This window comes from Bos indicus x Bos taurus, chromosome 2, assembly GCF_003369695.1.
Source record: "Bos indicus x Bos taurus breed Angus x Brahman F1 hybrid chromosome 2, Bos_hybrid_MaternalHap_v2.0, whole genome shotgun sequence".
Lineage (NCBI taxonomy): Eukaryota > Metazoa > Chordata > Mammalia > Artiodactyla > Bovidae > Bos > Bos indicus x Bos taurus.
Window position 1 is genome coordinate 103,225,791 of NC_040077.1, and position 144,179 is coordinate 103,369,969.

Consider the following 144,179-nt stretch of genomic DNA (forward strand, 5'->3'; position numbering starts at 1 on the left):
TGGGGAGGGGAGGGTGGAAAAAAGTGCTGAAAACCAGTTCTTTTCTGCTAAATACAGATTCTGATGGTCAAAACAATTCAAATTTCTTGCCCTAATTTATTTTCCCAAGTTCCCCGGTAGTTTATGCTGTGGACTTACCTTAAGTCTTCACAGAGACCCTCAATGACTGCTACTTTTGGGGGCTTCCAATATTACTACCCTGGAACCTTTCCAGAACCCCAGACACTTTCTGGGATGTGCATGTGTGCTAAGTTGCTTCAGTAGTATCTGACTCTATGCAACCCTATGGACTGTAACCTGCCAGGCTCCTCTGTCCATGGAATATTCCAGGCAAGAATACTGGGGTGGGTTGCCCATTTCCTACTCTAGGGAATCTTCTCACTCTTGATCCAGGGATCAAATTCACATCTCTTCCTTCTCCTGCACTGGCAGGTGGATTCTTTACCTCTGTGTCCCCTGGGAAGCCCCATATATGCATATATATAGTTGTTGTTGTTTGTTTTAAATAAAGTTTGTGTTGGAGATATTCACTCAAGCGATGGAGCTCCAATTTGAGAGTGACTTACCCACAGTCCTTTAAGTATGAGACAGTGACCTCAAAGGGTATAGCATGCGCATCGCCTGTGTCTCGCTGTCCGATAGATCGTTAGCAGTCAGCTTTGGATTTCATTTTCCGTTGCCGAAAATTGTTTTAAAAAATTAAAAAAGAAAGAAGACAACTGAAGTAATATAACACCTTTATTTATCACTTCATGAAGCTGATATTCTCCCCTTAGAGAACTGCAAAATGAGGTGAAAAGTGGGCAGCTTTTCTAGGACAAAGAATAAAGAACTAGAAAGAGACAAATAGAGAATACCTGGCTGGGGCCACACAGTCTCGCCAGTGTGAGGTGAGAGGGAATGAGGACGTGAGGACAGCGTCCGGCGGTGGCTTGGGCCTGGGGACTGGCTGACGGCCTAGACTGCGTTTCCGGTCAAGCCAGGCATTGACAGAGACCTGAAAGTTTGCATTTGCTTCTGTGGCACTGGGGCTGGTGCGCCTCCATCTGTGGCCTAGAAAGTCACTCCCGCTCTGTTACTGGGTAACAAATTACTCCCAAATTGAGCGGCTTCAAACAACATTCATTACCATTTGTGGGTTCACATCTGGCGATGCCTGCCCTGGGTGGTAAGACATTAGGGTCTCAAACGGAGGCCGCAGTTCCCTGAAGGTGCCACCTCAGCTGGAGAAACCCCAGCCTTGGCTCCCAGCCACTCGGCCTCTCCCAAGGCTACTCGCTGCCCTGCAACCTGCCCCGCCCAGCTTGCCATTCAAGGAAGAAGCCATACAGTCCCAGTTGAAAGCGGCCCCAACACTTCTGCCACGATGTCCGTCACCAGCCCAACCCTGCTAGTGTGAGAGAGGACCCCACAAAGGTGAGACCAGAAGGTGGGCATCTTCTGGGACTACGTGGGAGGCTGACAACAGCAAGCCAGTTTTATCAATTCCCATGTTTTCTGACACAACACTGTATACAGTCAAGAGAATGGATAACGCAGTATTTGTTAAACAGTGTTTTGCTATTATGACCAACCCTCAAATAAACGAGGCGAATTGTTTCCAGAAGGCCCACACACCAAAATCTGCGAATGCTCAATCCGATACGCCGTCCTCTGTACACATGTTTTCACATTCATGGATTCAACCCATTGTGGGTGGGAATTTCGAATCTGCGGATACAAATGCCAACGGGAGAACACCCCGGGCTAGCGAGTCCTTGTAGAAGTGGATCCATGCAAATTAAACCCGGGTTGTTCAATGGTCAACTATTTTCTTGCATAAGGAAGGTGGGATAAAGAATTTTTTTCAAAGCTACTCACACACATTTTGCATTTAATGTTGACACTGTCTTGATCTTATTATGTGTCTCTGGAAAGTTTTTTGTTTTTTAATTTTCTTTTGTCTGAAAACTGTTTCTTTACCTTAATGCTCCTGGTGCTAATCTAGTACAAGACATGTGTGTGCGTGCTCAGTCCTGTCTGACTCTTTTTGTAGCCCGCCAGGCTTCTCTGTCCATGGGATTTTCCAGGCAAGAATACTGGAGTGGGTTGCCATATTCTACACCAGAGGATCTTCCCCACTCAAGGATGGAACCCACCTGTCCTGCACCTGCAGGCAGATTCTTTATCACTGAGCCACCTGTGAATCCCTGTATAAGACCCTCAGGGTTTCCATTCTAGCACTGTGACCTTGAGCTTCTAAGGTCTTTATGTCCTGCATCTGAAAAATGGGGGTCAGAATAGAATGCCCCTTAGTGTGTTATAAAGAAAATGAGATACAGGAGCACTTTTTTAACCTGAAAACGTTATGCAAACATAGCTGATTATCCTTGACTTTGAGATTACACGTTTGTTGATGACCCAGAGAACAACCTTTGCTGCTCCCTAGTGGCAGCAATGTTCTCCTGGGAACACTGTTCTAGAAATAAATCATCTTTGCTTTCATCACTCTTTAAGGCATGCTTTCTTTTGACATGCTTAATATTTTGTGCAGACTGCATGAACTCATTACATAAATAATATGTAGAAAATATTCTAAGCAAGCAATGGTTTAATTGTTTTGTGATTGCACTTTCTTGGACTTTTCCATTTCTCAGCCCTTGTTAAGCTTAAATGTCCTAAGTGCCCTCCTTGTGGGCTTCCCAGGTGACCCGAGTGGTAAAGAACCTGCTGCCAATGCAGGAGACGCAAGAGACTCTGGTTTGATCCCTGGTTTGGGAATATCCCCTAGAGAAGGGCATGGCAACCTACTCTAGGATTCTTGCTTGGAGAATCCCATGGACAGGGGACCTGGCTAGCTATAGACCATGGGGGAGCAAAGAGTTGCACATGACTGAAGCAACTTGGCACAGCATCCCCGCCCTACTTTTATCCATCCATTACAGTCTCCTTGCCCTTAATGTATTAGCAAACATGAGTTTTTAGTGGGGAGAAGCAAACCTATAAAGTGGTTCAGAGAATAAAGAATCTGCCCGCAATGTGGGAGACCTGGTTTCAACTCCTGTGTTGGGAAGATCATCTGGAGAAGGGAATGATAGCCCACTCCAGCAATCTCACACCTGGAGAATCCCATGGACAGAGGAGCCTGGCAAGCTACAGTCCATGGGGTCGCAAAGCATCACACACGACTGAGAAACTAATGACAAAAAAAGTGGTAATAAATTTTTTTGATGTTATGGTGAAGTAATTCTTGTGCTTGGGAGTTGTTTTGACATTCGGGTTCAATAATAAATAGATGCACTGTGGGGTCTCTTCAGCCCCATATTTAATCTTAATCCTGAACTAGATTCTTTGGGGGGGAAATGAGACATATGACAGATGACAATTGTGTTTCATTTATAATTAAGCATATGGAGTCTTGTTCCTACTTGTGAAGGGTTGCACAATTTTTGCTCCAAGAAAAGCATCCAAGTGTTTTATTATGCTCTTATTTTTCCTAGTGATCCAAAATATTTTTTCTTTTGCTATTGATTTTTATATGGAGCTTTTCCAGATGTTAGATTGAAGATTTTAGTTTAACCTTGTAGACTGACCTTTTCTCTTCAAACACAGGATATTGGTTTCAAGTTCTGAAAATATGATGTAATATTAAAGGTTGACTTTTCTGAATAAATTCTGAGAAGGTACACCTGATAAATGAGTTAATCTACACAAAGTGTAGAGAATAGAGTATATTACCAAACTTAGGTTCAGCGTCTTTACTATTCGAAAGCCAATACTCTAGTGTTGGTTGGAAAAGAAAATGTTGCTTTATTCAGGAGGTCAGCCACCTGGAAAGAAGGTGAACTCGGGTCCAGAAACCAACTCCGAAGATTTTGCTAACCATGAAAGTTTTTAAAGGGAGAATAATTTGGGTAGGGAGTCAGAGATAATTAAATTCCACTATATCCAGGCACATTCGGAGAAGGCAATGGCACCCCACTCCAGTACTCTTGCCTAGAAAATCCCATGGATGGAGGAGCCTGGTGGGCTGCAGTCCATGGGGTCGCTAAGAGTCGGACAGGACTGAGCGACTTCACTTTCACTTTTCACTTTCATGCATTGGAGAAGGAAATGGCAACCCACTGCAGTGTTCTTGCCTGGAGAATCTCAGGGACGGGGGGGCCTGGTGGGCTGCTGTCTATGGGGTCGCACAGAGTCGGACACGACTGAAGCGACTCAGCAGCAGCAGCAGCATATCCAGGCACATTACCATTATTAGTCATTTTATAGTTTGTATGTGCATATGTGCTAAGTCCCTTCTGCTGCTGCTGCTGAGTCACTTCAGTCGTGTCCGACTCTGTGTTTAAGGGTTTTTTTTTTTGTTTTTTTTTTTTTTTTTAGTTTAAGGGTTTAGAAAGCCAGCTGCAGCCAACGCCTTTTTCCCTTACAGCCCTGAGGCTCCAATTCTGAAAACTGGTTACAGGCGGGTTGGATCACGTGACGGATCAAGTGCTCACTGCGCCCACCCCGCTTCCTTCCGGTAAAAATTCTGGTCGCACCGTCTCCTTCTGCACGTGGTGTTGCCGCTTTTGTCCCCAACTTGTCTGCGGACCCCGGCCGCCTGCAGCCATGGCACCCGGCCAGCTCGGTGAGCTCCTCGGCGCCCTGGTGGAGCCGCGCCATGACCTCCGTGCCCCGCGGCTCCCTCACCCCGGCAATGGCGGCGGCCAGATGGGAGCTGTGGGGCCCTGGCTGGGTGGGGAGGCGGCGCTGCGGTCAGCAAGGCTCGGGCCCGCCGCGCGCTCGAGTGCGGCTCGCTGGCGGCGGACCCGACCCCGGGTCAAAGTCTGAGTAGTGGGGACCCTAAGATTCGCGAATGCCTTCTCCAAACTGCTCCCCCTCCCCTGGACCCCCTGGGCTTTGAAGCACAGAATGTCTTGTACTGAGAGTGATGCAAAATGTCTTTTGTTTCAGCTTTATTTAGTGTCTCTGACAAAAATGGCCTTGTGGAGTTTGCCAGGAACTTAGCTTCTGTCGGTTTGAATCTGATCGCCTCTGGAGGGACTGCAAAAGCCCTCAGAGATGCTGGTTTGGCAGTCAGGTAAGGAACAACTTGCTTTTTAAGTTAAGTCCAATCCAAACGTAGTTTGGTGACGTTGACCAGAAAGTACTGTATTCCATTCACTGCATGAAATAATGTTATTTACTCCTCCCAACAGTGCTGTGAAATTGGTAAGTTAAACCACCTTTTGCAGGAAGCTTAAACTTATTTTCAGGTTTACAGAGTAAGGAGTTGGGACCTCCAGAGCTCTCATTTCAGAGCCCCTCGCCCCTCAGCCAAATCTTATAACACATTAATGTTATAACACAGTGCATATTAGGGGGATTGTTTGTTGTGCAAGAAAGGAGTTGTGATTTTCAGGATGCCTATGATCTTCTTTTTTTTTTTTTTTTAAGAAATGATTTATTTTTGGCTGTGCTGGCTCTTTGTTGCTGCCAGCAAGCTTTCTCTAGTTGCAGTGAGTGGGGGGCTAATCTCTAGTTATACTACAGGGGCTTCTCATCGCCCTGTCTTTTCTTGGCCTCACAAGAGAAGCCCTGGACTCTAGGGCTCACAGGCTTCACTGAAAGTTGTGGCTCTGGGTCTTATTTGCCCACATGATCTGTTTTGACTGGCTCTTTAGTGAAACTGTTCACATCATTAAAATTCAACTCTTAAGATTCATCCTCTCTTCCCCGAGTATCTGATAACCGTGTACAACATGTTGATGTCTTTTTCTCCAGGGTTTTTATAAGCTTGGTCTTTATTTCATAAGCGTGGTCTTTATTTCATAGCTCATATAGAAGACAGATAGTTTTGCTTCTTGCTTTTTTCCCCACATGTTGTGGGTTTTCAAAAACTTGGCGGGCTTCACTGGTGGTACAGTGGTGAAGAACCCACCTGCCAGTGCAGGGGACACAGGTTCAATCCCTGCTCCAGGAAGATTCCACATGGCGTGTAGCAGCTGAGCCCCTTTGCCACAACTGCTGAAGCCCAGGTGTCCAAGAGCCTGTGGCTCTGCAACATAAGCCATGGGCAGTGAGAAGCCTACCACAAATGGAGAATAGCCTCCACTTGCTGCAACTAGAGAAAGCTGTGGGCAGTGAGGAAAACCCAGCAAAACAGCCAAAAATAAATGAATAAATTTTTAAGAAAAATAAATAAAAATTTGCTTGCAAATTCAGCCAGAGAAAGTGTTCAGGTCAATTTGGGGATATGGATTGATACTTAAATGCTGTCTTTTATTTGACCCTGGGTCATACTTTGTGAATATCTTTTCTAGCTTACATTTTTACCTTATTTTTTTTCTTTTTTCAATGTAAAGGTTTTTAACTTTTATGTAGGTCAATCCAAAAGGCTAAATCCTTGCTATCCCTTTTAATCTATTACTGGGATAAAGATACTAATAATTTTGTTGTATATTGTCAAATTACTTGTGAGTTTAATTTATTTCTTAATATTTCATTAGTATGGCTTATGATTCATTTTCTGAATTCTGAAAATCCAGGCTCTGAAAAAATGTTGGAAGATGCTTTGAAATGATATAAAATGTAAAATGAAAGCCACAGAAACAGTAGCAATATTCTGTCTGTTTTCAGAGATGTCTCTGAGCTAACTGGATTTCCTGAAATGCTAGGGGGGCGTGTAAAAACCTTGCATCCTGCAGTCCATGCTGGTAAGTGGTTGGATATCTTCAATTTTAAATAGTGGTTTTCAATAAACTTTGCAGTGGTTTGGCCACAAAGTTTGTTGGGGTTTTTCCATATCATCTTATGGTTAATAGAATAAGCAGGAATAAGGAAAAAGGCAGATCATAGCTCAGCAAAAAAATCTGTGAGGTTACGGTGGTTTTGTCACATCTGCTGCTAAAGTTCATAGTACATAAGAATGTTTAAAATACAATCTAGTTTGCTTTGTTACCTGATGGATTCCTCTGGTAGCTGTTAGTCCTGGCCTGATAAATAATTTAGAGTTTGTTATTTCCTGCTGGAGTTAATGAAAATATTTAGGTTTTAGAGTGTGAAAAAAACTCTTGCTGTGATTCAAGCTTGGAATAAAGCATCACAGGATAACTGACTTTCAAAGGAATCTTAAAATACTTTACTACTTATGAGAGTATATGCACTGATGGAACTGACAGCAGGTGAAATTCCGTTTACATTTTGTTGCTCGAGGAAAAGGGAATAGGGAACTGATGCGAACAGTTTTGAAGTACAGTCACTAATCCTAATTTTACACTGTCTGGTATTCTTAATTAGGCAGTGCTAGGGGCTTTAACATGATTGATGAAGTCATGTTGGAAAGAAGTGTCTTATTCTGACTTATTTTTTGAACCTAATACTTTAACTTTGTTGAATTAGGAATCTTGGCTCGTGATATCCCAGAAGATAGTGCTGACATGGCCAAACTTGATTTCAATCTTATAAGGTAAAAATTTTCAAAGTTGAACTTTTACTACATTAAGGATCAAAGACAAAGAAGCCAAATCTGGTGTCTCTTTTTAAATATCAAGGTTAACGTTAGGCTTCGCTTCCTGATTACTTACTGTAAACATTTATGAGGACCTTGTTTGTGACATTGTATGTGGGTAAGCGTTTTGATTTTGCCAAATTTATATTACTGAAACACCTAATTATGCTTAAACAGCCTTTGCTTTTTTAAAATCTGTGATGTAAATTGTGATATATATAAGTAACTTAGTTATTTGCATAATGATATTCATAGTTTCTTTTTGTTGCATATGTATAATAGTTTTTTCAGATATAATTCACATACCATATAATTCCTCAATTTAAAGTAGATAATTCAGTAGTTTTTAGTATATTTAGAGTTGCACAGTTACCACCACAGTTAATATTAGAATATAGTCATCACTGCCCTTCCCTCTGGCACTCTCCCTCCTGCCCCAAACTCTGCCCATTAACTTTAATCTCCATATTCCCCAACAACCTAGACCACCACCAGTCTATTTTCTGTCTCTGTGGATTTATATGAGCACCGCTCATCAGTGGAATTGTATAATACATAGTCCTTTGTGACTAGCTTCTTAGCATGTTTTCAGAGTTCATCCATGTTACAGCATATACCATTGATGCATTTTTTATTGCTGAAAAGTAATCACTTATATAGATATACTCTCATTTATTCATCAGTTGATAGATATTTGGATTGTTTTCCACTTTTGGATATACTGACTAAAGAAACTGGACATTCGTGTACAAGTTTTTGTGTGGACATATATTTTCATTTCTTTTGGGCATATACCTGGGAATGTTAATTTCATGGTAACTCTAACCTTTGCAGGAGCTGCCAGACTTATTTTCCAGGCCTCATCAGTTTACATTCCCACTGGCAGTATACAAAGGTTCTTCTTTCTCTGCATCATCACCATTTGTTATCGTTCTTTTTTTTTTTTTTTTAACATTTTTAGTGGGTATAATATGGGTTTCTTGTAATTATGATCTTTTCATGTGCATACCTTCAGAGAAATGTCTGTTCAGATGCTTTGCCCATTTTTTAAAAATTGAAATATAATTGCTTTACAGTGTTGTGTTTTTGCTATATTGAGTTATTTATCTTTTTATTATTGAGTTGTAAGAATCCATTTTATCCCATTCTGTAGATTGTTTTCATAATCTTAATGGTATCATTTGACCATCATAAAAGCTTTAAACTATGGTAATATCCAACTTATGCTTGTGCTTTAGATGTTATTTCTAAGAATCCATTTTAAAGTATAATGAAGATTTATGCCTATATATATTTTTTTCTTTTTTTTTTTTTAATTTTTAGGGCTTGATAATACAGTGGCTTAGCTAAGGTTACCCAGGCAGCAACATTTCATTATGATTTGGTGGGAATAATGTGTATTGAAAGCATTTGCTGACTCTGGCCCCTTCTATTTCCCTGTGCTCTTGCAACCATGAGAGGTCCTGATGTTTCACTGTAACTTATTAGAACTTTAAAATGTCAAACTCAGAGTTCATATTTTAAATCATTAGGGGTTTTGGTCATGTTAGCAGTTCAGTTCAGTCGCTCAGTCATGTCCTACTCTTTGCAACCCCATGAATCACAGCACACCAGGCCTCCCTGTCCATCACCAACTCCTGGAGTTCACCCAAACTCATGTCCATCGAGTTGGCGATGCCATCCAGCCATCTCATCCTCTGTCGTCCCCTTCTCCTCCTGCCCCTAATCCCTCCCAGCATCAGAGTCTTTTCCAATGAGTCAACTCTTTGCATCAGGTGGCCAAAGTATTGGAGTTTCAGCTTCAGCATCAGTCCTTCCAATGAACACCCAGGACTGCTCTCCTTTAGGATGGACTGGTTGGATCTCCTTGCAGTCCAAGGGACTCTCAAGAGTCTTCTCCAACACCACAGTTCAAAAGCACTAATTCTTCGGTGTTCAGCTTTCTTCACAGTCCAACTCTCACATCCATACAGGACCACAGGAAAAACCATAGCCTTGACTAGACGGACCTTTGTTGGCAAAGTGATGTCTCTGCTTTTGAATATGCTATCTAGGTTGGTCATAACTTTCCTTCCAAGGGGTAAGCTTCTTTTAATTTCATGGCTGCAGTCACCATCTGCAGTGATTTTGGAGCCCCCAAAAATAAAGTCTGACACTGTTTCCACTGTTTCCCCATCTATTTCCCATGAAATGGTGGGACCAGATGCCATGATCTTCATTTTCTGAATGTTGAGCTTTAAGCCAACTTTTTCACTCTCCTCTTTCATCAAGAGGCTTTTTAGTTCCTCTTCACTTTCTGCCATAAGGGTGGTGTCATCTGCATATCTGAGGTTATTGATATTTCTCCCTGCAATCTTGATTCCAGTTTGTGTTTCTTCCAGCCCAGTGTTTCTCATGATGTACTCTGCATATAAGTTAAATAAGCAGGGTGACAATATACAGTCTTGATGTACTCCTTTTCCTATTTGGAACCAGTCTGTTGTTCCATGTCCAGTTCTAACTGTTGCTTCCTGACCTGCATACAGGTTTCTCAAGAGGCCAGTCAGGTGGTCTGGTATTCCCATCTCTTTCAGAATTTTTCACAGTTTATTGTGGTCCACACAGTCAAGGCTTTGGCATAGACAATAAAGCAGAAATAGATGTTTTTCTGGAACTCTCTTGCTTTTTCTATGATCCAGCGGATATTGGCAATTTGATCTCTGGTTCCTCTGCCTTTTCTAAAACCAGCTGGAACATCTGGAAGTTCACGGTTCACATACGGCTGAAGCCTGGCATGGAGAATTTTGACCATTACTTTACTAGCGTGTGAGATGAGTGCAATTGTGTGGTAGTTTGAGCATTCTTTGGCATTGCCTTTCTTTGGAATTGGAATAAAAACTGACCTTTTCCAGTCCTGTGTCCACTGCCGAGTTTTCCAAATTGACTGGGGTATTGAGTGCAGCACTTTCACAGCATCATCTTTCAGGATTTGAAATAATAGCTCAAGTGGAATTCATCACCTCACTAGCTTTGTTCATAGTGATGCTTTCTAAGGCCCACTTGACTCCGCATTCCAGTATGTCCAGCTCTAGGTGAGTGATCACACCATCGTGATTATCTGCGTCGTGAAGATCTTTTTTGTACAGTTCTTCTGTGTATTCTTGCCACCTCTTCTTAATATCTTCTGCTTCTGTTAGGTCCATACCATTTCTGTCCTTTATTGAGCCCATCTTTGCATGAAATGTTCCCTTGGTATCTCTAATTTTCTTGAAGAGATCTCTAGTCTTTCCCATTCTGTTGTTTTCCTCTATTTCTTTGCATTGATCACTGAGGAAGCTTTCTTATCTCTCCTTGCTATTCTTTGGAACTCTGCATTCAGATGCTTATATCTTTCTTCTTCTCCTTTGCTTTTCGCTTCTCTTATTTTCTCAGCTATTTGTAAGGCCTCCTCAGACAGCCATTTTGCTTTTTTTGCATTTCTTTTTAATGTTTTAATGTTAGCAGTTACTGACGTGTAAATGGTGGAAGTTTCCACTTTTTCATGATAGCTGAATTCCTCTTTGTTTCAGAGTTGTTGTTTGTAATCTGTATCCCTTTGGGAAGACAGTGGCTTCTCCAGGTGTAACTGTTGAAGAGGCTGTTGAACATATTGATATTGGTAAGTTTGGAAAACCATTTTTGCAGACTGTTTGCACTGTAAATGAAATGACTCTACCGTCTGAGCCACCAGGGAGGTCCCAGTGTTCACTGTTGTAGGGGTAGAAGATAGTCTCTGGGACTGTTGTTGTTTAGGCACTAAGTCATGTTCATCTCTTTTGTGACCCTGTGGACTGTAGCCCACCAGACTCTTCTGTCCATGGGATTCTCCAAGCAAGAATACTGGAGTGGGTTTGCCATTTCCCCCTCGAGGGATCGTCCCGACCCAGGGATGGAACCGTACCTCCTACAACAGCAGGCAGATTCTTTACCACTGCGCCACCTGCGAAGCCCAAAACAATGTGTGGGTGTGCGTGCATGCCCAGTCACATCCAACTCTTTGTGACCCCGAAGACTATATCCCTGGGATTTCTTAAGCAAGAATACTAGAGTGGGTTGCCATTTCCTCCTCCAGGGGCTCTTACCCACCCAGGGATCAAACCAGCGTCTCCTGTGTCTCTTGTGATTAATTCATTGATATTTTCAGAGCTCTTGGTGTAGAGAGCTTATTTTTTGAATATGACTGAGTACACACATATTATTTTTCTTTATTTTGGGGCTTCCCAGGTGGCTCAGTGGTAAAGAATCCGCCTGCCAAGCAGGAGATGCAGGTTCAGTCCTTGCGTTGGACAGATCCCTTGGAGATGGAAATGACAACCCACTCCAGTATTCTTGCCTGGAAAATCCCACAAGCAGAGGAGCCGAGCAGGCTAAAGTCCTTGGGGTCACAAAGAATCAGAAGTGACTGAGCATGTTTTCATGAATGCACAGCATGTACAGTCACTTGATTTGAAAGAGGTTAAACTGATGAAAATGCAAATCATCTTTTGTTCTTCAAAGGAGGAGTGACTCTGCTGAGAGCAGCAGCCAAAAACCACGCTCGAGTGACAGTAGTATGTGAGCCGGAGGACTATGCAGCCGTAGCCTCAGAGATGCAGGATTCTGACAGCAAAGACACGTCCTTGGAGACAAGACGCCAGTTAGCCTTGAAGGTGGGAACACGCTTTTATCTGGTGTGGTGTTTGCAAAACCAGCAGTACTCCGTTCTCACCACATCATATCACCTGCCAGGGCTCTGGTTGGAGCCGTTCTCCTTTTATTAGAAATGGAGAGACCGACATTCAGAGAGGTCTTCTGTCTAAAAATTGAAAGAGAAGTGGCAGGGAGTAATTCTTTGTGCTGTTTAGTATTAGTTGGTGTCTTTCCTGCATGGATGGGTGTGTGGGCTTGTGGGTGTAGTTGGATATATAGCACATGGAAACCATTTTTAACCTCACTTTTGGTTTTAATCTCACTTTGGGAAGTACTATGGGTATTTCACAAACCTTAACTCTTTTTTTAGGCTTTTACTCATACAGCACAGTATGATGAAGCAATTTCAGATTACTTCAGGAAAGAGTACAGTAAAGGAGTATCTCAGATGCCCCTGAGGTATGGAATGAACCCTCATCAGACTCCTGCCCAGCTGTATACGCTGAAGCCCAAGCTCCCTATCACAGGTAAAGGCTGAGTATTATGTGACATGGTTTGCCGTGTCTGGGTGTGTATGTGTCTTTCTTTCTATTGTGTCAGACGTGATTCACTTTTTAGAAAATGAATTGCATGGTACCTCTTATAGTTGCCTGAAATTTGAGTTGCCAGTGGGACTTGTAAACAAAAAATACTGTGATAATCCAGGGTTTTGAAGAGAAGTCAAGTTGAAGATACAGGTTGGAGTATCTTTGTGTGCATATTGGTTTTGAAGATGTTGGGACAGGATGAGACGGTCTGGATTTCATAGTAAGATGGTTAGGACCAAACCTTGAAGTGGCAGTAGAGGAACCATTAGAGGAAACAGGGCTGCTGAGAGCAGTGGCTATTTGATTTGAGAATGTTACAGAAAAGTGATTTCCTTGGAATGATGGATTGGTCTGGCAGCCCGTTTGAAATGGGTCAAAATAGTAATGAGAGGTTAGGAACTAAGAATGGTAAAGATAATTCTTTGAAATTAGTCAGGGCTTAAGGATCTGTAGAGTAATAAGCGAGTTTTACAGTTTTTTGGTCTTGTTTTGTTGTGCGCTCAGTCATGTCCGACTCTTTGCAACCCCATGCACTGTAGCCCACCAGGCTCCTCTGTCCATGGGGAATCCTCAGGCAAGAATACTGGAGTGGGTTGCCATGCCCTCCTCCAGGGGATCTTCCTGACCCAGGGATCGAACCCAGGTCTCCCACATTGCAGGCAGATTCTTTACCATCTGAGCCATCAGAGAAGCCCTGATTTGTGCTAAGGTGGGTTGTTTAGTGAGCAAGCACATCCTGCTGCCTGGTACAAGGGAAGGGTGGGTCCAGCGGGCAGAGGAGAGAGTTGTAGGTGTAAAGACTTTGGGGGTGAAGTGTTGCGGGGGACAGCTTCTGTTGTTTACTGTTGCCTATTTTGCTTCTTCGGTGCCTCTCCCATGAGCTCCGTGAAAATAGTCTTTTTTTTGTTTGTTTAAGGGAACTTTATTTCCAGGTAATTTTATTAAAAAGAGCAGGTTTTTTTTGTTTGTTTTTTTTTTTTTAATTTTATATTTTGCCCATACCACATATCTAACCTTATAAGATCCATAGTTTAGATTCAAAATGTCTTGTACATTCTATGGGTTTGGGCAAACATAATTTACTCATCTTATGAAAATTATCCTGTTGTTCAGTTGCTAAATTGTGTCTAACTCTTTTGGGATCCATGGACTGTAGCCTGACAAGCTCCTCTGTCCATGGGATTTCCCAGGCAAAAATACTGGAGTGGGTTGCCATTTCCTTCCTTCTCCAGGGGATCTTCCCGACCCAGGAATTGAGCCCTAAATGTCTCCTGCATTGACAGGCATGTTCTCTACCACTGAGCCACTAGGGAAACCTGATACTATCTTGCATAATAGTTTCACCACCCTAAAAACTCCTCCCCTTCAGCCTTCTAACTAACCACAGGCAGCCACTGATCTTTTCACTGTATACTTTTGCTGTTTCCAGATATCCTAGAGTTGGAAACAAACAGTATGTAGTCTTTTCAGACTGACTTCTTGCACTTAACAATCTGTATTTAAGGTTCTTCCATGTCTTTTGATAGCTCATTTCCTCTTATTATGGAATAATATTTCATTGTGTGTGAATGTACCAGTTTATTCATTCACCTATTGAAAGACATCAAAAACAGAAGGATGCTGTTTGGCAGTTTATGAATAAAACTGTTATAAAGCTTTTTGTACGTGTTTTTGTATAGACCCAAGCCGTCAATTCATTTGGGTAAATAACTAATTTTCTGTTGTATGATTTTATTACACATTTAGTTTCCTTTCTGGCTCTCCTCATAAGCTTCATGATGACAGTAATTTGGGAGGGACTGTTTTATTCACTGATAACATCCCAAGCTCCTAGAACAGTGCCTAACATTGTAGTAGGCACTCAGTAGATACTTGGCAAGGTTTTGCTTGTGAAAGTATCTGCTATTGAAGATAACACAGAGGAATGAAATTGTTAAGTTTTTCATTGGTGGCCCATTACTTTGTGTGTGTATGCTAAACTTATAAATATTTACTCATAAGATTTTGGCTTTTAAAAATCCTGCCACTGTTAAGAAAATAGGCAGCAAAAAACTTGTAAGCTCCTTTTTAACTGCATTTCAACTTGAAGCCGAGCCTGCTGAGTCCAGTTAAAAGAAGAGGACCTCCTCCCCTGTCCATCAAATGAGTTTTTTCCCTCCATCTCTCCCACCCACTAAACTCCTGCTTTAGTTTATAACATTATTTCTTAAACTGACACGACTTACAACTTTAAAATATTATGCTCAGTTGCTCAGTCGTGTCCAACTCTGCAACCCCATGGACTGTAGCCCCCCAGGCTCCTCTGTCCATGGGATTCTCCATGCGAGAATAGTGGAGTGGGTTGCCATTTCCTCCTCCAGTACTATATTTTAGATACTCTAAATTGTATACTAAAGTCTCACAATTATTTTATCTTAGTTCTGTACTGAAGTGGATCCCTGATGATTGCTAGTCTAGTTGTACTTTTTCCTGTTCCGGAATTCTCTGCTGATTTATTTATGGGTTGGCTGGCTGTGGTCCTCATGGTGTGTGCTCGTATTTATGTTCATGCATTTCTGTGTGTGTGTGTGTGTGTGTGTGTGTGTGTGTGTGTGTGTTTGGTAACGTGGGTTCAGACTCTGGTGCTGTATTCACTCACTCATCTCACTGAGTTCTTACATGTTCATATATATCTGTTCGCCTCTTATACTTCTTTTGAAGAATTTTTGTGCAGTCTTTATATGTTTAAAATGTTTTCTAGGAAATGTACACATCTTATTGACCTTGCTTGTTCATGTGTGTTTTTATATGTAGTTCTGAATGGAGCCCCTGGATTTATAAACTTGTGTGATGCTTTGAATGCCTGGCAGCTGGTGAAGGAACTCAAAGAAGCTTTAGGCCTTCCAGCTGCTGCGTCTTTCAAACATGTTAGCCCAGCAGGTAAACCGTTGCACCCTGGGATTCTCTGGAACTGTTCAAAATGAACTTCTTTTTAAAGTTTTTAGGAATTTGACAAGACTCTAAAGTAAATGTGAACAGTCTGGGATGTGTGAAACCACTTTTGATTAATAATGATATTAATGTAGTAACGGGATAAAATCAGATAACAATAACATGCACACGTATTATTTACATAAAAATAATGTGTGACATTGTTATAAGATAGGAAGGTCAGGAAATAGTTTTATTTGTAGTTGCTGCTACTGCTAAGTCACCTCAGTCGTGTCCGACTCTGTGTGACCCCATAGACGGCAGCCCACCAGGCTCCCCCGTCCCTGGGATTCTCCAGGCAAGAACACTGGAGTGGGTTGCCATTTCCTTCTCCAATGCATGAAAGTGAAAAGTCAAAATGAAGTCACTCAGTCGTGTCCAACTCTTAGCGACCCCATGGACTGCAGCCTTCCAGGCTCCTCCTTCCATGGAATTTTCCAGGCAAGAGTACTGGAGTGGGTTGCCATTGCCTTCTCCCATTATCTGTAGTGGAAGCATGTTTTAGAAAATAAAAGTTATGTTGCCTAATGCAATATGACTAAAATTTTTCCACATGGATGAAAATTTAACTGAGCAGACGTCAAGAATTTGTTACAACACTTTTAACTTTCTATGGCCATTGTCTGAGAGACCTTTTTGCTTCTGTGTCTCAGTCAACTTTACAACTTATTTATAACTCCCACTGACAATTCACCACATAATTAGTTCTCAGATACTGTTTGGATGTTCAAACAATGGGAGCAGCAGGAAAATAGTGTGTGATATCAGGCAGGACAGAGAAAGAGTCAGTAATGAAGTAAAGGAGCTCCATACACATGCCTGGTGCTGGCAGACTCGGTGGCTCTATTTCAGAGGCCAGAGAGGAGAGATACCCCCTGCTTCACCCTCCCCTGCAGTTATATTTTGCCATTTATCTGGCCAAGTAGATTTTTGTTTAATTTGGCATAAGCACTAGAAAGTACCCTGCATGGACTAGATGTTTGGAAAAATGTTGTCCTAATGTAGGAATTGACAAGTGGTAACTGAGATTTTTGACTTATAAACGGGTCTCTATACCAGGTGCTGCTGTTGGAATTCCACTCAGTGAAGACGAAGCCAACGTCTGCATGGTCTATGATCTGTACAAAACCCTCACACCCGTAGCCACTGCATACGCAAGAGCAAGAGGTCAGACGAATAATAGCGTGTAGTTTTTTTTTTTTCTTTTCTTTCTTTTTTTTTTTTTAGAGGAAAGGTAATATCTGATCTTAAATATCCTTTTTGGTATAAGATTTCAAATTATGTTAATTCATTTTTTATTAGTACTGCAGAATAACTATATGAGAGCCTTGGAATAAATTTGTTTATAAAAATGTGTGTTTTAGTATTTTAATGTAATAAAGGGGAACACAATTTCAGGTTAGCCTATTGAATGTGTTTGTTTTGCTTAAATTATAGTTATTTAAGTACACTGAATTTGGTTAAAGTTAACATTTTATATAATTCACAAATGTCTAACTGATGAGTTTAATAGCCTATGAATATTGTAATAACATTAATGGGAGATTATTGAGATACTTTATCATAGTTTACCTTCTACAGCAAGGGTTCGCCAGCTATTACTCAACAGGCTAAGCCAGCCCACCACGCATCTTTATCGATGTAGTTCAGGTGGAGTAGGGTGATATGGTATTGTCCGTGACTGTTCCAACCTCAGAGTTGAAACAGGGATCACAAAGCTTAAAAAATATTTACTATCAGGCCCTTTGCTGAATGTTGCTCTAGAAGGTAAAATTAAAGAATATTTCTTACTGATTATTTCAGTTAAACAAGTTACTAATCTATTGTTTAAATCTCAAGTTAGATTTTATGTGATCACTTTGGGGTTTTTTGAATGTTATTTTTTTCTGTATAAGGATAATCTGTGATAAACACTTTGTTTTAATTTTTATTTACAGGGGCTGATAGGATGTCTTCCTTTGGTGACTTTGTTGCATTATCTGATGTTTGTGATGTCCCTACTGCCAAGATTATCTCCAGAGAGGTTAGTGGAATTCTGCATCTTGATCCATATATAGCTAAGTAGAGCCAAATTTTACGTAGTGTTTATTGAAACCATAATGTATAATATTTGTATTTGGCTATTGTGATGTAAAGTTTTACATATTTAATTCTTTTAAATTGTCTAGTCATTATTTTAATGCCAAAATTATTATTTCTGAAGCTGACTGTATACCTTCATTAGGTCTGTAATGAAAGAGACTGTTTAGTGGGGGAAATTATAACCTATTCTGAAAAAGTAACCCCATCAATTGAGTATCAAACAAGCATTCCAGAAGGGTGGGAGGGTGGTGTTGGGGATTGGGGAGACAGAAGAAGAATGAAGTTAGCTCAGGTAGCTTGGAAGGAAACAGATAGCATTAAGGCTAACAGGGCCAGTGGCTTGACGATATTTAGTTTCATCGCAGGGCTTCTTACCATCACCCCTACCATCCCCAGTGACAGTGGAGTTGGCATGTCCCATTACAGGTTATATATAGCATGAGGCTTGGGGTGTGAGCTGTGACTTTTGTACTTTTTGTGTCTTTAGCTATACTGTGTTAATCTCTGATTTCCTCTGAACCCCTTCTCTTGCTTTTGAGGAGCCTGCCTTGCCTCGGATCATTTAGCCAGGTTCTAGCAGAGCCAGAACTGGAAGAACATGCTCTGTCTAATTAGTGCAGAACAACCCCTGAACAGAATAGTAAAAAAGTCATGTGTCTTCCTAAGATACATGTATCACAGCAAATCATTCATATATTCTTCATTAAAATTGAAACAGACAACCAAAATGACACTAATGAGATAAGATCAGCTGTAAAAAGATGTCTTCTAGCACAGACTTATCCTTTCCAAGTATAGTGTTTGTATTATCTAGTAGAGGTAGAAACCAGAAACTGCTGCTGCATTATTTATGACACATAAGTATGTCTAGATTGTTTAGGTGGTATTCTCTGATTTTTTAAAATAGAAATTAATATCTAATGTTGATACATGTATAGGTATCTGATGGTATTATTGCCCCGGGATATGAAAATGAAGCTTTGAAAATACTTTCCAAAAAGAAAAATGGTAATTACTGTGTTCTTCAGGTTAGTGCAATTCATATTTACAGTAATAATTGCTCTTTTATTTTTCCCCATATTTAATCTTTTCTTTATACTGATAACCATTCTAATTTATCCTTTTTTACTATGATTTCTTTATCCTTAATCCTACAGGTTTTTTCTTCCTGTTAATTTTTTGAGTTTCAGATCAAGATAGCTTTCTCACCCTTTCTTTTAATTTTTTAAAAAATAATTTATTTAAAATGGTTTCCTATTCAAAAGGTATTAAAGGTTATTTGAAATCTTTCCTTTCCTTCTGCCACTCTATTACCTTTTTTTAAAGTAATATTTTCAATTCTTGCTCATCTTGCCTGAAATACATAGTCTGTGCATATTCAGCAAATACTCGATTGATAGTCAGCACCAGACAGTGTCATGTTTCAGGGTGTCAGAAGAGTATCAGGGCTTCCTCAATATTTTGTTTGGGAATTTGGCTAAGTTCGCACCTAGACATGTAATTACAACCATGAAAAACGTGTTTCCTTTGCCTGACCAGAGGCAAGTTTTTTGACATCAGTTATAGGTGGGCACATCTCAGTTTTAGAAATTTTATAATAGAAAAAAAAAAGGACCATTTTAGAATTCATGAAAATGCAAATTAAGTAGAATTAATATGAGGGCTTGCTTCTGAGTTACAGGTTATCAGTGCTTTCTGTACTGTTTAAGTATAGAAAAATGTCTGGGGAGAGAGTAGTATTATGACATAGGTTATTCCCATGCCCCATCATTTCAGATCAAAATCTGGAAGAGGTCAAGAGAGCCGTGAATGACATACTCCTTTCCAAATGACAAAGACACATACTACAAATGCTGTTCTCCATTGAACTTTTTAATCTTGGCTGAGTATTTGTAGTAAATTGTTAGAAAGAAAAGAAAACTAGTGGTTAATTTTTGTGCCACTGCCTGTTTTGTAGCCAGTCTGTTTTATCTACTGTTTTGTTTTGTTTAAAAAAAAAAAAAAACTATGTGGGCAGTGCTTTCAGTTACTAAAACCAGAAGTTCTCTGTTAGAATTATTGGTTCTATTATGTTGGTGTAAGTTACAAAATCCTGTGAGGTTATAAAGCCTATAAAGTTTTGGAGTAAAATATTGGTGCCTGGCCATTCTATTACAGCCATCCTGAAATGATCTTGTACCTGCTTAAGTCAGAAAAAAAAAAAAAAAAACATGCATATAACCTTACTTGTAATAATATACCTTGAACATAAATTAAGTGAATGATTTTGCGAGATGTGGATTTTTTTACTCTTAACTTTTTAAATTTGTGTTTTATTTAGATGGACCAGTCTTATATTCCAGACGAAAATGAAGTTCGAACTCTCTTTGGTCTTCGTTTAAGCCAGAAGAGAAATAATAGTGTTGTCAACAGGTCACTGTTTAGCAACATTGTTACCAAGAATAAAGATGTAAGTCTGAAAAATAACTGAATACTAGTAATTCCGTAGATCAGTTTTTTAACATTTATATGCTTATGCATTTATGAAGGCCCATATTTTAAAACTGATCAATATGCAAAGAGCTAGTCCTTCTTTGATTTGTCAAGTAAGTTTGAGAACTTAAAAAGTGAGCAAAAGACCAACCATGTTAGAAACTTTTGTGCACCTGTGTGTATGTGGTCAGTTATCTTCAGTTCTACATAAATGGGATCATGTCTTTTATCACTTGGCTTTTTTCCATGCATTAAGCTACAGCTGTGTTTCTGTATCAATAAGCACGTCTTCATCAGAAAGGCCACATGCAGTCTGTGTACTGTGATGGGTATCTAGGTTGTTTCCACGCTCAGTGTTGTGGTCTATGTTTACATGTAGTAATGAATTTGCTTTTGTCCTGTTGTCATATTTTAGAAGGACATGTTCCTAGGATAATACTGGATTGGGTGTTGTTGTTTTTTTAATTTACATGTTTTATATCATTTAATATGCACAGCTGCCTCTGGGTGGAGCGTAACCACTGTCATCTGTATTGTAAAGATCACAAATTGTGACATAGAGGACAGTTAAGAGATTTGGCTACACAGTAAGGAAATGGTTGAGATGGTACTTGTTTTTCTGAGATCTCCTGATTGGGCCTTCAGTTTTAAAGGCCTTCAGTTTCCTACACAGTAAGGAAATGGTTGAGATGGTACTTGTTTTTTTGAGATCTCCTGATTGGGCCTTCAATTTTCTCCGGATCTGATGTTGGCTATACTTTTTTTTTTTCCATTACTTTGGATGTGTAACTAACTTCATTGTTATCTGGTCTTGTCTGCTGGTATACCTGGCATTTTTGACTGAATGCTGGTCATGAGAATCAGATGAACTAAAAATTCATATTTTTAAGGCAAGACGGGAAAAATTTAAACATAAAACTTACTCTCTGCCCTTTGGCCTCCTGTCTCCCCTTGAGTGTGCAGTGTGCATCTGTATTATGTACTAACCAGGCCTCCCCAATGATAGAACTACCTGCTCAATCATCATTCAGTCTTAGACTTGTGACAGTGTAACTATAGATACGGGAAGAAGCAAAAAGAGGGAACCATTTCTTGTACTGTAACAGACATGTGGCCCAGAGGCTTTTGTAGTTACGGGAAGAAGCAAAAAGAGGGAACCATTTCTTGTACTGTAACAGACATGTGGCCCAGAGGCTTTTGGTTACTGTTAAAAGGGACCAGTAATAACACATCAGGTAGCCGATCAACAAAATGCTTGCCTGAACTAAGGGAGCATTCCTAGCACCATGGAACAAATTAGTCAAGAAATGCCTCCCAAACCTTGGTTGAAATTAAGACAGAGAGGGAGTGGATCACAAAATTAACTAGCTCACCTACCATCCACTTCTGTAAGAATCAAGTCTTCAGCCACAGCAGTCACTGAAAGGAATTCAGGATGAGGTAACTTTGTGCTCTAGAGAAACTTGACAGAACTGGCCCTCAGATAGTTTGGATATTTTCAGGAGATTTTATGAAACCCAGTTTCTTGCATCTTAGAAGATCATCCCATACTTAGAAGAGCACTGAAACCGTTAACTAAGGTGGGTCTTCGAGGACAGCAGTGACCTTCTACTGAGATTTGTGCTTGGTTGCATATGCCCCTTCATCAACATCAAGTACATGCTTGCCACACCCTTACCTGTTTGGAACTGTTCTCCAGGCTCTCTGAGAGGCTTTCTCCTGGGTTTATAATCCTTAGGTTGACTCAGAATTTCCATTTCTTTTGTAGGTTGACTGTTGATCAGTTTTTTTGTCCGTAATATGAAAAAGCCATAAAGATACTTTGAGCATCTGGTTAGTGATATTTTCCTTCCATAGAGCTGAGCTCAGCTCATTTACCTCTTAGTTACCACCTTGCAACTAGGAGAAGGCCTGGAGGAGAAAACAGAGTCACACTGTTGCTTCCTTTATCACCGGGGTGTTTGCCTCTTGCCTCTCAGTCCTCGATATTTTATGAGCTCTGTATTCAGTATTTCTGTCTGTTCTTAGAAAAGGATTAGTCTCTTAACAAGTCATTGTGTAACAGAAGTGGACAATGAGTTAGCTGTTGTTCTCCGGTGTGAGTTCTGAGGCTTTAAGTAGAATGCTGAAAATAGGCTTTAAAATCTTCATCGGGCTAGTTCTGTTAATAAACATATAGTGATTAAGGCATGATCTTTGTTGATTTACTGGGTATTTCATTTGTATTGTTGAAAGTTAATGGTACCCTAAAATAAAAGAACATTTTAGGAATCATAAGTAAAGATATCTTGCAGGTTTTTGGAATCCGCTCCTTTGGTAAAGACCCTGAGGTCCTGGGTTAGCAGTATTACTTGAAGCAGCTCACAGTAAAATAGGGCTCTGGATTTTTTTTTTTTTTCCACTTTTTTTTTTTAACCTGGTTGGTTAACGTATTTTTAAAAATACTGAAAGGGCATTGAGCCAAATTCCATGGTACCCATGCTGACAACCATGCCTATTTATTGAGAATCTTAATTTTTGTAAGTTTTCCTTGTAGGTTTATAGGTATTGGACTGATTAATAATTTAGTGGAACCTGAGAGGTTTTGTGCTTCTGGCTGTTCTATCTTGGATATTTTTACGAGTCTGTGATTTTAATCATTTATCTAAGTTCTTCTCTACTTGTTCACATGTATTTTTAATAGAAATTTGGAAACCTACGGATGAGAATGGTGGATTTATCTTCCTTTATATTCTTCTCCCTTCTTCATGTGTTCATTTTTATGTGTATGTCCTTTTTCTTGAAATGTCTCTCCATGTCTTTTGCCCATTTTCTAATTAGATTTGTGACTGAGTTTTAAGAGGTTTTTACATGTTTTGAATACTACTTCTTTGCTGGATATGTAGTTTGCAAATATTTTCTTACAGTCTGTAGCTTGTCTTTTTATCCTCAATACAGTACCTTTCAAAGAGTAGAAGTATTAATTTTGATGAAGTTGTATCAGTTTTTCAGTTAGCTTAATTTATCAATTAGCTGTGCTTATATATTCTGTCCACTTAGCATACCAACATAGATCATTATCCTTCTTTTCAATTTTATTTGCTCTTTATAGTAAAGATAGTGACATTTTTAGTTATCATAGTTGTTTCATTCTATTTGAACCAGTATTTAGTTCATAATACATTTTTTAATACCTTCTACATAGAATATTCTAGGCAAACCAAAAAATGATCCTAATATGACTTTGCCTGAAGAGCCTTGGATGTGTGTGCATCACAGTTGATTGTAGTATCTGTACAAATTATTCTCAGTGTAGTTTCTGAACAATAGCATCTCCAGTTATTTGTTGATACTGTGATAGAGAGAATACTGTTCATCAGTGTTGGAGTGGATATAGTTTTCATGTCTAGTGCGATATGTAAACAGGCTTAAGCCAAAATTCCTGTAAAAATGGTGTCAGTTTGAGTCTGTGATGCATTAGGCATCACACAGAGTTCCATGACAAATATGTTAGACATGATCCTTTCAGTAAAACATGATAGTGTCTCCTATGAACAGTTATAAAGACATAAAGAAAGCTGAGTGCCGAAGAATTGATGCTTTTGAACTGTGGTGTTGGAGAAGACTCTTGAGAGTCCCTTGCACTGCAAGGAGATCAAACCAGTCCATCCTAAAGGAGATCAGTCCTGACTATGCATTGGAAGGACTGATGCTGAAGCTGAAACTCCAGTACTTTGGCCACCTGATGCGAAGAACTGATTCATTTGTAAAGACCCTGATGCTGGGAAAGATTGAAGGCAGGAGAGGAAGGGTACAACAGAGGATGAGATGGTGGGATGGCATCACCGACTCAATGGACATGAGTTTGAGTAAACTGTGGGAGTTGATGGTGGACAGGGAGGCCTGGTGTGCTGCAGTCCATGGGGTCGCAAAGAGTTGGACACAAAGAGCAGCTGAACTGAATGAACAGTTAATTTCATTCCCTCATCTGAAGGATAGAACTGCATTATAGGCCTGTTATAATAAATGAAGCATAGGATGCTAAAAGTCAAACGAAGTTTAAAAGAAACACCAATTTACTATTTTGTCTTTTTTCTAGTTGCCAGAATCTGCGCTCAGGGACCTCATCGTGGCCACCATTGCTGTCAAGTACACCCAGTCGAACTCCGTGTGCTATGCCAAGAATGGGCAGGTAACCAAGCTGTCAGGCTCACCTTGGGGGGAACTGTGGTTTTACAAAGTGATACTCAAAAATCTGTCTGCCTTGGGAACTAGACTGGCTTGAAAAGGAAGATGTTGCCAAGTTTTTCTCCTTGGGTTTGTCAGTATTTACTCGGTGATGACTACAAAGTATTGTTGGAATTAAGTATTAGAATGGTTCTATTGTTCCTTACCTGGAATGAGTTGGCACATTTTGGAGTAGCAGACTGTTAATAGCTCCTACGGAGCTAGTTTATTCGCTCCCCTCCTCCCTGTCAGTAGTATTTCCAGTGAAGAGGGAGGAGAAAGTACTAGCCCGTTATTTTGCTGCTTGAAGGGTATTTTTATTTATATTTCTGTAAGTCATTTTACTAAGAATCTGCAAGCTGGGAGTTAGCATCATCTTTTAAAATCAACTTTATTGAGGTATAAATTTATATACAGTAAAATGCACCCTTTTAAAAAAAGTTTAACACTTTGCACAGATTATATGATTGTTTGACCACTACCACAGTCAAGATGTTGAACATCTCTTCTGATCTGATGTTAAGCTAGAGACCTTCTTTCTTAGTGTACCAGCCCACAGAGTATAGAACCAAGGTGGTTCATCACCACAACTCTACTAGCTCTGGGGTGTACCTGGATTTGCCATAATAACTTTAGCACTGTTTCTTCTCATAGTGTCTTGAGCTCCTCTCTAGACATTTGTTAAATTATTTAGCCCATAAGTGGAAGGGGAGAGTGGGCATTAATTGGAATTAATTAATATTAATAACCTGGAAGACCCTTTCAAATATAGCATTTTAGTGATTGCCTACTGTAGCAAAAGAGCTAGACATGACTTAGTGACTAAAAACTGTTGAAAGATTGCTAACCTGTAGTAACAAAAATCTGGAAGATTGTGGCTGCTGGTCTAATAAGTTCCAGTAAGACCATGCTTTACTGCTGATATCTAGAAGTTCTAGAAACTTCTGTAATATTAATAGCCATGCCTCAAATGTCACTGAAGAGTAAAACATGAATAGTATTTATAAAACATGTTACCCTACCTTTTAAAACTATTTATACATCGTTTGGCCTGATTTTTCCCCCCACATAAAATTGATAGATTTGAGGGGACTATGCACAAAAAATCCATTGAGAAACATGTTGTTGGAGAAGTATTCATTTTAATGCCCATGTTCTTCAGGTTATTGGCATCGGAGCAGGACAGCAGTCTCGTATACACTGCACACGCCTTGCAGGTGATAAGGCAAACTGTTGGTGGCTTAGACATCACCCCCAAGTGCTTTCCATGAAGTTTAAAACTGGCGTGAAGAGAGCGGAAATCTCCAATGCCATCGATCAGTATGTTACTGGAACTATCGGCGAGGTAAAAGGGCTGTTATTGAGTGGGGTTTACCCTTTCCTGTGTAACTGTCGTCATCACTCCAAAGAGAAAAGGTATCAGGTTGGCCAAAAAGTTTGTTTGGGTTTTTCTGTAAGATCTTATGGAAACATTTGAATGAACTTTTTGGCCATCGTATTTTTCTTGAAGCTTTAGATTGTCTAAAATTACTAATGTAAACAACCTCTGTCTCATTTACCTCTCTTTGGCATTCTTTACCCCTTTCTGACACCACAGATCATGTCTTCTTAGATTATAGCCACTGCTTTAGTTTTGTGTACTTGTACCCCCGCTGGTTCTAAGTTTTGATGGCAGGGACTGTTGTTCACCCATCTTGGATATCTGTCACAGTGCCAGGCATGTTGCTTGCTGTGTGATGGATGTGTATTCAACATTGCATACAGGTTACTTGATAGCAGGTAGCAAATGCCCCTGACATTCTCCAGAAACTCCATTAACAACTCAGTGTACTTGTGTTATGTTTCATGTGCTTTAATGTTTTCTACCTTAAAGAAGGTATGAGGGAGCATTAAAATTGCAGGTATTAGGTAGCCTGCTAAAAAAGTAGGACTTAGCCCAGTTTCTGGAAATACAAGTGCTTAATGGGTAATGGTTACAAAATAAAAATTAAGTTCTGGTCTTCTGAGGGGGTGAGTCAACTCCACTAGGTTGTCCAGCCAGGGATAGGAATCCACAATACAATCAACAAGTGTTGTTGGAGAACATGCCTTGTAACCAGGAGGTGTTTCAAACAGTCTTTTTTAAAAATGACGTTAATACTTGATTTTTCTGCTCGATAATTACGCAGCAAATTGTGCTCTAAGTCCTGGAAGAGGACTTACATATATGAATAAGAATAAAAGTAGATTGTAGAGTACATCCCAGCATTCTGATTTGTATCAGATAGTACTGAAAATGGTGTAATACTTGTCTTTCCCCCCCTGTCCCCACTTACAGGGTGAAGATTTGATCAAGTGGAAGGCACTGTTTGAGGAGGTCCCTGAGTTGTTAACCGAGACAGAAAAAAAGGAATGGATTGACAAACTTAATGAAGTTTCCATCAGCTCTGATGCCTTCTTTCCTTTCCGGGACAATGTAGACAGAGCTAAAAGGGTAAGTATGAAGTTGGTGTGTGTTTGCATAGATTTGGTTATTATGTACTAATTATTTTAGAAATAGTGCTTCTGGTTTTTTCAGTTCTATGAGTTATATGTAAGTTGTGATGATACGATGTATCAGTATAATAGCTAGAGAATTATTTGCTTTATGGATAGCCCAAATTCCATTATTTTGCCTCTTTGACAATGAATCAGTCTGTAATGTGAATTGTTGTTAGCTTACTCTCTTTACTGGGGCTGGCAGTGGTAGTGGTTGATTCTGGCATGTTTTGGCATGAGGTTGTATTTTGAGAGTTGATCTCTGTCTTCCCCTCCCAGAGTGGCGTGGCCTACATCGCTGCCCCTTCCGGTTCTGCCGCTGACAAAGTTGTGATCGAGGCTTGCGATGAGCTGGGAATAATCCTTGCTCACACGAATCTCCGGCTCTTCCATCACTGACTTCATCAATACATTATTTTATACCCTGCCTCTGTGTAGGTGAAAAATCACATACGGAATTTTGAAAATGGCCTTTGTTTAAAACTAAAGCATAAAATTTAATAATCTTCAGTCTATACTGTCTTAGTTATAGGCACTGTCTTGATTATTGTAACTTAATAAATTGTGAAATTGGGTAGTGTGAGTCCTTCGCAGTAGTGTTTTGGAAAGATTTCTTGGCTATGTCCAGGTCCTTGGCATTTTCATATAAATTTTAGAATCAGCTAGTCTGTTTTTACAGAAAAAAACCTCTTGAGATTTTAATTGGCATTGCATTGAATCTGTAGATCAATTTGTGGAGAACTGATGTACCATCTTCTCTCCCTTTGAAGATTGATGCCCCTCTGGTTCCCACCAGCTTTTGGTTGCTTTACAGGAGCTTCAAATAGACCTTTTAAATATTTTTGGCCAGTGTTCATAATTATCTGCAGAAGGATTAGTCCAAAAATTTACACCAATAAATATAATAACTTATAATAATTGGTGTAGCTTAAATAGCTTTTATATTTCTAAGTAATTTCTAGCAAAGTATTTTTTTCCTCTCTAGGAATTTGACTGTTTTAAGTTTTCAAAATTGTTAATTAGCATATAGTTGTAAGTAGTTTTCTGAATTTTTAAAAGATCTTTATTACGGATGTTTTGGGATGAACACAAAATAGTAAAATTCTGTGTATCTATAATACTGCTTGAGTTTTATCTACTTTTCCCCCACTTGCAATGCCTAAACACTATTTTGAAGCAAAGTCTATATATTTCATTTGTAAATATTTCAATCAGTTAATATAAAAATAAAGTAGAAAATAGTTTTTAAAAGGAATATTCTCACACTTTAGAAAATACACAACTACTTCTATCGACTGAGAGCACCAAGAAGTGTGACACCCCAGGGGCAATGAACATAACTAAAACTAAGGTCGTGGTTTCTAACACCACTGTCTAAAAGGAGCCAGGACCCCGTGAAGAAATAGCTTACTGCAGTCTGTGCAGAAAACCCGTAACAAAACATCTGGATCAGTAAACAGTGTATTTAAGTTGGGGGAGCGCCTAGGGCCCAGGAAGAAAAACATCAGGCCTCACTCATTTATGAACCATCCCTGAGGGCAGCTTGTACCACCCTGATACCTCTAGGGGCACCTTCTTACTAAAGCCCAGTCTTTGTCCCTTCCTGAGAGCATGAGTTCCTGCAGGTCTTAAGTTTCCAGTGCTTCCATTCTTGGACACTCTTAAAGCTCATTTTTGCTAAACACAGTGCTAGGCACAAATTTACTTTAAAAAATAAATGTAATAAACCATGCCTGTGTGGAAAGTGCGTTAAACATCTGTAGCTTGAAGAATCTTTGTTTTTTGGCCATGCTGTGTGGCTTGTAAGATCTTAGTGCCCTGGCCAGGAATTGAATATGGGCTCCAGCAGCGAAGGCGAAAAGTTCTCTTAACTACTGGATCACCAGGGAATTGCCAAGAATCATTTTTAAATAAACACATACATCACCATCAATGAGGTGAAAAAGACTTTTGCCAGCAGTTCCCCTGCCAGTCCCCCTCCTCACCACACCTGCTCTTGATCACGTTCCTTGCTTTCCTTCTAGGAAACCACCTTTGGGTCGTTTATGATCATCACTACCTGTTTTGATACTCATCAGTTTGGTGATCTTGGGCACTTGCCTTGTGTTAGTTGCTCAGTCATGTCCGAATCTTTGTGATCCCAAGGACTGTGACCCAGCAGACTCTTCTGTCCATGGGGTTTTTCAGGCAAGAATACTGGAGTGGGTTGCCATTTCCTCCTCCAGGAGATCTTCCCAACCCAGGGGTCAACCCCATGTCTTCTACATTAGCAGGCAGATTCTTTACCACTAAGTCACCAGCCTCTTGGAATTTTGTTTTCTCAGCTATGAAATGGAGATGGATTTGCTCTCAGAGAGGCTGAATAGCTCCTTATTATTAGCACACAATCCAGGGCTAGTTTATCAGGTTCAAGTTCCAGCTTTGTTACTGACAAGCTGTGTGATGTTAGGTGATTCACCTAGACTTCCCCTAACTTTCTACTTGTAAAGTGATGTTGCAGTACACAACTCTTAGGGTTGCCCTAAGGAGTAAATGGAGCAAAATGTTTAAGAGCACTTAGAACACCACCTGGGGTGTGATAAATACTATTCATAAAAAAAGCTACGTATTGCTTTCATTATGCTTTTGTGTGTATGGGGCATAAAAGTTAATGGAAGATGATATTAATGTATGGAGATTGGATTTTGCCTCAGTTTTTGAACTGGTAGCCAGAAAGTTTCTGAGTTCCTTCAGTCTTTCATCTACTCTATTTTCCCAAACCCCACTTCTTTACAGCTACCAAATTGGTTGGCTAGACCTGTACCAGGGTCCTAGCCCAGGCCATGACCCCTCACCTGGGTCAGAGATGTTCTTTCTCTGATGGGATTCATGCAGCGAGTAGCACAAACTGATGCTGAGATTAAAACAGCACAAACTTTATTCAATGGCCAAAGAATGGAGAAGTAGGAACCTAGTTTGCAGATCAACTTCTTGTTCCAGTTCAGGTAGAGACACCAAATATATAGAAGGTTCAAGGTAAAAGGGAGGGAATTGGAAAGAGGGGGAGGAATATTCATGAGTTATCCAAGGACAACACTGGTTTATGGAATTCTGCAGGCCCAAATACTGGGGTGGATAGCCATTCCATTCCCCAGGGGATCCTCCCAACCCAGGGATCAAACCCAGGTCTCCTGCACTGCAGGCAGATTCTTTACCAGCTGAGCCACCTGACCTCCTGACCTGCCTCTTGAGAAATCTGTATGCAGGTCAGGAAGCGAAGGTTAGAACTGGACACAGAACAACAGACTGGTTCCAAATAGGGAAAGGAGTATGTCAAGGCTGTATATTATCACTCTGCTTATTTAACTTATATGCAGAGTACATCATGAGAAACGCTGGGCTGGATGAAGCACAAGCTGGAATCAAGATTGCTGGGAGAAATATCAGTAACCTCAGATATGCAGATAATACCGCCTTTAGGGCAAAAAGTGAAGAACTAAAGAGCCGCTTGATGAAAGTGAAAGAGGAGAGTGAAAGAGTTGGCTTAAAGCTCAACATTCAGAAAACCAAGATGATGGACCAGAGGTCCCATCACTTCATGGCAAACAGATGGGGAAACAGTGGCAGACTTTATTTTGGGGGGCTCCAAAATCACTGCAGATGGTGATTGCAGCCATGAAATTAAAAGATGCTTACTCCTTGGAAGAAAAGTTATGACCAACCTAGATAGCATATTAAAAAGCAGAGACATTACTTTGCCAACAAAGGTCTGTCTAGTCAAAGCTATGGTTTTTCTACTAATCATGTATGGATGTGAGAGTTGCACTATAAAGAAAGCTGAGCCCCGAAGAATTGAGGCTTTTGAACTGCAGTGTTGGAGAAGACTCTTGAGAGTCCCTTGAACTACAAGGAGATCCAACCAGTCCATCCTAAAGGAGATCAATCCTGGATATTCATTGGAAAGACTGATGTTGAAGCTGAAACTCCAATACTTTAGCCACCTGATGCAAAGAACTGACTCATTGGAAAAGACCCTGATGCTGGGAATGATTGAAGGCGATGACAGAGGATGAGATGGTTGAATAGCATCACCAACTCAATGGACATGAGGTTGAGTAAACTCTGGGAGTTGATGGTGGACAGGGAGGCCTGGTGTGCTGCAGTCCACAGGGTCACAAAGAGTTGGACACAACTGAGTGACAGAACTGAACTGATTCAAGGACAAGGCTGTGGTTTGGATCTGGAGACCAATGCAACACCTCAATCTATATGGGTGCTAGTGGGTGTGTCAGTATATGCTAATATATTACAATGAGCATATTACAAGACTCCTGGGCTAGTGGAAGTCAGCTATGTCAACATCTTGGGCCTAGGTGATTCTAAACAGTTCTTGTTTCTTCTCTTTGCAGCTTCCTTCTGAAACTTAGATAAAAGTAATCGGTCTCCATTTGAGAGAGGGGCAGGGATGTGATTTTGGAGTGACAGCCTTACATTACCAGTAAGCAACAGGATATTATGGAGGCTTTCTGTAACTAAAGTGCCGTTTTTTCCATTGAAATAAAATGCACATATAAAATTTATCATCTTTTAAAACTGAAAATCAGTGATTTTTAGTATATTCATAAAGTTGTAGAGCCATCAACCACTATTTAATTCTAGAACATTTCCATCACCCCAAAAAGAAGGCACATTCTGATTGCCAGCTATTTTCTGTTCTCTCTGGTAACCATTAGTATATTCTCTGTCTCTATTAGTTTGCCTATTCTGGACATTGTGTATAAATGGAGCCATATACATCATGTGGTCTTTTGTGCCTGACTTCTTTCATTTAGCGTGTTTCTAAGGTTCATGACACAGCATGTATGAGTACTTCATTCCTTTTTATGATCAAATAATATTCCATTATTTGAATATACCACATGTTTATTCATTTATCAGTTGATAGACATTTGAGTTGTTTCCACTGTTTGGAAGAAAAATGGTGAACATTTGTGTACAAGTTTTTATGTGAACACATGTTTTCAGTTCTCTTGGGTATATACATGGGAGTAGAAATGCTGGGTCATGTGATAACCCAAAGGTTAGCTTTTTTTCTAATTAATTAATTTCTTTTTGGCTGGGTCTTTGTTCCTATGTGAGGGCTTCCTCTAGTTGTAGTGCATGAGCTTCTCATGGTGGTGGCTTCTCTTGTTGCAGAGCACAGGCTCTAGGGCCTGATGGCTCAGTGGTCGTGGTGCATGGTTTTTGTTGCCCCACGGCATTTGGAATCTTTCCAGACCAGGGATCACACTCATGTCCCCTGGATTGGCAGGAGGATTCTTAACCACTGGACCATCAGAAAAGTCCGATGATTAGCCTTTTAAGGAACCACCAAACTGTTTTCCACAGCAGCTGCACCATTTTTACTTTTCTACGAGCAGTGTATGTAAGGGTTCCAATTTCTCCACCAAAGTGACATGATCAGCACTTGGCTCCACATATTACAGCTAATGCAGAATTATACAGCACAGCAGGTTTCATTGTAAAATCCTGTCCAGCAGTCTCCTGGCAGAGACAGTGTTTCTTTCTGGAACTAAACGATGACTTCTGAAGTAATGTGATGCAAAGAGCTACCTGGACACATCCTTGGCCTGTGATGTTTTTGCCTAAGGGCAGCCTGCTGGGATGGTCAGGCTGCAGGATGGGTGATTCCAGCCCCAGCCCATACAGGGTGCTGACAGTCACCCTATGCTGGTCACCTCCAAAGTTAATAACTTCAGGCCTTTGGAGACTCCACACAAGAGCCATTTTAGGATAAATTTGGCTCCTAAGATTGCTAAAACTTTTAATCTCTAAAGAGTAAGTAAAGAGGATTCAAGGAAATGTAAAACATGCTTTAATATCTCATACCTAACTTTACTGAGGAATGTTAAAAAATGAATTTCCCATTTGGGGCTTTCAGCTGAAGCATCATTTCTCTTGCTATTTTATTACTTACAGTATTCTCTTCACTTCCTCTGTAATTTATATAGATTTTTGTTTGCAATTTAAATTGAATCTCTTTTATTTTAATGATACGAAATAGGAAGATATGGCAATGATAATAACTTCCATCTCCAATATTACTGCCATATATACTCTTTAAAAATAACTTTCTTAGTCTGAAAAATCTAGGGCAAGGTCATTTTTGTGCTGTACCTGCTTTATCAGTCTACATGGTTATCTTTAAATGTCCCCAAACATGAGAAGTCCCAAGAGTGATCTTTTTTTTAATGGTTGAAATGTATCTACTGAAAATGGGTTTTTTTAATTGGAACTTGCCACTTTTCCTACCACAGTAATGGGAGTTTACTGAATGGGAAGCAATTTCAGCACTTAAATGTGCTGATGTTTTGTTTCTTAATCACTTTAATGAGTTTCATACAACTAGAAATGGAATAGAATTTTCAGTGGAAATATAATTAAACGGAAAAGTCATTTCCTGTACTTGTAATTTCCACCTGATCATTTCTTTATTCACCTCCACAGAATATCTGCCTTATAGGCTTATGTCATCAGTGTTAGTCACTCAGTCATATCTGAATCTTTGCGTCCCCATGGACGTAGCCCACCAGGCTCCTCTGTCCGTGCAATTTCCAGGCAAGAATACTGGAATGGGTTGCCATTTCCTTCTCAAGGCGATCTTCCCAACGCAGGGTTTGAACCCAGGTCTCCTGCATTGCAGGCAGATTATTTCTGTTTGAGCCACCAAGGAATGTATCGATATTTTAATACCCATTAACTTGCATAGTTCACTCAGGTCATGAAAGCTGAAAACAACAAAAATACGTAATAAGTTTTCTTACAAATCAAGTGCAGCAAGACAAAGTGTAACTTCAAAACCGCAATTTTTCTTTTTTAAGGCTCATATGTTTACAACTTTATCTAATTTTGCTTGAATTGCCAATGTCTTACCTGTATCCAGATTGGTGTTTTAATTATGCCTTTTCAATCTGGACTGCTTGAGAAGGCAATGGCCACCCACTCCAGTACTCTTGCCTGGCAAATCCCATGGATGGATAAGCCTGGTAGGCTGCAGTCCATGGGGTTGCTAGGAGTCGGACACGACTGAGCGACTTCACTTTCACTTTTCACTTTTCACTTTCATGTGTTGGAGAAGGAAATGGCAAACCATTCCAGTGTTCTTGCCTGGAGAATCCCAGGGACGGGGGAGCCTGGTGGGCTGCTGTCTCTGGGGTCGCACAGAGTTGGACACGACTGAAGTGACTTAGCAACAGCAGCAGCAGCAATCTGGCCTGCTTAAGACTGTTCTCAGAGACAACAGTAACATGAGTCAGTAAAAACTGTAAAAGATCTTTGGAAATGCTCATGTTTGAATGATTTTGCTGAGAAGCAGTAAACAAGAAAGTTTTACCATTTTGCATTGTGATACCAACACATAAAAGGCCACTGATTTTGTTTAATTTGTTCTAATTATCTAAATGTAGTTCAGTTCAGTCGCTCAGTCGTGTCCGACTCTTTGCGACCCCATGAATCGCAGCACACCAGGCCTCCCTGCCCATCACCAACTCCCGGAGTTCACTCAGACTCACATCCATCGAGTCAGTGATGCCATCCAGCCATCTCATCCTCTGTCGTCCCCTTCTCCTCCTGCCCCCAATCCCTCCCAGCATCAGAGTCGTTTCCAATGAGTCAACTCTTCGCATGGGTGGCCAAAGTACTTGGAGTTTCAGCTTTAGCATCATTCCTTCCAAAGAAATCTCGGGGCTGATCTCCTTCAGAATGGACTGGTTGGATCTCCTTGCAGTCCAAGGGACTCTCAAGAGTCTTCTCCAACACCACAGTTCAAAAGCATCGATTCTTCGGCGCTCAGCCTTCTTCACAGTCCAACTCTCACATCCATACATGACCACTGGAAAAACCATAGCCTTGACTAGACAGACCTTTGTTGGCAAAGTAATGTCTCTGCTTTTGAATATGCTATCTAGGTTGGTCATAACTTTCCTTCCAAGGAGTAAGCGTCTTTTAATTTCATGGCTGCAGTCACCATCTGCCGTGATTTTGGAGCCCCCAAAAATAAAGTCTGACACTGTTTCCACTGTTTCCCCATCTATTTCCACTGTTTTCCCATCTATTTCCCATGAAGTGATGGGACTGGATGCCATGATCTTCATTTTCTGAATGTTGAGCTTTAAACCAACTTTTTCACTCTGCACTTTCACTTTCATCAAGAGGCTTTTGAGTTCCTCTTCACTTTCTGCTGTAAGGGTGGTGTCATCTGCATATCTGAGGTTATTGATATTTCTCCCAGCAGTCTCGATTCCAGCTTGTGTTTCTTCCAGTCCAACGTTTCTCATGATGTACTCTGCACAGAAGTTAAATAAGCAGGGTGACAATATACAGCCTTAACGTACTCCTTTTCCTATTTGGAACCAGTCTGTTGTTCCATGTCCAGTTCTAACTGTTGCTTCTTGACCTGCATACAGATTTCTCAAGACGCAGGTCAGGTGGTCTGGTATTCCCATCTCTTTCAGAATTTTCCACACTTTATTGTGATCTGCACAGTCAAAGGCTTTGGCATAGTCAATAAAGCAGAAATAGATGTTTTTCTTTTCAGAATGGACTATTGAAATAACTTCATGTGTAAGTTTGGTATATTGCTTTTGAGACTCTAGCAGGCATTTTGGAAAGGTGGTACTTTTTTTTAATCTTATATGTGAAACTTGCAGGTTTTATATTTCAGTGTGCAAGTTGTTGACAGGCTCACTGTGCATTTAATGAATATAATCCAGTTGGATTTACCTAAATGCACATTGGGGAAAATAGTTTTAGGCTTGTGATTAGATAAGTAGTTTAAAGCCAAGTCAGTCTCAACTCGTTCATTTTTTTTTTTTTTTTGACCATGCCAAGTGGCATATCAGATCTTAGTTCCCCGGCCAGGGACTGAACCTGCACCTCCTGCAGTGGGAGTGTGGAGTCTTACCCACTGCACAGCTAGGGAAGTCCTTCCTTTTTTTTTTTTTTTTTAAGTAATTTATTTATTTGTCTGCACTCAGTTTTTGTAGTTGCAGAGAGTGGGGGGCTACTCTCTAGTTGAGGTGCTTGGGCTTCTCTCTGGGGTGGCTTTCCTTGTGGAGCACGGACTTTAGGGTGCATGGGCTTCAGCAGTTGTAGCTCACAGGCTCAGTAGTTGTGGCGTGGGGACTTCCTTGTTCTGCAGTATGTGGGATCTTCCTGGACCAGGGATCGAACCCATGTACCCTGCTTTGCAAGGCAGATTCTCAACCACTGGACTAGGGAACCCTCCTCCTTATGTTTTTAAATGCAAAATTTTTCAACAGGATGGAGCTGAGGTGCAGACTTTCACTAGTGGGCCTCTTCACCTTAAAGATGGAGGCAACAGCCACTTTCTCTTTAGCAAGTCTACAGTAGGGTTTCCCCTTACACCGTGAGTAGATTTGTTCTGGGTCACATCCTCTCTCCATAAGCACTGATGACTCACATTATGTGGGACAGTCATTTAATATCACTGTAATCTCTTCTTCCTAAATGATTTTTCTTATCTTTCACATGTACAGTGCAGCTATCTTGGTAACTACTAGCTTGACAAAGCTGTACATTTAGTGATGTTAACAGAAGTGTGGGGTCTGTGTCCTGTTTAGGACTCATCTGAGCTGTAGTCTCTGTAAAATTAGACCATAAGACCTCTCCCAAATGAGATGCTAAATGGCAAGGAACTTTGTAAACTATACTATAAACCTGTTCCAACATGAGGTTTTGGTTTTTTAAACAAATGAACCCTAAGAAAATCTCTTTCTGAATTTAGTCTTAATATTCATTGCCAGGTGTTTCTTGAAATACTTTCTTTCATTGCACAATGATGTATTAAAAAGTATTTTCCATGTCTTGTATATTATGAATTACTAATCTTTTACTATTTACTAATTTATTTCCAGTGCTGCTGTTTTACTATTCTAGATGCTAGATATAATCTCAAAAGTTTTGTGGTTCCTCAAAGTTAAACTGAAAAGAAACAGCCTTTCCAGACCAGGACTATGCAAACTCTTCATCTGGGCACTTCAGGGTCAGCTAGCAGTAATTAAGGCAAGTTGGATTGAGGTTATTACACCACAGTGCTTCCCTAAGATTAGACTCCTCTTGGCCATATGATTTAAGTAGTTTGAACACCTCAGTCATCTTTTTCTTTCCCTTATATTCCCTCTTTGAACAGATGTTTATTTAATGAAGCGAAGAAAGGAAGTGGGAAAGAGGAGAGAATTATAATGGTTAGAAAAGAATAGTGAAAAGGTTATTTCAATTATACTTCTGAGGAGCTAACTAGCAAGTTAAATAAGTATTTGAATCCACCTAAATGTGGTAAAGTGGAAAATATAAAATTATCTGGAAGAGATAAAATGACAAGACCGAATCTGGGTTTAGGGACTGACAGACTTAGCAAATCGTGTATTTAAATCACCAGAATCTATGAGACTGACGCACTACCTACTGTGCTAACGAGGCACCTTGCTGCTGCTGCTGCTAAGTCACTTCAGTCATGTCCGACTCTTAGCGACCCCATGGACTGCAGCCTACCAGGCTCCTCCGCCCATAGGATTTTCCAGGCAAGAGTACTGGAATGGGGTGCCATTGCCTTCTCTGATGAGGCACCTTGCTTGCTTGCTTGGTAAGTTGCTTCAGTCGTGTCTGACTCTGTGCAACCCCATAGACGGCAGCCCACCAGGCTCCCCCATCCCTGGGATTCTCCAGGCAAGAACATTGCAGTGGGTTGCCATTTCCTTCTCCAATGCAGGAAAGTGAAAAGTGAAAGTGAAATTGCTCAGTCGTGTCCAACTCTTAGCGACCCCATGGACTGCAGCCTACCAGGCTCCTCTGTCCATGGGATTTTCCAGGCAAGAGTGCTGGAGTGGGGTGCCATCGCCTTCTCTACGAGGCACCTTAGATCACCAAAATTTAGAGCCATGTACATAAGTTTTCAAATGTTTGCTGAGTAACAAAGAAAAAAAAACATTTAGGAGGAATCTTTATCTTCCCCCTGAAGTTCTTTCTTTTCGGCTGCATCGGGTCTTGGTTGCAGCAGCAGGATCTTTTGTTTCGGCACAGGGGCTTAGTTGCCCCGTGGCACGTGGCCTCTTAGTTTCCCACCCAGGGATCAAACCTGTCTCCCGTGCATTGGAAGGCAGATTCTTGGCCACTAGACCACCAGGGAAATCCGGCCCTCCCACCCCACCTCTCGCCAATTTCTTTATGTAAAAAAGAAGACACAATATTCAAGTGATGGAATGTAAATCTTTTATTAAACAGTTGTCTTTCCACAGTAGTAAAGCTTTGGCACATACAGTATAAAAAATAATCACCAACCATAATTAGACCAGATTCCTCTTATCAACTGCATACTAAGTATCTTCAGTACAATTTTTTTTCCATATAAAAATACTGGGAAAAATTGATAAATAACAGGTAAGAAAAAGATATTTCTAGGCAATTACTAGAATCATTTGGAAAAAGTGAGTACTGTGGCTGTTCTGAATACCACAGTACAAAGGACATGCTGTTCCTACAATATTGCGGGCCAGTCAGTTAAGTGGAAGCAGAAGTGTTCAGGTAACTTTCCTACTTAAAATTTTGGTAATATCATTTCAAGACATTTTGTATCTTGGTTGGTGCATGTGCTTCCCTATGGATCCCAATCCAAATCACAAGTTAGAATCACTTCATTTAAAATACTGATCGGCATGGAATATTTTGAAGAATAGATAACCTACTGCTCCCATGTATGAGAAAAGTCTGAAAACACTCCCAGGGTGATGCTTGGAGAAGCTGTGAGTTGAGCTGAAGCTGGAGAAGTTACTCCAGAGCAAAGGGCTTAAGAAAGGAACACACTAACATGGGGTCTGCGAACACCACTCCAGTTTGGATGGACCTTGGCAGAGATCCACGCTTGTTTCTCTGGGTTGGAAATATTACTCTCGGGAATCTTCTCTGTCAGCCTGTACATCCAAAGGCATGAAGCACTCAATTGGGCAGTTGACATTCTGTGAAAATAGAAGAGAGAAGAAAAATCAACAGCAAATACTGTAAAGCCTACAGAAGAAAAAAGGGGAAGGGTGGCTTCTCTGACAATTACTTATAGATGGGAGAATACTTCTAGCTTTAAGCACTTGAGCTATACACTGGGCAATAGGAGATGCTCAAGAGAACCCACATTATATTATAGGATACAGTATTCTCCTCTTAGGTCATTTAAAAGAGCTTTGAAAAATGTGGTTCATTCAGAAGAAAGGTACTTCTTTCTTCTGAATAGTAGGGAAATAGTAGGGAAAGAGACTCCCTACTACATGCCTAATCGCCTTTTAAGGAGAAACGTGCAGGGCGCCAATGTACTTACAGTGTTTGTTCTCTGATGGTATCTCTGGGAATACTGGTTGTAGGAGTGGGCAGTGGAGCCTTCGTTACCGGGTTCAGCCCCAGGTCTGCGGCAGTTGTCACAGCGCCAGCCCTGAGAGCAGAGGCATTTAGAAGAGGTTTAGGATAACACAAGAAGATTGCAATTTAGTGCTGTGTCGAAGAATTTCAGTGCTCAAGCTGGCAGAATACACGCAATTTATCATAAAGGAAGTGTTGGTGATGATTTCATGCATTTATAACTCAGAGAATACATTCTGGCTAGCTTCTCACGATTGTACAGCTGCCTTTGTTTATGCTTTTCCTTTTTCTTGAAATGTCCTGTAAACTCCCATGTATGCTAGGTCACTTCAGACTCTTTGTGACCCTATGGACTACAGCCACCAGGCTCCTCTGTCCATGGGATTCTCCAGGCAAGAATACCGGTGTAGACTGCCATTTCCTTCTCCAGGGGATCTTCCCAACCCAGAGATCGAATCCATGTCTCTCATGTCTCCTGCATTGGTAGGTGGGCTCTTTACCATTAGCACCACCTGGGAACCATCTGGTAAGGCTCATTCCACTCCTTTCTTAATAAGCTTTCCACACTAGATGAAGGGAGAGGTTTTCCTAGAGTCCTAGGGCTTTTAAACCCACTCCAGTACTCTTGCCTGGAAAATCCCATGGACAGAGGAGCCTGGTGGGCTGCAGTCCATAGGGTCGTGAAGAGTCGGACACGACTGAGCAATTTCACTTTTCACTTTCATGCATTGGAGAAGGAAATGGCAACCCACTCCAGTGTTCTTGCCTGGAGAATCCCAGGGATGGGGGAGCCTGGTGGGCTGCCATCTATGGGGTCGCACAGAGTCAGACACGACTGAAGCGACTTAGCAGCAGCAGCAGCAGCAGGGCTTTTAAAAAGGACGTAAGATCACTTGGACAGACACCCTTATTTTACAGGTAAGGGTAAAGAGACCCAGATAAATGACTGGCTATGAGGAGCCTGAAAATCCCACAGTGACTTGCCACCCAGCTGGGTGAATACCAGTCATGTTCTTTCACTGGAAGGTCCTGGGACTTTCCAGTCAAGTGAGCTGCCTTTTGCCTAAATTAACCTGAGTTGGGCTTTTTTTCTTATAACCCAAAGAAACCTAAATAATACGATCACTTTCTTTTTTATATTGCCAGTTAAATATTTCAGAAGTATTTTTCCATTTAAAAGCATATTCCCATAATACATTACCAAGACAATTCAGGTAAATACGTATTATAGAATCAATGAATCTTGCTTTCATATAAATGATGTAATAGTACCCAGTCCTGTCTCTAGTGTTTCATTTAGCACTTTGCTTTAGAACAGGTGTCACACATGAAAGATTTTATGTGCATAAATCAAGAGGCAGAGTCTAAGGTGAGACCAAAACTGCACAACAAATTCACTCACCAGCACCCATTTATACAATGAGCACATGACTAGAAATGACTAGGTTCTGTGATCTTTATACATGTTAATAAGAGACTGAAACTTCCCCTCTACCCAACTACAAGTGGTAGGATAAGATCAGAGTAGCTTCCGGGGCTGCCCTCAGCCAGACTCCTGATGACCCTTCCCTGCTGCCAGTTTAATTTTCCTAAAAAAAAAAAAAAAAGAAACCCATCTTCCATCACGTTCCCTTTCTTCTTGGGCACCTGCAACTGGCTAATACCAAAGGCATCAACTGGTGAGTCCTACCCAGGAGTGTGAGCATGTTCTTGAGGTACCAGAATTTGAAAAAGCTATTGGGGAGGGTATGTTTTCATTGAAAATAAAGCAATGTTATGTTCCATTGCTTTTATGTGAGTTACAAAGGCATTTTATTTTGAGATTTCGAAGATTAGAGGAAAGAACAGGACTTTGGATTAGAGGAAAGAACAGGACTTTTTTGTTATACTGAAGTAAGACAGATTAGAAATGGTTGAGAAGTACTGGCATAAATAATGGCCTTGCAAGGCCCTCCGTAAGTGGCCCCCACTTCTTCCCATTCAATGTCTTACCACTGACAACAGGCAGAGGGTGATTTCCCCAGAGCCCATCTGTGCCAGCTCCTTGCCATCCCAGGAGGTGTGCTCTCTCTGCTTCCCTGCTGCCTCAACCACAATTTGCTCATCCTAAACCCCAGCCAGTTCATGATTCTCTTTTCCACTAAACCTTGCCTGCTGACATCAGCCTACCTGGGAGTTGGATTTGTCAGACCCACTCAGAACCTGACTTACTTAGCCTGACTTGCAGTGTATGCTAATTTAATTTAATGCCTCCAACTGTGTTGTTAAGATCCAGGACCATCTTTTACTCTTTTTATTTGTCCCATATTCCTGAGCACAACACCCGACCTATGGTAGGCATCTATTTGGGATTAAGGGAGGATATAAAGAAGTGATATTTTCTAAGATCTGGGTATTATTCAGAATATTTAACAGCAGTGTCACAGGGCATCTGCCCATCAGAATGGAGCAGGAGGCCTAGTGCTCCCCAAACATTTAACACTTTAGTTGCTGAAGAACGGAGGCAGTCTGAGAATAGAAGGTGTGGGGGAGAGGCTGAGGTTGCCAAGAAAGGGGAGAACTGGAAAGGGGTATGCGGTAGTCTTATGTGCCAACAGGAAATGGGCACCCATAGGAAGGGTAACTCTTAATCATTAGCACAGAAACCTCCCCCCTCATCTAAATAGCAAGGAGCCTGGACTATCTGGTCTTACCCGCTGGCCTCCAAAGCATGTGCAGGAGCAAATGGCACCAAGATATTCCTTCTGCCACTGTTCTCCCACGTGGTAAGTCTTCCCATCGTCATAGCACGTGGCCTCATCTACACAGACACACAAGTCAGAAGTGTTTACAGACCGATAACAATAATACAGACTTGATCCTTCTATGAGGGTGGGTTCTGTTTTTTTCCTAAGTTTGTATCATCACAGCCCACATTCCACATGTTAATAGGAATCATCCGTACAAGAGGTACTGCTGTACAGATCTTAGGGCAGTATTTCCAAAGACCAGATATAATGAACTAGAAAAAGTTCAATGCCAAGACAGAGAGCATATTTTAAAAGTTGAATCCAAAGACTTATAAAGCTTTCTTGTAACATTTCACTGCAGATTATAGTCAAAATACTCAGGTCGGAGAAGTGCTAAAGCGCCCTACGATAACATTAAATCATGGCTCATTTTTGAAGCCTATCTCTGCTTTGCCAAATCAAAAGATTAACAAACCCACTGTTCACTCCTCAAGAAGATCTAAAGTCAATCATTTCCAGGGATGAGAGTTACAGCTTAGTAATGAAAAGCAGGAGTATTCAATAGGCACTAAAAATGATCTGTGGCAACGTACGAGGATCACACTTGAATTCTCCTTTTCCATTTCCAAGACACGTGCAGCTCATCATCTGGCCATTCTCTCCCTGACGATCCCACTTCTCTCCAATCTTGTAGTTCACTCCATTGTCATGGCACCATTCTGGGAGGTGGGGAAAATCAGAGGCAAGGAGTTATTGGCATTTCTGACTCATACAATGCTGAGTGAAAGGGGACATGCCCCCGAATTTTCAAAGCCCTGTATCTGGAAGGAGTAGTAAGGAAAGTTGAAGGCCACGATTCCTCTGACAAGCCACTTTTTTGGTTGGATTTTAAAATATTATCTTTGCAGCTTAACATTTTCTCAGACATCTTAAGAACCAATTTATTCCATCATAATCATTTCACGAGAATAGTCAACGACCTTCATTTGACTTCTCCCTATTAAGATTTAAAATTGGGAAGGCTAAACTAGGATTTGAGTAGGTTTTTAGGAATAGATCATAGATGAAAAGTCACTTTCGCAGAGATCCTGGGTGCAAAGTTCAATTAACCAAAAAACAAAGATCGGTTGGCTTCTTATAAATATGAAAAGTGAAAGAATAAACCTAAATATCAAAATAAAAACAAAAGTAATGATAAATCAATGGTTGTCATTCCTACAAATAAAACTGGTTCCAAGGAATATCTAAAATTCACAGTTATATATTCTTTAACTTCTATACATAAAAGATGACTTTTTAATCTTCAAAGTTTATACTAAAAACAAACTTCAGAAGTTTGTATAACATACACAACTTCTATTTTATCAACAAGTCAGTCATTCCTAAAACTTTAAAAATGTTATTCAATAATTATGACATCAAGGAAAAAAATATGGAAGTTGAGCCAAAGAATCACATCAATCAGCTTACAGCTCTACTCTCATAACTGTGCCTAAGTACTTACATAGGTAATAAATACACAGACTTAAAAACAATTCAGTTTCAGAAATTAAAAACCACCTAATTGATACCAAGTGTTAAAGCTTCCAACTCCTAAACAGCAGTACGACACTTATACAGCTCTTTCCATTTTCAAACGGTCAAGCATAGTAGTTCTGCATTGAAAAAATTAGTTGTTTTTATATTTCAGTTTGAATTAAACTGTTTCAAATACATAAGTAAAATACTCTGAAAATCTTTAAAAAGCCTATTATGTTGTATTTTCCAGAATACAGTTTTTGTATGTGTATGTAGGAGGCTTGTTATAAGGCATAATGGTTAAAACCTATAAAAATAAACCAGTTTTCAATAATAATCACATCTCCTAAAAACAAAGACATAAATGCTAATACTAAATCTCAAAGCATGATAAGCAATTCCTAGGATTATTTTAACTAAAACATATTTTAAAATATTAAAATCTCTTTTAATTAAAAATCAAATATTTTTCAACTGAAGTTGATTCTTGACTATCTACAAATGGATAATCTTTACTCTCTAGATTACTTGGCAAGGTTCAAGCTATCCAATGTGTATGTGTATGTATGATATCTGTGTACAGGAGATGTGAAAGAGTTAAGTGTGTGTATATACTATGATATGTGTGTATTTGGTTTGAACTGAAACAGAGTGTTTGTGAGTATAAATGTTCATCTCTTACCATGCTAAACACTAAAGATTCAGAGATTTGAGGTTTCTTTGTGTCTCTGCTACCCTTCATTAGACTTGACTCATTAAGCCTGACTTTATTCATTTATTTTAACAAGAAAACTTAAAAAATCATATTACCATTGCAAATTAATGTTTAATAGTCATATTGAAATACAACCTTTGAGATGAAGCCATATTCAACAAGTAAAATTTCCCATCATTTTTATATGATGCAAAATGTTACTTTGAGTCAAGCAATGTCCCTTCATTTGCTTCATGTTTGGAAGAGGCTTGTCTGCCAAACATGCTTCCTGGCACACTGTGCGATTGCATGGAACTGCAAGAGATGGACAAAGCAAGCTACTCACTAGATGAATCGCATCTGAAATGACCACTGCCAAAGCCTAAGCACTGGCACGAGAGTTTAAAGCCAGAATCAGACAATCGCTCCCACTCCTCTCCAATGGCATAATGGGAGACCGTGTAGGGGTCGAAGCAGGAGTCATCTGTGGGCTGACTCAGGCCCTGGTCAACTACAGGAAGAAAGAGAGAAGGAAAAAAGACATTTTATTATAGCTCTGGACCATAAGAAGAAAACCAAATTATCGTATATGATGACTTATTCTAAACCAAAAATCCCAGCAGCATTAAGAAGCACTCATGTGTTCCATCAGTGCATCAGCTGCTCTAATGAACAATGCTTAGATTTTGCTGGTCAACACTTGCCACAGCCTCTTAAAAGGAGTCCATCTTTCATTTTTGCCCTCAGTTCTAAAAAAAAAAAAACTACATAATTTCTGGTAAATATAATTCATAGAACATGGAACAGATCGTGAGGCAATTAAGAACTTCATGGGGTGCAAACGCTGGAAATTCCTCTCCATCAGTATCTGAGTGACCTTAAGCTAGTAATATAATGTTTCTCTGCCTTTTTTCCTTCCTTGGTAATGTGGGGATAATAATAAAAATACTTCCTCCTGCTGAGGATCTTGTGAAGATCACATGCGATCATGAATTCCAGGTGTTGGCCTATTGCCAACACTTAGAACATGCTCACCAAATAAAGAGTAATTATTAGAGGGCGCCTTTTGCTTTTAATGCAAAAGTCATAGCAATTTTATATACCATTAAAATGTAATCACATAAATGTGATAGTCACTTTCACTGCATGTTTTGCATAATCGTGCAAAAAGCCTAGATTTTGTACATTATTGTCATAATGGTCAGACTGCTTTACTTTTATCAATAAACCCAACTGTTCCAAGTAAAAGGAAGTAGTGGAATATCAGTGACTTAGGAATCACTAATGGAATCTCTTCATGTTGTCTAAGATCCAGTCTTTTATGTTTTGTGAAAGCTGATTTTAAAATAATCTATGCAAATAAAGCATGCTTCAATTCAGTCTCTAAAAATTAAATAAACTAACTTCTGTGACTTTGAATACCAGTGCGTACATTTCTTTTCACAGTGCAAAAACAAAAAACTCAAAAGCAATAATATTTGAAGTGCCTAATATTTTGAAAGGGATCAAACTGGAAGAAAATAAGAGTTTTGTTAAAACTAAGACATCTGTAATGTCTCAGAGCTGGGAGAACCTGGCTAGAATGCAGAATATTACTGTTGGTAATGAGTCGGAAGGAAAAATGGAAGGAACTTAAACTAAGAGGTTTTCAATAACCCTCCTAAAAATAACCAGAAGTAAAGTTTTGGAGATGGAATCTTTTTAAAAAATGATGAGGAAAAAGCACAAAGTCCTTTGTGCTCTTGAAAATTCCTTTCATGTGGCATTCTACTTGCAAAACCACACGAAGCAAAAGGTGTGCATTAAATGGATATATAATTCAATAAGCATAAAATGATCCATGACCCCCCCCAAAAAAATTCAACTGCTAATTCAGAGGAGTTTATATGTAAAAGAACACAGTGATCTATCAAATGAGAAAGAAGGCTGAGGTTAAGTATCTGGCCATAGGAATAAAACCTATCACTGGGCAGATAGAATTTAGGGTTAGGAAATAGAGAACTCTCCGGTGGGAAGATTCATGGTTCTGATTATTTCTCTATTTCATGTTTCTGGTGAATCTTTAGCTGTCGAAGTTTGAAAAGCTAGCTGATACACTACTGGTTTAAAAGGACTTTCTAGGGAATTCCCCAGTAGTCCAGTAGTTAGGCCTTGGCACTTCCACTGCCATGGCCTGGGTTCAGTCCCTGGTCAGGGAACTAAGATCTTGCAAGCCACAAGGCACGGACAAAAAACGAAAACAAACAAATATCCAGGTGCTATAAAGAAGAGTCAATGACCATTTAACCTCTATTGCAGGTTCGGGCCTCTATAATCATGAAATATCAGCTAGAATCTGCCTGCCAACACATGAGATGCAGGTTCAATCAATCCCTGAGTCAGAGCCCCTAGTATTCTTGCCTGGGAAATCCCATGGACAGAGGAGCTTGATGGACTACAGTCCATGGGGTCACAAAGAGTCAGAGACAGGTGAGTAACTGAGCATATACACACAATCATGAAATAATGTGGGAATAAGGGAGCTCTTTGGACAGAAATGGGCTATGTTGGTAGCATTTTACATCAGGAACAAAACCCAGCAGGCACTGATATATATATGCAGATAAGGAATTTCCTTTACAGGTAATCACCAGGACTTCCCTGGTAGCTCAGATGGTAAAGAATCTGCCTGCAATATGGGAGACCTGGGTCCCAGGTTCAATCCCTGGGTTGGGAAGATCCCCTGGAGAAGGGAATGGAAACCCACTCCAGTATGCTTGCCTGGAGAATTCCACGGACAGAGGAGCCAGGCGGGCTACAGCCCATGGACTTGCAAAGAGTCAGACATGACTGAAGTGAGTAACACTTTCACTTTCAATCATTTCAGTACTTAAACATTACTCAGGAGCAGCAACCTAGTAAGATGAAGAGGGTCTGGAAATAGAGATCTGGAGACTTGTGTCCTGTGTCACACCCGGTACTTACAGCTGGAACTCAAGAGTGCTGGACTAAACAATATTTGAAGTCCCTTCCAGGCCTATCACCCAATCATGTTTGAGACTCTTTCTTATTTATTTTACAAACATACCAGGATACTTTGAGGGAAAAAGGATGGAATTTAAAGTTGCTCATTTTCTTCATGGAATTATTTCCCAAAGTCAAAAGACAAAAACAGGAAAAGAACAGTCGCTTGAAGAAGCATCACTGGGCTGGTCCACAGTGTGCCCGAATAACCTGGACATTCACATACCAGAATTGCCCACGGTAACCACCTCCTCGCGAACCTTCTGCCTCTGCTGGTCTTTTACTGCCTCCACTATGATGTTGTAGGTGGCCCCTCTGGTGAGGCCCGTCAAGGTGGCACTAGCAGAGGTTCCAGGAACTCGGAACTGCAATGATTAGCACATCCAAAGTGGGGGAGAAAGTGTTACAGTGAGGAATTGACACGACTTCCCCTATTCTTTTCTCAATAACCCCTACTGTGTAAACAAGCAAAGGGAGACAAATAAAAATGGAGAGTGCAAAGGTCCCAACCAATCAGGGAGTGAAATGGAACTTAAGTGAGGGGTCGTTTCTATCTGCCATATTTTCCTGCCCCAAATCTACCCTGTGAGCGCCATAGTTACCAGGAACCCTCACTAATTCTAGAGACAGCCTCATTTTCGCTCTACTTTAGCTGCAAGTCTGGGCAAGCGGAAGCCCGGGCCATCCCCCCTCACATAAAAGGGGGACACTGTGCTATGTGAGGGACATTCATCCCACCAAGTGGCATCTGACTCCAACATGGGGTCCTTCAAACACTTTGTTTGAGGGGCAAATCCTCAAACTCCTATTTCTAAGCTCATAAGTCTTCAGTTTTTAAAATTCTGCCACTTTCTAAAACTAAGAAAACAGTAAAAACTGATATCAGCAAAACAAATTAAAGAAGAGAAATTTCAGTGAGCGAATCAATCACTTATAGGCACTGCTTCAGCCAAGGTCTTTCTCCTTTGACATATGGTAGATAATGGGATTTGATTCTTCAAGGACAAACCATAATGACAGCATTTGAGCCCTTCCTAAACAAAAGTCAATTCAGGCAAGATCTCTCTCTCTCTTCTAAGATCATTTCTTTGTCTATATTACTGTGGAACCTCAAACAATTGAGAGTAACAGAAGTAATTTTATTCTCTCCACTAAATGAAAGCTAATGACACTGTCTGGTACATCTCTTAAAGTAGAGTCATCTTGAGATTAAAAAAAAAAAAAATCAGGACTTTAAGGGATAAATGTATACATATAGCTGATTCACTTTGCTGTACAGCAAAAACTAATACAACACTGTAAAGCAATTAAACTCCAATCAAAAAAATACCAAGACTTAAGCACATCACATTTCTAAGAGGTCCTAGAAGTAGGGTCACTGGACATCAGAGCTTTGGTCATTTCAGTAGCCTAGCTTACTTCTTCCCCAAGTGTCCCAGAAGTAAAAGGAAACAGGAGTTACCTGTAAGGGTTCTTCATCAATGCCAACTGGATGACATGAAATGATATACTCAGAGCTTTCCTGGAATGGGGTCCATGAGATGGTTGTCTGAGAGAGAGCTTCTTGGCCTGTAGAAGCATTTGGATTGAGTCCCACAACGTGAGGGTAGAGATGATGGTCTACGTCTCCCCTGGGGACATGACCAATTTGGATCTCCTCATTTACATTCGGCGGATACGGTCTTGGCCTATGCCTTACGGGGGTGGCCGTGGTGGGCGGTGTGGTTCGCCTAAAACCATGCTCCTCAAAGATCATTTGTTGCCCAAGACTGGGCTGCTGACCAGAAGTGCCGGGAAGCTGAATACCGTTTCCAGTGTCATACCCAGGGTTGGTGATGAAAGGGGTCTTTTGAACTGTGGAGGGAACATCCAAGATCTCTGGTCCATGAAGATTGGGGTGTGGAAGGGTTACCAGCTGGGGGAGCTCATCTAGCCAAGAGAGGTTAGAGCCAAAAAAGCAAAGCGTGTTAAGCTCCCAGAAGTAGCCTCAGGAAGTCATTATCAATTCAGGCAACAACAACTATTTTACAATCTAATCAAAGCTCCTGAAAAATTAGCAGTTTTTAAATCACAAAACACTTTTTTTCCCCAGAAAGAAATCTTTATGATTTTTCTCAAAGTTTTCTTTATAGTTTAGAAGGAAAAAAAGTGTTAGTATGAATTTATCATACAAAGCTTTGAAACGCTAAGCCACATAAAAGCTGCCTCTGCTCGAATTAAGCCTAATGGAACTGAAATATGCAGGCTTTTTTCCCCTCTTTCTCACTTGAGAATCATGTTATAATTACTAGAATCTAGACTAATTATATCAGCATCTGAAGTATGAGAATATCAGAGGTTTGGTGCAGTAGTTTTTCATCATTTGAAATGTTAAGAATAGGTTAAAACACATAACGTAAAATTCATTTAAAAATTCTATCAGCATAAATAAAGCATTTTATTCAAATTAAACTGAAATTGGATAAAAAGTAAGACATTATTTAGTTCAAGCTTCAGAAACCAAATAGTAAATAAAGACAAATGAGAAAGAGTTTTCTCTTCCCTCCCCTCTTTTTATAAAAACACTTTTAACTCCAAAAGAATATACAGACCAACAGCAATGATCGAAACTTGGCTTTTACATTCTAATACCTGGTTTGAACTTTCTAAAGATGAATAAAAGGTCTTTATATTGACTGGCTAGGAAAAAAATAAAACTGAACTCTGCAGATGGTCAGGCCATTCTTGCTATCAAAAAGCACAACATACATGCTAGGCTGTTAGAGGAAAAAGAGTTCCATGAGAAATACATCAAAACCCGGAGCATTTTTTCACTGCAAGATAAATCGTCTATAATTAGTTTTGTCATGGCCGGCTCCCCATTACCCAGAAGGTGCTCGTTACCTGTCTTTTTCCTCCCAATCAAAGGCTCACTCTTCTGATTGTTCTTGAGGGCAATGACTTGGATTGTGTACTCTGTTCCTGGTTCCAGACCTGATGGAAGGACAAATCATTACATTACATCTGTGGGCTCAGCTCATCAAATGGAAGTTGATCTTTGAAGCAAGCATCCTCTCTTCAGCTGGTCGCCAGCCTCTTGAAAGGCAATGGAGACTTTGCTTTGCGTCTGTAAACACTCAAATACTCTGTATACAATGGGCACTTAGCAAATTAATTATCTTCCTATCAAATCTGACACCCGAATAAGCACTTTAACTTCTCTGGGGTATTCTTTTAACATGTTGTCTCATCTGCTCTTTGAATTCAATAAAACCTATCAGCATTGTACACTGCCAGCGAAATACACATGTCGGAGCAATCAATGCAGACTGCATACATGAATCTACTTAGTGCCTAGGCCAGACCACTCCCAGTGGCAGGATCAATGAAAAGTCAGACTACAGAACAGTGCTCTGCAGAAAGAATGTTCACTCTTTGTGTGGTCCTGGTAGGAAGTATCCAAATCAACACCTTTCATATCTGATTCTGTTTTCCTAACTCCAAAGTTCCTAAAAAAGCAGTGTTTCCTGGTACCTGTATGTTCTATAGGATATTTTAAGTCAAGATGATATCCTATATACACAGTTTTAATTTCTTGGACAAAAATGATACCAGAGGCCTATGATCTCTTATTCCCCATCCCAAGCACACTCTCCAGTATGAGTGAGAATCAATTTGCCTCAAGAACTATCCTGAGAAACTGGATAATGAAGGCCATGAGAGGTGGCACTCTGGCAAATCTTCTAGCTTATCTTTCTTTAGGTTGCCGAGTAAGAGAACAGTGTCAGCATTTGGTAGTTTGCTTTGAAAAATGTCTTTTTCTAGGAAGAACTGATATGTGTTTGGCAAACATACAGCAAATAAAAAGATTCCAGAATACCATTATGACAGTACTGAAGTTATTGCATTTTCATGAATTCATGACTTCTGAGATGTATTGCGCTTAACAGCTCCTGTGTAGACAATGCCCTCTGAAGTTATCAGAAATGGGCTTCTTGATCTGATGGTAGAGCACCAAAGACACAGCTGTAGTCTGCTAAGCACTTTGTGTGTCCCAAAGAGTAACAAGGAAAATGGTAGCATGGATGCAGCAATACCAGTGATAGTAGCTTCTGTGACACCAGGGCGGGGCCGAGGGACCACTTCTCTGGGAGGGGACCCAGGCTTCTCGTACTTGATGATGTAACCAGTAATCCTGGCACGGGGTGGCTGCCATGATACCAGCAGGGAGTTGGGTGTGGTGGCCAGGAAACGCAGGTTGGATGGTGCATCAATGGCTAAAAGAAAACAAAATTACATTTATGTAAAAATAAACATTTATGCATTTCCCTAGACTTTAAAAATGGACTTGAATCTAAGAATTCTATAAACTGTAAAAATGATTCACTGTGATCTTAATACAGAAGTATCAACCTCATTTTTGTTGCTCAAGTCCACATGACGGATCATACATACATATAAAGGGGCATTTCTTCAGTAGAAAGTGTAGTTACCAGTGGAGGCATCGATGACCACAGGGGAGCTCCGGGCATTGTCATTCAAGGTGTACAAGTGGATCTTGTAGTCAGTACCAGGTTGTAAACCTGAAATTGGTAAAGAGATGATTTTTATCTGATCTCCATTAACCAGGAAAATTTTCAAACTCATCTGTGATTTTCATGATTCCTCCTATCATTGCCTACTTATACAAACCACTAAAGTGGTTCAAACTGAATAAATTAGAGCGTGGTATGGGTGTTAACTGTCCATGAGAAATATATATATATCAAAAGAAAGGCACTGATGCACACAAAGACAATTCCTAAAATAAATTTTAAAATACAAAAATGCTGTGTTAAAAGTGGCCATTTTGGTGATAAATAGGGGTGAGGACCTATTATCTGTGTTTTAATCTGATGGTCACTGGTTGGTAACTGGGATCAGAACTTTAAACCTCAAAAAGTTCTAAACTGACCCAGATATTAAACATTCTCTGACAACAATTTTGATCTCTGTGAAATAGTACTGTTTCCTTTTTAAATTTAATTTTGCTTTACAATCTACATAAATGTTAAAAACTATACATTCTTTCTGAGTTTCTTTTGGATTTCAAGCATTCGTATAATTTTTTTTTTTTTCATAAGAAAGGTTTCATTGCTGAAAGATCAAATTTGATGAATGGGACTTTCTCTGGCAAACATTAGCAAAACCAGGCATTTACAGGACAAAATTTTTGATCACAGGATGAAAACAGGTTGTAAACAATAGAGCTGGGTTATCATAAAACACTGAAGATAAATTTAATCAGTGTAAGTGGTAGAAAAACTAATAAGCTAATTTATGTTGTGAATTGCAATTAACAAATGTGGTCAGAAGAGTGGGTTCTCAGACCTGTGATGGTGTAACTTCTGACATCTGGCCTGATGGTTCTCTGAATTGGGGTCTGGCCATTTGCTGGGATAGCATCAACTTGGAAGCCGGTGATCGTCTCAGTCTTAGTTCTCCAGCTAATGGTGATGGTGGTCTCAGTAGCATCTGTCACACGGGCCCTTCTTGGAGGGCTGACATCTGCATGGGGTGATAGCCATAGATTAGTATTAGTGCCTGGCTGGCTCATATAGTTAAGGTTTTGATACTAATTTTTTTTATATACCAAATATATCCATTTTTATATATTACTAATAATGTGTAGATTTTCTCCTGTGGCAACCAGAGAGAAAAGCTGCCAGTAATCAGGAAAAAAGAAAATATTCACCTCGTGTATCTGTTTTTTTGAGAAATGAAAAGCTTTAGAGATATGGCCAGTGTTTTCCAAGGCTGGCTTTAGATATCTATAAATACCTCAGCAAGTGTTAAAATTATTGTTATCACAATATAAAATATATGTAGTAACATAAGGAAGGTATATATATTATACATGTGTATATAATATATATATATATAATAATACATTGCTAGTATTTTGTCATTCTTATAAGGATTCACATTTTTTCTCAACAGGTATGATGCCATCCCTGCTTTGTAGATCAGAAAACTTTGACACTTTATTTGATTTCTGAAAGAGAATAACTGTGGGTTATTGATATTGCAGAAAACAAGAATCTGGGCCACCATTGTCTAATACTCACGACACTGTTAAGATACAACAGAAGCCGGCATGCCGGCATCCCCAACCTTCACTCTATGAAAACAAATTCTAACCAGTAGAACAGAACCTAAGTGTAAGTCCTAGTTCATTGCACTAACACTATCACACCATGATTCTATGTATGTGCCAGTACACCACTTTCTAGAGAGGGCCACAGAAGTAACTCAAAAAGATAGGTAAGCTAATCAATTTCCAAATCGGGAATCAATCCATTGTTAACTTAGTGATCTAGAAAGCATTTGCCATTCTTTAATTTTTGTTTATAAAGAATGTTAATCAACACTAAAAAGTTTGATTACTCACTCTCCAGAGTTGTAACGACTCCCTGAGCCGGTCTGCTTGTCAAAGTGTCCTTAAGAGCATAGACACTCACTTCATATTTGGTGGCAACCTAGAAAGAAGGGCATGGTAAGCTTCAGCAATGAGATATTCTGAAGCCCGGGAATTTTCACTCCAGCATTCAAAAAAATGCAATGGTTAGAAAAGAAAAAGACAAAGCTAGCGAAAACCACAGACATTCTTAGCTTAATCTGCAGATGATCAACAACATATTTAACTACATGACTTTAAAAATGTATTTAGGGTTAAGCCCAAGTAAGCTATAATTCAGTTATTTCCACTCAGCTGACACAAAATGAGGAAAATGCTATTGGCCTGTTTTCTCCTTTGTGACTTGAAAGGTGCAAACCATGAATTTGTCTGATCATAGAGAGAAAGAGAATAGTCTTATCTCTGAACCCTCTTTCTGTAGTTTCTCCTGAAATTGGCCTTATGTTAAGAAGTACACTAGTTTCCTAGGTACCTGGCTAGCTCTTTGCATGTACCTCTAGAGGTTAAAAATGACTTCAGGAAGGTAGTATTAGGCTGTGTTGGTAAAAATTGGAGAGTATTTCTTGCAAGGGTAATAACATTCAGAAAAGCCAAAAATAAGATGGATTTATGCATTCAGCCTATGGCTATATAAATTGCTCCCCCCACCACACACACACACACTATTTTAAAATAAACAGAATACATGTAAGAGCTATGCAACATCCAGTGCTCCTCATAAAATCCTGTCATCTGGAAAAGCTTCATTCTACTTGACACAAAATTATGACAAAATTAATCTGACAGCAAAGAACACAGATTTCTTATGACATTTTTTTCCACCACTGTCAACTGTGTAAGAGATGACCTAATACTTTACTCCAGTGAAAAACACACTTCTTACCATGAGTCCTGATACAACCACAGATGAGCTATCAGGAGCAAGGTTGATTTCTTTCATCGGTCCGGTCTTCTCCTTCGGGGTCACCCGCACTCGATACCCAGTGAGCTGAACATTGGGTGCCGTCCACTGGGCAGTCAGGCTGGTTGGTGTCACCTGAGTAAACTTCAGGTTGGTTGGTGCAGGAATGGCTGTTGGGATGGTTATCGGTTAGAGTTGATCTCATATAAATGGGGGAAAGGGGGAAATAAAGTGAATTCCAACGAGTACATAGGTTGTGCTTGTTTGGTTTGGTAGGTACCCCAGTCAAGCAAAGATTCAGTATAGAAAAGTACAAAAGGGGATGCAAAATGAAGAAAATGCTTGCTGAAAAATAAAGTGCTTTTTAATCCAGCAATGCTCAGGATCACTGGAAACATCTGGGTAAATGCCAACAGTCTAAGAGAATTTAGGTTTTAGTAGTTTGGTTTTTTTTTTTCTTCTTTCCCTTAACAAATTAAAAAAAAAAAAAGTCACATTGGTTTATTGACCATTAGGATTGATTTTCCATTTCTAAGGGAAGATGAGCAGCAGCCCCTTTCTGACAAAAATTATCTTTGTACAGAAAACCATTTCACAGAGTATTCCATTCCAAAGATAGAATTATGTTTTTATTGTCTTTATTTGGACCCCATCACTGCTAAATCTGAAGTATTCTCCATGGTGCAGCATAGGAAGAAAATTGGCTCACAAGAGAAGCAGAAAAGAGAAGCAAAGAGCAATAATACGGATTGTCACCTCCAGGTTTTACGCTGTCACAAGGGGACATCTTTAGCATCCCACGCTGCTTCAGAGACAAAGCACAAGAAGATAAAGCATGGTGGAAAGCATCTGCCCTACCAACTCTTTCCTATGCATCTGATTCTTAGGCCTTTAAGCAAAATTATACACTGAGCATGTGACCTCTAACCAGAGAAGGAAGGGCTTACCCATGTTTTCTCAGAATCCTGCTACTATGAAATGGCTCAGTTTGGGTTCTTTTCTGAGAGTAGGCTCTAAGATGCCAGATTTCTTTCTTTTATACACAGTGAGCATAACCACAGGGAGACAAGAAATAATCCACAATTTTCATGTTAACTTCAAATGTCTTGCTTTATGGCCTTGGAGGTAAGCCAAGCCACTCCAAAATTTCCTATTATTAGAATTTCTCTATGTCACCTACACTTCACTGCTTATTACTGTTCCCCTTTAAAGAGGGGCTTTCCTAATAAAGAGGCTGTGTTTCTGGGTACCCCCTTACATGGGAATCAATAGCCTGATAAAAGTGTGATGCACTCAGCAGGGCATAAAGCCACTGCTCCCATGAGCACCCAGTGGTGCGATGAACGATATACCTGTGGACTGGGTTCCAATCAGGGGCTGGCTCTCCATATCATCGTGCAAGGCAACCACACTGACTGTGTACTCAGAACCCGGCCTGAGGCCTTGCAGCTCTGCAGTCTCTTCTTCACCATCAGGTGCAGGGAATAGCTCATGGATTCCATCCTCAGGGCTCGAGTAGGTCACCCTGTACCTGGAAACTTGCCCCTGTGGGCTTTCCCAAGCAATTTTGATGGAATCGACATCCACATCAGTGAATGCCAGTCCTTTAGGGCGATCAATGTCTGTTAGGCAAATTAATGGTAAGAGGTTATGTGAAAAGCAAGTTGTGAAATAAGCATTTTGATAACATGCAAAGCAGTTCTGCAGATACCATTTTTTCTTTGATGAATTAAATTCCAATTAACCCACTATTAAATAGAAAATTACTTGACCCTTGCTTAAGGCTTTTTGGTTCAGAAAATATTTAATGTCGCATCACTTACTAAAACATAGGTGTACGTGAGATGCATAGATACCCTGCAAAATGTCCCCAAATAAGGATTTATTTATATACATTTTAGGATATTCTACCAAGATTTGTTTTGGCAATGTGATGTTAGTCTCACAGACCTGGATTTTTTTATACTTGGAAGTGGTAAAGTTGATTTTAAATGTTAGATTCAGATTGTTATAATCTTTAACTACCTCCCACCCACCCATTGAGTATTTAAATTAAACATTGGACCAGCCACACAAATGCTCCAAACATAATAGCTTCATGTGGCACGCTTCAATCAACTTTACCATCCAGCTGTCGAAAAGGAGGTGCAAGCACAACATTTTATAGATTTGCTATAGGCTAATAAGATTTTGCTGAGGCCATTTGAGCAAAAGCAATTCAAAGCATAGCACAACTAAGTATGGTAGTTCCCCAACTTCTTTCCCTGTATGTTCATCACTAAGAAGGAAAAGTGTTTGCAATGGGCTCAGCTCAAGATACAAACTAGGTATCCAGACACCTAAGAACAAAGTTTGACTTTGAACATGGGAAACAGACACTGGTTACGTACTGGTTACCGCTGTCTGAACCAGAGGCTGACTCTCTCCGTTTTGATTCTGAGCATAGACACTGACCACATACTCCACTGTGGGCTGCAAGCCTTCAATTGTCATTTCTGTTTGATCTGCAAAGGGAGTGAAAAGCAAATGCAGCTTCCATGTCATTCATTATGACAACCAAGGACTTTCAGAAATCGTAATACACGTGTGGTGGCCAGGAATTTTCATTTGCAGAATTATCATGAAAACATTAGAGAACTCACACATGGATTTCCTCCTGGACAAACATGTTCATTGCTAATACAAATTACCATATTGGAGTGAAGTACATCAAAGGCTAAACTCTAAAACTGAATATGATGGTGCCAACAATGAATGATGCTGCTCTTGAAAAAATGAAAACTAACTGGACTTTAAGATATCGCCTAAAGATCTTAATTTCACAATGATTTTATATGAAAACAGAAACAAGAGGTAAAAGAATCTTTAAAAGTCAGCTAGGCCCATCTGTCTTTTCTTAATGTGCATAATAAACAAAAACACAAAGATGAAATCTAATAATTTAAGATGTGCACACCATCAAACACTACTACACATATAAAAACAGAAATGCACTCCTCCTAAAACTTCTACTGTATAGGGAGTTGGTAACAACCTTGAGCCCCAAATTCACAAAAAGGGAAACTTTGACACGTGATATGAAACAGTGTAGTACTCAGAGCCAGCTGGTCATTTATTTACAGAAACATATCATGTGGTCCTCCTCTGTTTATCCTGATGTATGTGAGATGTTGGCTCTTCTTACCTGGACCTACAGTTTTCGTTTTCGATGGTCCTGGGCCATTTTTAGGAGCAGTGGTCACTCTGTAACCAGTAACAGGGGAACTTGAAGGCAGCCACCTGACACTAATGCTGTTGTCTTGGACATCAGTCACTTGCATCTGGGATGGTTTGTCAATTTCTACAAATAAAAACCAAGAGAAACCAATGAAGCCCCAGCTCCTAGGGACAAGACTAGACTAGTCTTTGTCTCCAGTTCTGTACAGACAGAATAATCTCTTACTACTACTAATGACTCTCAGATGTTTATTTTGCAGATGCAGAGAGAACTTTTGAGAGCTGGTGCTTGGATCTTGATACATTGCCTATTTTCAATATGACTGTTTCATTCACAAAGAAATTGTATTTCCTATAGAGGCTCGTCTCCTTATCTTATCAGCTCATCCACTCATTCATTAACAAGTATTTACTGAACATCCTCTGTGCCTGTCTGTATTACAGGCACATGAAATACAGCAATCAACAAAACAGACAAAAATCCCTGCCCTTAGGGTGCTTCTTATATATCTGGCTCAAAACTCTGTAGCTGCTGCTTCATCTGTTTTACAAAAGAAAATCGGTTCCACAATGAGGAAACTACTTTGGGAGAACACTGTAAAAATTTTTTGAGTAAACAAGCTTGGGTCATCCAAGAGGAAGATAAGTACCTGTTCGGTAATTGATGGAAACGGGCTTGCTGCTTGCCGGGCTGTCCCCACGGCCGGTGACAGCATAGACAGTGATGGTGTAGTCCACTCCAGGTTTAAGACCACTGATGGTAGCTGTAGACTTGCTCCCAGGCACGGTGAACTCCTGGACAGGGCTACTTCCTCCTGTTTGAAACGGGGTTAGTTCAAAGTGTGAGGGACTGACAGACACTTGGGGATTGCTGAGTTACTGAATTAACATATTGAGAGCAGCAGGTAAGTTACGCCTTTGCTTATTCACTTTTAAAGAGTGCTATTAACAGATCCTGAACAGAAAAGTATATTTATTTATGTATGTAGTAAGCCTTGAGTGTGTAAAAATTGAGAGAAAAATTGCAGTTAAAATGCTACTTTAACCTTGTAGCTTTAACATGTGGTAGGTTAAAATTAGAAGGGGAAAGAAGGTAAGTCCTCAACTCAAGACTGCCCATATTGGGCTTCCCTGGTGGCTCAGTGGTAAAAAAATATCTGCCTGCCAAGGCAGGAGATGTGGGTTCGATCCCTGAACCCACATCCCTGGAAAAATCCCACATGCCATAGACCACATGCCGTGCACCACAACTACTGAGCCTGTGCTCTAGGGCTTGTGCTCTTCAGCAAGAGAAGCCACTGCAATGAGAAGCCCGTGTACCGCAACTAGAAAAAGGCCTGTGCAGCAACAAGGACCCAGCAGAGCCACAAACAAATTTTATATATATATATAAAAGATTTCATATACTGGGGTCCTTTTCCAAAATCTTAATGGAATACATTCATGTTAAATAAAGTCTTGAAAATACAGGAAAGTAAAAGGAAGAGAAAAACAAATTACTTATCATTTCACCACTGATAATATAGTTGTGAATTTACAATCCTTCTTCCTCAGCTCTACTGTTCCCCTCTAGTATTATACAAACAACGTTTTATCTTGATTTTGCCAAGTTATATCATACATATTTCCTACACACTCTTAAGAAAAATCAAGGCTCCACTGAATGGACTTGCCAAAGTTTCTTTAATTAGGCATCCAATACTGGGCTTTAAGGTTACCCATGACAGAAGACTCGATCGGGTGTGAAGAAGCCCTTCCCTAACGCACCTGTTTCTCCATAGGTGATCCTGTAGTATCTCACTGTGACGGCAGGCGCATCCCAGCTGATCAGCAGGCTAGTGGGGGTTGCAGCAATGACTTCCAGGTCCCTTGGAACATCAGAAACTAGAAACACAAGGGAAAGTTTTTACATCCGTAACTTTCAAAGGATGCCCCGATCCACCTTTTGTTCACTCTCTGGAACACTGCTTTTGTGTGTCCTCCATATAATAATGTAAATGCTATACAAAATCAGCAAAATTAAAAATTATGAACAACGCTAGGTTAGGGGTCAAGGAGACAATTCAAATCGTGGCAAGATGATTATTTCAAGTTTATTGAAGAGTTTTCCCCTCAACTTCTTATTTTGAAAAAATTTTGGAACAAAGTAAAAGTTATAAAAATAATATAATGAACACCCATATTTCCTGTCTTTAGGTATTTGCTATTTGGTGATATTTGCCACATTTCCTTGCCTCTGTGACTTTTTGTTAATCCATTTGAGATTGAAGTACAGAAATGATATTTCTTCCCTAAGCACTTAAGCATCTATAGCCTAAGAACAATTTATAATGTTATATTAAAATGATTTTGTTTTTAAGAGAACTTTGAAACAGAACATTTTCAACTTTTCGAATAAAACTTTAGTTCTTAAAAATGCACATACACCTAATTCAAGTAAGAAATTTCTTGGAATAAAGAAGTTATCTCATAACCGTAATCTATTTTGTTTAAGATATGATGACTTAGACAACACAAAGCTGTGTCACAGAGCTATTGCCTGCATAGGAAAAGTCCTCTGCGTTTCTTTGCAGATGGGAAAACAAGTTACCTGTTGATTGTTGGCCAACCAAGGGCAGACTTTCCTCTTTGCTATTAAGAGCAACAATGCTGACCACATATTCTGTGCCTGGGTTCAGGTTGGTGAGGGTGATGGAATTCCGAGAGGGGGGCACTCGATCTTCCCGAGGTCTTCCACCCATGTTTTCAGGATGATGGCGGATCCTGTAGCCAGTGATGGTGGCTCGTGGAGCAATCCAATGGACAGTGAAAGAGTTGGCAGTGATATCAGAAAAGTCAATGCCACTTGGGGAGTCAAGAGCTGTTTTTCCCATCCAGGGGAAGAAGAGATAAAGAGGAAAGTTATGATATAACTTCTGGCAAAATCAAGATAAAACATTGTTTGTATAATACAAATGGCATTATTATTTCATTGTTTTAAAATGACTGAGTAGTATTCCAATAAATATATGTACCACATCTTCTTTAGCCATTCATCTGTCGATGGTCATTTAGGCTATTTCCATATCTTGGCTATTGTAAACAGTGCCACTATGAACATAGGGTTGTGTGTGTCCTTTTGAATTATAGTTTGGCTGTGTATATGCTCAGGAGTGGGATTACTGGATCATATGGTAACTTAATTTTCAGTTTTCTAAGGAATCTCCTCACTGTTTTCCACAGTGGCTGTACCCATTTACATCCCCATAAGGTGTCTTAATTTTTAAGACCAGTGGTTAAAGATAATGGCCGCTCCCTCCAAAAATGGAGATGTAGTGCTAGAAGCAGCACCAAATCTTGCTCTTCAAAACTGGTAGGTGAAAGCCACTCTATAAGCGTGTCACCCACGTGACTCACCGGTTTTCTGTCTTCCTCTAAGAGGTATGCTCTCATGCTGCTCGTAAACACTGGAGACGCTGACTAAATACTCGGTGCCGGGCAGGAGATCTGAAAAGACAGATGAGAATTATTTTTATACTGTGTTTGAAAGAATGAAAACCTGACGCACCCTTGGTACAATTTCAACTAATAAAATATCCAAGAGTCCAGTTCTAGAGCCTATTTACACTGAAGTGAACATTGCTACCTGGAGAGGGGCTGTCGGCAGTGATGAGGAAGGGCCGCCCTACCCTGTAGCATCTTCAAGCCTTTCCCTCAACTCCACTTCTGTGGGTGTGACTCAGCTGCATCCAAAATAAGCTGGAGCTTCTGCAGCACAGTAATATTTCTGTCACTCACTTAACAGCGCGTCTGTTGAGGGCATGTGATCATGACTATGGCGCTGCAGATATCATTTATACTCCTCACAACAACACAAGGAGGAGACTGCAACTTTTTAAAACTGGTTTGTTGCCAAACAATAAACTGCCAATATTTAAAATGTCTAATTTGAAGGATTTTGACAATCGTATAGACTTCTGAAACCATCACCACATTCAAGACAATGAACATATCCATTACCTCCAAAAGTTTGGTTTACAATTATCCCCAGCTGACAAATGAGAAAAATAAGGCACAGAGAAGTTATCTTTTCTGATATATGTGCCCAAGATGACGCAGGAGATGACCCAAGCCAAGACCAATGGTCTTAACAATTAACCTTTACTTGAAAAGAGTCATACTTAATATCAAGAGTGATGGATTCTGCCATATTAAGGTAAGAACAGAAAATTTAAGGGGCTTCCCAGGTGGCTCACTGGTAAAGAATCTGCCTGCACTGCAGGAGATGGACAAGACATGGATTTGATCTCTGGGTCAGGAAGATCCCCTGGAGTAGGAAATGGCAACCCACTCCAGAATTCTTGCCTGGGAAAATCCCATGGACAGAGGAGTCTGGAGGGCTATAGTCCATGGAGTTACAAAGCCAAACATAACTGAGCAACTGAAGCACACACACACAGAATATTTGAGTTGAATATACATTCCTGGGTCTCCTTTCATTCCGAGGCACGAAAAAGATACAGAGTAAGGTTTCTAACCTTTGAATTCCTATTCACAAGACCCTTTTCCCGCTACACCATCTCCCCTTCTGCAGGGGACCCTGAAAGTTTTGAAAAATCACGAGACTAGGAAACAGGATGTTTGGACTCCCGTTTCCTCCTTCCTGCTTGGCCAGGGGCAATGGACTTGGCCCCTGGAGACCTCAGTTGCTTCAACTGTATAATCAGGATAATTAAAGGCTTCTCTGGGGGAAAATGGCTACCTTGAGATCTAGAATTGGATCTAGAATAAGACCTTAGAACATTTGAACACGTGACAGGTCTGTGGCTAATGTGGGACAGACAGTGCTCCTGAAGCAGAGCCTTGTGTATGGGTGATGCTGTAACTACTGATTCCAGAATGCTCCAGAACAGAATCATAGCCCCACTGAAAGGCAGACATAAGGATTTCTCACCCTCAACCACAAAATGAGAAACCAGGACTATGGTCATGCTGAGTTGCTTTTTCTTTGTATTTCATTCTCTAAAATACGTCTGAAAGATGGAGGATGTCTTCAGCCCATCATTAGGTAGTGTACCTAAGTGTGAGCTAGTGTTCCCTTATGTAAAAATGTTTGCTGTTCTTATATGTGTATTTTACTATTATAGCAAAAATAATGAGAAGCAATATTTATGTGAAAAGCAACATGTAGCAGTCTCCTTTTATTTTCTTTAATAAAAAATATCAATTTCAAAAGGGTAGGAACTAGAAAGAAACAATTTCCATAAACTGTGGCTGTTTATTTTAGTGTCAGTTATTTTCAAAAGTCCTCCGCCTTCAGAGAAATCCTGCTAACAGATTCTTTTTGAAGTACAAATTAAACTTCTGGCTCCTTCTTCAAAATAAAATCCTGATCTACCCTGAGTGACCAGTCACTGTTTCTAAGTTTCAAATACCAAACAGATTACCTGCTGACACTTAAATGAGAATAAAACAGATGCCATGACACTAGCTTCAATCCTCATTTTTTTCTCTCACTAAACACTGAGATTTAGTCATGTAACGTCTCTTGGCACACATTTGTTTTTAATGTGCTTATTTGGAAGCAGAACTTGTTTGAAGTCTTTGAACTTCACAGTTGGTGTTTCTCCACTGATTTTTAAAAAGTTGTAGATATCAAAGATATATTAAAATAACAACAAATGTAACATCTTTCAAAATTACAGAGCTGTGCATTAGATTTGAAATCTAGTTTGTAGTTCTGTTTTATCTGTCTTAATCTCTGTTGCTCCTACCCGAGAACACAAAATTCTTTTCCTTATGCGCTAGCCTAGTATTTATTGAACAAATACACTTGAATGCTTACTTGTTAAGACCACTGCGTTGTCTGAAGGAGAAATGGACAGCTCGGCAACATCCTCCTCATTTTTCACAGGCGAGTAGCGTACCAGGAGGTTGGTCAGTTCAATGGATGAGGGTGGAGCCCAGGTGACACGCATTGTGTCAGGACCAACATTGGTAAATCGCAAATCAGTGGGAGGAGGGACAGCTGGTTTCAAATAAGAGGGAAGATTCAGTTAATGTCACTTAAAAAATAAAGCTTAACAAGGATAGCTGGAAAGGTAAAAACCAGTATTTCATGCATAAAGGAAATGAGTCACCATCATGCAAATAGTCTCATCTAATCTAAAGTCATAGTGAACTACTGTTAAAAATAAAACACTACACCCAGTACTGTTAGGCCCCTTTAACCTTTCTGCCGTCCATATATTTTAAAGAAAACTTTTAATTCACTTTCAAATACATAAAATCAAGGTACATGATTAATATCACTGATGATTATTTGATCCCAGGCTGAAGAGGCTTAAGTTGCCACACAGCAAAGAGAAACATAGCGATACTTTCCAAAGAAACACATGCACACAGACAAGACAGAAGGGCCCTAAATGTCCCCCTGAAGGACTGACTACAGCTACGCCACAGCTACAATTCCATCAGTGAATCTACTCACGAGTGAGAAGGGTTCATGCAAATGGGTTCTCAGCATGTTTCTTACCATGCAGGGCAGAGAACCTTTATAATGTTGCATGCTGGTCCCCAGTCTGTGGTTAAAGAGGAGTTTCTTCACCTTATCATGCCATTAAAACCTAGAATGTACCAAAGTCTCTTTTTCTCCTACCACAAAAAAACCCTCCTTCCACTCTAACCTAAATTTCAATTAGTTTTTAGACACTCACAAACAAGATGGTAGAGTTTATGAAAGAGTAGAAGGAAGAGTCTAATGGTACATTTTGGAAGTACATTTCTTCTTATTAACTGGTGCTCTTGATACAATTTGGTATAAATGTTAGATTTTTTTAAAAAATTCCAGGTCTGCAATTTGTTAGATTAGGTATCTATATTTCTCTAGCTTTATACAAATTCATATTCATGGCTTCAGTGAAAATGTACTTAAGACTACGGCATATGTCTTCATCCAATCAGTGAAGCATATGCCTTCCACTCCTTAACCCCTGATCTACCCTCTCTTAATCTTTGGGAAATTGCTGGGTTTTCCCCTGAAACATCCAAATTTAACCAGAGTGACTGGGGACAGCATGCAACACCATCCATGTCTTAAACACAGAAGTTTTCAAAATTCACCCGTTTGTTGTGTCAGTGTAGTAGGGGCACTCTCTCCGCCATTAATGAGAGTGATAACGCTGATGTCATAGTCAATGCCGGGCTCCAGCCCTGTGACTGTGTAGTATCCTACTGAGGAGTCCACAAAATCTTCAAAAATAGGGATACCTTCTCCTGCCGCAACTACTGTGATGCGGTACCCAATAATGGTGGAAGAGTTTAGCGGGGTCCACCTCAGGCCGATGCTTGAATCAGTTATATCAACAAAGCTTAGGTCAGTGAGTTGGGGCACCTCTATTGAGTTACAAAGCAAAGGAGGGCAAAAGGAAAACAGAGGCAAAAAAGAGGAAAAAATAAAGCAGTGTACATCAGGTTACTAGTGGTAAAATAGTGTTAAAGCAATGATGGTAATATGCAATCTGTTCCAAATTATCTGAAAAGACTTTTTAAGCACCATGAATAGTTTGCTTCCCTGGGAGAATAAAACAGGTTACAATATTCTTTTAGGGATTTTTGGTTTGTTTCTTTTTTGAAAATCCCCAAAACAGTAAAGTTTGAACCTCTCAGGGTCTAAAGATTATAGTCCTGTTTGGGATATCAAAACCATTCTTAGAACCTAGATATAATATCTATAGTAAGTAACAGCAAAGTTTAAAAAATAATCTAAAACTTTTTAGTAGGAGAATAAAGCTTGCATGAAAAAGGTCCAAAAAATTAACTGATGAGTTTTTCTTTTTTTTCCCATAGAAAAACTCATGACAACATCAGGGCCATAATGCTAACGCATTATGAATGTATGGTATAAAATGTGCCATTCAAAAGCACATTCAGGTGAAAGACAGGCCTGAGTCCAAGGCCACTGTTAATATTTTGTTCATTTCATAATCAAAGTTATTTAATTAGTATTAGTAAAAGCATTCTACCAAATTGTGCAAAGAACACAATCTGTCCAACGCTTTCATTCCGTCATGATTCATTTTGGACGAACAATAGACCTATCCCAAGGCAGGTCTCTTCAATGTTGTCATTCAACCACAAGAAAGTACACCCTAAAAGTGTGGCCTTTCTTTTTCCTTTTTCTTTTTCAATTAAAAAAAAGAGGGATTTGAAATAGCAAGATGAAGAACTGAATGTGTGTGTCAACCAAGAGCTATTTCAGTGCTCACATATGGAGACTGTAAGATCAGGCAAAAATGTACAGATGGGATGCATTTACCATATTACTTTTTGCCTGTTGGTACTGAGTACAGACATATGACATCGTTTTAGTAATATTTCCACGTGAGCGGACAGTACAGAGTTAATGCCATGGTTGCCACTCCACTGCATACCCATCGCGACAAAAAGCATCCCAGTGAAGCACAGACAGTCAAGCAAGTGTTAACAGCAAGCATTTGTCCAAATAGTGGCTTTGACGTCATGGTTCTAGAGAGTGTGGTTGGGAGGTCAGAATTAAATCCCAAACATATTTTGACACACTCAACCATCTGGGAATGAAGAGGTTAATCCCCACTCTTATTGGAACTGCCTCTCTGAAGATAAGAGCTGATTTTTCCATTACCTGGGATGATGGTATCAGAGATAGGGACACTTTCCTTGTCATCTTTGACAGTGTAAACACTGACATTGTACTCCAGGCCCGGACTCAGGTTTTCAAAGGTGCAGGAACTCTGATCAGCATGGACCACTTCCTCCAGAGAGTATCCCTGCTGGCCGTTTGTGGGAGTGGTGGTGATTCTGTAGCCAGTAATGTCTGCAGAAAACAGAAAGGAGAAAGTTACTGCCCGGAACCTTTGCCACCCAGAGCCAATTACTAGACTGATGCACCCTCGAAGGGGAATGGGGAAAGGACTCAATATTCACGTGCTGAAGACTCCACCAACTGTCATTCAGCGTTTACAATAACCCTTTGAGGAAGGTATTAATATCCTCAGTTTAAAGACAACCTAGGAAAGGGAAAATGATTACCAAAGGCTCTTCTGTCTTACATTCCATGTTCCTCCTACCATGTGTGCCCTGATTTTCCTTAGTGGGTCATTTGCAGGACAGCTGAAGGATATTCTATTATACCTGCTTAGCACGGAACTGGCTCTCACCCTTAGGCATACTCCCCAAAATAGGTTCTCCTCGTTTATTAAAATAAGGTCTGAACCTAGGGGATTTATAGGTGGGGAAGATCCCCTGGAGAAGGGAATGGCTACCCACTCCAGTATTCTTGCCTGGAGAATTCCATGGACAGATGAGCCTGGCGGGCTACAGTCTATGAGGTTGCAAAGAGTCAGACATGACTGAGTGACTAATACTATTCAACAATAAGGAAAGGAGAAAAAGTGAAGAACAAAGGTGACTCTATTTATTCTAGGAAAAGTATATTGGGATTTCCCTGGTGGTTCAGTGGTTAAGACTCTGCGCTTTCAATGCAGGGCCTTGGGTTTGATACCTGGTCAGGGAATTAAAATCCCATATGCTACATGGCATGGCCAAATTAAAAAAAATAGTGTATTAACTGCTGAAGACTTCAGAAATCATAGAAGTGGGGCAGTGAGAGGGTTGAGGGGAGGAGAGAGACATTCAAATTAAAATAGCAATGACCAGAGAGTCACAGGGACAGACAAAGAGTAAACTGAGAAAGTATGTTTAAGTTAAACTTACTAAAAAGGGAGAAAATGATGGTATATTTTATAATTAGGAATAAGGTGACCACTTTGGAAGGAATGATGCTAAAGCTGAAATTCCAGTACTTTGACCACCTCATGCGAAGAGTTGACTCATTGGAAAAGACTCTGATGCTGGGAGGGATTGGGGGCAGGAGGAGAAGGGGACGACAGAGGATGAGATGGCTAGATGGCATCACTGACTCGATGGATGTGAGTCTGAGTGAACTCCAGGAGTTGGTGATGGACAGGGAGGCCTGGCGTGCTGCGATTCATGGGGTTGCCAAGAGTCAGACACGACTGAGAGACTGAACTGAACTGAACTGAAAGTAGTATATACAAGGAATTCCAACTGGATGGGAAATGAATGTTTGGGTCATTACATGTGCTAATGACCATTCAGATGGACAGACTAAACCATCCATTAAGACTAAATATTAATGATCTAGCTTCTGACAAGCATGAAACTTGCCAACCTAAAAGTTTCAACTTAAGAGTGATTCAACTGGAAATAGTGTAGTTTGGGCTTAAATGATGCTTCTACAGGTAATGAAAACTTCAAAAATCACTTTACTTCAGAGGGAATTAAAAAGGATATTCTGAGCTAGCTTTATTGTGTGTGACAGCACATATTGATCCGATTTAGAGATAATTGCCTCAACTGTGTATCCCAGCAAAGGTAAGAACTATTTTTAAAAAATGAGAGTACAAATCAGAACAGTGAAATAATAAGCAAAATAAAGCCATCTAATAAGTACACATAGTAGTTAATGTTAATGCCATCAACATTAGTTGGCATTTGTTTCTAATTTGGAATTTTCCCAATAATGAATATCCTGATATCTCAATAGTAATTCCCCCAATATAACCAATGATAAATATTTTAGTTAACATTTTTCATAGACTTGACAAAGATCAGGAATATCTAAAATTTCTCTTGCCATTGCCCCATTCCATAATGATACTTGAATATTGTCATAGATATCTCTACACATATTAGGATTGTATGGGGCTTCCCTGATGGCTCAGCAGGTAAAGAAACAGACTTAAATGCAGGAGACACCGGTTCAATCCCTGGGTCGGGAAGATCTCCTGGAGGAAATGGCAACCCACTCCAGTATTCTTGCCTGGAAAATTCCATGAACAGAGGAACTTGGCAGGCTACAGAACATGGGTCTAAATATGTGTGAACGAGTTTAGATAAAAGCTTTATGTAAAGCTTTAAAAAAAACAATCATGGAATGCATTTAGCCAAATTTCTCAGTATTGAGTATAAGTAAAACTAATAATTAAGATCCAAATACATGACGCTGAATGTGAGAGGTAGTCTGAACACTTAAGTTACAATCCCAGTTCTGTAACATTTGTGACAATGGATGTAAGTTAATTTTTTCCAAGTCTTTTCATTCTGTAAAAGTGAGGTCGTTTCTACCTGTCATCACCCTTAGAATTCTGTCCTGACGCATTGCGGGCTTACCAGGAGTGGTGCTCCTCTCCCAGGAGACAGTAAGCACTCCGGTGTCAGGGTTTGCCTCCAGGTGCAAGTTCGTTGGTGGGGACAGTGCTACACAGAAAAGAATTTTAATTAAAAGTTAAAGTTCGGATGGAGTTTCCCAGCTGGTGCTAGTAGTAAAGACCCTGCCTGCCAATGCAGTTGTGGTAAGAGATGTGGGTTCAACTCCTAGGTCAGGAAGATCCCCTGGAGGAGGGCATGCAAACCCACTCCAGTATTCTTGCCTGGAGAATCGCATGGACAGAGGAGCCTGGAAGGCTACGGTCCATGGGGTCACAAAGAGCTGGACACGACTGAAGTGACTTAGCATGCACACACACATGTACACAAACTAGCATAAAGTGCTTGAGCTGTAGAACTTCTCTCCCTTCCTTCCCGCCCCTCCCTCTCTCCCTTCCTTCGATTACCAGTAAAAATAAAGAAGTTGTACTGTAAAACCATGATGGATAGCAATTCTCTGAGAGCACTTTTTTTTTTACTATTTTAAATTTTGCAACACTGCTGAAATCTTTTTCTGTGTTGTCAATTCACAGATAACTTTTGATATGGAAAGAACACTTCTGATGTCATGAATTATATGATATCAGTTGAACTTGCTACTCCAGACTTAGAGAATAGCTAATAATATAAGTAGGAATGAAATCTTTCCCTTGTGTCATTATCATAAGTAAAAAGCGATACCTCTATCAGTTACCTTTAAAAAGTGCCAACAGTTTAAAATATGAAAAGAGGCAAGGAACTCTTACGTGTCACCACTTTCTTCACAATTGGCGCATCTCTCTCTTGCCCGTCTCTGAGGACAGAGATGGTGTAAACGTATTCCACACCTGGAGTCAGGCCAGATACCACGATGCTTCCTGACTCTGAAGTCACTTCTCGGGGTGCTTCTCCTCCCTGGCTTGGTCGTACACCCAGCTAGGAGAAAGAAGACAAAATCAACACCAAGGACAAATATTTCCAGAGCTGGGTTACTGCTGAGAATTTGTGGTTACGCTTCGCATAATGTGGACTCCTCAGGAACTGTACTCTGCTTTTAGTTGGGAATAAGTTGGGACCTTACTTTAGCTCTACTAAATAATTTCACTGGAAATTCCCCAGAACTGTGGGGAGGGTGCCAGTTAAGGCAAGTATCTTCCAAAACTAAGTTAAGGTAGTTTATAATGGAAGGTTCCAGAGAAACATCATTACATATTGCTTCGCTTGATAAACAACCTCCTGGTACAAACCAGAAGTACACAAAGGCTTTCAGCTACATGTCCGTTCGTTTCTTATTTTCTTTTTGCTGGAAGAAATCCTCGAGTTCTCTCTTTAATGAGTTACTAACATTCAACTTAGGTACCAGCCCCTGTAACACTTTGTACTTCAAAAACAGTCCTTTTGAAGAAGTATATTCACAGCTTCAAATGCAAGATTGTTATGTTACAAAAGAAGAATTAAGATTACTATGCCCAGAATTTTCAACCCTTTTAGTATTTAATTTAAAAAAACCTAGGTAATATTGTGTCATCAGGGTTCAACTCTGCAGGCAGCCTTAGTAAGGTATAAGGCTTCTGAAAGTCCAAATGACACTACTAAGGGAAATTTAAAAGATACATTGATGATCTTCAAAAAGGGATTCTCTGTATTTAAGTAGTGTAATTATCAATATGCTATTGCATATTTCAAAAAAGAAGTGGTCTTTGGTATATATTTTAAAACAAACAATTATTAGGATTTAGTCTTGATTTTCAAGTATAATAAATATTTCTCTCTCCACACTCTAAATTCCAAAGAAAGGAAATCTTTTAAATACATTCATTTGTATTCCTCACTTCCCTAATACCATTAGTTTAAAAAAACAAGTATCCAGATCTATAGGGAAGAGCTTAATCTTAACTTCTATTAAGAGATTCACCCAAGGGGCTCTGAACAAGTTGAGATGAAACTGATTGAATAAAAATGTGATTTTTGAGCTATTCTGAGTTTAATTGGTCTCCCTAAATTGGTTTTTGTGAACTTGATACCTATTTAGAACAACACAACAAATGTGGTTTCCCTATATATATCTTTAAATGTAATTCCCTGGGGGAAAGGATAGAGAAAATAAGATAACAACAAATAACAGCTTCATACTAATGTTTTCTTCTTTGCAAAGCACTTTTACAGCCTCAATTCATCTTTCCAGCAATTCAGGGAGGCAGAAGTATTGTGATGCCCTGACAATGTGGCCAGAGAGGTATGAACAGAAACAGGATAAAACCCAAGTCACCCGATTCTTGAAACATCCTGTTTTAACCACATCCAGAAACACGAGGGCACCTCAGGGCTATATCACTAGAGATTAGGAACATCTGAAATTTACCTTAAAGCCAATCCTTGGGGCAGGTGTCCATGTAATCACAATGGTGGTCTCAGTCACCTCTGTGTTGTAATGTGGGATAGAGCCCAGAGGCTGCACTGTGAAATGGAATCAAAAAAGCATGTGTTCAAACCTCGGAATCACAGAGAATGCAGATAAATGTTTTTTATCTGGTACCTCAGTTCAGCCAACTAACGATCCAAAATGTAACATTTAACATACATGAAAATTTGGAGTAGATCAGTGCCTTTCAATCTTTCATGTACCACACAAATCATCTGAGACCTGGCTTAAATGCAGGATCTGATTCTATAGGTGCATACGTGGCTGGGTAGTTTGCCTTTCTGTAACACTAATGCCGTAGGTCCATGAATCACATTTGAATAACGAGGAGCTGGATGACCACAGAGGACACATTCAACTCCTTGGATTCTGTAATCTGTATTTTCACTATGTTTGGGATTTGAGTTTGATGACAACAACTTTCCCTATCATCAGTATAAAATCCCATATAAAATGTAAAATTGGTCATCACAAACTGATTATCACTCTGCTTCTTAATCATTATTTTGAGAACAATGGTTAAATTATAGATTATGCTGAGTCATTCCATAATGATGGCCAATTATTATTTTTTATTTCATATAGGAGTAACTAACTAACAATACTGTTAGTTTCAGGTGGAAAGCAAAGGGACTCAGCCATACATATACACGCATCCATTGTCCCCCAAACTCCCTTCCCATTCAAGCTGATGGCCAATTATTTTTGGTTGCAAAAAGAGATGTCATATGAAAGTTAAACAAAATCTGCCACCATGGATGAACTTATAAATTCTAAATAGTCTTTCTTTAAATATATAATTATTCATTCAGAATAATTACACTACAGAAATTTAGCATTCTGCCACTGGAATTAGGTATTATAAGAAAAGTTGATTTCAAATCTCCTAGATCCTGACATCACTTTTATTTCTTAGTGAAAATAATACTTAAAAAAAAAAAGGAAGAGTATGTGTACACAAAGTTGAAATACACATTTTCAACAGTCTTACAGACTTTATCATAAACTTAAACTCTTTAAAATATAATTGGCAGAACAACTAAACCTTGTAATAAGGGGAACAAGCATTTTGATAACTGGCTGCTATGGGAAAGGTGAGGTCTTAGACGTTAAGGCATTTGTATCAGGTGAGTCAAATTCCAGGTTTTCAAGCATGTGGCCATGGCACATGGCCTTCATAATCTCTTCCTCTTTGCATCCCAACCAAATTTTTGTACCCACAGAGAAAAAACTTAGCAAATGCATTTTTCTTCTAAATTATGAATGGTTGATTTGACAAAGACATCCTGCAGACTTAGACAAATGAATATTAAAAGTCTTTAAGACTACTCTGTTATTACTCAGCTCCAGTCATGGGAAAATTCAGGCCCAGCACTGCAATTGTCTTCCAATCTAGATTTTCATGTGCAACTTTTAAAAAAATTACTTTTAAAATCCTGTTGTCTGAAAAAACAAAATATGTGTGTGGGCTCCTTCGTAATGACTGCTCTAATGGCTGGACTGAAGTTCTACTGGTTTAGAGGCATGTTTCATGAGTATGTTATTATTTGGATGATGTTTTCAGGAGAATTAGGATGGGTGACCCATGATGCCTTTCCAGACTCACTGAAATCATACACTATTTGGTTGCCACTGACTTTGCCAAAATGCCATGGCCATCCCTGAGTGACAATTTAATGACCACAAGAAACAATTCAGGGAGCAGTCAGTTTCCTTCACTGAACATCTGGGAAAGCCACAATTTTTTCAAAAAAAACATTCTCAACTGTCTTGGGCTTTACGATTGGGTGTTTTCTATTGCTTGAGCCAGCCAGCTAAAAGGTTCCCAAGTTTAAGATGATGCTCTCTGCCTGGGAACACCATTACGGGAAACCCTCCAAACCACAAACCCACAAACTGATGGCAAACAAAGAATGTGACTGTATGAGCTATGGATTCTGGCAGGTCTTGTTAGGTGAAGGACAGCCTGGATGTTAAAAAAATAAAATTTGCCCTATTTATAAAGGAGTAGGCTGGTTTTCCCCCAGAAACAGCTCTCCTACCCCCACCATATGCTCTTAAGAATTTAGTACAAGTTATAAAACCCAGAAAAGTTATTCCAGAATTTAGTTTGGTAACAGTAAAAAAAACTACAGAAACTTAGAGCAATTCCAAAAATATGCAAGTCCAGCTGATATTCACAACCTCAGAACTCCCTGCTAACAGAAGCTTATTTAAATCTAAAGTATGGGGAGGCTTCCCAGGTGGTCCAGTGTTTAGAAGGCATGGATTCTACCCCTGGTCAGGGAACTAAGATCGTGCATGCTGCACAGTGTAGCCAAAGAAAAAAATGTTAAACCTAACTTTGATTGAGCTGTTTTCACAATCATCTAGTCAACAAATATTTTTTGAAAGCATACTATATGCAAAGCATAACTTTTATCTAATAAAAGAAGTTTTGTCAGTTAACTCAAATAAAATTTTATTTTTATAAATGTACTGTGTACACAATAAAATAACATGTCCAATATATCAAAGTCTCCAAAAGTACTTGAAATAGCCAATAACTGCCCCACCCATGCCACTTATTATTGTTAGTATCATTAAAAATGCTTTTTCTTAGAGAAATGCAAATTAAAACTACAATAAGATACCACCTCACACCAATCCGAATGGCCGTCATTATAAAGTCTACAAATAAAAAACATTGGGATCGCTTCTCGGCCTTTTGGCTAAGATCAAGTGTAAAAAACATTGGAGAGGGTGTGGAGAAAAGGGACCCACTCCTACACTGTTGTGGGAATGTAAATTGGTGCAGTCACTATGGAGAACAGTATGGAGGTTTTTCAAAAGAACTCAAAATAGAGTTGCCATGTGATCCAGCAATTCCACTCCTGGACATATACACAGACAAATTATAATTCTGAAAGATACATGCATCCCTAGATTTATAGCAGCACTATTTACAACAGCCAAGACACAGGAGCAACCTAAATGTCCATCAACATATGAATGAATAAAGATGTAGTACATACATTAAAATAGAATATTACTCAGCCATGAAAAAGAATGAATGCCATTTGTAGTAACATGGGTGGATCTAGAGATTTTCATACTAAATGAAGTCAGAAAGAAGGACAGATGCCATATATCACTTACGTGTGGAATCTAAAATAAAACACAAATGAACATATCTACAAAAAAAAAAGTCTCACAAATGCAGAGAACACCCTTGCGACTGCCAAAGGAAGGGGAGGTGGGGGAGGAAAGATTGGGAGTTTGGGCTTACAAAGTTCAACTAGTATACATAGGATGGATATACAACAAGGTCCTACTGTACAGCACAGGGACCTATACACAATATCCTGTGACAAATCATAATTGAAAAGGATATGAAAAAGAATATATTTTCATATGTATAACTGAGTCATTTTGCTGTTCAGCAGATATTAACCCAACATTGTAAATCAACTATTTTTCCAATAAAATAAACAAGATGCTTATTCTTTTATAGGCATTTATCCAACAAAAGGAAACTATGTAAAATATGTTTCATGTTAAAAAGTAAAAAAGATAACAGTGGTCAGTAAAAGACTACTAAACTCTCTGTTCTAATGCAATGAATGTCATCTATAAGAAGCAGGTATTTATAAGAAATACAAAGATACTGATCTCATGTTAATAGATTTTAGAGTCTTAGTAACATATAACATAAAATAGCAAAATTCAAAGGTCAGCTTATAGATAAAAAGTACGTTTTACTTGTTTATGACTAGTAGTTACTTAGGAAAAAGCATTTACTGCCAAGCTTTATACATGCAATTTAAATAGAAATACATTTTTAGTAAATTATGAATTCCTACAAAGAAAATTTTATAGACACTTTCTTTGTGTGAAATAAATTCCACAGTAATTTATAAACTAAACTTATATTCACTTTTTGAATGCTTTTTAACATCTATTTTTCAAGTTAGAGTAAGATTTGTGGAAAGCTTTTAGGAAATCGCAAGCTAGTTCACAGTTGCAATATATGCTGAAAAAGTGTTAAGTTAGGTCCTTCTGTAATTCAAAATGAGCTAAAAACAGCAATTAATGCTTATCTAGAAATTATGGGTCTCATATTTCTTTGTAATGTAAATGAGATGCATTAATAGAAATCAATTCATGAATACGAATTTAATAGAAATCAACTCATGAATACAATCCTCTATTGTGATATAGACATGAAAGAGATTTAAGGTCACTTCCTGTAAAGTGTTGAGCAAAAGACAGACATGACCAAAAATTACTGTCAATATTTTTCCTTCTGCGGAATTGAGAGTGATTTAAGAAAAGTTAAAAAAAAAAAAAGCTATCCTGTTCTGCAGAAGTACTTTAATCTGCTGTTGTCAACACTCATTACTTCCTTAGCTTCTTGTCCTGTTGGTTTCTATTCAACTGGTAGATGTTTTTCTTCCACATTTAATGCTGTCGTTCGATGCTCAAAGTATCAGGATGTAGACACAATGGCTGATTTTTTTCTTGCCTTAACTAGTATTTAGTAAATTCATTTAATTCAGTAGCATTCAATTTTCGAATAACTTGGGTGTCTTAAACCATGCTACTCAAAGTACTGGTCTAGGAGGAAATAAGGATCTTGGTAACATATATCATATAACCCACTGCTTCCTTCATCAAGAAAACTTTGCTTCAAAAAAGTATTAACTGAACAGTGTGCTCCTTGATCCATTCTGGCATAAGCTCATTAGTCCATGTAACAAACAACTCACAGAGCAGCAGTGGATCCATGGATCACACTTTGAGTAGGACCACTTTAAATATCTCTTTCAAATTAAAAATAATTATTTAAAACTTGTACAAAATTTTTAAGTTAACTTTGTTCTTTTTTGGCCACACTGCACAGCTTGTGGGATCTTAGTTCCCTGACCAGGGAACTAGGCAGGGACAGCAGAGAGTCTTAACCACTGGACCGCCATGAAATTCCCTAAGTTAACTTCTTAAAAAATGGATGAAGGAGAGAGAATGTAAATACAGATGAGACATCACCAAGAAAAGACATTTAAATTTTGACTTACGAGTGGTGAAGACTCCGGTGACTCTGGGGCTCTGCTGATTGCCCTTCACGGCTACGAGGCTTACAGCATACTCAGAGCCAGGCTGCAGGTTCCTCAGTGGGTACTGCGAGGCTGCGGGCCCCACGTTGTACTGCTTGGGCTGGCCTCCCCGGGTCAGGCCCACGGTCAGTCGGTACCCAACTATCCGGGCGCGAGGTGGAGTCCAGGTCACTATAACCGTGGTATCAGTTTCATTGATAAACTGGAGGTTGGTGGGAGCATCCAATTCTAGAAAAAGAGAAGAAACACATCAAGAAATAGCTGCACTTCAGAATTATCATACTGAAATCCTAAAGCTTGACTGAATTTTCTAAGTTCTTTCTTCTCAAGGTTGAAACAAAGATCATAACCTTGGAAATACTGAGCCATGAAGAAGAGACTGAGTGCTACAGAGAACCTCCCAAAACTCTTGTCAGTCATGAGAAATCACTCACTGTGTTTGCCTGACTTTGATCCTGTGGAAAGTTTATAATTTTCCAGCATGATTTTCCCATTACCCTCAGAAATTACACTAACATTGCAGAGATGGTATTTAAAAACAAAAGCCAGTACTTGTGAAGCTATAGTTTGTTCTGCTCTGAGCCAAATAGGTGAAGAAAACAGAAATAAACCCATTAAAATGACGGTAAGAAGAAAGTTCCACGTGGAGCACAGTGACGTTTTCTGCATTTATTCAATGACTAATCCTTTGCTTGAATAATAAAAGTAACTTTCACCTGATTCAGATGAGACAAAAATGATAACATATACTCAGAACCTCAGATTCATGGCAAGACCCTGGTGAGTTTGCCCTAGCACAAAGAATCACATAAATTGTTGGTTTTCTTCTTGAGTGTGATAACTGGCAATTTCCCTACAATAATTTAAAACACTTTTCAGAGGGAGGAAATGTTTAAGAGGTAGTCAAGTATAACAACAAAGCATGGGCTTTGGAGTCAAAAAGACATAGGTCTATGTGGATCCCCACTCCATCATTTCTCAGCTCTGTTACTTTACAAGTTGCAGCATTTTTTATAAGCTTCAGTCTCTTCATGTATCCCGTAGGGATAATAATAAGACCTTCCTTATTAACTCAAAATGCGGATTAAATATGAGGATAATAAAGAACTGAGCATATGACCTGGTGCTTAATATACATTGAATGTTTTAGTAATTACTATTTATAAATAATTCTGCTATAAAAGGATTAGGAGACTATACTTGAAGTCTGACTTAGGTATATTTAGTTACACAAATAGTACTCAAATTTTCAATCCATGTCTCCATTAGCAAGGAAAATTAGGCTAAGTTTTGCTCCTTTCATGTCATGTCCCCATGTATTTGGGAAATGGATTACCATTTAGCCTCTATGGAGGCTATACATTTCCTGTCCTCTGAGTATGTTCCTGTTTCTAATTGTGAACCCAGGAGTGAATGGAGTGCTGCCCATTGATCACAAGTGGAAAGGGAGGGTAGAGATAAAGGACCCCAAACCTACTGGTTGCCTGCTGTGCCGTCAGAGGCTTGCTCTCCCTCCCCTGGTTCACGGCGAAGACTTTGAAGTGATAAGTGACCCCAGGGGACAGCCCGGTGACTTCTGCAAAGGTGTTCCTGCTGACGGGCAGCCTCTGCCCATGCTCCCCGGGCAGGTTGACGGGGATCACATCCACACGGTAACCGGTTACTGGACTCTCTGGGGGTGTCCACATGATGGTGATCTTCACATCTGTCACCTCCACAAACTGCAGGTCCCTGGGAGGGGGAACTTTATCTAACAGACAAGAGCCAAGCGGTCATTCGCAATTCCTGCTGAGGATTATTTTTAAAAAGCAGTTTGCCAAATGTGTATAAGGCAATTCATAGAGCCCCTCTCTTCAGAGCAAAGCTGTTTTCTCTTTAAATCTAAGAACACATTTTTGGGGTTATATTTTCATGGTTTAGTCATCTTGCTTACATTTGACATTTAAAACTATTATGTAAAATGTGAATGTAAGCAGATGAGTTTCCATCAAATGAAGTGTCCTAATGGGGGGTTTAAAATACACATACCCCCCAAAACCCCTAAGCAAACTCTTGTGACAACAGAAAAAAATGTGGTTTTTACTTTAATGAATCTTTTTTTTAATACTTAAGAGCAACAGATGAACTACCCCTTAGGTTTCTTGGGGAAAATATGAAAGCTTTATGCTGTCAATTTTTAATCAGGAAAGCCAATAGCCAGCTTTTATTAGTTACTTTACAGTGAGAACATTTCAGCTAAATTTCATAAGTTCAGGGATAGAGTAATCTATAGGATGACTTGCATATAGGAACCGTAGACAGAGACAAAATAAACCCCCCAAAGAGACAATTATTCTTTGATCTTACACGTCTGATTGTCCCTAGTAGGCTCATGGAGTGAACACAAGCCAAGGTTGGTTTTGTTCCTCTGGCAAAAGGGAGGTTCAAGATGTAACTTTCTTAAGCCTTAAAAGGTAAGACAGCACAAGAAGCAGCTTTAGGTTACCTGAACGTGGGACTCCAGTGGTTTCTTGCTGGATGAAGACGGGAGTACTTTCTTGATTTTCTTCCACAGCGTAGATGGTGATGTTATACTGAACGCCAGGTTGCAAGTCACTGAGAGTGACAGAGTTGGCCGTTTCAGGAAGATTGAGTTCTGTGCTACTGCCCTCTACGGATGGGGAATAGACGATTCTGTATCCTGCAGATTCAGGAGAAAAACAGTAAAACACACTGATGAAACACAGGTTTCAAAAGGCATAAATTCCCCTTTCCTAATAGCCCTTAGCATCTTGGTAGATCACTCTTGAAGAGTGAGCAATTCTTCTGGACTCATTCAATAGTGCTACTTCTTATAAGGACTGTTCAGTCCAAAGATTAAATAAGAATAGTCATGCAAAGCTTTTTAATAATAAAAATCATCCTCAAAGACTGAGATCCTTAATAAATGTCTATTAGAGAAGCCAGGAGGTGAAAATATTCATGTTAAATCGATTTCTTTTTCTTTGAGCTCTAGATGATGGGAGCAATCAAGGAACCAGAGTTGTCTAGCCTGTCTATGTCTTTTAAGAACTTCAGAAACAGTTAAATCACCTAATGAGCTAATGAGGCATCTTGGCTGCCTCTAAGAATAAGTCTCAGAGTGAGGTTTTCAGAAGAATTACCCCTCTTCTATCATGGGAATGCCTTGTTTAATAAATCCATGAGCTGGATTTCGAGGTTTGTGCCTGTGTGATTGTGTGTGTGCATGTTTGTGTGAAACAGGTTAATTAAGACATATTTAAGAGGAAATTATTCATAAGAAGGTAAGGCTGTACAGACACACATATATCTACACTGTGGTCCAGTAATTACAGTAGAGATATATAAGTGATTTGCCTGCTCATAGATCAGAATCCACTCCCTCACCTCTTAGGGCAACAAGATTAACATAGGAGCCAAGAAGAGGCAGCTAAGCTGACCTGTGATGGGCGCCCTGGGTCTGCTCCAGCGAACGACAATGGAAGTGTCATCAACTTGGTCCACGGTAGGGTCAGGAGGGGCATCAGGTGCTAACAAAGAAAGGAAGAAATGAGAAAAGCAGCAAATACTGCTACAGGTCTGTTTCACAGGGGGAAAAAAAGTCTTTTCACTCCACACATACCTGTGGTCTGTGAGGTAGACAGGATCAAATTCTGCTCTCCTTCCTCGGATATCTCGTAAACATTCACAGTGTATTTTCGGCCGGGAAGCAGGTCAGGGATGTTCACGGAAGTGGCTGTGCTGGGAAGATCTTTGAAATAAAAGGGAAAGGTTACTATCAGAGGATACCAATCCCTCTAATGACTCCATAACCTTTGAGAAGGATAGTTTTAAAACTATATATTCATGGGGGTGGGGGGAATGAATGAAGAAAACTATAAAGAAATATACTAATGTATAGTCAGTAATTATCAGTGCACTATGAGATAATTTTTTTCCCCCTTTCTCAAATATTTTCTCTAAGGATATATAATTTTAAACCACCCCCAAATTTGTAAACGTTGTCCTCTGTAGTTAGAAGTCTAAGTAGTGGTTATGGGTGAGGGATGATGGGGGAGGAGGGATGTTCTTTTTCTTGATCTGGGTCCTGGTCACGTGGGTGTGTTCTTTTTATAAAAATTCACTGAGTTCTATGTTTATGATTTGTGTACTTTTCAGTGTGTATATTTCTCCACAATAAAGTTTTTAAAAGTCTGTTACACATGAGAATCTGAAAAGCATGAATAAGGGTACTGTGTCTCTCCCAAAGCTAACAGTCCCCATGCTGGCAATTACTTCCAGGAAGAACACACTATTGTTATGTGGACCTGTGCCCAGGCTAACACATAACACAGCTCCCACCAGGGACCAGGAAAGTGAGCATGGTTTAGGAAACACCCAGGTTGGTTCTAAAAAGGGTCAGTTGTTTTCCATCCTCACACTGGAGGGCCAACTAGTTCCAAACTTCCCAGGCCACCTGCGTGGATGCCCCCCCGCCCATCCCCACCCCCAGCAGAATCTGCCAGCAGCTGGTCATCAACACATTGAGCTCACCCAGGTACTGTGGTTCATCTCCCTCTTCACTCAGCTCATACTCCACCCGGAATCCAGACACAGTGTCCGAAGCCGAGACCCAGGAAACCACAAAGCTGCTGGCTGTGATTTCAGTCACCGACTCAGAGGTGGCCACAACAGGAGACAAGGGTGTGGTCTCTCCCGTCACAGTGTTGCCTAGAGTCACAGAGAGGACAAAGAGCCTTCAGCCACGGATAAAACTTACTACCACCATCTGTAAAATACCATTAAAAAAAAAAAATGTAGTTGCCGGACTTCCCCATTAGTCCCAGTGGTTAAGAATCCACCTGCCAGTGCAGCGGACACAGGCTTGATCCCTGCGTCCAGGAACTAAGATCCCACATGTTACAGGGCAACTCAGCCCATGCACCACAGCTACTGAAGCCCATGCGCCCATGCTCAACAAGAGAAGCCACCAGAATGGAAGCCCACACTGCAACAAAAAGTAGCCCCAGTTCACTGCAACTAGAGAAAGTCAGTGCAGCAGTGAAGACCAGCACAACAAAAAAAAATAAAATGTGAGTATTCATATTCATCCACGGAAGAAGATGAATCGAGAAGGAAAGCACTTCCTCTGGGCAGCCCAGGTCTGAGAAAGGCAGGCACAGATGGACGGGCCACTGGGGTACATACTGGTCACTGCTGGGCTCGTGCTGGTGGTGGTAAAGTCGAAGCGCGTCACCTCTCTTTGGCCATAGTGCTGGACGCTGATAAGCTGGCCCTCGTATACCACACCTGGCCTCAGGCCTTTGATGGTGTAGGAGTTTAAGTGGCCAGGAATGGTAGCTTCCTTCCAGCGGTTTGGAGAATTTTTCTAAAAATTTAAGTGAAAAAAAAAAAAAAAAATCACACAAGAATTTACAAAGATGAATGCTGGGAGAGGATGTGGAGCATTTTTCAAAGAAGAACGAGGAGTCTATGAAGCTCCATTTGAGGGGGATATCACGGAAAATTGGGATCAGAATAGAAACCTGCAGCAGAATTTGTTAATGTTAATAATAATGGTTATTACAGCTAATATTTACTGATGGTTTACTATGTTCCATGCTCCGTGCTGTTTTCCTTCCATTCTCTTATTTAAGGTTTATCTCTTACCTCCTCCAAGTTAGTGGTATTATTGTCCTGATTTTACAGATGAAGAAACAGAGTATGTGACATGCCCAAGATTACACAAAGGGAGGCCCTGGGCACCTTCCTTTTTGCCAGATTAACTATTCAGTTTAATAACAGCAACCCAAGTTTTGCCTTTCCCAATTTTTAAATTTCCACAATGAACTGGGATATATTCCTCTTTGAAGTGGGAAAAGGCTTTATAGTCTATATTTATTTAGTGGGATACAAACCAAGTTTCTTACAGAGCAAAGGCATAATATTCTTTCATGACTCAGTTCCCGGGACCATCACATATGAGGCTTAACGCTGCTCTGGTTTTATGACTCATTCTTGGATATGAACTACTCCATCAAAAGTGGTTAGCCAACTTTGGGCAAGACTGCAGAAGAATGTGCTCTCAGTTTATTTAATCTTTGTCTCCAGTTTATATTTTCACATCCTGTCCGAATTTATTAATATCATGGATCACAAAATTTATGGCAATAAAATGTGTAAAAAAGAAACATCCTTACTTCAAACAAGTTGAGACCATTTTAAGTATAAATATTCTACACTAATATAAGTCAAAATACATTTTTAATAGCCAGTGATTTTACAAAATTATCCAATCAACCAGTTCCTCAATAATTCAGATACTCTAGTGTCCCTTTATAATTTTTAAATAAATGAAAGTGATCCTGGTACTCTCTAAATTTAAACACCTTGTGAAAAACATTAAAAGTAGTCATTATAATTAGCTCAGATTTAATAGTAAGCCTTTTGCTCAATGTGAAATTTTTGGTTTGTTATTAGAAGAAAATACTCAAGAATAAACTATCAGGTGACAAATATTAAAGAAAAACCTAAAAGTGTTAAAAAATTTCAAAGAAATAACCTCCACTCTTTGGAGACTTTCTAACTTATTATACACATTTTATATGTGTGCTAAGTCGCTTCAGTCGTGTCTGACTCTGTGTGACCCTATGAATTGTAGCACACCAGGCATCTGTCCATGGCATTCTTCAGACAAGAATACTGGAGTGGGTTGTCATGCCCTCCTCCAGGGGATCTTCCCGACCCAGGGATCAAACCCACATCTCTTAAGTCTCCTTTATTGGCAGGTGGGTTCTTTACCAGTAGCATCACCTGGGAAGCCCTGATATACATTTTATGCCTATGTGCAATTATCCCTTATTACTGTGGTCTCACAAATACTTCAGAGTTAAGTTTAAATTAAATAAAATCGATGAAGAGAAATGAGAGACAAGAAAGTGTTAGAGGGGAAATATATTCATCCCATCGACTAACATCATTAGACAAAAAGTTCTGCAAATGGCTACTACATATACTGTGGACATTAACAAAAAATGGGTGAGAGAAGAAAAAGAATGATTTCAACAGCTTGAATTTTTCAAAAAGAATTGAATACAATTCCATGAGTTGGTCAAATGTTTTATTTTACTTTGCTTTTTTAGTTCCTAGAAACCAATAGCTGTGATTTAAAATGGGCATTTTTCTCCTGTGCTTAAATAGTTTCTCAAATTAATGTCATACATTTTGGAGAGATATAAGGGCAGGCTTGAGAGGGTAAGAGAAACTACAACATAATAGATCAATATCCTCCCTAGTGAGACTTAATAGATCAATATCCTCCTTAGTGAGGTTTCTTCAATTTCTAGATGATTAGTGGGGAGTCACAAAGTCATTCATTAAATACACTAACTATCCTTCATCTATACTTTTCTCTCATCATCTCTCCCTTCTATCCAAATAACTGCAAAGATTAGAAAGTAAGGTTTTATGAAATGATCATGGAAATTCCCTGGAGGTCTAGTGGTTAAGACTTGGGGTGTTCACTGTCATGGCCCAGGTTCAACACCTGGTTGGGGAACTACGATCCCTCAGGCCATGCGGCATGGTCAAAAAAAAAAAGAAGAAACAATCACTTAAACAGTGAATTAAAAAAGAAAGATATTAATTTAGCTATTTTGTTTTACAAATCATGGAAAATGATGCCAGTAGTTTTCTTTCCCTTTGATGGAGTTGCAAGACTTTTAAAAACTTTAGATTCTCTTCCCGTGGTGGGTAAGAATAATTTTAAGCATTATCATTTCTACTCACAAACAAGATGTTTCTAACATGAAGAGTTAAGTTCTCCTAAATACCAAAAGACAGCTAAGTCTATATGTGAATTAGATTGACCACATATTGTTTGGTCACTAAACAAATATAATGCCAAGTGAATAGTTCGTCAGATCTACTGGCTCAAAAACTGAAACACATTTTCAGAATCTGTTCATTTCCTTCTCCTTTAAAAAAAATATTCGATTATTTACTTTTCTTTATTTCGCTGCACCTAATCTTAGTTGTAGCACGTGGCATCTTTTAGTTGGGCACGCAAACTTAGATATGACACGCAGTATCTAGTTCCCTGCCCAGGGACTGAACAGGAGTCTCCTGAATTGGGAGCAGGAAGTCTTAGTCACTGGACCACCAGGAAGTCCCCAGAATCTATTAATCAAGAGCTTCAATATCCAAGGTTTCTGAGCAGGATACTCACAGGTTTCCATCTGAGAATGTACTTGGAAATATGAGATGATTCTGGTGCGCTCCATTGGATGGGGTGAGAGTTGGGTTGACTTGGGGTCTCAGTGATGATTACTTGGACAGGACCACTTGTATCTGAAAATGAAAATATGAGAGTTGGTGATCCTGAGGATTCCCTTACTTCAACTTAAAATTTAGTGCACATGGATGGCCATCAGTAAAGACAGTTTTGCTTATGAGTAAATGGGAGCACAATAAAAATTATCTGGAGTTAATTTTTTACATATTGACATTGGAAATCAATGAGACAAATCCTTTTCTTCTTAATTAATCACTGTCAAATAACAATATTGTGTTAATCTCTGCTGTACAGCTATGTGATTCAGTTATACATACACACACACACATATATATATTCTTTTTTATATTCCTTTCCATTATGGTTTATTACAGGATATTGAATATTGTTCTCTGTGCTAAACAGTAGGATCTTGTGGCTCATGCATTTCGTGTATGATAGTTTGCACCTGCTGACCCTTCACTCCCACTCCATGCCTTCCCTATGCCCTTCCTTTTGTCAACCACAGGTCTGTTCTCTATGAGACAAATTCTTTTTTAGCAGATAGCTTCTTGTCTTTCACATGAAAAATGCAACTCAAACTTATTTATAAGCAAATAAAATAAATTTTTAAATGCCACTTAGTTTGCTTTCTTCTCCTTTTTCAAAGAATTGTGAGAAAACTGTGGAACCACTCTAACACAAATAATGTAATACAGAATACAAACTTCATTTACTTATACTAAACGTCTTTGAAGGAAATTCTAGCTTGTGGAGCTTTTCATCAAGGACAAATCTACCATCAAGAAAGAAAAAACATTCCAAAGGCCATATGACATGATGTAAAACAAACACATTTCTAAATGGGGTAGAATCTTAGACAAACAGACAAAGGTAATAATTAAAGACTCAATTTTATTCCTCATCCTCTCAGTCTAATATCCTATCAGTTTCAGAAAATGTTTTATTTTTATTCAATAAGTTTGCTCTAAAATCATTCCATTGATTGATCAAATTGCTGAGATCAAAATTATATTTTTTCAAAAGTAGTTATCAATAAAATGACATTTTGAAGTGTATACTAAATTTAATATTTCCACATCTTTAATGTGTAAAACTATTATCAACAAATTTAGTGTGTGGTTTTGGTTCTTCTGCTTTTTTTTAAGGCAAAACAAGAGAAGTAGAATCAATTTCTTAATAGGATAGATTCTATTTAGGATAATTATTAAATAAATGGAAAATTTATGCCTGCAGAACAGAACACTATTAAATACTGTCTTTTTTATGATGTCACTCAATGTTCAACTTATTAGAAATAAAGTTCCTTGTAATAATGTTTCCAAGAATTTCTAACTGACATTCTGTTAAACAGAGCAAAATTTTGCATGTTAGCTAGAGCAGTTCAGCAGATTATTAACAGATTTAAGTTTTCCATAAGGTCGTAGAAAAAATATTGAATTTTCAAACTTAATTATTATCCTCACTATTAAATTTTATTTGAAAATAAAGTTTTCTCTAGCAGAACAAATATACAACTTGCATATCTGGACAGACTTAAAAGTTCTAGAATAATATACTTGCTTCCATGATGAGAATAATTCAAAGTTTGGCTCAAGACTAATAAACATTCTTTAAATCTTAATTTCATCTAATACACATATTTGTAAGCTGTACAAAAACCAAAATTAATAAAATTCTCAATTTTTAATTCTAAAGTGTATATTTCATAGACCATGGCAGGGTATTTGTTTTAATTAACTGGCAGAAGTCAATTCCACAACCCTCTTTGAATCACTCCTTCACCATTATATATATATGAATATAAATACATTTTTAAAAACAAACATTGAGGTAAAATTTTAGAGATGTGATTATTTACTCCCATAATCAGTAAATATAGAACTATCACATTTTTATATTATAATAATTGGTATAAGGCTGTTTAAATATTGATCCTTAAAAGAAATCCTACCATAATTTCCTCATGTAAAGAGATGCCTGATATGTATTTTAGTTTAACAACCATGATTTTGAGAGAAAAAAGTTTATGATGCCATGAATGTACACCACCAAGAGTCATTCCTAAAGCTAACCAAGGACTTCGGATGATTAAATGCCAATAGTAGGTTCATTGATTGTAACAAACGTACCACTCTGGTGGGGATGTTGATATTAGAGGATGTTGTGCTGTGTGGGAGCAGAGGAAACACAGGAAATCTCTGTACCTTCCTTTTGATCTTGCTGTGAACCTAAAACTGCTTAAAAATAGTCTTAAATTTTAAAGATCATGATGATTATGGCTGATTCATGTTGATGTATGGCAGAAACAATACTATAAAGCAATTATCCTCCAATTAAAAATAAATAAATCTTAAAAAAATTATGATGGTTACATGTTTATCAAAATTAAGTTTTAGATAACATAAGTGACCTTTACTGCCTACCTTTAAGCTTAATCATGCTGCTATGTCCACAAGGAGGAGGATAGTGAAGAAAAGGGGAGGAAAAAGAAACAGGTGACTCAGAGGTTTTTACTCAGTGATGGAGCAAAGCAACATAAGGTTTCCTCTAAAATTTCAAGTGCTGGTTTGAAACCCTATGTTTTCAATGTTAGGCTTGTACCATCGCTCACCTTTAAGGGAACTACCCTAAACAGTAATAAGATATCTTGCATTTAGCACAATTTTGTTCAGAGAGTAAAAAATTATCCATGATTTGTAAGGTCAATTAAATTCCAGCTATCACTCTATGCCACTTTTTCCACATATGATTAGAAGACAAGAAATTTGAAAATTCTGACATCATTTACATTATTTAGACTTAGCATTTTGATAATCCTTTTGATATTGGTTAATTGGTAAAACTTTGTAAAGTAACCTGAGCAATGACTCACACCATTGTGAAAACTTGACTCCCTCTCTTATTCAATATAATCATGCTAATTATGAAATAGTTATGAAGAGATATGACAAAATGTCTATACTTTCAAAGCCAGTTTGAAATAAGGCCCAAATGAATAATTTCCAGTAATGGTGACCCTGGAGAAGTTAAACATTCATGCATTTGCAACTCAGCCCTTTTTTTCTTTATTTAGTTTGCTGAGATCTGTGCTTTCCTGGTTGTTTATTGACAAACCAAATGCCTCTTATCTCCTGTTAGTTTGAACAACTCTACTGAATCCTCTGTAGGAGGAACAAACAGGGCAAGGCTCAGAGACAACGGACTGGTGATCTGTTGTTCCATCATCCTTCCCACACTCTGAAAGCCCCACAAGCCAGGCAGGAACCATTGAGTAAACCAAACACACAGATAAGACCCAGACTGTGTACTGAGGCCAATCTCCTCTCTGCTGAAATCGCCTCTATGCTCAATGGGCTCTTCTGTTATGAAGAGTAGAAACAAGGTCAAAACATAAAAGTCCAACACAGGAGGATTCCCTCCCGTTTAGATTTCATCTCTGGCGTGTCAACCTACAGGCTTCCAGCAAGCTGTTATGTGAACAGGCTTACTTTTGAGAGAGCAAAAAAAGTTCTCTCTAATTCACCAAGAAGGAAATCACTTTCAAGACCACCACACCAGTAAGAATCATAAATAGACAGTAAGAGGTTTTTTAGAAATGTCACTGACTCGATGGACATGAGTCTGAGTGAACTCCGGGAGTTGGTGATGGACAGGGAGGCCTGGCGTGCTGCGATTCATGGGGTCGCAAAGAGTCGGACACGACTGAGCGACTGATCTGATCTGATCTGATCCTTTGGTTGTATCATTAAAAAAAAAAAAGCTTCAGTTATATACTTTCTGAACTTACAGTAATTCTGCAGAGCTTTAAAAATTATTGAACAAAAAAAATTATTTTAAGTGATTCCTACACACAAATCTACCACAAAATACAGTTTAAGAGCCAGGTCAATCTATGCTGAGAACCTGTTAAGCAAAGTCATCTTCAGTAGCCCAGACAGAGCCTGAAGCCAGGGGAGAGGACGGGCTCTTCTAAGTTCAGAAAGGGTATATATGAACAGTTTTTAGGATCACAGATTATTAGTTTGTTGGTGCTGGAAGGAACTTAAAGGTAATCAGCTAAAACCTTCCTGTCTTACAGCTGAGGAAATAATGAATGAAGCTTGACCTGTATCTACTTAGCAGCATGTACAAACCTGGATCCATGTCTTGGCAAACACTGTTTTTGGCCAAGTTGTTCCATATCTTTTTCTTTATGACAGTAAATCTCTTATCACATTAAAAAAGGATTTAGTTAACTGAATCTTGATTTCTGTCATAGGTAGGTTCCAATGTCCTGACGATCTCTCTATTTCTGAATATAGGCCACATCTTAACTTAGCAGAGAGTCAAGAGACTTTGATCTCAGATATTGCTTAAGTAACTGATGCCTAAAAATTAATTTTATTTTTTGGTCACACCACAAGGCATGTGGAACTTCTCTGTCTAGGGATCAAACCCATGCCCCCTGCAGTGGAAGAGCAGAATCTTGGTCGCTGGGCTATCAGGAAGTCCACGATGCCTAAAAATTAGTTTCAGAATTCAACCCATCTTACTGTTAACTCATCACTCAGCAAAAATTAAATTCAATTTTTTAAAAAATGAATAACACCTCCAGCTAGGCATTATGTCCTGTGACCTGAAAAAAATCCAGTAATAAACATTTTTAAGTATTTGAACAGCCTGGGCAGAGAACTGACCAAGTTACTCAACTCTGGACCCAGGATATTTTGTTCCAGACTCCAAAAGATCAAACACATGAACATTCTGACAAAAAAAGGGCCTGGATGAAACACTGAATGAATACATATCATGTGTATGATACACATGAATGAATGTGTATGCATTTCATGAGATTTCTCCATGCAATCTTTCTGTTAAGAAACATAACATAAAATCCTGACCTTTACTCCCAGCATCGGTTACTCCATGGTTTCTACTTACAGGTACAGATGAGAAATGAAATTTAGCCAGTGTTTTAACCTAATGGAATGTTCTACAATGTTAAGAAACAAATTTACATGCAGGCACTTTTTCACAGCCTTCTACTCCTACTTGACTAGGGAGAAAGGAAAACCATTTAAGTAAAAAATATTCGATTAATGACTAGACAGTGAAATGAGAAAAAGATAGGAAAAGGAGGAGATACCAATTTCGGCCTCAGAGTGTTAATAAACACTGATGTTGCCGTGTATTTTATAATACAGTGGCATAAAGCTACTTACCTGGATAGGTCTGTAAGGGCTGGCAGGCCCACTCCCCAATGCCACGGCCATAGCAGTAGCACTGGTACCGGACTCCCTGCAAATACTTCTCCCATGAGTCTCCAATTTGATAAAAGGTGCGGGTTTCTGAATCCTGACATTGATCTGAAACATACACAAGTAGACTATTAAGCAGTCTTCAAAACTTAAAGTGACAAATGTGAATTTGGTGTGCTAGTGCACAGATTCTTAGTTTTAATAAAAACTTGCAACTGTCCTTACAAATATAGCAGTTCAAAAATGTTTTGTTCGTATCTTATACCTTACTGGACAGTTAATGGTCAAAAAGTACCCATTGGGAGGAATAATTAGCTTTCTAAAAGAATAACATTTCTAAATAAAAATGTTAAGATTTAGATTTCAGTATATACTGACAACCTGAATCTTAATTTGAGAAAAATAAATTAATTTTATATTTTACCCATCTTAATGCAAACAGTTTACCATTTGAAGAGCAAAGATAAAATACCACTTTATACATGTCTTCAAAATGTGGATGACTTAATTTTACATATAAATGAACTGAGCTAAATTTCAACTAGTGAATAACTTGCTGAGCAGCTTCTAAGAAAGCCTTTCAGGCCTCTCACAGCTTTGACAATCGCAGGTCAAAAAAACTCATCTGATCAGTTTGTTTTCTGGGTGAGCAATATGTCTCTTTGAGTAAAGGAATATTAATGGATTACCTTAAAGCTGGTAACAGAGCTCTTTTAAGGCCCAACCCTCACTATTTGCTTAGATCTATTAAAAGGGCAGCTAAGAAAAATAAGGAATTTGGGAAGGAGATATTTACTGGCATAATCATTTGTCCACATTATTGCACAGTCAGCAAAGGAAAGTTCTCTTTCAGACATGAATTATCTTTATGATTCAGAACCAAAAAACAGATTTGTTTCAACTAAAGGAAACCTTCATGTGTTACCAAATTCAGCAAAAATAAATTGACTACCACTCTCAAGTTTAGATATTGATCCATGATTAGAGAAAAGACTTTGCCAAGCTCTCTGCAGGCCATGATCAAAGTCTAGAGCCAGTTTCAATCAAGTAATATCAAAGAACTCTCCTTATCTGAAACTTGCTAGCTATACTCAGTGTTTAAATCCAACTAGAGACACAAGGCTACTTACCAACAGGATCGCACTTCCACCGACCCCGGCCCTGACCGAAGCAGGTACAATTCAGCATGTGTCCCTCTTCATGACGTTTGTGGAATGTGTCATTCACATTGTAAGTGATGCCGTCGACGATGCACTGATCTGTTTAGGAAACAGTGGGATGGGTGGAGAACTTTTAAGTTTCACTGATGAAATAAAAGAAGCTACACTTTTCGAAGCATATAATTCCCTCCACTTAATTAGCAACATCTTCCACTAAAATAACTTTTCTACTGGCATAGAATAAACATTTTTTTCCAAAGCTTAGTCAGTACTACACTTCTTGCAAAAAAAAAAAAAAATTCTCTCTTATAAACTTGTACAGATTAGAGATACAAGTATATACAACAAATTTTAACTTTCGGAACAAGTTCTTGCTGGGTTCAAAATGACCTTTAGATCTCTGCTTGTTACAATAAATAGGAGGCAGATTAAACATTCTAATATGATACCCAGCATGATGCGATGGTCTCATCTCTGGAATAGCAGGGCTAGGGAGATACTTGGAATGTGTAAATAGAATACCATAAATGACATTTGGAAAGTTAACAACAACAACAAAATCAGGCCAACTCTGTTGTTAACTTGCTGAGATCCTAAGAAATTACTTCCCTCTCTGGGCCTCAGTTCCTTCCTCTGTAAAATGAGGGCTTGGTCTGGATGCCTTCCTAGTGTCCTTTGCAGCTCTGCAACATCATATGTATTAGACCTGGATTGTGTCATCCATTGGGCCCCATAAAAGGAGAACAAGTCCAGGCCAATGTCAACACAGAGGCTACATGGACTATTTATCAACCCAGAGCTCTACCTAAGTCTTATTTTTCAAACCAAAGAAATAGAAACACTAAAATAGTTTTAATAGATCAACAACCCTTATATCATACACCAGGGTCCAAAGGGGAAAAACTCGAGTGAACAAAAGAAATTGGTCTTTATGTCTTTGTCTCCTTGAATTAAAGGAGATCTGCCAAGATGTGATTTTAGAATAGCACGGTCTCTTTTCTTTACAAAAATTGACCAGTCTTTTCTAGACAAGAATCCAACAGCATAAAGAAAGAAACTTGAGTTGCTCAGTAGTGTCTGACTCTTTGTAATCCCATGGACTGTAGCCTACCAGGCTCCTCCGTACATGGGATTTTCCAGGCAATACCACTGGAGTGGGCTGCCATTTCCTTAAGCTAAAAGGATCAAGTGATATCAAGTGATCATGTTCTATTCTCTGAAGTCATCTTTTTGGCTCAGCCTAAGTACTTACATCCTGGGAATGTTTCAGAATCTTAGAAATGCTCTGCCAGATTTTCTTAACTGGCTGTCTAACATGCAAAACCTATCCAACACAGTAGGCTAATGGAGTGGCATTGCATACTTCTTCTCCTGCTTTTGGTAAAGCACAAGTTTTCACGAAGAAGTCTGCTTCTCTGTATTCTTTGTCCTCTCAGCTATTTTCATTAACAAGTGCACATACCTCGGAGCTGAGAGTAGGCGACACATGTCCATTCTCCACGACCATTTCCAACACATGTGCATCTCATCATGTGGCCCATATCATGCTGTTTGTCCCACTGGTCTCCAATGCGATACATGACCCCTTCGTTGGTTGTACAGATTTCCTCGTGGGCTGTTTGGAAACAGAAGAGAAATGCATTACTGTATAAATGATCACAAGGGCTAAAATGTATGCAATATTATCAGTCTGGTTTGGTGATCCTAAGAACTCTCTTGGAAGTCTTCTGTGCCTCAAAAATTCACTGAGCTCTGACTACCAGAGAGAGAAAACATAGTCTGAAGATGATGTTTGTTGTAAGGAAAAATTACAGTATGGTTAAGGGATGTTAACCACAATTATGCCTACCCATTCAAGGGGTTTGCAATGTTCTAGAAAACTGGATTTGACTACTGTCCCATAACATTTTTTCTAGTTTCAGTTTATTCTAGATCAAAGGGAAACAACGTGTATGGGTATAGAATTGTAAGTTAATATGTGTTTTCCTTCTAAATCCAAATTTTCTTTTGCTGAAATGAGAGGAATAAAAGTAAGCCTAAGTATTAATAGTTTCCTTCTGATGTTTCATTGCCTCATATTCACACTTGACTGCAGCACATGGATTCTTAATTCTACTATCAGAAAATCAACTGTAGTCTAGTGGCTCTCAAAATTTGAAAACAAAAGGTATTGGTTCTCCTTTCTTCATTCACACAAACTAGAGCATGGCCTTTTAAAACAAGATCCCTACTGATTGGAAAATATAGAGTCTGGGTCCTTTTGGTGTTTAATAAGTGATAGACCTTATTCTAAAGCTGTATGTAAATACTGCAGGTCTGTGACTGCGGCAGTCACTTGCATGTTTTCAGCTACTCAGCTGTGTGCTTTTTACAAAAGACACACCTGTTTAAAAAAAAAAAAGTGTATTTCCAGACTTTTTAAAAGTATTTTTATTGTATTTACATGTTTTTGGACTTTATAATAGTGGGATTTTAAAATCATATAAAGTGAAGTGAAGTCGCTCAGTCATGTCCAACTCTTTGTGACCCCATGGACAGTAGCCTTCCAGGCTCCACCGTCCATGGGATTTTCCAGGCAAGAATACTGGAATGGGCTGCCATTTCCTTCTCCAGGGCATCTTCCCAACCCACGGATCAAACCCAGGTCTCCTGCATTGCAGACAGATGCTTTACAGTCTGAGCCACCAGGGAAGCCAGAAAGTGAAGTCACTCAGTCGTGTCCGACTCTTTGCGACCCCGTGGACTGTAGCCCACCAGGCTCCTCCGTCCATGGGATTCTCCAGGCAAGAATACTGGAGTGGGTTGCCATTTCCTTCTCTAGGGGATCTTCCGGACCCAGGGATCAAACCCAGGTCTCCCAAATTGCAGGCAGAGGCTTTAACCTGAGCCACCAGGGCAGACCCCTACATATATAATAGTGGGATTTTATAACAGTGGGATTTTAAAATCATATAAACAATTATATAATTCTTATACTTTTAAATAATTATATAATTCTTATAAATCATATGAATAATTATATAATTCTTAAATATTTGATTACATTTAGATCATGACGTTTTCTGCTGTCTAAAAATTAAGTCTTAATGCGTGAAACAGAAGTAAGCCAAACATTATTCTTCGGTCTTACACCACAAACGACTGCCTACAAGGGCTTCGTCTTACCAGCCATGGGGCAGAATCCAAACTTCTGGTCAGCGTCATAGTTCTTCGTGGTCCCACACCATTTCATGTTGTCCCTCCTGCCCTCAGAAGTACAGTCCGTGTAGTTGTGGTTGTTGTACAGGAAAGGAAAGTGGCACAAGGCACCATTGGAATTTCCACCTCGAGTCTGAACCAAAACTGTCCAAAACAACACACATGTCAGAAGAAAAAGATTGCAACTGAGCTTCCCAATGTACAGTGGGGAATTACTGTGACTAGACTAGCCAAGTTTCTGCAACTAACTCAGAGTGTGTCTCAGAATAAAAGATGTCTAATAATACAGTTCTAAGCCTCCTTAGTGTATTCACCTTCACCTTTCAAGCAGATTTAAATCCAATTTTTGCTCTCATTTTTCCAGCCAGAAAGAAAAAGATTAAATGGTCGCTTTGAATAAATCATGGTTTTAGCCAAAACAAAAGCAAGAGCACTCAGGCCTGCCTTCTGTGTAGTCTTCAGCCTGGGGGAGTGCCTACTGATTTTCCCATACAAGCATCTTTAATCACATAATGATCCCAATGTGTCAAAAATAAATGCACTGAAGGGCTTTTCCCTTGGTGTCATTTCCCAAGACGACTGGGAAACTTGGGAGGATCTTTAACTGTAAAGTTAGTTCCATCCATGTCCCTTGGGTCCAGATAACACAAAGGTGGTACTTCTCAAGTGTAGCCTTGAAAGGAACGCCCAGCTTGCTGGCCAATAAAAACAGAGCATGAGAAATGGGGTTTTCTCACTGTTGCGTTTTCCCCTGGGATACTCACCAGTATGGTCTGTACAGAAAGAATATTTCTGGTCTTGCTCATAATTGGAAGTTGTGCTGCACCAGAGGTGTCCGTCCTGCCGCCCTTCGGTCGTGCACGAGTAGAAAGTCTTACCGTTGTAGGTGAACGGGAGGACGCACGGCTCTCCGTTGGAATTGCCACCATAAGTCTGGGTTACAGCTACAAGCATAACCAAAAGGGTCTCAGGAAACAGAGTTGCACTTGTCTCCCACTATTGTTCCTTATTTTCCACTTAACTGAGGCTGACCTTGTGTCCTCAAAGGGGGGAAAAAGTACTATGACTATGACTAGCTATAAGTATTAACCAGATCATAGTGTTATCAAAATACCTTACTCAGAAAGCCACATTTTTTTTGTGGGTAGAACAACACCCGAGTTCTTCTTCTGACATCCATTGTTACCACCTCAGCAGCCATGCCTCAGTTCCCCATTTGCAAAGCTATTGGGTTGGCCAAAAAGTTCATGCGGGTTTTTCTCTAAGGTGTTACTGAAAAACTCGAATGAATTTTTGGCCAACCCAATATATTACTATAGGTTAATTAAGGATGCTGCTCAAGTGATCCTGCAGGGGTATATATGGCTCTGTTGGTGCTATAAGAATTAATACAAGAAGCTGTACTAGGGGAAAAGTCAAGTGCACCAATTATTATTGCTACAATTTCTACCACTTTTATAGCCCAGAAGAGTTGCACCAGGTTGTTGAAAGAAGTTTACATCACAAAGGTTCAGAACTTTGGGATTTAGAGTACTAAATAGGGATGGATTAGTTTACTCAGAAAGTAACCACTTGTAACATTTTAGACAGATAAAAAATACACAGTAGCTTAATACTTACTACAGGAAAGAAAACACATAGATTAAAAAGACTGAAAAAATAGATATCAAATGCCAACCATGGTTGTTATCATAGGCTGGTAAGGTTATAAACTTTTCTTGTTTTATTGTTTTACATTTTTTGGTAAATGAATGTATTGCCTTTCAAAGTCTAAATAATAAGAAAGTCATTGGTCCCCTTTTTAAAAAAAGATAACACAGACCTGTCTCTTGGCAGCTGACTCCGTTGCCCAGGCAAGTGCAAAGCATTTGCTTATTCCCTTGTGTCTTCAGCCACTGCATCCCCACAGAGTAAACCACACCGCTGTCTGTGACACAGTGACCATACGGAGGCGGCTGAGGATGAGGCTGGGGCTGGTAGATGGCCGTTCGGACATCAGTGAAGGAGCCAGATCCTGAGGACATGAGAAAGAAAAGTCACAGAGCTGGTTAAGGGAAAGCTACTTCCTGGAGTACTTTTCCAGAATCTTCAAGGTCTCATCCAGATGACTCTACAATCTGTCTTCTTACTGAGCTGGGATTGGAAAGAAATGCCCCTCCCTCTTTGCATTAGCTTTGGCACTCAGCCTAAGAAATAATCCATAAGAGGCTACCCAGTGTTCTCTACCTTCCAGCTTACCTGGAGCTACCAAGAGTGTATTTCCAAATCACCGACATTATTCTGCCACTCCACAGAGCAGGTACCTCCAACGACTGCTTACTCATTTCAGCGAGCCAAAGCCCATGACTTTACAGTCCTCTACACCTAACCTCTGATCAGCTCACTTCATTCTTTCCATTTCATTCAGTTCAGACCACTTTATCCTTTGTTCTATGCCTCATCTGCACTGAGCTTCTCATTATCCCTTCCTGTACCCTGAGCTGTCCCCAGGCTTTTCCCTTGGCCTGTAATGGTCTGTCTCACCATCTCTTAGCAGTTCCCACTAGCCCAAAATATCTGGGCATCTCTCTTCCTGATATTATTTTGAGAAGTCTCTGCAGCTCTGCAGCAGACCTCTCGCCATCGATGTAACTCTGAGCTCCTCAGACCATGCCCTGGGCACCCATATTGGATTTCCTATTCACTAGCCCTCCACCTTCCACATTTCGTGTCTCCAAAGATTATTTGGGAATTCTGTTGTGGTTTTTTCCCTAAAATCAGTCAATCCTCTTAAGACAGCTTTCATTTCAGAGTAAGACAACAGAATATGCTGATCTTTTCTTTACACATAGAAATCTGTTCTCTTGGGGGTCAGGCCCAAGGAGGAGCAGAATTAGAACTGAAGCTAGAATGACTGGTAGACTGAATTCAGCATCTCTCTAAGGCAATCCTCTTAAGACATTTTTCCTTTCAGAGTAACAATGGAACCCAAATACTTCATAGGCAATGGTCCCAAGGTCACACATATCAGGGGAATATGGCATCTGTTTTCATACACCCCACTTGGGAGAGTCACAATGCAAAGGAATATTAAGCTCCTATAGAAGAAAGTTTTTATTGGTTTAACCCCATGTCTCTCAGACTTTTTTGAACAGAGCCATTTCAGTATTAATATTAGTAATACTAATAAAAATAGATAGCAGTCAATGAATGCTTACTCCCCATTAACCTCTACTCTTTTTAATTTAAACTGTTTCAGTAAGCTGAGATTAGTAATTGTTTCTTTTTTAGGTTAGCAGCAATTTTACTGAAAGTAATCAAATAACAAAAAATGTTATCAAATCCAATCTTGTTCTCCTTCTGAAGTGCTCATGGCAAGATGAACACTCATCAAAAGGAGGCAAATCCAAGTAAGTAATTAATACTTTTTGCTAAATGACCTAGATGAAAGACTAAACAATAATGCTAGTGCATTGTATAGTGAAAACTTGACAAAATAGAGCAAGAATAATAACAGAAGTACCCATTCTTGACTGCCCTCTTTCTTTCTTTAGATTCTTACAAAACAAGCTATAATGCAAAGATCCTAGTCTTGTACTAGAAATAATTAAAACTTATTTTTTTAAAAAAGCTTATATTATTATGTCATTCCTTCCCATGTCTAGGACTCCTCTGAATTTTTCAAATGTGAAACCCAACACATGAAGAAAATGACTGTGCATTATTTTATGGAATGCAACAGAGTTTGCTGGAGCATGGAAACCACACATAGAGGATTGTTTTCACAACAAAAAGAATAGAATGTCAGGGTAAGGAGATATATGCCATGCTGAGAAAGAACAAATGTACTTTTCCCCCTCTTCCCAGCAGAAGAATCAAGGGATCATGTAACTCAGCAAAAGTTTCTCATTTCCATTAAAATGTACTTTAGATATTCCACATACATATACAAGGGTATATATATGAATATTCACATGTGTATCGATCTACAGATCTCAGTATATTTATTTATATCTTTGTATATAAATCATGTAGGTTTCATGATATTAGTAATTTTTCTTGCCCACCAGTTTAACCTCTTGGAACTAAAATTAGTTTTTTTCCCCCAAGATCCATTTTAGTTTCATTTTTATTTAAGTTTAAAAAACTTGATAGTAAACAAAGTTTTAACTAACAGTCTGCAAAGGAACTCAGCTTCATAGCCACATCATCCTTCAAGGGCACACCAAGGGAAAGATGGTTTTGCGGAAATGCTTAGTGCAAGGTGCCCCCGTTTGGGTCCCCGGGGCCCCGTGCCTCACCTGCAGATGTGGTCTGCAGGGATGTATGCCTCTCACACTTCCACTCGCCACGGCCATTGCCCGTGCAGATGCACTGGAGCAGGTTCCCCCGGTTGTCCTTCTTGCTCCAGGTATCCCCAATTCTATAGGATGTTCTAGTGTCCTGATCGTTGCATCTGTCTGTGTCAGAAAGGGAGCGTTAAAACATGTAAATCAGCTTGAGCTTGGCAAGTGCTTGATGCAAACCTAAAATAAAAATAGAGTTGCTTCTAATAAGGACCTACTGTATAGCACAGGGAACTCTACTCAATACTCTGTAATAAGTCTGTAATGGTGGTGGTTTAGTCGCTAAGTTGTGTCCAACTCTTATGACCCCAAGGACTGTAGCCTGCCACGTTCTTCTGTCCATGGGATTCTCCAGGCAAGAATAATGGAGGGGGTAGCCATACCCTTCTCCAATCTCCCCAACCCAGGAATCGAACCTGCGTCTCCTGCATTGCAGGCAGATTCTTTCGACTGAGCTAAATGATATAAATAAACAATCTAAAACTGATTCACTTTGCTGTACACCCAAAACTAACACAATACTGTCACTGCTACTGCTAAGTCACTTCAGTCGTGTCCGACTCTGTGCGACCCCATAGACGGCAGCCCACCAAGCTCCCCCGTCCCTGGGATTCTCCAGGCAAGAACACTGGAGTGGGTTGCCATTTCCTTCTCCAGTGCATGAAAGTGAAAAGTTAAAGTGAAGTCGCTCAGTAGTATCCGACTCTTAGTGACCCCATGGACTGCAGCCTACCAGGCTCCTCCATCCATGGGATTTTCCAGGCAAGAGTACTGGAGTGGGGTGCCATTGCCTTCTCCGACAATACTGTTAACTATACTCCAATAAAAAGTTTTTTTTAAAAAAGGAGAATACAGTTGCTTCAAGTTTGGTAAGCTGTTTTTGGGTGATACCTTTATATTCAGCTGTGGTACCATGGGTGGTAAACTTCTGAAAGATGTGATTGCATTTAAATCAGTGTGAAGGAAGCTATACGATGTAGTCTAATTCCACTCATCTGTTTGCCAGAATGCTATTTTTCACTCATCAAATTTTCATTTAGTCATTCAGTTCATTAAATTTGATAAAAATCTTTCATTCATTACATTTTTTCACATTGTTTATTTGATCAAATACATCCCCTGGCTTTCTAGTCTTCCCTCTGTATCCTTCTCTGGCTCTCCTGGCTTTGAGTCATGACTATTTACAACCTACCTTATCATAGGGGATTTTCTTTAGAAAACTAGAAACAATAGGGAGGCAAGTAGGTCTCATAGGGTCTCAACTAACTGCCCCAAAGGAGCTATTAAAAGATAGCAGCATCTGTTTTTTCATTTGTTATGTAAAACAATTCAAGGCACCACCAACTTCTCTAACTAAAATATTCTCTCCCCTGGTTCCACCCCACCCGCTACCAAATACAAACCTATTTAACATTACTAACAAAATGGCATCTCTTGAATTGCTCATGGTGTTAACTCTTTGATGGGAAAGTGAGATTATTAATATAAAATAATGTTTGTTTAAGTTCATTTAGTCACGTCTGACTCTTGTGACCCTATGGACTGTAGCCCGCTAGGCTCCTCTGTCCATGGGATTAGACAGACAAGAAAATAAAATGATAATTTGTAACTAAATTACCATCAGTCTATGATTATCTGGCAAATAAACTGTTTCAATTATAATCCAGCTTTGTCCATATGCTGTAATGTGATAGAGAGGATTTGATTGGTTTGTGAAACAGAACTACACTGGGTTAGATAAAAAATAATTAGTTCATGTTAAGTTCAGACAAATACAGACACATATTGATCTCCCACCACAGCAGAAGTCTGAATAAAAGATAGCATTGCTGGTGACACTTTTTCCCAAATCTCCAACCAAGTGTTGTCTTCCCCTGAACCTCCATAGTACTATTTCAGTATCTGTCTCAAAGTGTTTAATTCTGTGCTTTGTAGAAGATGATATATATAAGCCTTTCTCATCATCCTGACCTACTTACTAAGTTCTCTTTGACAAGTCGGCTAATGTCCAGTTCATTTTTGCATCCCTACACCATCTTGAATAAAGTAGGGACTTAAAAAATTTCATGGAAGAAATGACTTTTCTTTGAGAAGCTTTTCCCAATTTGTTATTAGAAGAGCTTTAAATACTAGATAAGAGTTTGAGTCAAACATCTAACTTGTCTTAAACTAAAACACTGCCGCCGAGGTCTTGAAAGTCTGATAATCATAATAAAATGTTAAATGCAAGAGAACTGGCAAGGTGCTCAAAAACATTTAGTTTAAATTGCTATCACTATTTAAGAGAGATTATTTTTTGTTTGAAGGAATTCAAATTTGGATGGTGAACATGATGAGATTGTTAAAACTTCCAGCTAGATAAGACATGTTCAAAATATTTAGATTTGATTTTAAATGTATAACACTGATAGTTGATAGCTGTTTTGCTTCCACAAACTTTATAGTTTGACATTTCAAAAAAGGAGCATTGAATCCCTAAGGCAAAAAGTAAGGCCTCGGGGCAATCTTAGAAGGAGCTACAGAGATACCAGTGTTTCTTTCAGAAACTTTCAAAGTTTAGCTTCTTCACAGCACTAATAAACCTACAGAGACACTGTCCTTAACCCCGGAATAGGGGTTAAACATAATTTAACCTATGGGATAAGTACCTTTTATTTTTATCAATTTTGCTAATGTATATGCCTTAAATGTCAAGCATAGAAGGAAGCCCAAAACTTTAGAGCTTTGCTCCTCTCTATGTCAAGAGCATTCACATGCCCAAAGATGCATGTGCCTATTATTTTAAAGATTTCCTTGCTACTTAGAAAATATCTCAGTGATCATTTAGATGAAACATTTGCAACTCATCTTTGGGTCTGCAACACATTTGGCACTGAAATGAACATTAAGGTTCTTTCTCAGTAGCTGATAACCTAAGACCTTATTGAACTAAGCTGTTTTATTTTAATTTAGTCTTCTTTGACAAAGTAGAATAAGTTGGTTACAAAATCTTTCTTGACATCCAAATGTTAGCATGTTGGAGGAACGGATGTTGTATGTGATATCGTACGACAATTCTCTCTAGGAATCCAGAAAACAATGCCTGGCCTCATCTTTAACATACAGATCTAAAACGTACTTCTGGAGGTGCAAGTGATACGTCCGCTGCCTTCTCCCAGGCAAGTGCAGTCCACCATCATCCAGCCTTGATAAGGCTTTTCCCAGGTCTCCCCGACAACGTAGGAAGTACCAGCAGCTTGATCAAAACACTTCTCAGCTGTAGGGAAATTGGAAGGAAAAACAGAAAAAAAAAAAGGAGTTATTTCAAATTGTGCTGTCTCCCTGTAATTTTAAGTATATTGTGTAAGCAAAAACCCAACCACATTTTTTTAAGTGGTACTCTCTTCAAAAAGAAAGGCACGCCCTGTAACTAAGCACAGAACAAGTAACCGAAGTGAAAGGAGGCTCTAGCCAAGTTGGCAGGCAGAAATTCTGTTCTCCTAGTAAGTACATGGATTGGACATTTTCAGCTAGCACCGTTCTTCACACCAGTATTTTGAGCAAAAAGGATCTATGTGCCTCCTGTGGATCTATGAATCTCTTGCATATTGAGACTAAATATGCAAAATTCCAATCTTAATTAAAAATGACCAATTATGAATGCCTGCATAAAATGACAAGAAAGCTATTTAAAATTTGGATTTCTGCAAATATAGAGGCAACACAAAGAAAAAACCTCTGTATTAGAGAACAATCAGAATAAAATTTATAGCCAGAAACTCTTAGATTTGTATCTATAGAGTTCAGCTGAAGATCGACACCAAAGGAAACAGCAATTTTGACAAAAAATGACCAAGAGATGATAAAACACACACCATATGGTGTTTATATCTGCCACGTTCCAATAAAGAAAGATGTTAAAAGTCTCATTTTTTTTTTACCTTTAAAAAATTTACATCTTGACCAAGGAGAAATCTGAGAACAGATCTTAGAGAAAACAAATGACTTCTTCCTAAATCTTTCAACTCTATCTTAAGCTTTGAAAAAAAATTAAGACTTCTATTGATACATGTATGGTCAGTCGTGTCCGACTTTTTTCCAGCCCATGGACTGTATGCAGTCTACCAGCATTCTCTGTCCCCAGAATTTTCCAGGCAAGGATAATGGATACTGTTTGAGTTGCCATTTCCTTCTTCCAGATCCAGGAATCAAACCCAGATCTCTTGCATCTCCTACATTGTCATGCGGATTCTTTACCAGGGCGCCACCTGGGAATCCCTAAGACTTCTATACATGGTTGGGAATTTGAACTGATTCCTTGAAGAAGACTATGGATTACACATTTGATTATTTTAAATAAAATTCTCAGTCTCTTATCTTTTTTATTGGAAGGCAGGTATCCTGTCATGTCAATTTTGACTGAACCCAGCATTTTGACTGTGTATCCCACCCCCATGTATCCCCAAGTCACACACCTATGGGCTTGCAGGTCCATTCTCCTTTGCCATTACCCAGACACACACACTCTAACATGTAACCACCAGTTTCGTGTGGTCTCCTCCAGGTGTCACCAATCTTGTAGGACTGCCCCCCTTCATGGCAGCGGTCTGTTCAAGATAAAAAGCAAATGTTACAGACAGTGGGACAGAAAATAGTTTTAAAACAGAAAAAGTCTCATATTCCAACCCCTTTGGTTAGCCAAAGAGAGCAGCTTTCCCATCGGGGACAGGGGAAAAGTTAACAGGTCTGGTCATTTGGGGTCCTTCAATTGAATGTCTGGTTTAAGCACAATGGTAAACCACAGAGGAAATCTGAATAGCAAAGAAAGGAGTCATAAATCCTGGATCCCCAGAGAGATCACAGGAAATTGAGTTCTAAAGTAGAAAAGAAAGGCTGCCAGGCATGGCCTCCACACACACATAGTGGGTTTAGCCTGAGACTAATTCAATGCAAAAGGCACACTAGACCTAGAATTCCAGCTTTCAGGATGCGGAGAGTCCGTATTTCACCCTAGGATACAAATGTCTTTTTGATGGAAAGCAAATAGATGTATACATAGCAAGTGTGGAAATCTGGTTAAACACAAGGGCACATACAAAGGTTAAACTGCCCACTATGTAAACATTATGTAAACACTACGGAACACTGACTCTTAACATATACCAATAATCTTGGATAAACTCTAACATTAAACGGAGGACAGGCTGATTGGGCTTATTCACAAGAGACTGATTTGTCTTTTCCAGAAGGCTGTACATCATGCTTTTTTGGGGGAGTGCCACTTAGTTCCCTGACCGGACATTGAACCTCCACCCCCGGCAGTGGAAGCGCAGAGTCTTTACCACTAGATCGCCAGGGAAGTCTGATTTGTCTTTTGGACTGAGCCTTTAAGAGACTTATACAACGATGGATTAAAAAACACTAAATGCTGTGTTAATAGAAGCTATTGGTAACCCAATGAATCATACTGGAAAGTTTGACTTAGCTAAACTAGAATTGCTGAGAGTAAGTCCAGATCCCTAAGTACCTTGGAAAATTCATTCCACATTATTCCTAGGAATAGAGAGCTCTGCTTCCTGGTTATAAACTACTGGTTACAAAGAAACCAGACTGTTTCTGTGAGATCCAAGCAGTGTGTACATTGCTAACAAGACTAGCAGAGCACACAACGGCTAATTCATTCTTCTTGACCATCTTTCCAATCACTGCAGATCACCACATGAGCAGTCTGGCTTGAAGATGCCCAGATAACATAAAATGGGCAACTCCTCTAAGAATGGGATGGAACCCAAGAGATTTGCTTGGTTAGGCTACATACATATGTGTACACACACACACACACACACTCTCTCTCTGTCTCTCATAAATGCAAACAGACTGAACACTGCCTCCACCTGTGCTCAGAGCCACCTTACAGAGGCACAGGAATCAGCTGTGTGGCCATAGAAGGGTGTCTGCTCACCTGGGATAAATCCCCACATTAGGAATATCCGGTCATGGATAACAGAAAGTGACAGTGATGGGAATGGAAAAGCTCACACTGTTATCTCAGGTCCTAGACAGAAGGCCATTCTTACTTGCAATGGTGCAGCTTATTCTTCCTCGCCCAGCGCCGATGCAGGTACAGTCCCAGATCATGGAGTCCTTAGGGCGCTCATAAGTGTCACCCACCCGGTAAGTGTTCCCAGTGTACTTGTCAAAGCAAGTCTCTTCAGCTGAGGGAAGATTGAAAGTCCATGTGAACCTTAATAGGGAAAACCGTTTCTATTCCACTCCTCTCATCCAAGGGAAAACCTTTCTTTTCTATTCTGTGAGTAGCAAGGGACAGTGGAAAGTTTTTAAAACTTGAAGTAGGAGATCTCAATTTTACCCTAGGGTCTAACAAAGCCTCAGTTTTCAACCTTTGACAAGTTTTCTAATTTTCTGGTGACGAATTTCCATTGGAAAGGATTCTCAGGCACTTAGGAAAAAGCTATAAAGCACAACCTTAGGACCAGCTAGATTGTGAAGGAAGGACTTTAGATTCCTCTCTCTGGCAGAAAATCAAACCAAGGTCCACTTGAACAATCTGAGCTCCCACCCCCACCCCAGTACTGGCCCTTGTCAATCCTACTATTTCCATTTTGGCCTCATCAGTGGTTCTCTGCAGGAGTTGCCATAATTTACAAGAAATAGATCAAGAGTCATAAAGGAATGAGAACTTTGAAGTAGTCAGTGGTTTTACGTTGAACTGCAGCTGACAAATCGCTTGATAATGTACTGCCCAAAGTGCTTTCTGCCCCATAATCTTACAGTCTAAGATTTGGAATTACTTTCTAATAAATTAGAATTTTATAAGCAATTCTTTTTCTTTGAAGGGAGAAGACACATCATTCATGTTTTTCTTTTTTTTTTTTTTTTCATTCATGTTTTTCATCAAACGTTTTGGGAAAGTAAAACAGAAAGAAGACCCTAGAAACTACTTTGGGATATATTTGTTCTTTTGTTTTAAAGGTAAAAAGAACAATATAATTTGAAAAGCAAATATAAGCAGTTATTAAACATTTTTTAAAGATAATTCTATTAGGGAAATGGAATATGTAATTTTACTACTAATCCTAAATTTAATCAACAAGCCCTACTTCTCTATCTATTAGATTCTAATAACTATAATAAGTAGAAGATACTAAGAACTAGGCAGGCTCCCCATCACTTACGTTCAGGCTTGCTCTCACAATTAAAGCCCCGGCTCCCTCCATAACAGGTACAGACCAAGGCGCTGCCCAGGTAGGTGCGCTCCCATTGTTGGTTTATCTGATAGTGCTTTCCATTGTCATAACAACCAGCTGTAAGAAATGAAGAAAAAAGTCATTAAATTTGGATCCTTCCTTTTTCCAAAGTATGGAATTTTCTTGCATGACTAAATTGATGAGCCTAAGCAACAAACGAAGGGGAAAAAAGTTAATCATCAGAGCATCAGAAGAATTAAAAGCAACTAGATATCTAAAGAGTTAACCACACATTTGCACACGTAGATATTTAGGTATTCCTTTTGTTTTTCTTTTGACTGAGTTAAATGTTATACAATGATGTCATTTCCATCTGGCCATGGGTCTGCACCAAAGGAATGGAAACATTTTGAAAAGCAGATAACTGGGAATTACATTTTAAAATGTGCAAGGAATTTCAGCGCTCTTTGGGGGTAATAAGTCAAGAAGGGCAATGCTAAGCAGTTTCCATTAGCCAAGGAAAAGGGAGGGTGTGTCTTTGAGAAACTGGAAGAGGAATTCCAATCTCTGTTCTTGGAGAAGCATCCTGAGAAAGCATTTTGAAGCAATTACATCTCATTCAAAGTAGGCACAGCACAATTATTCAGCTACTCTCCCCTCATCCCCATTTTGAAAGTATTTAACCGATTACTTAGTAACAAAGAAAATAAGCGTAAGGACCACACTAATCCCAAAAATAAAAGTTTAAAGAGGTGCATCATTTTTCTCTTTAAAAACGAGTTTTGGTTAATTCAAAGGAGGATGACCTGAGTCGGTATCAGCACTGCTGGGCATCGCTGAGCTCCGCCTTCCAACGCCTTATCTTACCTAAGCCCACAAAACCAGCCTGCTCAAAGCCAGTCTTTAATGCACCCCTCTCATTTAGGAGTATACACACGCCACGCGCGCGCGCGCGCACAAAACTTAAATCACAACTTTGGTTGGTTTTCTGGCCCCGTCCTGAGGCAGCCTGTTCCAGCCCACTGGGGTCAGTACTCACGTTTGCTCTGACTGACAGTCAGCGGGGACTGGGGCTGAACGATCTGCTGCGCCTGTCTCCTGCTCTTCGAGGCTCCCGCGGAGGGTACCGCTGTCCCCAGGGACAGGACGGCCAGCAGCAGCAGCAGCCCGGGCCCCGGACCCCCGAGCATCTTGAGACGGTGAGGCAACTTGCCGCTTAAGTTTGGTTCCCTTCGCAACCTGCGGGCGGAGTCCCCTTCCAGTACCTCCAAGAGAGTCAGGGCTGGATGATGGGGAAGGGGAAGGGTAGAGGGACAGAGGGGAAGGAGAGGACGAAAGAAGTTGTGGCTGCAGGTCCCCTCGTCCCCGCTCGCGACTAGGGATCCCCCTCCTCCCCTTGCAAAGCGCAGCCGGCGCGAGCGGCCGAGCCCCGAGAACCAGGGTTTATATGGGACGGTCCCTTCCCGCCCCCCGCGAGGCCCAGGGCGCCGGGGAGGAGGGACCGGCCGGACCCCCTCCCACCCTCCTGCGGCCGCGGCCGCCGCCGACCGCGCGCCCATTGGCCCAGGCTCCGGGTGACGTCAGGGGAACTGTGGGTTCGCCTTGAACAAAAGAGATGCTGATCGCCCGCCAGGATTGGGACAAGAGAACTTTTTTCGGTTTCCTTTGCGGTCGTCAAACTTTTGGGGGGCAGAAGGGGAGGGATGGGAAGCGTCTGGAAACGGGTAGTCTGGGAGGAAAGGGAGGGGCTGGAGTCCAGTGTAGCCAAGGGATAGCAAGTCCATCCTCCCTCTCCCCCCCGCCCCCCGCCGCTTCCCTTTTTAAATATTTTATTGGGGGGGGGTGGTAGGGGGGAGTTCAGATTGCGTCATCGCTGGGGGTAGGGGGGAAATCTCCGCTCACTGGAGTGTACTTCGACGGGGAGGAAAAACCATAAAGTAGCCACCACCTTGCAGCTGTAGGAATGTAGACTTTGCCGTCCCGGGGAGCGGCTGGCTGGCTTTCCTGCGGTTCCCTCTCTTGGGTCTGTGCAATGACTGGGGACTCACTTTGCCTTCACAGCTTCCTGTTCAAGTCTTCCGCCTTTCTAAACGCAGTATCTGCTGGTTCTGAGGACGTTTTAACTGAGGGTGAGGGGTGAGAAGGGAGGAAGGCAACGGAGGGCGGAAGGGAGAAAGGATCCCTTTAATGAGCTTCTACTATGTACCAGGAATTCCGCGGGGCGGATCTAGACGGAAACTCGGAGAACGAGGTTTCTTTGGAAAGGACAGAGCAGCCGTTTCCCTTTTTTTTTTTTTTTTTCTTCCCCAAATATGCAAGAAAGTCTTCTTGTCCTGGGGATGGGATGACTGCTGAAAACTGTAAAGTTGGACCTACCTGGGAGAGAGAAAGATCGTAATGTCCTTGCCCATGTTCACCGTTACACAGAACAGAAATCGTTGAGTCATTAAAAGTTGAGAAAAGACCAGTTCCAGTCTTTCCTTCTTACAGTAGCTTCCTTGCTTTTATTTGGCATTTTCATTTGGTAGACATAGGTTTCATCATAGAATTCCCCTCCCCCAGCCCCGCTGCCAGACTTTTTTTTTTTTTCCAAGTGTTACTTAGTCTAAGAAATGTGGAAAGTTCCCATTTAAGATTTCCCAGTCTTTCCCTCTAAAGGCATGAGTAGAAAGGGAATCTGAGAAGTCGCTAGCATTTAGCAACTCATCACATCAGTTCTTTTTACAGAGAAACACAAGTCACACTTGGTTTTTAAAGATCTTCAAAAGGAGTCTTCAACTTTCTTGAGCAACTCCTGAAAGATCTAAACTCAAAGTTTTGCCTCGCTAGTTTTGTTAGTAGTGCAGACCTCCCCTTGGCTTTGAGAATCTATGAAGGGTGCAAGCAGGTTTGTCTTTTTCTGCACATACTTAGAGAAAAAGTTTCGCCTTTGGTAACTGCCATAGGTAATTCGAACTCTGGTCTATAAAATGCCGAACATCAAAGGCATAAAACTAACATTTGTTTTCATTAACACAGGGACTTAAAGGGGAAAAAACAGCAAATATCAGTTTCCTACAAGAAGTGTAAAACTTCCTAAGGCAACTTTGTGACCAATTTTGCAAGTTGAAAGAGTGCCACAAATTTCCCCAAATTTAGAGTCCTGTCTGGGTTAGAGTTTTTTTTGTTTGTTTGTTTGTTTTTTCAATTTCTCATCATCACTTGACAAAGCAGTTTTCTCTTTCACACATAAAAGGGCCCCTGTAAATTTCTGGGAAGCCGATGTTCCTTCCAGAGGGAAGGGTACCTGGAAATCAGGATGTAAATAAGATAAACTTGAAGCTAATGCTTTCTTAAAATATACAGATTCTGGGGGAAGGAAATCGGTGGTTAAAAAGTATTTTGCCAACCAAAACCATAATAGTTTGACATATTTACTGTACTCAAAATACATAAGAATAATATACACATGAGAGCTTGGAGGAAATAGCCTAAGTGACTTACATTTCAGAAGAAACTGATATTTCAGTCTGTTGAAATATAATCTGCTTAAGGATATGGTATATTTGTAAAGTCTTACAAGCAAAAATACACAATATTCTGACTGAATGTTATAGAAATGGTTGACAGTTTACCCTTTTACTTAAAAGTGGATTTTTTTTTTTTAACCTTGGAGACAGAAGCATTTTCTTAGTTAAGACAGTAAGGCTTGCTGTAGTATTCTTTCATTATCAGAGTCCCTTGTAATTGTGTAAGTCTGTTATCTCTAGCTGGAGAGATAATTAAATCTCTCCATTCTAACCCTGATCAAACTAGCCACGCCTGGTGTCCAAGGTTCTCTTGCACTCCCGTAAGAATTCTGAAGTTTATTTTGACAAGGACTGTTTCTTCAGCAAACAGTGTCCTCCTATTTATAGAACATATCTTTGGATTTCTTTTTCTCATCTCGAATTGGAGAGGGAAATGTGACAAAAAGAGATAGAAAGTAGATTGATAGGTGGCTGGCACTGGGGCTGGGAATGGGAATCAGCTGTAAATGGGCATAAGGCATCTTGAAGGGGTGATGGAAAGGAATGTTCTAAAATGAGAATGTAGTGATGGCTGCACAACTTGATGAAGTTACTGAAATTAACCACGTTGTAAACTTAAAATGGGTAAATTTTATGATATGTGAGTTGATTATTGTTTAGTTGCTAAGTCGTGTCTGATTCTTTCGTGACCCCATATACTGGCGCCTTCCTGGCTCCTCTGTCCATAGGATTTCCCAGGCAAGAACACTGGAGTGGGTAGCCTTTTCCTTCCTCAGGGATTCTTCCTGACCCAGTGATCAAACCCTCATCTCCTGCCTTGGCAGGTGGACTCTTTACCACTGAGTCATGTGGGAAGCCCTGGTATATAAATTATACCCCAACGAAGTTGTTTTTAAAATATCAATTAAAACATAGGATATCTTTAATCATTTTTACTTGTACCGTCTTCTGATTTTGTTTCAAGGACATTTGCACTCAAGTGGCAGCAGCATATACAAGCTAGCCTCATTTCTTCATTTTTCTAATAGGAAATTTGCCATTAATACAGTAGTAGATTCTTTCTTCTACACCAGCAACCTGTTACCAAACCTAGTACTGGTGTGATGTCATGTGTGTGGTAGAGACAGAACATATATTCATTGACAACTGTGCCTGGCTTCTTCTTGGACTTGCCATAGAGATAAGATTTTCTCAGAACTTAGGTCAAATTACATGTTCAGTAACAAAAAGGAACACAAATATTTGTGTGTTGGGGGTATCATTTGGATATTTTATTATTGAAGAAGGCTAATGAGGAACATGGGCAATTATGGAAATCTGAAGTGAATTGACTTCATTTGAGTTGAACATTATGGTTAAGCACAAAAGGAATTGATCAGAGCCAGTCATTTAGAGAAGACTGAAATTAAACAATTTAAGGAATAGTTTTAAAAGGCAGTTTTTTCCTAAGTGAAAAATGACTTCTTTAACGGGAATACACACAGGACAGACAATACCCATCCTAGTCAAATCCCTTTCCTGTTGAAAAACAAAATCTTATCCCTGATAAGAAATAACTTCTTGACCCCAAGGGTTACATTTAAATGAAGGTGGGCTGTTTTTCCTGAAAACCTTTGGCTTTTATCCTGTTCTTAATCTCTTTCAGTTCTGTTAGAGGGGAGGCCATTGATTAGGTGACCTTTGGAATTTTCTGCCTTAAGAGCCTGTAGTGTCTTTTACTGTTTCACAGTCTTCTCTGGGTAGGTTTTGTTTCTTAACTTGATTTTATTTTTGGGGCATAAGTCCTTCACATCTTCTCTTGAAAACAGTTGAGTTTGCAAAACTGCTACTCATTAAGCACAGGTGTGAGAAGGAAAAATAAACTGCCCCATGGGCAGCCCCATGGGTGGAATGTCTGGACAATTTGTCTAGAACTGACAGGGCCTTGCAACTGTGGAGGGGCGGGGGGTGGGTGGGGTGGAAATACTTGATAAGGACATTAATTTATGCCTTGAAAGCTAGTCGGTTTTCACTTACTCAGCATTCTGTTTGTATTTTAAGTTACTTTATTGTTTAATCAGCACTTTTAAGAGCCTTAATCGGTGCCCTTTGTTGCTTAACAGGAGTGCCCTTTTCCTCACTAGAGTGATGTACCTCCCAAAAGGCTTTGCAAAGATGTCTTATTCATTCAGTAGCATGGAGCCAACTACTCGGTGGCTAGACCACTCACCCAGAACTCTATTACAGAACATTTCAGCTTTCTAGGATAGGTAGCAGTTTCTTGGAAAATATTTATTTTTGTGTGCTGCTGCTCCTTTTTTCCAATTCTGCTTTATTTTATGTAGGTGGCTTTAAAGGTTTGTTTTGAAAGGCTGAAAAAATTATTAGAAAGATTTTTGGTATTTAACTATTTTTTATCTTTCTTACATTCCATACTTTAAGTATCTTGCATGCTAAGTCACTTCAGTTGTGTCCAACTCTTTGCACCCCTATGGACTGTAGCCCACCAGACCCCTCTGTCCATGGGATTCTCCAGACAAGAATACTGCCATGCCCTCCTCCAGGGGATCTTCCCGATCCAGGGATCAACCTGCACCTCTTGTCTACTGCATTGGCAAGTGGGTTCTTTATCACTAGCGCCACCCAGGGAAGTCTCCTAAGCATCTTATATGAAGCTAATTTTATTTATTTATTCATTCATTTATTTGTTTTTTGGCCCTGGTGGGTCTTCGTTGCTGCACATGGGCTTTCTCTAGCTGCGGCGAGCGGGGGCCACTCTTCATGGTGGTATGTGGGCTTCTCGGTGGGTTGGCTTCTCTTACTGTGGAGCACAGGCTCTAAGTGCACCGGCCTCAGTAGTTGTAGCACGTGGGCTCAGTAGTCATGGCACACGCCTTAGCTGCTTCATGGCATGTGGTATCTTCCCAGACCAGGGATCAAACCAGCATCCCTTGCCTCACAAGATGTATTCTTAACCACTCTACCACCTCTACCACCAGGGAAGCTTTGTGCAGCTAATTTTGAAAGTTGCCTCAGATGCTTAAAAACAACCATAAACTTTATCTCTTGGATAAATTTTTATACCAACAATAGACTTTTGTGATATAGGTGGTCAATAGACACTTTTTTTATGGATTAAATTAGTTATTAAAAATTAAGGACTTATTCACCTGAATTACAGCAATGGAAGGATAATTATTACTATTCCTAAATTTGTGCTGAACCATTTTCTTGATAAATTTAATATATTCTCTCATTAGTTGTGAAAATTTTACTGAAATGAAATGGATATTTCAAATTATTACTATGTTTTCACAGTAATAGTAATGTTTCATAGTAAACATGAAAAACTAAGGTAAGCTTAAGCATGTAGTGAACACGTTCATAATGACATGAGTATCTGAAGAGAATTAAGAGAAATTCATTTAAACTGCCAGACTTTATTAAACACTTTCTCTGAGCCAGACTCAGTACTAAATAGTTTAATGCATTTTTTCATGTGTGGGTCACGACAAACTGTGGAACATTCCTAAAAGAATGAGAAAATCAGACAACCTTACCTGTCCCCAGAGAAACCTGTATGTGGATTAAGAAGCAACAGTAAGAACCTAACATGGAACAACTGACTGGTTCAAAATTGGGAAGGAGGTATGATATGACTGTATATTGTCATCCTGCTTATTTAACTTATGTCCAGAGTACATCATGCGAAATGCCAGACTGGATGAATTACAAGCTGGAATCAGTCCTAAAAGAAATCAACCCTGAATTTGCATTGGAAGGATGATGCTGAAACTGAAGCTCCAATACTTTGGCCACCTGATGCAAAGAGCTGACTCATTGGAAAAGACCCTGATGCTGGGAAAGAGTAAAGGCAAAAGGATCCAAGGGCAGCAGAGGAGGAGATATTTAGATAGCATACTGACTCAATGGGCATGAATTTGAGCAAACTCCAGGATAGAGTGACAGACAGGGAAACCTGGCATGCTGCAGTCCATGGGATCACAAAAAGTCAGACATGACTTTGCAAGAAAACAACAACAATGCATTTTTTCGTTCAACCATCAACCACCCTCTGGATATGTACTCTTATCCTCTTATTGGTACAGATGAGGATACAAAACTTAGAAACAAACAAATGAAGCTTTCTGAATCACCAGCCTTGTAGAAATTGTGGTATCACTTAATGATCTCCTTCTGGAATAAAAATCTGGGCAAAGCAATTGACTAAAAGATTTTGTGGATGACTTTTTCAACATGAGACTAATGCATTCAGTAGGTGTCACACAGACATGCTAGCAGTTTTCTCTGTTGTATCCAAGGCCATTCTTTCTTTTTCTCTTTTAAGACTTTCATTATGTTTTATGAAGACCAGATTTTTCCAAAGCCAGTACCTCATAACTCTTAATTAAGCAGTTAACAGTTCTTCTTTCATTGTTCATTCCTGAATACTAGCATATGTGCTGTGCTTGCCCAGTTGTGTCCAACTCTACAACCCCATGGACTGTAGCCTGCCAGGCTTCTCTGTCTATGGGGATTCTCCAGGCAAGAATAATGGAGTGGGATGCCATGCCCTCCTCCAGGGGACCTTCTGGACCCAGGGATCAAACCCAGGTCTCCCACATTGCAGGCAGATTCTTTCCCTTCTGAGCCACCAGAGACACCCATACTAGCATATAGCACAGTCAAAATCCCCTTTCCCTTCAGGTGTGAGTGTCACTGTAAGATTGTTTTGCCACTCTGTTGACTGCTGCAGACAGCCTCAGAGCCCATCATGGCTGTCAATGAGAGGGAAGATGTGCTTCCCTTACCAGTGTGCTAAAAATTTCTTACCAAGTTCAGCGGTATAATCTGATCTATGTTTATTTAAAAGTTCTTCCCATGAATATTCTTGAAGTCCTTTTGCAAAGCATCAGCTTGCTGCTGCTGCTAAGTCGCTTCAGTCGTGTCCGACTCTGTGCGACCCCATAGACGGCAGCCCACCAGGCTCCCCCATCCCTGGGATTCTCCAGGCAAGAACACTGGAGTGGGTTGCCATTTCCTGTCTATTAAAGACTGAAAAGGCAAGGTTAAACATTTGATCACAATGTGTTGACAAAGAAGCTTAATCAAGTTGCTGTGAAATAATCAGAATTATAGCTGATAGGTTATACCAGGAAACATCTATAATTCAGAAACTTTGATTTCTAGAAGATCTATAGTAGTAACATTTACCCATATAGTATAATCTTAGAAAACTTATCACTCCTTTGGCAATACTTCCCATGTAATTCAACATATCAAATAAAACTAATCAAATATTCCTCTTGAGATATCTTAAGGGCTCCCTTAATGAACTCCAAAGTTAGCTGGAGTTCAAAAGAAACTAAATTAAAATTTCATATTTGGGTAGTTTGTCAAAAAGTTTCAAAACACTTGGTCAAATAAGATCATTGGTCACTGTCAGACAATACAAAGATAGTCTAAAGCTTAAATATTATGGCACAAGGTCTGGTACTCAATAAAAAATAAATGGCTGACTAAAGGATACATGCAGCAAGATTAGTTAATGCTAATTTCTCTTTTGTTGCCAGAATAAGCACTGCTTCAGAAATTTACTCTTCTGGAAAGTTTCTGTGAGGCCAGTTCTAGATAAATATGCTATAATTTAAAGGAGATTTAACATCCCAGGTTGAGATAATATAAATATATATATTTTCAGAAGAGGTTCCTTTGAACCTATATTTATGAGCATTTCAGGTTTCTTCCAAAACCTTTGGCCACTAAAGAAAGATCTGCCTTTTGGGAGGAGCAACTTTGGGGAATTTGGGCTTGATTATCTAAGCAGATTGCTAGTGAAGATGTAGGTGATAGCAGTATTAACCAAGGCCATTCTTTTGTGAACCAGTTTCCTTCAAATTGATTTCCCAAGTGGTTCAGTGATAAAGAATCGGCCTGCCAATGCAGGAGATGCAAGAGACACAGGTTCAATACCTATATCTGGAAGATCCCCTAGAGGAGGAAATGGCAACCCACTCCAGTATCCTTGCCTGGACAATTCCATGGACAGAGGAGCCTGGAGGGCTATAGTCCTTGGGGTCGCAAAGAGTCAGATATGACTGAGCAACTAAGCATGCAAAAAGCCCTCCTTCAAACAACTTGAATGTGTTTTGGCATTTTGATTAATACCTCTGACCCTTCTATAGACTGCAGTTTTGGTGGGCCAGAGTCTTTGTCTTGGCACTTATGAATGAAAAGAAAGAAGGGCAGATGCAAAACTTTCAAATTCACAGTTAGTGATTATTTATCCAGACGGTCACATTAGTAAGTGCTCTGAGTATGTTATTTTAGTTTATCCTCAAAGCAACTGCCAGAAGTAGATATCCAGAGCCCCAGTTTACTCTCAGAGACTCAGAATGTTTAAAGGTAGTCCTTAAGCCTCTTCAGTGAAAGAGGAACAAAGCTGAAACTTAACATCTTCTTTACACAAAATTCATGTTCTTTCTAAGCCATTCAAGGCTTTCCCCAAACAGATTTTTGCCCCTTAATTATAACTTATAATTAAGTTATAAGAAATCTGGAAAAATTATCTGGGGGTTACTCTTTTTGTTCCCTCAGATCTTCATGCTCTGTTCTTCACCGCCTTGCTCTTCTCCCACATCTGACACCCTGTCCTGTATGGCAGACTCCTCTGCCTGCTGCAGGGTAGGGAGCCAAAAAGGTCAAGGTGTTTCCTCTGAAGCCAAGCTTTAGGGCCACAGTTCTGGTGGCCGCTGCCTCTCTGTAGAACATGCGTGCTCAGTGGGAGCAACATTGCCCCCAAGAGGGTGAAAATTCCGTCGTTGGCGGGCTAGGGGAGTAGGGAGTAAAAAGAAAAAAATAAAGCCAACTCAATCCTACCTGTTTAAATCTTATTCCTTACTTGTTAATATATTTCATCAGGTAGAATTTAAATTAGATTTGATTTTTTTTCATGGGTGTGGGAATAATAACTAAAAAGAAGTGGGGAGGAACATAATTCTGAATCAGTGGCTGTTGCCAGGCTGTTCTCTGAAGCGCCAGCTCTCCCATGCACCCTCCAACAATGGCAGCCCTCAGTTCAGTTCAATTCAGTCACTCAGTCGTGTCCGACTCTTTGCGACCCCGTGAACCGCAGCACGCCAGGCCTCCCTGTCCATCACCAACTCCCGGAGTTCACCCAAACTCATGTGCATCGAGTTGGTGATGTCATCCAGCCATCTCATCCTCTGTGGTCCCCTTCTCCTCCTGCCCCCAATCCCTCCCAGCATCAGGAGGGATTTTCCAATGAGTCAACTCTTCGCATGAGGTGGCCAAAGTATTGGAGTTTCAGCCTCAACATCAGTCCTTCCAATGACCCAGGACTGGTCTCCTTTAGGATGGACTGGTTGGATCTTCTTGCTGTCCAAGGGACTCTCAAGAGTCTTCTCCAGCACCACAGTTCAAAAGCATCAATTCTTCAGTGCTTAGCTTTCTTCACAGTCCAACTCTCACATTCATACATGACCACTGGAAAAACCATAGCCTTGACTAGATGAACCTTTGTTGGCAAAGTAATGTCTCTGCTTTTTAATATGCTATCTAGGTTGGTCATAACTTTTCTTCCAAGGAGTAAGCATCTTTTAATTTCATGGCTGCAGTCACCATCTGCAGTGATTTTGGAGCCCCCCAAAATAAAGTCTAACACTGTTTCCACTGTTTCCCCATCTATTTCCCATGAAATGATGGGACCAGATACCATGGTCTTAGTTTTCTGAATGGCAGCCCTAGATGCAATAAAACTTCCTACCTTGCTGGTCCCTGGGAGTCTCAACATCCTTCCTTCTCCATCCCTCAACTGTGCCAACACCCTTTTAACCATGTCTTCACCAAAGGCTTTCCTTGGAAATCATTTGAATTTTTTCCAGTTGAACCCCTGACAGTCTAGATTCTAACAATCTTAACTGTGACATGAACAGTTCACATAAGCTATGATTTTAGTTGTAAATTGTAGCAAAATAGATTTGGGACACATGAATTATTTTCCAGACTTAGCAACTGTCATTACTCAGTGATTTGCCCTTGTATTTCAATGTCTTGAATAGCTCTCTCTCTCTTTTTCTCATTCTCTTTGCTGAATATATGTCCAGCATATATTGAACACTATAAATTTCTCAGAGTAAAATACTCTGATGACAGGAGAAAATGACCTAGTGATGGTAACATGACAAAAAAAAGAAACCAGGATTTTATTTGTGAGTATATAATACGGTCTTGGGTTTCCCAAGTGTCCTAGTGGTAAAGAACCCACCTGCCAATGCAGGAGACCTAAGAGATGCGGATTCAATCACTTGGTCAGGACCATCCCCTGAAGGATGGCATGGCAACCCACTCTAGTAGTCTTGCCTGGAGAATCTTACAGACAGAGGAACCTGGTGGGTTACAGTCCATGGGGTCACACAGAGTCTGACATGACCTAAGTGACTAAGCATACACACATGCAGTGTGTGTTTTAACTACTTTTAAACTCTTAACTACCTTGGAAATAATTTGATTTGTCCACCAAGTATTTGGTTCATGAAAAGAAGTTGGAATCAGGAATCCAAAATATTTTTAAAAGTCCATCATAAATCTACAATGTCATGTAGGTAAAAGTTAAAGATTTTTATATGTTTTTTACATATGTAAAAATACAAGTTTTATTTTTTATTCATTTTAGATACTGAAATATTTAGCTGAGAGCCTGTAAAGTCAAGGAAAGTTTGCTCATTATTTTGAAGTAAAATAATACAGATATTTATAGACCCAAATTTTTAACCATCTCAGTTTGGAAGAACAACACAGAGTTAGTATAGAATTATCATTAGAATATCAAGTTCTGATTTTTTTTAACCTCTCTTAAGAACTGAGTTTTTCAATATAGGTACACAATATATCAAATTCAAAAGTATTTTCCTTTACTCATGAAAATCCTTGTCCTTTAATTGCTCTTTTTAAAATTTGGTTTTTAATTAAAGACTAATGAAAATTGTTTAAAGTTACAACTTAGAGAATTAATTTGAAAAGTTTAGCAAATTGTGATTCTAGTTGTTCCCAACATAAAAGGCAATTTTAAAAATGTAAAAACATGGATATGGATATATTGTTTTCTTTAAAATGTTCCCTTCCAATTTTGTAAACAGCTTCATTGAGCTATAGTTGACATATAATGAACTGTGCAAACAAGTATACAGTTTGATAAATGTTAATATATATATACACACACTCAAGAAATGATTACCACAGTTAAGACAGTGAACAATATCCATCACCCCCCAAAGTTTCCTTGCACCCCATGGCAATCTCACCCTCCTGATTTACCTATTCCTAGGCAACCACTCATCTGTTTTCTGTCACTAAGGATTAATTTGCATTTTCTAGATTTTTATATAATTGGAACCACACAGCATATAATCATTTGAATTTCAAGCCGTGTAATTATTTTGAGATTCACCCACACTGTTACATGTATCAGTAGTTCAGTCTTTTTGTTACTGAGTGGTATTCCATTAGATATCCCACAATATGTTTATCCATTCATCTGCTGATGGGCATTTGAGTAGGTTCTAGTGACTAGAAACAAAAGTACAGTAGAAATTATGTATGAGTCTTTGGACATATACTTTCTTTTCTCTTGGGTAAATGTCTAGGAGTGGAATAGTTGGATCATACCATAAGTGTATTTTTTAACATTTTGAGAATATACAGAATAGTTATCCTAACAAGCTGTCCCATTTCCTCCCTACCTGCAATGTCCGAGGAGTCCAGTTTCGTAACATCCTGTCAACACTTAGTTTAATCAGTGTTTTTCATTTTAGTCATAGTACCAGGTGTGTAATTCCTTTTTCTGTGGTTTTCATTTGCATTTCCTTAATGATGAGTAACGTTGAGCCTCTTTTCATGTGTGTTTTGCTATTTGTGCGTCTCCTCTTGTAAAGTGGCTGTTTGAGTCTTTTGCTTGTTTTTCATTGGGTATTTATTTTGTATTGAGTTTTTTGAAAATGCTGTATATTCTAGATGCAAGTTGTTTATTAGGTAGTTATTTTATATTTCTCACAGTGTGTAACTTGTCTTTTTTTCCCTAATAATGTCTTTTGTCACACATTCCTGCATGTGTGAGTACTCAGTCATGTCCCACTCTTGGAGACCTCATGGACTGTAGCCAGCCGGGATCTTCTGTCCATGGAATTTTCCAGGCAAGAATACTGGACAGGGTTGCTATTTCCTCCTCCAAGGGATCTTCCTGCCACAGAGATCGAACTCGTGTCTCTTGCTTGGCAGGCGGATTCTTTACCACTGAGCCACCTGGGAAACTGCTCTGAAATGCAGAGTTTTCTATTTTGGTTAAGTACAGTTTATCAAATTTTTTGTGTGTCTCTAAAAGATAACTGTCCTTTGTTGCCTGATGTTCAGTGCCTTGAAGACCATGGTTTTATATACTTTTTCTAGAGACTTCTCCGTCTTTGTTTCTCTGTCTCTGTTTCTGTGTTTCTCTCTCCTTCCTCCCTCCCTCTCTTTGGTTGTTTCAAGTGAGATAAAAAGTTTAGTCTCTAGTACTCTATCTTGGCTGCCTAGTGGCTCAACAATAAAGAACCCATCTGCAATGCAAGAGACTTGCAGAAGATGGGGGTTCGACCCCTGGGTTGGGAAGGTCCCCTGGATGAGAAAATGGCAACCCACTCTAGTATTCTTGCCTGGAAAATCCCCGTGGACAGAAGAGCCTAGTCCAGTCCAGTCCATGGAGTCACAACAGTTAGACACAACTGAGCAACTAAACAACAACAGCACTCTCTTTTACCTGGAAGTAAGAATTCCATTCAGTTTTCAAGGTTTTAAAGATACTAATCAACAACATGACAAATCCTGTTCTTTGAGATCTTCAGTTCAGTTCAGTCTCTCAGTCGTGTCTGCTTCTTTGCGACCCCATGGACTGCAGCACGCCAGGCCTCCCTGTCCATCACCAACCCCCAGAACTTACTCAAACTCATGTCCATGCACTTGGTGATGCCATCCAACCATCTCATCCTCTGTCGTCCCCTTTTCTTCCCGCCTTCAATCTTTCGCAACATCAGGGTCTTTTCCAGTGAGTCAGTTTTTCTCATCAGGTAGCCAAAGGATTGGAGCTTCAGCTTCAGCATCAGTCCTTCCAATGAATATTCAGGATTGATTTCCTTTAGGATGGACTGGTTGGATCTCCTTGCAGTCCAAGGGACTCTCAAGAGTCTCCTCCAATACCACAGTTCAAAGCATCAATTCTTCGGCACTCAGCTTTCTTCATAGTCCAACTCTCACATCCATACATGACCACCGGAAAAACCATAGCTATGACTAGACAGACCTTTTTGGCAAAGTAATGTCTGCTTTTTAATATGCTGTCTAGATTGGTCATCACTTTTCTTCCAAGGAGCAAGCATCTTTTAATTTCATGGCTGCAGTCACCAACTGCAGTGATTTAGGAGCTCAGGAAAATGTCTGCCACTCTTTCTTTTGTTTCACCCTTTATTTGCCATGAAGTGATGGGACTGGACGCCATGATCTTAGTTTTTTGAATGTTGATTTTTAAGCCAACATCTTACTTCAAATATAACTTGGAATTTTTAGACAGTTTCGTGTCTCTTATTTTGTGCCCAATAGAAGTATTACTTTTGAGATCTTTTTTATATAACTTTTAACTATTGTTTTAATATTTCCTTTTAGCTTACTATATCCTTTTGTACCAGTCTATTCTTTGAGAACAAATTTTATTTCTCTTGGAAAGTGATATCAAATTATGAAGTTGAAGGAAAGTTTCAGCTTGAATCCACAGGGAGAAAAGATACCACAGGAAACAAATATTATAACCACAGCGTCTCTAGGTATTGAACTAAATGGTTTTTAAACTAATTGGCAGGTAATTATGGAATCTATTATCATTTTATGTAAGTAGTATATAACTAAGATGATATAAATGTGTTCTCTGTGAAGTTGTTACTAATAATGGTGCTTATCTCCACGTGCAAGTGAGAAAACCACCAGGAAAATGATGATTATTACTGACAATTGTAATAATTATAGGTCTCTGAGTATTCTGGCCCAATCTGCTATTTTTCTTCTCCTCATTTTGATTATACGTATACTCTTTTCCATGTGCTGAGTTGCTCAGTTGTGTCCGACTCTTTGCGACCCCATGGACTGTAGCCTGCCAGGCTCCTCTGTCCATAAGAATTTTCCAGGCAAAAATTCTGGAATGGGCAGCCATTGCCTTCTCCAGGGGAGCTTCCTAACCCAGAGATCAAATCTGGGTCTCCTGCACTGCAGGTGGATTGGGAAGCCCAAAGAGTGGTTTTGCTCTCAACCCCATGGACCATAGCCCAGCAGGCTCCTCTGTCCATGGGGATTCTCCAAGCAAGAATACTGTAGTGGGTAACCATTCCCTTCTCCAGGGGCTTTTCCTGATTTAGGGACTGAACCCGTGTCTCCTGCATTGCATTTTCATATCATGATAGCCCACTGAAAGAAGTTTACACCAATTCTTTTCTGCCCAATAACACTATATACTCTTTGATTTGGGACACTGACTTTAGCCCCAGCAGAAGCTGTTTTATTTCTATCCTGTGGAGTTCTTGAAGGTGTATGGTGGAGACTGCTGGTTGTCCACTCATATCCATTTTCTTCTTCCACAGTTAGTCCCATTGTGGACAACTAGATCACATTTTACAGCCCCTCTAGCTGCTAGGCATCACAGTGGAAATAGTTCTCACCAGTGGAATGTGATAAGTGATGTCTCCCTACTCTGGGTCTGGGATTTTATTCATTCAACGTGCCTGTCCCAAATTTTTTTATTCCTTCCCACCAGCTGAAATGCAGGCATGGAAAGCACCCAGATTTTACCAAGAAAATGATAAAAATGTCTTAGTGAATCATAGTGAACATAGTTTTTCCACTGACCTGGACCTTTGACCTGGAACTATTGCAGGAAAAAGAAATACACTCCTTTATTCTTTAATCATCTTTGTAGCAGCAAAATAGCTGTGGCTCGAGGCCTTAGTTGTCCTGTAGCATGTGGGATCTTCCTGGCCTGAGATCGAACCCATGTCTCCTTCATTGGCAGGCGGATTTTTAATTGCTGGACCACCAGGGAAGACTGTCAACTTGCTTTTGTTTCTAAGGAAGGCTTCCCAGGTGGTGCTAGTGGTAAAGAATCTGCCTGCCAATGCAGGAGACATAAGAGACCCAGGTTCGATCCCTGGGTTGGGAAGATCCTCTGGAGAAGGGCATGGTAACCCACTCCAATATTCTTGCCTGGAGAATCCCATGGACAGGGGAGCCTGGTGGGCTACAATCCATGGGGTTGCAAAGAGTCAGACATGACTGAAGTGACTTAGCACACACAGGAGCTAAAGCTTTACTTCTTGTAAGAATAAACATATTGTTTTTTCTCTCTGTTTAAGTAATCCAAAGATCTTTGTTGCTCTACTTCATGATGTCCCACATTTGGGATCCCTGGAGGTAGGAAGTGCAGCTCATAAATCCATTTCTTCCCTGCTTGAGTTCTAAATAGATGACTGATAGGGGCAAAGCTGAAGGAAGTGATTCAGCATGAGAGTAAGGTAAGCCTGCTAACTGTGCCCTGAATTAGGGAGTCTCATCTGTCTATTATAGGTCCCATTGGACTGGAATGACCCACGCAGGGCATGTGACAGCCTGAGAAAGGCCAACTGCACGGAGGAACAGAGAAGAAACAAAAATTTCCATGGCCAAGCTCCATCCCTAGGGGAGAGAAAAGAGTGCAGGCTTGTCTGGTTATTCTTACATATTTACAAATTCAGTAAGTCATCTTACTTCTCAGAGGAGAGACAAAATCAGAAAAAGCTCAGAGAGTTACCAGGACTGTGCTTATGGAAACTTATCAGGTACTGAGTAAAGATGTCCCCTTTTTATTTATTTATTTTCGTGTATGTGGGATATAGTTCCCCAGCCAGGGATTGAACTCAGGCCTCCTGCATTGGGATCTCAGAGTCTTGGCCACTGGATCACCAGGGAAGTCCCCAAGATGTCCCCTTTCTTAAACTATTATCATAATCATTAATAGCTATGTTCTCTAGAAATAAACCTTTGAAAAAAATTTTTTAAATCTTAAAGAATGCCAAGATATGGCATGTAAAATAATTTGATACAACTTTTCAAGCAGATTTGTGTATAATGAAATGTTTCATGGTTCTACCTTTGCAGATGCTCTTTGCAAAGAAATGCATGCATGTTTAACATTTACCTTTGATATTAACTGTGTGAGTATTACTATTGCTTCCTTTGACATTTGAGCTTTAACATTTCTATTTAGAGGAATTAAAAAAAACACAACCTCAAAGGAGCTTTAATTCATTGTCATAGTATGAGTTCATGTGAGTGTTTTAGAAGACACTTCAGAAATGGCTTTGAGTGAATTTCAGTAATGAAGTGCCCATTGAGACAAAGTTTAAGATCATGCCATTTGAAATTAAAATCCTACTTGTGGAAATTGCTTCAATGGAAATACATATTGAGGTACAATGTAGTTTGATAGAATGAGTATGTTAGCAGAATTTTCATTGTGATCAGATAAAGACCTGTAATTAAATAATAACTAGCAAGATAAGAACAAAACAGCTACAATCTTAAGTACAATTTGACTTTTATGGCAATAGAGAGAAATTATAGAGGTAGATTTTATTTCAACATAAAGACAAACTTCCTAATAGAGCTATCCAAGACTGAAACAGACTGCAGTAATCAAAGACTAGATAATCACTTGATTATGGTACTTGTAGCAGACTCATTGATGGCTGTATTGTACTGGGCTATATTGAACTTGATTTCCAAATTCTCTTTCAGTTCTAATATTCTATGAGAGGTACTGAAACATGCAAGCCCTTTCAAAGTTTTTTTATTAGCTAATAAAATATACGAAGACTATTCAGCACACTTCTGCTAATAATAATAGAAGAGAACCAGAAACATTTAAAATAAGGAAGAAGGGGACCATTTGAAATAATTTCTTTACAAATTAAGGTGTTGAGAACCATATCTCTTTTCAAAAATTATTTTAAAGGGATCCTTGTGTATATGAAGGGTCTTAGTCTATTAGTGTTCCTTAGCTAGTTCTGAAAATATTACTCCTTCAACAGTAATGAAGTAATGAAGGATCATTTATTTCACAAATCATCTTTTTGAAATTACTTGCCTGATTCTAAAATTTATAAGAGGAAACTCAATAACAAAAGCTGCCCCCAAAATGGATCGTATTGACTTGGAAATGTGGTCCTAACAATTTGGAAGCATTCATTCTAGTGAATCAGCCATCATTTATAATTAATCACAGTTTCTTATCTGGATAGATGAAGCAACACTGAGTTACAATCCTTGAGGCAACAATGGTCAGGACGCATGACTAAGTTCTTTATTCCATCTTAGAGTTAGCCTTCACTAGAAACATATTTCCTGATATGATAATAAATGCCACACTCTCAATGACAACTAGGAGGAGCTGTTCAGTCTTTACTCTGTCTCAGCACCCTCTCTGTGGAATCAAAACATTGTACCTACTTACACTGAATTCACTTTTGTGTCTTTTGGGTTACATATATAAATGGTAAAGGAAAATACATGTTTTGTAATGAAAGCATGATCTCTGGGGTCTTTTTTTTCTTCTTTAAAAAAATTTTTTTTCTTTTATTGAAGCATAGTTGCTTTACAATGTTGTTTTAGTTTCTCCTGTACAGCAAAAGAAATCAGTTGTATGTATACATATATTCCCTCTTTTTTGGATTTCCTTTCCATTTAGGTCACCATAGAGCACTGAGTAGAGTTCCCTGTACTCTGCAGTCGATTCTCATTAGTTATCTATTTAATACATTGTATCAGTAGTGTATATATGTCAATCCCAGTCTTCCAATTCATCCCCCTCCCCTCTGCCCCTTGGTATCCATACATTTGTTCCCTACATCATGTCTCTATTTCTGCTTTGCTAACAAGATCATCTATACCATTTTTGTAGGTTCCATATTAATTTGGTAATATATGATATTATTCTTTCTGACTCATCTCACTCCATATGATATTCTCTAAGTCCATCCATGTCTCTGCAAATGGCACAATTTTGTTCTTTTTTATGGCTGAGTAATAGATTGTTGGATTCTTTTATGCCAGTGAAGATTCCTCTACCCATTTTTGTTCTCAAATGCTTTCATGAGCTGTTTTGAAAGGGTGACTTGTTGAATTCTCCGGTCAATCATCAGCATCTTGTTTCTGTGCATGGGAACTTCTACACTCCTCTATTGCTCTTTCATTTTGAAGAAAAAAAGGTCAAAAGTCTCAATCTGTGGTCTAAACTGTAAAACAGTTTCTCTCTCCCCAGTGGTCATAGCAAAACAAAGCCCTGTCTATCACTCTTCATAACTGAATCAGATAATATTTACATGTCAAAAGCCATCATTGTCAACCTTAATGTTGTATTGTTTGTTAACATAGTATGTACAAAAAATTGTATGGGTAATAAAGATATGCTTTCTGACCTCAAACACTTTAAGATCACATTTGAGAACAGCCACTAGGTAACAGTTAGAAACAACAACGATTAAGCATAGGAGACATTTTCTCTAGTATAGAACTCAAGCAATGATCAACACCTATCCATTTTTTGGTGTGTGCATTTGGGGGAGTAAAGAACAAAGGAGTGAGTAAAGTCTGTGAACATTTGTTTCTGCAGTTTTCCTAAGATGTCAAGGATGTAAGAACTCATCAACCAAATAATATTAAATGGAACACACCCAAATAATATTAGGCTGAACCAAATGAAATAATTATTTCTATAGAGCAAAAATAGACAATATTGTCAATTTCATGTGGGTCAATCAATAAAAATCTGCATTAGCTATTTTTAAGTTCTTTTTATGCAGATTTAAAGTCTTTATTTATTGAATTTGTTACAACACTGCTTTTGTTTTACTTTTCAGCTTTTGCCACCCAAGGCTTGTAAGATTTTAGCTCCCTGACCAGTGATCCAACCAGCATCCCCTGCATTGGAAGATGAAATCTTAACCACGGGACTGCCAGGGAAGTCCCTCTAATAGAATTTTTTGACATCAAAAATAAGGAAGTCCCTGCATTAGTTTTCTGTTGGTGGTGATGGTGGTGGTTTAGTCACTCAGTCGTGTCCAGCTCTTTGTGACAGTATGGACTATAGCCCACAAATCTCCTCTGTATATGGGATTTTCCAGGCAAGAATACTGGAGTGGATTGCCATTTCCTCCAGAGGATCTGCCTGACCCACGGATCAAATCTGTGTCTCCTGCATTGGCAAGCATGTTCTTTACCACTGAGCCACTTGGGAAACCCTAATTGCTCAGTGAGTAGCACTTATTGTTACTGCTGAAGGCATGGAAGATGGAAGGAAAAAGAAGTGGAAGGAAACTGAACTAGGCAAAATGATTTAGGGAAGATTTATAAAAGAGATGAAAGCTGACTTGTATTGAATTAAATAGAATTTTTATAATTGATAAAGAGGGTAAATCTATTCATTCTCAATTATTTCAAATTTGCCAATATGAAGCTTTTATTTTGAGAAGTGAGAAACTCATGATATCTGCTTCTTTGGACAGTGACTGAGATTAGAGACAAGCCATACATTCAGCCTTTTGGCAAATACCAGGTCTATGTAATTTTATTTTGTTCAAGGATAAGTGAACTGGTGTCTAGTCCATTAAGGCTGCTATAACAAAATACCACAGCCTGGATGACTTATAAACAAAAGAATTCCTTTCTCACAGTTCTGGAAGCTAGAAGTCTAAGATCAGAGTGGCATCGTGATTGGGTTCTGATGAAGGCCCCTTCTGGAATGCAGACTTACCTCCTTGTTGTGTCCTTACATGGTGGAAGGAGCTGGCAAGCCCTCTAAGTTTTCTTTTATAAGGGCATTAATGACCTAATCACCTTTCAAAGGCCCCATACCATCACATTTGGCATTAGGATGTCAACATACAAGTTTTGGGGAAATATAGACATTCAGACCATAGCAATAGGCAAACAAACCAAACAACGCACAATGGACCAATAGGCCTCAGGCTCCACTGGAGAAGCAGGATTGTTTCTGACGCATTGGGCTCACTCCAGGGAACTTGCTAAACTGAGTTTGAATATTTAGCTTGACTAGGGAGGAACCTGGTGTATATTTTTTCATCATCATTTGATTGGCTCAAGTACCTTAGTCATGCCCTTCCAACATAAACCAAGCTAAGATGAACAACAGCAAATGATTTAAGGCTCAACCTTCAGTCAGAACAATGGGAAAGCATCACAGTCATTGAGATTTTAAAAAAAAAGTCTGGGTTTATAACTTCCCAGTCAGTCCATTCTGTGGACAACTTTGCATTTATATACTTCCCATCCAAGAACTGACCAATCCAAGAGTGCTCCTAGATGATCAATCCACAGATCAGTTAACCAGCAACCAATTAACCAATCAATGTTCACCCTTTTCCCCCCCTAATATATGACCCCATAACGTAATAAAGCACCTCAATTTTCCTCTGAAGAAGCATTCCTTCTCCAGTTTCAGCCCCTAATCTTCGGGCATGGCTCACCTCAAGGGTAGGATTTTGACTTGTGTCTGGGTAATGAGAGCATGTTCTAGCTACTTTGCTATTGGTTCAAGGACTCACAATCCAAACTAGGCCAATCAAAATCTTTCCTAAGAATTTCTGTAGAATTAACTAATAGTTGTTCTTCCTTTGTGCTTAGCCACTCAGTCATGTCCAGCTCTTTGCAATCCCATGTGTAGCCCACCATAATTCTCTGTCCATGGGGATTCTCCAGGCAAGAATACTGGAGTGGGTTGTCATGCTCTCCTCCAGGGGCTCTTCCCAATTCAGAGATGGAACCCAGGTCTCCTGCATTGAAGGTGGATTCTTTACTGTGTGAGCCATTTGGGAAGCTTCTGATGCTTCCTTTAGGGAATTGCTAAAGTGGTGGATTATAGGTGTGAAGCTAATGGTGGATGATTTCCTCTGTAGAGGATGATGCTGTCTCTGAATGAAAACAACCCCAAGAAAATGAACTCAGAAATGGATTGATTCAGCCCTGAAGATGTCATCTGAGCACTTAAAACCAGTCATGTAATAACATCATTCCTCTGAATGATGAATCCAGTGCATCAGGAACAATCCTACTTCTCCATTTTAAATTAATGAGCCCAATAAATTATTTGTATTTTTAAAGCACATTTAAAATTTCATTTCTGGCACTATCAACCAAAAGAGTTCTAACACAGATTTAATATTTCCATATTAACCATCCATATTAATTAATTAATTTTAGTTCCAAATTATAGAATCCTGGTGGAGAGAATCTTTACCTTCTGGTCCAGTCAACTGTGTTGAGCATCAGACAGGCTCATGGTGCACAAACATGCCTGTTGTTGGGGTTCACCCTGGTGGGTGGATAAGGAGAGGTGGTGCTCTCAAAGAGAGACAGAGATGCATATCAAAAAGTCATTTGGTTTAATCTCTAAGGACATTTTGGAAAAGAGTAATTATAAAAGGGAATTTTCTCTAATGACTATAAATTACAACAATTAAAAGGTTTATAACTTTTATAATCAGAATATTTATTAAAGAAAGAAAAAAATAAAATTTCTCTTTTGTTAAAGTCAGTGGCTTCTAGGAGTTTTTAGCCTTCAAATATTAATTTAATAATGGAAATGTGTGAAGCAAAAATGTTTCCTCTACGTCATTTGAAATAAGGGGACTAGTGCTCATATGGTATGTGGAAAGCCAGACCAATGTAGTCATCCTTCCTTTTCGTGTCTCATAGTCTCACTCTTTAGCCAAATTCCTACAACCAGTTCTAAGATCTATTCTCAGTCTCTAACTACCCCCTCTTTCTAAGGCACATTTGCTCCATGTACTCATCTAATCTATGGCTAAGTAGATGGTAGAGATTATTTAGAATAGCTTTCTTTTGGGATCATGTTTCCAAGAAGTCAGGAAGAGTGAAACATACAAAAGGGAAGGAAACCTAATTTAATCAGAATCCCCTCAACAATGTGATCTTGCTGTACTTAAATCTTAACTCAGACTATGTCTGGTGGGGTCCCCTGTTTATAGACTTTGTTCCTAAGTAGATCTTTTTCCTTAGAAGTGAGTGGTCAACCTAGCTCAATAATTATAAGATGGAAGAGACTTTGGAAGTTATCTGGTCCAACCCCACCATTTTACAGAAGAAGGAACTCAGACTCAGAAAATGGAATCCAACAAGTAAAGTTAAGAGAGAAGAGCATTTCAGGAATGAAAAACAGCTTGAATAAAGGCAGTGATTTGAGAAAAGGGAGGTGCTCAGGGAAGCTTTCCTGGGAAGCTCAGGGATGGACTTCCCAGGTGTCTCAGTGGGTAAAGAATCCACCTGCAACCCAGAAGATGTAGGAGACTCAGGTTTGATCCATGGGTCGGGAAGTTCCCCTGGAGGAGAGCATGGCAACCCACCCCGGTATTCTTGCCTGAAGAATCCCACGGACAGAGGAGTGTGGTTGGTCACGACTGAAGTGACTGCGCACACACACAAGCTCAGGGACAGCAGTTCAACAATGATTTGATACGGCTTTGGATGCTTGCAAAATTGACTATAAACCTGAAAAGTAAATCACTAGGCCCAATTTATAAGAAGATTTGAAAGTTAATATTGAGTCTCTTTTGTTCAACTTTATAAAATAGAGAAAAATCTGATACTGAACCCCTTGAACCCATCTTCAACAATGATCAACTCATGGCCAATCTGAATCCATCAATGCCTCCACTCCTTCCCTCCCTTCACAGGCCCCTAGGTTATTTTGAAACAAATCAGGTCATAATATCAATTTATCTATATTGATTTCAATACATATATCTAGAAAAAGTTTTTTTTTTTTTTTAACTGTTTGAGTGTTTTTAACCTGAGGTGCAATGTGTTCAGACCTATGGTTTTTAGGAAGGTTATTCTGGCAATTACTGGTAGATGGGTTATGGAAGGACAAGGCAGCATAGACAATATTTTCCATTGTCACTGTCACATATGCTACTTGAAAATTCTTTCCTCTTCTCAAATTTAAAATAGCTGTATGGTTTCCCATGTTGATATTTAGGGTAGAAATAATTTATACTCTTGGCCGATGAGCTGCTTCCCTTTGGATGTTTTGGCATCTTGACATTTCAGTTTCATGATCTGTAGTTCTTTTATTCATTGAGGTAGATGGCAATGATGTAAGTGTGAATTTTTGTTTCTGCTTATATATTAAATATTCATCTTTTAATTTATTATATTGCTTATAAAGACATTCTGAGTATTATCTTGATGTTTATGGAGGAATACAGCTTTCTAAAAAATTAGCTTCTCAGTTCCTCTTCTCCACATGTAGCAACATAAATTACACAAATTATTCAGGCGATATGAAAATAAATACAGTTCAAGTGGCCATTTATGAGTCATTTTGGTGAGTCCTGAGTTCTCTTTCATACAGACACAGCAGAACCATGAAAGACTGAAATATTTTCTGAATGAAAAAGCTTTCAAGATGATGCAGGACACAGGGCATTGCAAAAAGAAATGAAAATAAGCCCTGTCTGGCCATAGGATTCATATTGAATATTTAGAGTGGGAAACACCCATTTCAGGGTACATTTTTTTTTATCCCTGTCATCTCAAAGTAGAACAACAACCTTAGGGAAGAGATAAGAGTGTGCGTCTGGCCGGTCGAAAATGCTGTCTTCCATGCTGCTGAAAGATTTACAGAGTATAGTAGAGGTCTTCAGATCCTGAATCCATACAATTCATCTTCTGCTTTTAATTTATGCTTTGAAGATTTACACAAAATGGAAAGACCAAATAACTCACTTTCCAGTTAAAGCACTCACATTTCCATCTGGCATATTGCTCTGAATAGCATGTCTGCATTACATAATAGTACATTTTTCATACCAAGGCTCGTTTGTGATCAATTTATAATCACAAATGTCACACGATGTATTGAAAAGAATTCAGAATTACACATGGCTGCTATATTTACCTCCTTATATTTCTTACCAGAAGTGTTTTCCTTCTGTTAGTTACCTCTGCAAATTATGAGGAATTGTTCCAAAAATATTCACTTGAAGAGCCAGAAACTTCACAAAACTGTAAAAAGACTTTGTTTAACCATCACAATAGTAGAGCATCTTTTAAACTTTTCCTTATCTTTATGGGTGTATTTTTTCTTTCTCCCTCTCTTTCTTTCCTTCCTTCCATCTTTTTCTTCTTTCTTTTTTCCAAGGAAGTTTTCTCTCATCACATTTATTTATTTTACATTTCAGCTTCATGATGGCATAGTTGACAATATTTTAAGATATTTAAAGTGTGCATTGTGGTGATTTGATATCTGTATACATTGTGAAAGGATCCCCCCATCTGGTTATTCAACCCATTTGGGGATATATTTTCAAATCTAAATGCAAAGTTGATGACAGATAACCAGGAATTTTTATAACCAAGTCTCTCTTAATGCTTGAAATTTTTGACAGACCAGCAGGAAGAGATATGAGCATGTGGGAATTGTTAAAATGGGTTAGGCTGATACATCATGCTACCACAAACTCTATCTTTGATTGTGGCAGTCATGTATGTTTTCTGCAAATAGAGTTCTAATCACCCTACAGAATTTCAGTCTTAAAAAGTCAGAGATGTGCCCAAAGCTTTCTCAGATGTCTTCTAATCAACACAGAAGAGAGGTGGGAAAGCCGAAATCTCATTCCTGATCTTCCAGAGTGTGTTGGGCTAACGAGCATGATATTGATTTTCTTGCTTTAAGTGCTTCACTTTTTAAAATATTTCCAAATAAGAAAAGATTTTAATTATAAAACAGTTTTAAAAGAGCCCATACATAAGACAGTGAGTGCTTTTATTTTTATTTACCTAAATTTTATTTACATAAGACAGTAGTTGCTCTTATTTTTATTTACCTAAGATTGCTAACAATCATTCAGCCACAAAAATTTTATTGACTGTCCATTCAATAAATTGTTCAAATAAATTGCTGCTAGGGATCTAGTAGTGAACCAGACTGGGTCTCTGCTCCACTAGACATCAAGTGGGAGAGTCAGACATTGATGAAAGTAATTTTAAGTGCCACAAATATTTCAAAAGGCAGAGTAGAAAGCTCTTTGGCACTGAATGTTAGGGTGTCCTAACCAAATGTGGGCATTCAGGGAAGGCCTAGAAGAACTGATGTAAAAGTTAAATCTCAAAGGCTGAGCTAAGTGAAGAGTTGGTGCATTGTATTCCAGGCAGTGGAAACATCACTAATAAAAGCCCTGAAGGGGAGGAGAAGCTAATGCATTTGTGGGATTGGAAGGGGATCAGCATAGCTGGAGTAGAGCAATGCTTCCTGGTATTTTTCACATCACTGGACATGACAGTCAGTGGACCAGCCTGTGCCTCTGAGACCTCGATATCTTGGTATATGTGCCATCAGTTTGTGGAAGTGCTTTGAGTCTTGGCTAACCAGTTGGGAATCTCAAGCATGGCATTCAAGAGAGAACTTGGCATGAAAGGATGCTGATGAAGTAGACAAGGACCAGATTAGAGGGGACTGGGTGGTGAGTGAGAGGTAGGAAAGGCGGAGTTAGAACAGGCCACACACTTAAGATTGGCTAAGGTGACGGAGGCCTCTCTGAGTGTACTTGATTATACGAAGGACAATGGAGAGTTACAGAAGGAGAGAAGTTCATCTAGAAAGGGGAGGGAGTGATCCTAAAATGTCTTCCTGGAATCTAGTTGTAGGTGTTACAGATCTGGAGCTCAGAGAAGAGTCTGGCCCTAAACCCAGTTGTCTAGTTTCATGCTGATTCTAAGAAACTTTGATATTCTTCCAAAACATTCCCTTTTACCTACAGCAGTCAACTTGATTTATTGCTGCTGCTTGCAGTCAAGAAAGTCTAATATAATCATGTGGAAATAACAATGAAGATGACACTGATTTACACAAGATAGGCACTCAGTTTAATTTATTGAATAAAGAAACAGAACAAAATGTCCAGTGTTTCCTAATACTGCATCCCCCTTAGGAGTATGTTGAGTTGCCTGGCCTGCAAGGCCTTTGTGAGAGTTTATAGCATTGAAAGATTATACAGCATTTTCTTTAGGTAAAAAAGAAATGTAAAGCATTCTCTTTAAAATAGGTCATATTCATTGTAATTAAAAGTAAAAGTTGTAAAAATTATGGACTGTGTAGGAAAAAAAGTCCCAGTGTCAACACTATGCATGAATTTTATGAAAGAAATATCTACTATAACATATCAAGTCACATATGATAGACATATAGTTAAAAAACTAAAAAGCTGTCAAACTTGCTGTCTCATTTTTACAGTCAGTAAAAGCCTTTATTTTTCTGAGTATTTAGGGAAGCCAACTTTTAAAGTTATTTAATATTTAAAATTTTGCCTCAGTAGGTATAAATAGAGCACAAATTAGCTATACTGTTTCCCAAGAGTAAATTATGTCATTTTACTTAGCTTTTTCTTGTTTTACATGAGTTCCATTTTTTTTTTTTTTAGAATAAGGAATAAGAGATATATTTCTTAACTTGTATTACTTCAGTAGATTAATTTTCCATTTCACTTTAAGATTGAGATGGCATCATTTCTATAAAAAGCATCTTACTACACATATTTATGAAGAGGTTTTGCCAAAATTAATGAAGTGAAGTCATTCATTTTTTTAATGCAGATATATTCCACATTTATTAATAGGTAGAGCCATTATTTTTAAGATGTTCATTCTTCTCAGTATTGTCCACAGATTCAACACAATTTCATTCAAAACCCTAGTAGGTTATTATTTGGATATAAACAAAATAATTTTAGAATCTAATGCCTTACATTAGACTTTAAATGACAACAAAATATTGAAGAAGAATACAGAGTACAAATACTACTCAACTTCCAAACCGTGTATGAAGCTGCAGTTATCAATAAAGTGTAGTTGTATTTAAATTTATTATTATTATTGCCCATCTGCATGACCTGCAGAATCTTGGTTTCCTGACTAAGGTTTGAACCTGTGCCCTCTACAGTAGAATCCCAGAGTCTTCTGGACTTCTGGAAGTCCACTGAACTGCCATGGAAGTTCCCATAAAGTGTGTATGGTGCTGATGGACGTCATGGAAACAGTCAGTGAACAAGCAGAATGTAATGGGTAAGCAGGAGACAGGAGTTGTATCCAGAGGGAATGGCATCTGAAGTAGGTGTTGGGAAGGAGGTGTGGGAAGGGGCCTCTGAGGCCTGACAGAGGGGACAACAGGAAACCTGGCATGAGTGAGGCCCACAGGACGTTTGACGGGTCAGTAGATAACGCACCAGGAGCTGGAATCGAAGGAGGCACCATTCAATTTTGACAGTGATTTTCAGAGGTAGAGTCAACAGTGTGTAAATAACCTAAAGAATTTACTAGACATAAAAGAAAGAAAGCCTATAAAAGCACATAAAAAATTAACTCGAGGGGTTGTTCAATTTACACATGGTTTCTCCTCATAAATTCAGTCATAAGTGTAACCTATTCCTCACCCCCATTTCTTGGTAAATTCTTCCTGTTCTGATGTATGATTGTGTATGGATTCAGTCTAGACATACCAACCATGAAGCAACTGGTTTCACAGTGAACTGAATTGTCTGTTTAGATTTCCTGTTGGTCTCTTAAGCCCTGTTGACTTCTTCCCTTGTGATCAACAAATTATACACCACAGTGAGTATCCCATTTCAGAGATACAACCCAGTGGCTCTCATCCTAGTGAAGAACATTTCTAGTAGAATTCCCACCCTATCCTGTTGGACATGATTTTTTTTTTTTTTTTTTTTTGCCCTAGAGCAATTGTCTCAGCTTTACAATTGAGTCTTGATAAGGGAGTCCTGAGGAAATTCTTTTATGATGACAGGCATATTTGTACTCCTAAAATGTTAATAAGACAAACATGAAATGTTTTAAATTCTCTATGCTGTTAATTTCTAATTAATGTGCCTTTACTTCTGACATCTTCTTTAAGGAAGCATATTTAATTTATCACATATCTTTTAATTTCCATTAACATTCCCTGAATGAGAAGTGCCACTGTTTCCAAACTTTCAAATGTGAGCTACTAAAGCTATTGCCACGAGACATTTGAAAATCAAATATATGTTGGAGAAGGAAATGGCAACCCACTCCAGTATTCTTGCCTGGAAGATTCCATGGACAGAGGAGCCTGGCGGGCTACAGTCTATGGAGTGGCAAGAGTTGGACACGACTGAGCAACTAAGCACACATATATTCATGTGTGAAGAAAATTAACTTACTACAAAAGCTAAAAATAGCAACAAGAAAACCCAAACAGAAAGTATAACATAATGTAGTTAACCAGCAAGCAGCCCTTTTATTTTGGAAAGTTACATTCTATTCCTCAGTCATACTTGCCACCTGTACGCTCCAGGTACCTGACAAGAGCATCTCTGAAAGGGATAAGGTTGGGAGCAGCTGCTAACTTCGTCTGCCAGCCCAATATTTTCAACTCAAGCTAATGATTTGCAACTTTGAAATTTACATTTTATCCAGTTTAGAAACAGATTAAGAAGCAGATGTTTTCGTGACTAAGATGTAAGAAAAACAGCTCATCCTTAAACAATATTGGTCAGCTTCAGCGCAAGAGTCCAAAATCTAACTGTAACTGGCCTGAGAAAAAGAGGGAATGTGTTGGCTCTTATAACGGCAGAGTTCACAGGCATCAGATACAGCTGGACACAGATGATCAATGTGTGTCATCAGGACATGGTCTCGTTCCAATACCCCGGCTCTGTATTCTTCTCATTGGCTTGTTTTCAGGAAGGACTGCACCCCGGCCGCCCCCACTGCCCACCCCAAATACAGTGATAAGATGTCTACCAGCGATTACAGTGATAAGATGTCTACCAGCGATTTCAGGCTCCTAATCTAATAATTTGAAACTCTAGCAGAATGGATGCCTCTTTTTGGATTGATATGATCTTTCTGGGGCTTAGTAAATATCATTCATTCTTTATTTTCTGTGGCAATTGAGAAATAAGGCAAATAATAAGGAACCCAGATACCACTTTTATTACCCATGGGGGCTATCAGTTGCATTAGATGTCAGTTGGCATTAGAGCCAGTCGGATTTCCGAATATGAACCCATAGAATTGGGGAGCCTTTCAACCCAGTCCTGGGTCCAGGCAGTGTGCACTGTGAGTAGGTTGGCCAGTGAATGTACCCAATTTATTCTTTTCAAATGTATCCGTTGGGTAAGTCACTTTTCCTCTGTGGGCTAGAGTGAGGAGGGTGAAAGGCCAGGACTGTCATAGCTAGTGGAACAGCTTTCATCTGGAAGGAAATGTCAGGAATGTGGAGAAAGTTCCTACCTCATGTTCTCTGGTTCCTAGGTCTCTTCACCAACTGAATTAACCATTAAACCCATGGGCAGCCGCTGTCCAGCTTTCTCTTTATAGGGCCATCCCCAATACTAGTTTCCCTTCCATTGAAAATCCCTTTGGGACCTTCAGTAGGCAAGGTAGTTTGAGGACCCAGAAAGCTCTGAAGTGAATCAAAGAATGCATTAATTCAGTTAACTATAAAGCCAGTTTGTATCCAAGGTTCAGTGTTCAGTTATTCTCCTTCCCAACCCACATGAATATCTGCAGTCATTCAAAATAATCTTTCAGAGATCAAATAATATAAATATACCCCATTAATAAAATGCATAGAAATTCTGCTAGTAAAATTCCAACCATTTAAAGATTTCCCAAATGTAAGTATAATATCCTTTCAATGATCACAATTCTAGAAAGAAGTTATAAAGCCCATAAACAAAGCCCTCTTTTATTTTAAAAAATATTCGTTTATTTATTTGGCTGCAGCGGGGCTTAGGTGCAGCGGACAGGATCTTCACTGCTGTGTATGGGATCTTAGTTGCAGCATACAGGGTCCAGTTCCCTGTTGTTGTTCTTCAGTTGCCCATTCATGTCTGACTCTTTGCGGCCCCATGGACTACAGCATGCCAGACCTCCCCGTCCCTCGCCATTTCCCAGAGTTCCGCCTAAGTTCATGTGCATTGTGTCGGTGATGACATCCACCCTTCTTACCCTCTGATGCCCTTTGCTCCTTTTGCCCTCAATCTTTCTCAGCATCAGGGACTTTTCCAATGAGTCGGCTGTCTGCATCAGATGAGCAAAATACTGGAGCATCAGCTCCAACATCAGTCCTTCCAACAAGTATACAGGGTTGATTTCCCTTGATATTGACTGGCTTGATCTCCTTGCTGTCCAAGGAACCCTCAGGAGTCTTCTCCGGCACCACAGTTCAAAGGTATCAATTCTTTTGCTCTCTGCCTTCTTTACAATCAGCAATTACAACCGTACCTGACCACTGGGAAAACCATAGCCTTGACTATATGAACTTTTGTCAGCAGAATGTCTTTGCTTTTCAGCACACTGTCTAGGTTTGTCATAGCTTTCCTGCCAGGAAGCAATCATCTTCTAATTTCGTGGCGGCAGTCACCATCTGAAGTGATTTTAGAGCCCAAGAAGAGGTAATCTGTCGCTACTTCCACCTTTTCCCCTTCTATTTGCCATGAAGTAAGGGGGACAAGAACCTTGTATGCAGGTCAGGAAGAAACAGTTAGAACTGGACATGGAACAACAGATTGGTTCCAAATAGGAAAAGTAGTACGTCTAGGCTGTATATTGTCACCCTGCTTATTTAACTTATATGCAGAGTACTTCATGAGAAATGCTGGGCTGGATGAAGCACAAGCTAGAATCAAGACTGCTGGGAGAAATATCAATAACCTCAGATATGCAGATGACACCACCCTTATGGCAGAAAGTTAAGAAGAACTAAAGAGCCTATGATGAAACTGAAAGAGGAGAGTGAAAAAGTTGGCTTAAAGCTCAACATTCAGAAAACTAAGATCATGGCATCTGGTCCCATCACTTCATGGGAAATAGATGGGGAAACAGTGGAAACAGTGGCAGACTTTATTTTTCTGGGCTCCAAATCACTGCAGATGGTGACTGCAGCCATGAAATTAAAAGACGCTTACTCCTTGGAAGGAGAGTTATGACCAACCTAGACAGCATATTAAAAAGCAGGACAGAGGATGAGATGGTTGGATGGCATCACTGACTCAATGGACATGGGTTTGGGTGAACTCCGGGAATTGATAATGGACAGGGAGGCCTGGTGTGCTGCGGTTCATGGGGTCGCAAAGAGTTGGACATGACTGAGCGACTGAACTGAACTGAACTGAAGGGGAACAAGTGTCATGATCTTCAGTTCAGTTCAGTCACTCAGTTGTGTCCAACTCTTTGCAACCCCGTGGACTGTAGCACACCTGGCTTCTCTGTCCATCACCAACTCCTGGAGCTTATTCAAACTCATGTCCATCAAGTCGTTGATGCCATCCAACTATCTCATCCTCTGCCGTCCCCTTCTCCTCCTGCCCTCAATCTTTCCCAGCATCAGAGTCTTTTCCAATGAGTCACCTCTTTGCATCAGGTGGCCAGAGTATTAGAGTTTCGGCTTCAACATCAATCCTTCCAATGAACACCCAGGACTGATCTCTTTTAGGATGGACTGGTTAGATTTCCTTGCAGTCCAAGGGACTCTCAAGAGTCTTCTCCAACACCACAGTTCAAAAGCATCAGTTCTTCAGTGCTCAGCTTTCTTTATAGTACAACTCTCACATCCATACGTGACTACTCGAAAAACCATAGCCTTGACTAGATGGACCTTTGTTAGCAAAGTAATATCTCTGCTTTTTAATATGCTGTCTAGGTTGGTCATAGCTTTTCTTCCAAGGAGCAAGCGTCTTTTAATTTCATGGCCGCAGTCACCATCTGCAGTGATTTTGGAGCCCCCAAAAATAAAGTCTGTCAGTTTCCATTGTTTCCCCCTCTATTTGCCATGAAGTGATGGGACCAGATGCCACGATCTTAGTTTTCTGAATGTTGAGTTTTAAGCCAACTTTTTCACTCTCCTCTTTCACTTTTATCAAGAGGCTCTTTAGTTCCTCTTGGGTTTCTGCCATAAGAATGGTATCATCCACATCTCTGAGGTTGTTGAAGTTTCTCCTGCTTATCTTGATTCCAGCTTATAACTCATCCACCCTGGCATTTCTCATGATGTACTCAGTATAGGTTAAACAAACAGGGTGACAGCAGACAGCCCTGTTGTTACTCCTTTCTCAATCTTGAACCAATCAGTTGTTCCATACAGGGTCCTAACTGTAGCTTCTTGACCCACATACAGGTTTCTCAGAAGACAGATAAGATGGTCAGTTATCCAGTTCCCTGGCCAGGGATCAAACCTGGGCCTGAGGCTTAATAGCTGGACCACCAAGGAAGTCCCAACAAAGCCCTCTTTTACATGCAAATACTTAGATATTGAATCTAGAAACATTGAATTCTACAATAAATGTCATTGTCCTTGTGAACTAAAAGCCCAAGGTTCAAAATGTTTACATAGAATTAAAAGCTCAAAAGCCATTCTCACTGCTTTACTATGCAGCATATTAGTCTTGGAATATGGGGCTGCAGGTACCTTGGGAGGGGGGAGGTTCTTTGACCATGTAGAGCCTGCATGATTTTTTTCAGGAGAGTGTAGTTCTTTTAGGACCTCAGAAGTTGTATTTTTAATGTCAAATCTATCATTTTCTTAAAAATGCCAAACGTCAGTAGGATACATTAGATTTCCATAGCACTGGCTTCACATCCATCTTTTATAGAAACAAGATGTCTAAGCCCCTAGAGCAGTCATTCCCAGTAAGACTGTGCACAGTGCTGAGTGTTTATGGCTGCCAAAGAGCATTACAGTGACTTGGGTTGTCTACAGCAGGAGGAGTGGAGGAAAATCTTAGTTTTAGCCTTGACCAATGTTGATTAGTCAATGCTAGTTACCTGGAATCCATAGCCTGTTAAGAAACGTATCAAGGAGATTTTCCTTGAGTATTTGGGTGGTCCCAGTGCTGGCTCAGCAGGTAAAGAACCCACCTGCAGTGCAGGAGATGCAGGAGACTCAGGTTCAATCCTTGGGTCAGGAAGATTTCCTGGAGAAGGAAATGGCAAGTCGCTCCAGTATCTTGACTGAAAAACCCCATGTACAGAAGAGCCTGGTGGGTTACAGTCCATAAGGTCACCAAGAGTCAGACACGACTGAGCACAAGATCGATTTGATTGAATATAATCCCAAGGGTTCTTAAAACCGGGAGCTGGAGGGTGAGAGTCAGAGGAGTGGGGAATGACTGAAGCAGCGGAGGGTGTGACATGATTGCTGGAGGGAGGCCACAAGCCAAGGAATGAAGGCAGTCTATAGATGCTGGAATAGACAAGAAAACAGATTCTGCCCAAGAGCCTTCAGAAGGAACATCTTAATTTTAGCCCAGTGGAGTCCATTTTGGACCTCTGAACTCCAGAACTGTAAGAGAAACAATTCATGTTATTTTAAGCCGCCTAGGTTATGGTTATGGAGAAGGCAATGGCAAGCCACTCCAGTACTCTTGCCTAGAAAATCCCATGGATGGAGGAGCCTGGTGGGCTACAGTCCATGGGGTCGCCACGAGTGAGTCGCGACTGAGTGACTTCACTTTCACTTTTCACTTTCACTCAATGGAGAAGGAAATGGCAACCCACTCCAGTGTTCTTGCCTGGAGAATCCCAGGGACGGCAGAGCCTGGTGGGCTGCCGTCTATGCGGTCGCACAGAGTAGGACATAACTGAAGCGACTTAGCAGCAGCAGCAGCAGCAGGTTATGGTTATGTGTTATAACAGCTCTGGAAACTAATACAGTCCTCACCACCCACCTCTGAACTCTTCATTTCCCTCACCTGTTTAGTTTTCTCCATGTACTTATCACCATAAGATACACTAAATGTTTTCCTTATTAATTTCTTTACTTTCTCCTCTACCCACTACAATGTTACGCCATGATTCTAAGGAATATTTTTGTTTGCTGCTGATCCCTAACATCTAGAACAGTATCTGCCATATCCTAGACCCTCAATACTTAGTTGTCAAAAGAAAGGAATTTTTTTCATTAAAAAGTATCACATCATATCATTACTTTTTTTTAAAAAATTGTATTTATTTTTGGCTGCACTGGGTCTTTGTTGCTGTCAGGAGGCTTTTGCTGGTTGTAGCAAGCGGGGGCCCCTCTAGTTGCGGTGCACAGACTTTTTGTTTCAGTGGCTTCTCTTATTCCAGAGCATAGGCTCTAGGATACTCAGGCTCAGTAGCTGTGGTGTGCGGGCTTAGTTGTCCTGTGGAGTGTGGACTTTCACGGTCCAGAGAATGAAACTGTGTCCCCTGCCTTGGCAGGTGCATTCTTAACCAATGGACCTCTAGGGAAATCCATCTTAGTTGTTTTTACCAAGGCAGCCTTTAAAAAAAAATGGTAATAATGATATCTTCTTTCTTGTAACAAAGAATTTATTTTCCTAGTTTTCCAGCTCTTTCAAACGTAAGACAATTGGCAGTACTCTATTATTGATTTTTTTAAAAGCTACTTTAGACGAATATTAGCAGCTTCATCTACAAACTCTACTCCTGCATTTTAAGTGTTCTGAAATAGAAAAAAACAGTCTTCACATTTTAGATTCTTAAAGAAACTCATGTTCCAAAAGCATTAGAAAATTCAGAAATTATGTTCTTACCTAATAAAGTAAGCAATCTTTAAATTCCTGGCAAAATATCAATTTCCTGAACTCATATAACTTCAAATCTAAGGACCTGAAGTCTTTTAGTGAGAATTCCAAAATATGTTTCTCATAGATCCAGGGAAAGTAAATCAACTTAAAATAATTGCCTTCTTCCCTCCTTCCTTACTATTACATTGTCTTTTTCACATTTCAAGTAGAGGAGAATGAGAAAATGTGCTATGTTCTGGTTTTTATGAAATCTACTGTGATGTATTTTATCGTTATGACCCTGTGTCCCATGTGGGATTAATGGTTTTCCACTTCCTGCCCGTGTAATTGAAGAATATTACTTTTTCTTCTCACCTTTGGAAAGGATATGGTAGTGCTACATGTGGTCATTCTGTTCCAATGTTTATTGGGGTTGTCATCAACTCTGCATGTTATCTAGTGCTAGAGAAGCAGTTGTCTGCACAGCTTTTCCTTCTATTCATCAAAGAGTAATTATGACGCGTCTATTTTATGAGAGGTACTAGAGGTACAAAGATCACAGTCTCCGATCACCTTTCAGTATAGTGAGTACCCTCCATCTTGCTTTCAAACAATGAAGTGTCAGAGCTTTGTATGTAATCAATTCCAACAGGCAAGGAGAAAAATGTAGGAGAAATCTTTATTTTTCAGAGAATAGTTTTTTAGCTTGTAAAACATATTATTCAAGCTTTTTTTTATAGAAGAAAAATACAGTGCTTCCATTTCAAGGTGGCATTTTGAGCTCATATGTTTGGATCCCTCTTTCTCCAAATTCCCATGAAAATGCAGAGGAAACTGGATCATTGCTGAGGCCACATGTTCAAACTGAATAGAATTCTTGAGAGATGCTATGCAGATAGATTGGGTTGAATGATGGGCCAAACAACCATTGCTTGGTTAACTGATTAAGAAGTCAGATGTACAAGCAAAGGGATAAATCTCACAAGTACTTCATATCTCAGAGGCACACGAGTTAGATGAAAAGGAGGAGGGGGGCTATGGGAGGTCTTTGAAGTACACATATCCGTGACAGTGGCCATAGCACACACAGAGCATGATTCTATAAGGAAAACATGTCCATATTTGTTTGCTCAGAGCAAGTTATCTGAGCTCACACTTGATATAGATGGCCATTCCTAGGCAAAAAGCCAGAGCTCCTTTAGCTGCCTCCTAATGAGGGTAGTTATGCCAGTTAGAAAAGGGAAGCACTGCTTCAGCTGGTTACCTCACCAAGGAGAAAAGGAATTCTCCTTAACTGAAGAGAGCTCTTGGGACTAATGGCTTTTGGCTCGGAGTTCCTGTCCTAGGTCCTAGTTCACAAGCTAATGGGCCACCAAATCTGAGAAAGACGTGCATGTTTTTCTGAGTTTCCTCTTTTCTCTCTTCTTTTCTCTTTCCCTCCCTTAATCCCTCCCTCCCTTTCCTTTTCTTTCTTCTCCTAATGAATCATTTCAACAGGTACACTTGAAATTTCTGATGAAAGCCACAACAATGGATAAACCTCTTCCTGCTTTTGTAAGAAGGCTTGTAAACAGAGATAAATAACAGGTTAGATAGGGAAGTGCATTCAGCTGTCCAAAGGAGGGCATGATTCTGAGAAAAGATGTTCTTGTTAGACAATGATCATAAAAGATAAGGTCCAAAGGTCTAAAAGTTCGTTCTTCACCACTGATTAAATAAATTACAATGCCCCACAAAAAGTGGTAGCCATTAAAAATGATATTATTAGAAACTTTTACTGACACAGAAAGATTTTCACAGTATACTGCTAGGTTTAGTGAGAGAAAGAAATCAGGTAACAAAACAGTCAAGTCAAGGCTCTGTGTTTATGTATTTGCCTAAAGAGCACAGGTGAACATTGTCAATGACAAGAAGATAAATACTGGACAATTGTGGGCCAATAAAATAATAGGCAAACAGTTAATATACACTCTTAAATGTGATGATAAAATGATACTATAAACTTCTTTATGATGAGCTATGTTTTT

At 39.6% G+C, this 144,179-nt stretch overlaps 2 protein-coding genes across 13 annotated transcripts; one reads left to right on the top strand and one right to left on the bottom strand.

Moving 5' to 3' along the window:
- Positions 1 to 4,244: 4,244 nt before the first annotated feature.
- On the top strand, positions 4,245 to 28,070 carry ATIC (5-aminoimidazole-4-carboxamide ribonucleotide formyltransferase/IMP cyclohydrolase). Its single transcript, XM_027566783.1, has 16 exons — positions 4,245 to 4,609; positions 4,936 to 5,062; positions 6,601 to 6,677; positions 7,363 to 7,429; positions 11,020 to 11,108; positions 11,987 to 12,138; positions 12,489 to 12,645; positions 15,499 to 15,624; positions 16,735 to 16,842; positions 17,613 to 17,698; positions 18,696 to 18,785; positions 20,078 to 20,206; positions 24,308 to 24,400; positions 25,598 to 25,780; positions 26,753 to 26,908; positions 27,232 to 28,070. The coding sequence occupies exons 1-16, from the start codon at positions 4,591 to 4,593 to the stop codon at positions 27,349 to 27,351; spliced, it is 1,779 nt and encodes a 592-aa protein (XP_027422584.1). The 5' UTR covers positions 4,245 to 4,590; the 3' UTR covers positions 27,352 to 28,070.
- Positions 28,071 to 38,197: 10,127 nt separating this feature from the next.
- Positions 38,198 to 107,494, bottom strand: FN1 (fibronectin 1). Of its 12 annotated transcripts, none has more exons than XM_027566795.1 (46): positions 107,014 to 107,494; positions 105,963 to 106,091; positions 104,844 to 104,981; positions 103,242 to 103,373; positions 101,906 to 102,043; positions 98,743 to 98,901; positions 96,285 to 96,476; positions 95,227 to 95,406; positions 94,430 to 94,606; positions 92,727 to 92,879; positions 91,235 to 91,363; positions 90,069 to 90,212; positions 84,799 to 84,920; positions 81,780 to 81,960; positions 81,126 to 81,302; positions 80,215 to 80,343; positions 80,033 to 80,122; positions 79,078 to 79,272; positions 78,070 to 78,342; positions 76,554 to 76,820; positions 71,440 to 71,534; positions 69,845 to 70,013; positions 69,063 to 69,149; positions 66,493 to 66,684; positions 64,953 to 65,225; positions 63,676 to 63,858; positions 61,248 to 61,337; positions 60,442 to 60,711; positions 59,619 to 59,735; positions 58,502 to 58,666; positions 57,820 to 57,975; positions 57,026 to 57,139; positions 55,988 to 56,257; positions 54,618 to 54,805; positions 53,708 to 53,795; positions 52,648 to 52,824; positions 51,771 to 51,860; positions 51,375 to 51,554; positions 50,182 to 50,271; positions 48,761 to 49,227; positions 47,525 to 47,663; positions 44,642 to 44,806; positions 42,677 to 42,802; positions 42,048 to 42,154; positions 39,317 to 39,427; positions 38,198 to 38,963 (listed from the first exon to the last, which is right to left on the bottom strand). In XM_027566795.1, the coding sequence occupies exons 1-46, from the start codon at positions 107,162 to 107,164 to the stop codon at positions 38,892 to 38,894; spliced, it is 7,437 nt and encodes a 2,478-aa protein (XP_027422596.1). In that variant the 5' UTR covers positions 107,165 to 107,494; the 3' UTR covers positions 38,198 to 38,891. The 12 variants fall into 12 exon arrangements, with proteins under 12 accessions (XP_027422596.1, XP_027422647.1, XP_027422605.1 ...); XM_027566846.1 differs by having other exon boundaries at positions 48,761 to 48,867; positions 107,014 to 107,438; XM_027566804.1 differs by having other exon boundaries at positions 48,761 to 49,152; positions 107,014 to 107,438.
- Between the last annotated feature and the right edge of the window lie 36,685 nt (positions 107,495 to 144,179).

Bases quoted from the DNA above. Each gene is read 5' to 3' on its own strand.
- ATIC (XM_027566783.1), top strand. The intron at 11,109-11,986 runs GTAAGTTTGGAA...TGTTCTTCAAAG, and splicing joins TGTTGAACATATTGATATTG to GAGGAGTGACTCTGCTGAGA. The intron at 20,207-24,307 runs GTAAGTCTGAAA...TCTTTTTTCTAG, and splicing joins TTGTTACCAAGAATAAAGAT to TTGCCAGAATCTGCGCTCAG.
- FN1 (XM_027566795.1), bottom strand. From the start codon at position 107,164: ATGCTCGGGGGTCCGGGGCCCGGGCTGCTGCTGCTGCTGGCCGTCCTG. The intron at 91,364-92,726 runs GTATGTGCACTT...TTTCCTAAACAG, and splicing joins CGCCTACTCTCAGCTCCGAG to ATCAGTGCATCGTCGACGGC. The intron at 71,535-76,553 runs GTAAGTCAAAAT...TCCATTTCACAG, and splicing joins CACCGGAGTCTTCACCACTC to TGCAGCCTCTGGGCTCTATC.